Source organism: Plecotus auritus (assembly GCF_963455305.1).
Source record: "Plecotus auritus genome assembly, chromosome: 6".
Lineage (NCBI taxonomy): Eukaryota > Metazoa > Chordata > Mammalia > Chiroptera > Vespertilionidae > Plecotus > Plecotus auritus.
In genome coordinates, this window is record NC_137773.1 from 125,177,178 (window position 1) to 125,294,295 (window position 117,118).

At 43.5% G+C, this 117,118-nt stretch overlaps 1 long non-coding RNA gene across 2 annotated transcripts; it reads right to left on the reverse strand.

The window, feature by feature from the left end:
- Nucleotides 1-43,743: 43,743 nt before the first annotated feature.
- LOC308249740 lies at nucleotides 43,744-111,205 on the reverse strand. Of its 2 annotated transcripts, XR_013960769.1 has the most exons (6): nucleotides 111,104-111,205; nucleotides 109,145-109,459; nucleotides 108,383-108,516; nucleotides 107,518-107,661; nucleotides 44,931-45,065; nucleotides 43,744-44,687 (listed from the first exon to the last, which is right to left on the reverse strand). It is a non-coding gene; the product is annotated as an uncharacterized lncRNA (long non-coding RNA). The 2 variants fall into 2 exon arrangements; XR_013960770.1 differs by lacking the exon at nucleotides 111,104-111,205 and having other exon boundaries at nucleotides 109,145-109,502.
- Nucleotides 111,206-117,118: the final 5,913 nt, after the last annotated feature.

Sequence of the window (117,118 nt, forward strand, 5' to 3'; positions counted from 1 at the left end):
GAAGGGGCCGGCTGGATGGAGTTAGGGGAGGGTTCTTCCTCTAGGGGTGAAGCTTTCTTCCTCAGGTCCTGGATGGTGAATCTGTGTATTTACTCAGTTTAAGTCAACTGTGGCCCTATGTCCTCCTGCTGAACTGGATTAGATTAGAGAAAGCCTTAAGTTAGAGTGTGAACACCAAGCACAATGGTCAGTTCCTCCAAAGGACAAGGGAGGAAGCAGTGGCGGGGTAGAGAAGCTGGATGTTTGCGACGTTTGCTGATCTATAGGAGTTCCTCTGTTGCCCACTGATTTTGGAACAGGGGTTCTTGACCTCTTACAGGCCATAGACACTTTCTCAGAATAATGTTCTAAAATGTGTAAAGAACATAGGATTGCAAAGCAAACTAATTATATTGAAATACAATTATGTTTTTCACAAACACATCAGTAATACATATATTTAGTAACCCATTAAATATCACAGCTAGCAGGAGGCCTGATAATTACCATAATTTTCAAGTGATGATGAATTTAAATGATAGTTTGAAGAATCTCGACCACTGTAATGTGATATGAAAGTATCTACAATTTATGTAAGTGATAAAGTCACAGGTACAACTAATAATCCTGTCTGTTGCCTACATTCATAATTGAAGGAAATGTTAAATTTCAGTTAGATGTTACCAAAAATGGTGATGTAATTTCATGAATGCCCCAAGTTCTACCCCTGGTTACAAACTCCTGGAACAGAGATTACAGTGAAACAGCTAAACACTGTGTCCAACTTCATGGTGCTTGTTGGCTCAGGTCAACAATGAGAAAGCTTGAAAAGAAGGGAAAATATCAGCACCTGCCATGTGTGTTTGATGTGTAATGAAATGGCTCTTTAGACAGGTGGGCAAAGAGCCCTAAGTTGCCACAAGAGAGTAGTAAGAATGCTGGCATTACAGTGGCCAACGTATCCTGGTTTGCCCACGACTGTTTCTGTTTTAAAATAAAAATCCCATACTCTAGGAACCTGTCAGGCCCCGGCCAACCTAAATGGCTGGTGAGTACTTTGGAGTCAGAAATAACAGAGTGATCTTGGTCAATTTGTTTATTTCTCTTAACCTCAGCATCTCAGGATGTAATAAGGATTAAATGAGGTTATGTATATAAAATGCTTAGTGCGGTGTCTGTCACATTATAAGCAGTCAAGAAAAGCGACTATCATTATCACGCTGCTGCTGTTATTATAGCGTTAACTCCCTTCTCTCTCTGCGACTCCATCCCCTAGAAAGAGGCTCACCTTCCTCTGTGCCTATGTAAACTATAAAGTCTCCAAAGCCCATCTGAAAGTCCACTTTTTTCATGAGGAATTTGCTAACTTCACTGCAGGGATGAAATGATGTATTCAGTTGAACCATGTGACCTTGACAGTTTTATAGGTATAGTTCAGTGTAATGTGTGCACACACTGGGCACAGGGTGTGGCATGCAGGAGGCTGTCCTCTTTCTTCCTTAATGATTCTGGTATGCCATCAGCCTCTCCTTAATTCATATGCTACAGTCCTCCCAGGTTTCCAAGGAGATTTCAGATTTCATATCATTATATTCTTTTCAATTAAGATAATTTATTAAATGCTTAAGTAAAATGGTTGTTTAACCCTTAATAAACTGCATGTAAAAATTTCACAAATCTAAAAGAAAAAGTCTTTGTTTTTGGAACTATATTTGCGCTAGATACAATTGCCATTGTGTGCCCCTCACTTTCTGGCAATGAATCATATACTACTTGTATCGTTCTTCATCTTTTTTTTTTTAAGTGTCTTTTATATATTTCAAAGAGGAAGGGAGAGGAAGAGAGAGATAGAATCATCAATGATGAGAGAGAATCATTGATCAAATGCCTCCTGCACACACCCCCACTGGGGATCCAACCCGCAACCCAGGCATGTGGCCTAACCAAGAATTGAACCGTGACCTCCTGGTTCATAGGTCAATGCTCAACCACTGAGCCATATCAGCTGGGCTGTTCTTTAGCTTATGTGCATGTCTTAGGCCTGACTTTGACCATGTTATATTCCGCTTTATATTTTAAAATATCCATTGTTACAAAGAAATACATTAATTGTGACTCAGGAGTTTGGAGTATCATTCCATACACCAAAAGGTTATGAATTCTACTCCTGGTCAGGGTTCATACCTAGGTTGTAGGTTTGATCCCCAGTTAGGTCGAATATGGGAGGAAACTGATGGATATTCTCTCTCACATTGATATTCTCTCTTTCTCTCTCTCTCTCTCTCTCTCTCTCCTCCTCCCAACCTCTCTCTCCAAAATCAATAAAAACATATCCTTAAATGAGGATTCAAATTTTTTTAAATGCATTAATTGTGGATAATTGAAAAGGGGACATTAAATGTCATAGAAACTGAATGGGAAATTTGCATCATTAAATTTTGGGCTGAAAAAATATATAATTAAAGATGGTTTCTTTTGCTGTGCAGAAGCTTTTTATTTTGATGTAATCCAATTTGTTTATTTCCTCCTTAGTTTCCCTTGCCCTAGGAGATGTATCAGCAAACATACTGCTATGAGAGATGTTTCAGATTTTGCTGCATATGGTTTCTTCCAAGATTTTTATTATTTCATGGCTTACATTTAAGTCCTTTATCCATTTTGAGTTTATTCTTGTGTATGGTGTAAGTTGGTGGTCTAATTTCATTTTTTGCATGTATCTGCCAATTTTCCCAACACCATTTATTTAAGAGACTGTCTTTACTCCATTGTATGTTCCTGCCTCTTTTGTCAAGTGTTAATTGAGTGTAATGGCTTCAGTTCATTTCTGGGTTCTCTTTTCTGTTCCATTGGTCTATCTATCTGTTCTTGTGCCAGTACCAGGCTGTTTTGAGAACAGTGGCTTTGTAGTATAACTTGATACCTGGTATTGTGATCCCTCCAACTTTGTTCTTCTTTCTTAAGATTGCTGCCCCTAATCAGGGTTTTTTTTGGTTACATATAAATTTTTGGAATATTTGTTTTAGTTCTGTGAAATACACTTTTTGTATTTTAATAGGGATTGCATAGAATCTATAGATTGCTTTGGCTAGTATGGAAGTTTCAATGATGTTGATTCTACCAATCCATGAACACTAAGTATTCTTTCACTTGTTTATATCTTCCTATACCTCTTTTTTCAACATCCTATAGTTTTCTGAGTATAGGACTTTTACCTCCTTTGTTAAGTTTATTCCTAAGTATCAATTTTTTTGTTGAACAGTAAATGGGATTTTTTTTTTTTTTTAGTTTATCTCTCTGAGAGTTTATTATTGGTGTATAGAAATGCCATCAATTGCTGGGTATTAATTTTATATTCTGCTATTCCTTTATTAAATCTAGTAGATTTTTGGTGGAGTCTTTAGGATCTTCTAAGTACAATCTCATGTCATCTATGAATAATGACAGTTTTAATTCCTCCTTTTAATTTGGATGCCTTTTATTTTTTATTTTTGTCTGATTGCTGTGGCTAAGACTTCCAGTACTATTGACACTAATAAAAGAAAACAAGCAAATTAAGCATCACTCTGCTACACCCACAAGCCACGCCCACCAGCCAACCAGGAACGAGTATGCAAATTAACCCAACCAAGATGGCAGCCAGCCACAGAGCAAGCAGGAGGCTTGGGTTTCCCCGGCAATGGAGGAAGCCAAGCTTTCCACCCGCTCTGGCCTGCCCTGGCCTATGCTCAAGGCTACAAAGTTTCAATTATAGAAGATAAATAAATTCCAGATACCAGGGCCTCTGCTTGGGTCGCCAGGGGGCGTGGCCAGCTGGCAAACCACCGCAGGCCCCTTGCCCAGGCTGCCCCATGCCCCAAGGGAACCCCCACCCTGATCCGGGACACCCTTCAGGGCAAACCAGCCAGCCCCCACCCATGCACCAGGCCTCTATCCTATCTAATAAGAGTAATATTCAAATTGACCATCACTCCAACACACAAGATGTCTGCCCCTATGTGGTCAAAGATCCTGCCCCCATGTGAACACAAGATGGCCAGCAGGGGAGGGCAGTTGTGGATGATCAGGCCAGCAGGTGAGAGCAGTTGGGGGCGATCAAGCCTGCAGGGGAGAGCAGTTTGGGAGGACCAGGTCTGCAGGGGAGGGCAGTTGGGGGTGACCAGGCCTGCAGGGGAGGGCAGTTAAGGGTGACCAGGCCTGCAGGGGAGGGCAGTTAGGGGCAATCAGGCTGGCAGGGGAGCAGTTAGGCATCAATCAGGCTGGCAGGGGAGTGGTTAGGGGGTGATCAGGCTGGCAGGCAGAAGCAGTTAGGGGCAATCAGGAAGGCAGGCAGGCAAGCAGTTGAGAGCCAGCAGTCCTGGGTTGTGAGAGGGATGTCTGACTGCCCATTTAGGCCCAATCCTACCAGGGGGGTTGGGCCTAAATGGGCAGTCAGACATCCCTCTAGGGGTCCCAGATTGGAGAGGGTGCAGGCTGGGCTGAGGGACACCCCCTCCCATGCACAAATTTTGTGCACCGGGCCTCTAGTGTTGAATAAGAATGGTGAAAGTGGAAATCCTAAGGGAAATGGTTTTAGTTTTTGCCCATTGTGTATGATGTTGGCTGTAGGTTTTGCCCATTGAGTTGATGTAGGCTGTTGGCTTTATTATGTTGAAGTATGATCCCTTTATTTCCACTTTGCTGATAGTTTTTATCAAAAGAGGGTGTTGGATTTTGTCAAATGCTTTTTCTGTGTCAATTGACATGATCATGTGATTTTTGTCTTCCAATTTGTTTATGTGATGTATCACATTTTATTGATTTGTCAATATGAATCTCAAAGGGAGCCCACTGCATGGGGGAACTTATTTTCCAAAGATGCATCTGTTAAGGGGTTAATTTACAAAATATATAAGGAACTCATACAACTTAACAGAAGGAAGACAAACAATCCTATTAAAAAATGGGCAAAGGACCTAAATAGACACTTTTCTAAAGTGGACGAGGAGGTCAAGAGATATATGAAAAAATGCTCCAAGTAATCATAAGAGAGATGTAAATTAAAACGACAATGTAATATTACCTCACTCCTGTCAGAATGGCTACCATCAACAAATCAGCAAATGTTAAGTGTTGGCAAGGATGTAGAGAAAAGGGAACCCTAGTACACTGCTGGGGGGGAATGCAGCCACTATGGAAAATAGTATGGAATTCCCTCAAAAAGTTAAAAATGGAACTGCCATTTGACCCAGTGACCCCACTTCTAGGAATATATCCTAAGAAACCTGAAACACCAATCAGAAAGAATATATGCATCCCTATGTTCATAAATAAAAAATTGTAATGAGTCTTGAAATCGTTATTGTTAGCACAATTTATAATAGCTAAGATCTGGAAACAGCTCAAGCACCCATCAGTAGATGAGTGGATATAAAAACTGTGGTACATTTGTACCATAGAATACTATGCATCTGTAAAAAAAAAAAAAAAAAAAAAAAAAAAAGATGGATTTCTTACCCTTTGAGACAGCATGGAGGGACCTAGAGAGTATTATGCTAAGTGAAATAAGCCAGTCAGAGAAAGATAAGTATCACATGATCTCACTCATATGTGGAATTAATGAACAAAATAAACTGATGAACAAAATAGATCCAGATACACAGAAGTATGGAAGAGACTGATGAATCTCAGAGGGAAGATGAGAAGAGAGGGGGGTGGGAAGTGATTAACCAAAGAACTTGTATGCATATATGCATAGCCCATGGATACAGACAATAGGATGGTGAAGGCCTGGGAGAGGTGGATGTGGGGTGGAGGGGGGATCAATGGGGAAAAAAGGGGGTCATCTGCAATACTTTTAACAATAAAGATAAATTTAAAAATATATATCATTAAAGAAGGTGAACTGTGGCTAGGCAGAATTAATATGTATTGTTTATATAAATACTAGAGGCCTGGTGCATGGATTCGTGCACTGGTGAGGTCCCTTGACCTGGCCTGTGTCTTCTCATAATCTGAGACCCCTCGAGAGATGTCAGAGAGCCAGTTTCACCCCAATCCCCACAGGCCAGGCCAAGGGACCCCACAAGCACATGAATCCGTGCACCAGGCCAGTTTCCACCTGATCCCCACAGGCCAGGCTGAGGGACCCCACCAGTGAACAAATTGGTGCACCAAGCCTCTAGTATGCATAAGATCTTTGGTTAATCTCTTCCCCTCTCCCCCCTTCCCTCTGAGATTCATCAGTCTGTTCCATGTTTCCATGCTGTGCATTGAGCATCTGCCCCCTGGTGGTCAGTGTGCATCATAGCTACCAGTCAAACAATCAAGCGGTCGCTTAGGCTTTTATATATATAGATACCCAGGATTTCAAAAACAGAGTAATAAAGTATGTAAAAATATATTATTAATAATGTTTACATTGATTATATGTTGAAATGATACTAATATAGATATATTAAGTTAAACAAAAATATTAAAGTTAACATCACCATTTCTTTTGAATTCTTTTAATGTGGCTACAAGAATATTCACAAATTTATATGTGAAATAACCCAAATCCATCAACAAATGAATGGCTATGCAAAATGTGACATATACATACAATGGAATATTATTCAGCTATAAAAAGGAATGAAATGCTGACAGATGCTACAACATGGATGAGCCTTAAAATCGTTATGCTAAGTGAAATGTCAGGCACAAATAGACAAATATTGTATGATTCCATTTATATAATAGGCAAAGTCATAGAGAGGGCAAGTACAGCAGGGGTGACTAGGGCTGGTAGGAGGGGAACAAAGAATTAGAGCTTCTGTTGGGATGATGAGAAAGTTCTGGAAAGGTTAGCGGTGATGGTAGCACAGCATTGTGAATGCCTAATTCCACTGAATTAGACACTTAAAAATGCTAAAATTGTAAGTTTTATGTTATGCATATTTTACTACAATTTTAAAAGATCTTTGCTGGCTCACATGTGTGGATCCTGGGACATTGCCTTTGGACAGAGCTTCTGGGAGCTCAGCAGAGGACCAGCCAGCGTGCTGTCCTGTCCTCATGCTGGTAGTGTTTGAGTGCTCCACCTTTCGAGTCAGAAGATGTTAGGATTGGAGCTCCAGCTCTGGCCCTGACTGGCTAAAAAAAACCGGTCAACCCCAGAATCTCTGACTACCTCAGTTTCCCCATCTGTAAAATGTGGATTATAAAATGTGCCATATAGGGCTGTTTTAAGTCTAAAAGAAGATATGTATACAATATGTTTCTACTGAAGCACAAGTAATGAATAAATGGTACTCATTGCCACTACAAATGAAAGGTCTTTCCTTTTTTTAAATCCTCACCCAAGGATATTTTTTCCATTGATTTTTTAAGAAAAAGTGGAGAGGAGAGAGGAGACAGGGAGAGAGAGAGAAACATCTATTGGTAGCCTCCTGCACGCTCTCCAACAAGGGCCAGGGATGGAGCCTGTAACTGAGGTATGTGCCCTTGACCAGGAATCAGACCCATGACCCTTTCTTTGGTCCGCTGGCCAATGCTCCATCCACTGAGCCAAACAGGCCAGGGTGGGGTCTCCTCTTTTTATCGATACCTACCTATTTTGCTAATGTTTGAGGAATAACCCAAAAGGCTCAACAGCATTCCACTTACCTGGGTGAAAGCCTAGGCAGGAAATGTGGTCCCCCTTCTGGAGACTGTGGGGTAAGAGTTCAGTTCTACTCTATAGAAATTGCATTTATTTTAGAACCTCCCTTTCCCTATTGTCTACATATTGTCATCATAATTTGATATATGCAGTCCTAAAATACCTCCAGTTGGGCAAAAGTATGCACTGTAAATAACCAAGGTTATGGAGCAAATAGGATTGGGGCAACCACTCAAAGTCTACACACTTTTACAACCAGAATACTAGCAAAACAACTGTTCCATGGGGCAATAATTCTGCCAGCCAAGGTGGACAAGTTGGGATGCCTGGAGGCTGCCACAGTGCTACTAAAAATGCACACTCTTCACCCACACAGATTATGGGGCAATGCTGGCAGTGTGTGAGCTGGAGCGGGACTGGCAGGTGCTGGGACAACACGATGGGTGTGAAGCTCAGAGCAGTGGGACTGTCATTCCTGTGGGCACAGAGGGAGGGCCAGCCGCCATGAGCTGAAAGCCGAGCAAGGCTGTGGATGCTCATCCTCAAAGCATGAGCCCCAGTCTTGGGGACTTGTGTTAAAATATTCTTTAAAAACAACTGGAATGTTTCCTCTGCCAACAGAGCAGGCCACGTTGAGGACTGACTGGCTGAAGCTTTCAGGTGGACTCCTACAACTCCAGTTCCCTTGCCTTGGGAGAAAGAAAATCACATAGGAACCAGGATGTCCTGTGCATTACACAGACAGCAGTCCTCTCTCATGGCCTAACTCTATATTTACATGTCTATATTTTCTGTGTACGTACATGATCCGATTTGATATTTACAACACCTCTACACAACTGGTGCTATTACACTCGTTTTAAAGTCGATTACCTTGCTTAAATATCCTACAGTAGCATGAGGATTCACAGGAAATCTGTTTATTTCAATACCCATCCTCTTAACCACTGTGCCACATTGCCTGGTCATTTTAGGCTATTCAGTTATGACAAATGGGACCAGACTGTTTAGCAGATTTTAGGTTCAGCCTTGCCTAAGCTCGGCTCTCAACAATCTTCCATTGCCCTTTCTGCATTCACTTCATACAGTATTAGTAAAGACAGATGAAATGATCCAGGTGTATTTCTTCTCTAGAGTGATGGGAGGAGTAGAAGGCATAATGTCATCTGCTAATACCTCTAACACTGAGGCTACTATTTTGAGTTTATCTCCTATTAGGTATAAAAATCAAAATCCTTTGGCTGTAAGTTTTCTGTGCTAAAGTTTCCAATGATGAGCTCAATGGAAGAGTGTCCAAGCAGGTCAGTTGCTGTTAGGATTTATCATATGCAAACCAGTCTTGAAGGCTAGCAAATAGACTGACGGGAGAGATTCTTAATGAAACTCAGAACTTATTTCCTATCCTGGTATATTCAGTTAATGGGTACCAGAGCAGCCACACTGGTTATAAAGGTATTCAATGTTTCTGAAGTGCCGGGTAAACAGCCACTGCCTGTGTTCACTAAATGCTCCATCTACCACTTTAGTTTCCCTGGCCCCTCCCCTGGGTCCCCCAAACCTCCTCCCATTTCAAAAATGAAATGCCTAACTTCCTGGAGGTAGAGGGGATCTGGTTCTTCACTGGCATCATTCTCCCTGGCCAGGCCAGCGCCTCGCCATACTGCGGGTTAACATTTTCCACATGCCCTGACTGACCCCCATTCTATGGCTGAAGAACTGGCTTATTCCTGACATGTCAGTTGCCCATCTTTATATTGATGGGAGAGGGAGTATAGATGGAAGTGAAGAAGTGGAAAATAACCTGACCCTGCTGGATAATTTATCTATTGTTTGAGTATAGGAATATATTTTCAAAAAGTAAATTCATTTATAGGAATTCTCTAAATCAAGATTTTAAACTCTTGTGGATTGGCAGAAGTTTGCCTACAGATGGGCTTTTTTTGTTTTGTTTTGTTTTCTGAATGGCCAGGGATGTGTAAAAATATTGAGTTCAAAGATGAAGCTGAAACTAAAAAGGTTCATCACAACTACCCCACCCTCTTATCTTGTCCTATTGCTCAACTGCACATTTGAAATCATAGGCTGTTCCCTGAAGGCATTCAAACTTGACACCCTGTTCTAAAAACAGATAACATCATCTCGGTTCTATTAGTTTTGCTCATCAGAGAAAGGCAATACCCATCTTAGTCTATGACTTGAGCTCTGATGTTTCTGTTTTGCTCAAGAAATGGATGCAAAGCTACATCCAGAGGTAGCCAATTAAGATTAATTAAACATTTCACCAGGTTTAACAGATCTACTTAGATTTGATTCATCTCTACTTTTATTACCAATGAGCATATCTTGATGACTATTTTATATCTTCTTAACTTCACAGCAGACAAATGCTCATCTCTTTCCCTTGTGCTTTTTCCTCCCCTGAAGAGACATGATAGTGAGTCATCACCATTTCCCTGAGTCTTGGTGTCCACCTGAGAGCTGAGGATAGAATCTGGAGCACTGGGGCAGCTTCTGGCTTTGTGCCATATCCCTGAATTATTCAGGTGGAGATCCAAGGCCAGGGGGCAGAGGCTGGTCTGAAATAACTGAGGAAACCACCACTGGTGCCACTGACTTGGAAGCTCCTAGTAGAAGCACATGACTTCAGCTCAGGTCCAGGTGCCCCTTGACCCACCACCCTGCCTCCTCTTGTTAACTATGAAAGGAGCTCCCTGGAGCCAAGATGTCTCTCTGACCTGGTCCTTTGAGTCATTCCTCTCAGTAACCCTACAAGAGGCTTCAGAGAGCCCAGGGATTTGCAGAATAAATAGCAATCCCCAACCTCTAATTTCCCCCCAGCCACTCTCTTGTAATTATACTAGTGGTGTTAAGTTGATTGCATGTCTTTAGTATATTTACTGAGTAGCTATTATGCATAAAGCACTATGAGAGTCCTGGTGGGACACTGATAGGTTTTAGAGTCTCCTAGGTTTGGGGATGATAGTCAAGAAAGTTGCCTGAGGTTCGGTGATCTTAGTACATAAAGTAAATCAAGAGTTATTTGTCTCTAGTAGTTATGACCAGGTCACTGAAGGTATGTGGGGAGAATATGTTCTGAAAAAGGCTACAAAATTGTTAACACTTTTAATTATGTTTGGAGCACACAGCATTATAGAACCAACTGAGTTGCGTTATTGAAACTGTGTCAGCTGCCATTCAGGGACTCAGCCAGGCAAGGAAGTTCTTGGGAGAGTTTGCTCATTTCTTTATTCAGGTTGTTTGTCTGTCAATGTAATTTTAGGAGTGTTCTTTCAAAGAATCCAGCAGTCGTTAATCCTAACAAACAATAGCTTTAATTCCAGACTATCCTTCACCACATAATAGTGAAGGTAGAGGACAGTGGGGGATTTTCTAGCTATATTTTTACTTCCCTTCTAGAATATAGTTTTGAGGAAATACAGGGGCATTTGGCAGGAAGCAGAAGATATATTCATTTTTCAGATGAAAAGCCTGGGTATTATTTATTAGTTAAGCTACATTGGAAAACATTTTAACACTTAGAACCAAGAGGATGTTATTTTATTTTGCTGCATATTCATATTTGAATTTAAACAGCATTCCCTTATGTTTAAATTTTTTTTAAGGTTTTGTAGATAAAGGGAAGAAATTTGCATTACTTAGTGGCTAATGATTGTATTCTAGCTGATGAGGGAGGGGAAAAAAACACACTCAGAACTTGCCATGGTAAAGCCACACACTGATATTTGTGCCAGGGATAGCAGTCCATATTTCAGAAAATCAAGTGTGGCTCAGTTGGTTGAGCATCATCCGTGCACTGAAAGGTTGCTGGTTCTATTTCTGGTCAGGGCACATGTCCGGATTGTGGGCTTGATCCTCAGTATGAGGTGTGTTGGAGGCAGCTGATCACATCATCAATATTTGTTTCTCTCTCTCTCTCTCTCTCCCCTCCCTTCTTCTCTCTCTAAAAAATCTTTTTAAAATTTGGGATTAAAATAAAAAGAATGAGGAGAGGCTGACCTATGATAAAATGTTTCATTTCATCCCAGAGAACCCAGTGGCATTCCATTGAAAGACAATCCCACCCAGCCAGAGTGGCTCAGTGGTTGAGTGTTGACCTATGGACCAGGAGGTCACTGTTCAATTCCAGGTCAGGGCACATGCCCAGATATGCGCTCAGTCCCCAGTGGGAGACATGCAGGAGGCAGCCGATTGATGATTCCCTCTCATCATTGATGTCTCTATCTCTCCCTCTTCCTCTCCCTTCCTCTCTGAAATCAATAATTAAAAATTATCTACCATTAACATTCAGTTAAGAAGAACCCAGCATATCCATCCAAAGAAGAGTTAAATGGGGAACAGAAAGACCAGACAAAGAAAAAGTGGTCTTTTTATTTCACTTTTCTAGCTCTCTTCCTTCATCCATTTGCCCCATCTTCTCATCACTCAGAAGTCAACTGCATAAATATTAAGTAAACAGCCAGCAATCAATGCATTTGTCCATCTCTACCTAATCAAAAATAGTTGCCTCAGTTATCTATTGCTGCATCTAAAGCTTGGTAACTTAAAACAGCTATTTGATTTGCTCATGATTGGGGTCAGCACTTAGGGCTGGGGTCAGCTGGCTGCCTGCCTGTAAGTCTCATCTGGCATCTCCAGGCGACTCAGCTGGACCAAAGGTTCTGAGACAGCTTCATTCCCATTCATGGCATTTAGTGCTGGCTCTAAATCATAGCTCGTGTGATTCCAGAAAGAGAGTCTGAGCTTTGGCATATGGTAGCATCGGAGAGATAGGCCCCAAGGCGCAGGCTTTTCAAGCTTCTGCTTGCATCACATGTTCTGATGGCCCGTGGCCAACGCTAGTTAAATGACCAAGCCTGATCAATGTGGGAGGCCTACAAGCATGAAGTCATGGTTCACTGATGGCCACACCACAAAATCCTATCTGAGGAGGCAAGAATCAATGGCAGGAAAAGAGCTTCTTCTAACTGACCTCGGTAGCGCGGCCGGGCTACATGGAAGACTGGGACACTGCCTCTGGTTTGACTTCTGAGAATACACAGGAGAATGATGCAGACAGGTTTTTCACACACACTGACATTCTTAGCCCTGTTGCTGAAAACTGGCTGCTAAAAAAAAATTGGGTTTTCCAAAACATTTACTTCCCTAAGCCAAGCTGTGGACAAAGTGAGTTTTCCTTGATTTCTCATTCTGATTATCTAAATCAGTTTCTAGCTATTTTCAAAGCACCTGTTATACACAGTAAAAGAAAACAAAACAACAAAAAAATTTGTTCTTGAGGGAGCTCATGGAGGGTTCTTGCTTTGAGCAGAAAGATCTGAATCAAATGTTGGGGGATTTGATCAGTTAAAAGTGTTATCAGTGTCTTGCTCCTAGACTTTCAAATACCCACTAGCCCGAGCAGCTCAGCTATGTAACAGACATTCTAAAACACACTTGCTTCTAAGAGATCTGTCAAATGGACCATCTGTACGATCAGAGAGTCACAAGTTGGAAAGGACCTCAGCAGTTTTCCTTTTGCCTCGTCAACTTGTGGTCTAACTTATTCAAGACAGATGGACCATCATCCTATTTTAACCTCATACTGATGTTTGCCTCGTGCCAATTCCTCTGCCTTGCACACATCCTTTTTCTATGATATAAAGGAAACTGTAATATCTGGATTGCTTAATCGTTTTATAAACCTACATAAGATAAATGGAACCTGGACGTGTTTCAGGACTTGGCTAAATTCAGTACAGATCTCAGTTTTGAGGGGAGAGAGAGAGAATGTGTGCTAACCATTCATATGCAACATACCTTCCTTGATCAAGCTAGTTATTTAATTTAGGATGCATGCACTTTTCTAAAAACTTTCCTTATGTATATGATAGCATCAGCAGCAAGTTACATTGCATGAGTGTTTTTTGTGTACCAGACAATGGACTGAGTGCCTGGGGAGGTCAGCATAGAGATTGTGTGTCAGGCTGCCTCATGTTGAACAGTAAGCTCACCAACAAATGAGGGGATATTCAAAGAGAAATCAGAGCCAATATGAAGCCCTTAGGGACCAGGCAAATGCCAGTCCTATTATTTTATGGCAAAATGGAAAGCGACAAAGCAAGAAGATTTGCAATGCTTCTTATACTTGTGGAGGTTTTTTTTTCTCTGAAAAAAAAAAAATCTGGACATACAAAATTTTTCACATAATTCCAGGGACTCTCCTAGAGACCCTGAAACCTAGCCATGTGCACATTGGACTTCTGTATGAAGAACAGGAGAGAAAGAAAAAGAGCCAGATTTTTATTAGGAGCTTCTGTGTGCAGACACTCGGCTCACATATCACCCCACCTTCACAGTGGCTATGGAAGACAGGGCTTGTGACTCCCGTGGGCAGATTCAGAAATTGCAAACACTGTGATGCCCAGGAAGTTACACATCTACAGAGATCATACTCACAGCAAGCATTAGCAGGGGCTCAAACTGCATCTCCTTGTCTGCCCAGTCTTAGCATTTGAGTCAACCACAAGAGATAAAATAGAGCATGAGAGACTAAAACACAACAGGGACAGGCATTTTGATAAGAACTCATTTACTACTATGTCATAAACGACCTAAATATCCCACATTAGTTACCCTGAAATGTGTCACAATTCACCCCTAAATGTAATATTGTACAGTATGTAAGTCATGTTTCCACAAAGTATTTAATGACATGAAGGAATGTTTACAAGGTTACAGAAGCAGAATTCAAACATGTATATTCAGCGATCTGTGTGTGTGTGTGTGTGTGTGTGTGTGTGTACCTATGTATACACATATACATATATACAGGGTGTCCCAAAAAATGTATACACACTTTAACAGCTGACTCTATTACATTTTGAAAATAAAATATTTTAATAAACACTGCCTTTATAAGTATATTTTTTGGGGAACACCCTGTAGATACAGGGTGGGGCAAAGTAGTTTTATAATTATTCATATGGAAAATAATAATGCAATATATACATATAAAGCCCTAATATGCAAATAGACCAAACAGCAGAACAACTGAACCGAACAACCTAACAACTGAACAGCCGGTTGCTATGATGTATGCTGACCACCAGGGAGTGCGTGCAGAACGTGGTGGGCATTGGCTGCGGTGGGATGGTGGAACAGGTGAGCAGGGATGCCAGACCAAGGTGGGGTGTCAGTCACTGTCATCGGGGCAAGCCTCTGGTGGTTACTGAAAATTCTTTGTTCCTGCGCGCCGCAGTCCTGCTGGGCGCTTGCACCTGCTGCCGGCACAGGCCTGGTGCCAGCTCCGATCTCGATCTCTCAGCGCTGTCAGCGGGTGCGAGCGGGGCCGGCGCCCTCAGAGCATGGGAGCAGAGGCAGCAGGAGTGAGGCTGCTGGCAGACAGGGGACCAGGGGTCATGGCGGAGGGGGCAGGTGGGGGCGTGGATGATGGGCCGAGACCCACTCCTGTGCCCACCACAGACTCTCGGCCCACAGTTCCTTTCAAGGTGCACAAATTCATGCACTGTGCCCCTAGTAATTAATAAATAATAATACAAGAATAAACTATTTTTTGCATATTCACAACTGTAAACCTACTTTTGTCCCATTCTTCTGTGTGTGTGTGTGTATGTATATATATGTGTGTATATATATATATATATATATATATATATAGAGAGAGAGAGAGAGAGAGAGAGAGAGAGAGAGAGAGAGAGAGAGAGAGCCCATCTGGTCCCATCTTCTTAGTGAGAGCCAGACTCAAAGCAAAGCGCCCTGCAGCCCCCATTCTCAGCAGAACCCACCAGAGACTTTTTCTGGCAGGGCTGACCATGGTGGATCTCAGCCTCGGGGAATATTTAGAGATGTGTACATTTGTTTCCATAATCGCCCTAAATATTTACATTGTCCTTATCAGTAGATTACATTACATATTTATTTACAACTATCACTTGCAGTGCTCTCCCCTGATTGGGAAATGAAACAGCTGTTTGGCACTTGCAAGAACATGGCCTATCCCTCTGACTGATCACTGAAAGAGAGCGGATTATAAGTGTTTACTCTGGGATTTCTGAAACAGAGCTGACCAGTTGTAGGCAGAAGGAAAATTATCTCCCAGGAATCTTCTGCAGTAGAGATTATAGAGATATGGGAAGGAGTGATGAATGACAGGGCAGACTCTTGGGGTTAAATGGCATTTGTCACCAATTTAATGGGACTGGACAATTGTGTGATTGGTAACCAATTTGAACTGCGCTGTTTACTTGGTCACAATCCTCACCATTGTGTATGCAACGGTGATTATGCAAGTCTGTGGGGTCACTGCTGAATTTGCTAACTAGTTGACCAGTGAGTACCTCAGAGGAAACCTCTTCAAAACTGTGTATTCCAAAGGCGGGGAGGGGGAACCCACCTCTTTGAAGTTATTTTTGCCACTAATTCAAATAATAAAAACATAAAATATAAAATCTCAAGTATTTCAATAGCTTATTTGTATTATATTATAATCTTGCTTGCAAATGTAAAAGAAAGACAATCAAGTGTATTTGTTTGTTTTTAATTAAACCAGATGTAAAGCCAACATTTTTTCTTGTATGTAACGATAAGAACTATAAAGTACATGGTGAATATTGGGTTTTTCTGGCATTGCCCACATACTAATGTATTGCTTATATGTGAAAAAGTGACTATACCTTGGGGGGAAAAAAAGGAACTTTAAGAAGTTCACCCTTAGTGCAACTATGTTATTACAAGGGGAAACAGTTGTGTTTACTCATTGCATATCTAGTTAACAGTGTGTGAAGTTAAATTTTAAAATCCCATACGAATAGTTTATTGCATACAAATGTGGTCAGTTAAAACAAATTTCTTAAAGCATATCAGATTTAAATAAATTTGTGTCAACATAGCTTTCCAGTCCACCATTATCATCAAATTATTTCACATTATCTTCAAGGACAAATGGTTTTGCACCCAGTGGTAAACACAGTTTAGCACTCTACTTTGAAGGGTAGGTGGTTGTTTGTGGAGTGCGGAAATAACTTAGCACTTTAGTTCATGGAATTAGACATTTTTGAATAATAGCCAAAGGGTTCTTGTCAGTGTCAGGAATTTACTGAATACACACTTTCACTTTTCAAAAGTGGGCCTGGAATCAAATTCTTAATAAAATGAGATAGCAAATCTGTGTCATAGACTCAGAAATGGATTGAGGGCTCTTCTTAGAATTTCCACATACGAGGAATGTTCAAATGAGTCAATAAAACTAAACTTGGGGCCAAGCAGTCATGGTGGGAAAATGACCACTTAAAGATTGCCAACAGCCCTGGCCAGTGTGGTTCAGTTAGTTGGAGCATTGTGGATTCGATTCCCAGTCAGGGCTCATACCTAGGTTTCAGGTTTGATCCCTAGTTGGGACACATACTGGAGTCAACTTATCGATGTTTCTCTCTCACATCGATGTTTCTCTCTCTCTAAAAACAAACACACACAAATAAGTAAATAAGTAAAAGATTACCAACAGAAAAGACAAACATGTTGAACTTGAACTAGTGATGGAGAAACTAGGCATGGGGCAAGACATGGCAGAGTGGTTTCCAATGGGGTTTTCAACTTAACAGTGCTGATCAGACAGGGTTCTTCTTGTTACATACATTGTGACCCAGAACAAGCCACACCATTTCTCTAGTCTTATCACTGCAGTGAGTACAATATCTCCCTGTACTCCCACTGGGTAGGTAGCATTTAATACAGCTGTAAATGCTGCATTTATTTCTGTGATTCTTTGCTTAATATTTGTCTCCTCTTTTAGACATTAAGTTCCTTTACATTAAAGCTCTGCTTATCCTTACATCCCCAGTACCAATCACATTAGGATTTGTTGAATAAGACCTTGCTTCATTGGAAAATTATGAAGCACAAATGAAAAAAATGAGTGTTTAACACTGTGCCTGCACAGTAATCTTCAGTGCAAGTGAGATACCATTATTACTATTGTTTTTATTATTGTTATTTGCATTAGATCAATGCCTGTTAAATAAAATAATAAATGCCAGGCTCTTTCAGGATAAACTCCCAGATAATTCGAATAGGGGGATGCTAAGAAACTACATTTTATTACTTCAGTTTGCAGTGGTCAGGCCTAAGGAAATTACTAAAGCTTGGGTTCTCACCCAGAATGGCAACTGATCAATTTACAAAGGAAGATACATTTTCCCCTAGGGATCAGGAATTCCTGAAATCAAGATAGTTGAAACACATAATCAATAGTAGAAGGTTGTTTGTGAGCTCTGAATCAGCACAAAAGACATTGTCTACATTGTCTTGTGGGATGTGGGATACAGGCTGGAGATTCACCCTGATTCCACCATTCTGGTACCTTTCTAGTGGTTGAAAAGCCCAAATAACCCAAATATAAGGTCTCGCTTCCTCTCCCTCACCCCCCCCCCTCTGACTTTCTCCCCCTACCCTTCCAGAATGAAAGATATAAGTGCTGACTGATGTGTCCTATCTATATCTAATGTAATTTTGAAATTGAAAGGGACCTTGGGGAACACTCATTTCCCTAAACCCGACACCTATATTATAGATGACAGAAATGAATCTTAACCAAGTGGCTTCCCCACGGTAACATAGATTGTCTGTAACAAAGCAAGAACCTCACTCCAGTTTCCCAGTGTCAAGTTCTCCCAGCTTTACCTAATATTCCCTATGTGTGAATCTTCCTAGTAGAATTTTTGATGTTTACATTGCATAATCTTGGCTTGTATGTAATTAGCTGGTATTTTTATTACCTTAAAGAATATTATCTCTTTCTAAGCTTAAATCTTAAACTTGTACAAGCCAGCATCAGAAAGGATGCACTAGTATTGTTAAAGATTGGTAGGCTACCTCTTACTGTCATGAGGAAGTACAATTACTTAAAGTAGATTATAGAATAAAAGGGTATTAATTGTTAAGACTATATATTTTTCTAAATAAATTTTAACTGAGAGTAGAATTTTTAATAGCCAACAGGGTATGGGTCAAAGGCTTTTGTGATTATTAATAGGTTACATATTTCTAGGCATTAGTTTCTAGTGAAAATTGGGATTTTACCTTCTGGAATTGTATTGATTTGTGTGAATGTGTTTAACAGAAGTCTCTATAGAGTAAATATAGGGTACAAAGTCACTGCAATTTATATAATTAGTTCACTAATAAAAATTTAATATTGTAATAACATTTGTATGCTCACCTATCAGATATTTTATAAAAAATGAATAGAGAAAAATATGGCATTCACGGCTAAAGTAAGGAGAAAATATTCCCAAAAAACAGGAAAGTAAACTAAAGTCATGTTCTCTTAAAGAATTGCAAGAGTCATCTGTCAGTTAAACCACAGGGAATTGCCATTTTGTAGGTCAGAAAATTCTAGAATGGTAGCAATTCCTTATGATTCAACTTAGTAGTTGGCTTAGACTTGATTGGTCTTGGGTGGTATAAAGGTGATCTGATTCAAAGGTATGCCATCGAAACCTGACTCCGGATCTAATTCCACACTTTGTCCCTTTGAACCAATTTACATTTCATAGGCCTAGCAAAGTTGTTCTTATAGGATTTGGTGTGAATATTTAAAGAAAAGAGTGAAGTTTTTCAGCTTTCAAAATGGCTGAAATTCTACATGGAACAATTTGAAACCCCCAAGTTATCAAAAACCCAGGAAAAAATAAAAAATCTAAACAGACCAATTACTAGCAATGAAATTGAAGCAGTAATAAAAAAGCTTCCAACAAACAAAAGACCAGGACCAGACAACTTCACATGAATTCTACCAAGCACTCAAAGAGGAAGCAATACCTATCTTTCTTAAACTATCTTCAAAAAATTGAAGTGAAAGAAATTCTACCAAACTTATTCTATAAAACTAGCACTACCTCATTACCAAAAGCAGACAGAGACATTGCATATACACACAAAAATTAAATTACCAGACATTATCCTTGATGAACATAATGCAAAAATTCTCAACAAAAGATTAGCAAACCTGATTCAAAAATAATTAAAAAGATCATACTCATGACTAAATAAGATTCATCCCAGCAGTATAAGAATAGTTCAACATCCATAAATCAATCAACATGATATATCACATTAACAAAATAAAGGATAAAAACCATATGATCTTAGCTATCATAAATAGCACTGCTATGAACATAGGGGTGCATATATTCTTTCTGATCGGTGTTTCAGATTCTTAGGATATATTCCTAGAAGTGGGATTACTAGGTCAAATGGGAGTTCCATTTTTTAATTTTTTGAGGAAACTCCATACTGTTCTCCACAGTGGCTTCACCAGTCTGCATTCTCACCAGCAGTGCACTGGGGTTCCTTTTTCTCCACATCCTCGCCAGCACTTGTCATTTGTTGATGTGTTGATGATAGCCATTCTGGCAGGTATGAGGTGATATCTCATTATCATTTTAATTTGCATCTCTCTGATGATCAGTGACTTTGAGCATTTTCTTATATGTCTCTTGGCCATCTATATTTCCTCTTTGGAGAACCTATCTTCATAGCAGCACTATTTACAATAGCTAAGATCCAGAAACAGCCCAAGAGCCTATCAGTAGATGAGTGGATAAAAACGCTATGGTACATTTACACCATGGCATACTATGCAGCTGTAAAAAAAAAGGATCTCTTACACTTTGAGACAGCATGAAGGGACCTGGAAAGTGTTCTGCTGAGCAAAATAAGCCAGTCAGAGAAAGACAAGTATCACATGATCCCACTTATATATAGAATCTAAAGAACAAAATAAACTGACAAACAAAATAGATCCAGAGACATGGAAGCATGCAACAGGCTGACGAATCTCAAGGGCGGGAAGAGATTAAGCAAAGAACTTTATGATTATACTAGAGGCCCGGTGCACGAAATTCATGCACGGGGGTGGGGGTGTCCCTCAGCCCAGCCTGCACCCTCTCCAATTTGGGACCGCTCAAGGGATGTCCGACTGCCCACTTAAATGGGCGGTTGGACATCCCTCTCACAATCCAGGACTGCTGGCTCCCAACTGCTCGCCTGCCTCTGCCTGATTGCCCCTAACTTCTTCTGCCTGCCAGCCTCATCACCCTTAACCACTCCCCTGCCAGCCTGATCAACGCCTAACTGCTCCCCGGCCGGCCCGATTGCCCCTAACTGCCCTCCCCTGCTGGCACGGTCACCCCTAACTGCCCTCCCCTGCAGGCCTGCCCCCCCACAACTGCCCTCCCCTGCAGGCCTGGTCGCCCCCAACTGCCCTCCGCTGCTGGACTGGTCCCCCCTCAATGGCCCTCCCCTGAAGGCCTGGTCCCCCCAACTACGCTCCCCTGCTGACCTGGTCTCCCCCAACTCCCTCCTCTGCTGGCCCGGTCACCCACAACTACCCTAATTGCCCTCCCTGCTGGCCTGATCACCCACAACTACCCTTCCCTGCAGGCCTGCCCCCCCCCAACTGCCCTCCCCTGCAGGCCTGGTCCCCCCCAACTACCCTCCCCTGCAGGCCTGAGTCCCCCCTAACTGTCCTCCCCTGCAGGCCTGGTCCCCCCAACTGCCCTCCTCTGCAGCCTGGTCACCCTGCTCTAACTGCCCTCGACTGCAGTCCTGGTACCCCCCAACTGCCCTCTCCTGCTGACCTGGTCTCCCCCAACTGCCCTCCTCTGCCATCCTGGTCACCCCTAACTGCCCTCCCTGCTTGCCTGATTGCCCACAACTGCCCTCCCCTGCAGGCCTGGGTCCCCCCCAACTGCCCTCCCTTGCTAGCCTGGTCTCCCCCAACTGCCCTCCTCTGCCATCCTGGTCACCCCAAATTGCCCACAACTTCCCTCCCCTGCTGGCCATCTTGTGGTGGCCATCTTGTGTCCACATGGGGGCAGCCATCTTGTGTCTTGGAGTGACAGTCAATTTGCATATTACTCTTTTATTATATAGGACTAGAGGCCCAGTGCACGAAATCCATGCACCGGGGGGGGGGGTGTCCCTCAGCCCAGCCTGCACTCTCTCCAATCTGGGACCACTCGAGGGATGTCCGACTGCCCTTTTAATGGGCAGTCGGACATCCCTATCACAATCCAGGACTGCTAGCTCCCAACTGCTTGCCTGCCTGCCTGCCTGCCTGCCTAATTGCCCCTAACCGCTTCTGCCTGCCAGCCTGATCACCCCCTAACCACTCCCCTGCCAGCCTGATTGACGCCTAACTGCTCCCCTGCCAGTCTGTTTGCCCTTAACTGCCCTCCCCTGCAGGCCTGGTCACCCCTAATTGCCCTCCCCTGCAGGCCTGGTCACCCCTAAATGTCCTCTTCTGCAGGCCTGGTCCCCCCAACTTCTCTCCCCTGCAGGCTTGGGTCCCTCCCAACTGCCTTTCCCTGCAGGCCTGGTCGCCCCCAACTTCCCTCCTCTGCCGGCCAGGTTCACCCCTAACTGCCCTCCCCTGCAGGCTTGATCACCCCCAACTGCCCTCCCTTGCAGGCCTGGTCCCTCCCAAGTGCCCTCCCTTGCTGGCCATCTTGTGGCAGCTATCTTGTGTCCACATGGGGGCAGGATCTTTGACCACATGGCGGCAGCCATCTTGTGTGTTGGAGTGATGGTCAATCTGCATATTACTCTTTTATTAGATAGGATAGAGTCCTGGTGCATGGGTGGAGGCCAGCTGGTTTGCCCTGAAGGGTGTCCCGGATCAGGGTGGGGGTTCCCTTGGGGCGTGGGGCAGCCTGGGCGAGGGGCCTGTGGTGGTTTTCAGGCCGGCCACACCCCCTGATGACCCAAGAGGAGGTCCTGGGATCTGGGGTTTATTTATCTTCTACAATTGAAACTTTGTAGCCTGGAGCGGAGCCAAGCCTTCTGCTTGCTCCGTGGCGGCAGCCATTTTTTGGGGATTTATGTATCTTCTATAATTGAAACTTTGTAGCCTTAAGCGGAGGCCTGGGCTGGCCAGGGTGTGCGGAAAGCTTGGCTTCCTCCATCGCCAGGGGCAACCCTAGCCTCCTGCTCTTTCCAGCTCCGTGGCTGCTGCCATTTCTGTTTGGGTTTATGTATCTTCTATCATTGAAACTTTGTAGCCTTAAGTGGAGGCCTAGGCCGGGAAGGGCAGGTGGAAAGCTTGGCTTCCTCCATTGCTGGGGAAACCCAAGCCTCCCTCCTGCTCTCTGTGGCCATAGCCATCTTGGTTGGGTTTATTTGCATCTTCGCTCCTGATTGGCTGGTGGGTGTGGCTTGTGGGCGTGGCTTGTGGGTGTAGCAGAGTGATGGCTAATTTGCATATTACTCTTTTATTAGATAGGATGTATGACCCATGGACACAGACAACAGTTCAGTAAAGGCCTGGCGGGGACCTGGGTGGAGGGGGTCAATGGAGAGGTAATTAAGGGGGACATCTGTAATGCTTTCAACAATAAATATAAATTAGTATATATACATATGTACATATATATAACATAAATATTTTTAAAACCATATGATCATTTCAATAAAGGCAGAAAAAAACATTTACAAAATTCAAAATCTTTGTATAATAAAAACTCCCAATAAAGTCAAGTAGAGGAACATATCTCAACATAATCAAGACTCTATATGACAAATCCACAGCTAATAACTCAATGAAAAACTGTAAGCTTTTCCTCTAAGATCAGGAATAAAACAAGGATACCAACTATCACCACTTCAACATAGTATTGGAAGTCCCAGGCATAGCAATTAGACTAGAAAAGTAAATAGAAAGAAAGAAGTGAACTATCATTATATGCAAATGACATGAAAACCCTAATGACTCCACCAAAAAAAGATTAGAATTAATAAATGAATTCAGTAAAGTTACAGGAATCAGAATGAATATACAGAAATCTGTTGCATTTCTATATACCAATGATAAATGATCAGAAGGAGAAATTAAGAAAATAATCCTATTTACAATTGCATCAAAAAGCAGAAAATACCAAAGAGTAAATTTAAGCAAAGAGGTAAAAGACCTGTATTCTAAAAACTATAAAACATTGAAGAAAAAAACTGAAGAGAATATTAATAAATGGAAGGATATACATTGCCTTTGAAGTGGAATCTTAGTTGACTAAAGGGAGTAGAGCCAATGATGACATGTAGTCCATGAAAACCTGTAGCATGGATTGAAAGGATTAATATTATTAAAATATTCTTACCATTGAAAGCAATACTATACATATTCAATGCAATCCCTATTGAAATACCAATGACATTCATTTCAGAATCAGAATAACTAATTCTAAAATTTATATGGGCCCTAGCCGGGTGGCTCAGTTGGTTGGAGCATTGTCCCATATACCAAAAGGTAATTCATCCATGTTTCTCTCTCACATTGATGTTTCTCTCTGTCTCTTTCCATCCTTTCTGTCTCTAAAAACCTATATCCTAGAGTGAGGATTAAAAATAAAATTGATATGGGACCATAGAAAATCCCAAATAGACAAAGAAATCTTGAGAAAGAACAAAGTGGGAGGTATTACACTCCCTAATATCAAACTATACAACAAAGTTACAATTACAAAAACAGTATGGTACTGGCATAAAAACAGATATATAGACCAATGGAACAGAATAGAGAGCCCAGAAATAAGTCCTTGCTTATATGGTCAATCAATCTAAGAAAAAGGAAGTGAGGCTATACAATGGAGTAAAGACAGTCTATTCAATGCATAGTGTTGGGAAAACTGGACAGATACGTTCAAAAAAATTGAAATTGGACCACTTTCTTACACCATATCAAAATAAATTCAAAATGGGTTAAAGGCTTAAATGTAAGACCTGAAACCACAAAACTCCTAGAAGAAAACATAGGCAATAAACTCTTTGACACTGCTCTTAGTAATATCATTTTTAATATGTCTCCTCGGGCTAGGCCAGCGGTCGCCAACCGGTGGTCTGCAGACCACTGGTGGTCTGTGAGGTCTGAAAGGTTGGTGACCTCTGGGCTAGGCAACAAAAGAAAAATGTAAACAAATGGGAATACATCAGACTAAAAAGTTTTTGTACGGAGAAGGAAACTATCAAGAAAATGAAAAGACAACCTACTGAGTGGGAGAAGATATTTGCAAGTAATACATCTATGAACCAGGAAACCCTCACCAAACACCAAGTCTGCTGCTGACTTGATCTCAGACTTCCCAGCCTATAAAACAGAGATGGATTTCTGTTGTTTAGAAACCACCTAGTCAATGATATTTAGTTATTGCAGCTCTAATAGACAAAGACATGCAGTAAAGGTCATGGCACTGTGTACGTTTCTAGGCCAAAGGTGAGAGAGGGAGGGAGGGGGAGAGAGAAAAAGGATGAGAGAGAGAGAGAGAGAGAGAGAGAGAGAGAGAGAAGCCTGCCTGATAAGAACCATGACATCTCTACAAGAAAGGAATCTGGGGAATAAAAGCTCCGATTTACTCTTTTCCCCCTCCATCTCCTGTTGGTCTATTTTGCTGAGCTCACCATTAGCCAGAGGACATGAGAATCTGTCCATGCAATCCCTAAAGGCTGGCCACCTGGTCACTGGGCAGAGTGGAGAAGGGTGAACAGTAGTCCTGAGAAGGCAAACAGAAGTATCCAGCACAACTGCCAATATTTTCACAGCCCAGTCAGAGCACAGCTTTGAATTCTGTAGCTAACAAGTAAATGGTTGCTAGACATGCATTAAAGCAAAGCAAATTCATGTTCTTATTAGAAACAGTGTGAGTGTATACCTAAAGAATGGGAAGAGAGAGTAACTTGTATTTATTGGGTGTCTGTGATATCCCAGACATCATTTTGGTTGGTTTGCATATAGCATCTCAGTTAATTCTCGGAAGGACAACATGTCGTATATACATATGCCACCATCCTACAGATAAAAACACTAGCATTAAACAACTTCAATTACTTCTCAAAAGTCACATGCTAGTATGTGGCTGAGACGGTATTCAGACAAGGTCTGACTAAATTCAAAGTCGCTGCTCATTTCCCCATTGCATGAAAGGTGCCCATGATTGTCTCTAATTTGAGAGCTGAAGGCTGGCATGCGTGAATCTTCAGTTAGTGCACATATATCGATGCCAGGCCACAGGGTCAGCAATGTCACGTCTACCAACCAACATGCCCTCAATGCACACTGGTCTAATGTCTTAAAAAATGTGCCATCCTTTTAGAAATCTCACAGTGTATTTGCATATTGCTCTCTCTGCCTAGAATATCCTCTCCCAACCTCCCCTCCCCACCATTTTCACCAATCAAAATTTACTTATCCTTCAAGGTACAACACAGTTGTTATCTTTTCTGAAAAACCTGATTTCTAGATTTCTTAGAATTAATGGCTTCTCATCTTTGTTCTCCAAATAGCTCATATAGAACATCTATTCCCATTAGGTTTTTATGATAGCAATGTGTGTGTGTGTGTTTCTCCTTGTTCCTTAGCCTGTGTAGTTGACATTTGTGGGGTTTTCCTTCATATTGTCCTGCGATCTCTTTGGGGAGAGACCCCTCCTCCACTCTCCATCCCTGTGGTTACTTTGGTGCCATTTCTATTCCAACTCCAAGAGTGCCCAGGTGACCCAGGGTTGGCAGGCCAGAGTACATCCTCCACCTGAACTCGGTGATTGGCTTGGGAATGGGTCCATGACCAATCACAGCCAATCAATGCTAATCCTTAGACTTCTGCTGGAATGAGCAAGAGAAAGGAGTTGGTGGAACAGATGGCAGGAATCTTCTTCTTTTCTTTTTTGTTTGTTTTTTTAATTTGAATCATACAACATAAATTCTGGAGCCAACATATAGAGAGATCCTGTGTATTAGTGAAGTACGCACAGAAGAAACTGGAGAAGAGGCCAAATCCTGATGGCATTTGCTTGAATCGCTCGATTTACCAGGTGCTACTCCATTTTTTCCTAAAGTATATAAGCTGATACATTTAAGTTTTCAGATACTTGCAACCCCAAACTCCTAACCATAACTGCCTAACAGACCATCTGGTGTGTTGGAAATGCTCAGGAGTCATTCATTGAACTAATTAAATTGAGTCCTTGGAAACTGCTTTTGTGCATGTATCTACATCTTGAAACCCAAATCAAGAAGACCTTCAGGGTCACACTCCTCCATTTGGTCTCAGGACCATACTTGAAAAGTGTTTGCTACATACAGAGAGAACTCATGTTCAGTTCTCCTGGCGCACGTGACAGAGGGAAGGTGCTGAATAATGTGTGGGGTAGCCAGGGCCAAGCCTGATGTTTTCAAGGTGTTGAAAACTTATGATGAGCTGCTGATCTTTTCAACCCATCTGCTAAGCTGCTCTGGGGATCACTTGACACTTTGTGTGTGTGTGTGTGTGTGTGTGTGTGTGTGTGTGTGTGTGTGTGTGTGTTTGGGGGGTGGGGCGCTGGAGAAGGAGGCGGGGGCAGTGTTTTGAATACTGTTTCCTACTCTGTAGGAAAAATAAGAGTAAGATTTTCCTTTCTAAAATCCTGTTATTTATTACTCATCCCATTTCATCTGTCCCTGGGCATTCTCCTACAACCATAGTAGACATTTTTATTTTTTTAGTCTCTGAACTACTCAGAATAATTTCTCTAGTTTTCACCTAATCCAAAGCAATGGGCTCAAATAAGCCAGACCAGACCGGGGGTGGGAGCCTGAAGTGAACTAGGTCAGCTTTCCCAGGAATCTGGAATTAGAGCAGAGATAGAGAATGGAGTTGGTTCAGTCATTCCATGTGCCTGGAACTACAACATGTGGCCTTGGGAACTGTGGGTGGGAATCTTTCCCCACCACATGGGATGAGGAGCAGGGAAGATGAGGCAAAAACATGAAGCAGATGTGCAGATATGAGCAGACAGGGAGTGTGCTCCCTGGTTGTTCCTGCCATCCCTCTGGTTAAGTATTCTAGAATTTTCTGAGCCCTCACTGCATTCCTGCTCACAATTTCAGTGCAACAACTCTGCATCTTTATACTATATGGTCATTTTTTTTGTGTGTGTGTGTCTGTTTCAAGCAACCAGAAAAAAAAATACAAGCCTTCATACATTAGCCAAAAATTCATAAGATGGGGAATTACCTAGGCATAAAGAAATATCCCAGTTAATAGAAACAAAACAAAAATCATCAAGCAGAGTTGGCTACAATCATCCTAAAATCATTAAAGAGACATCTCTCAGTTCCAAGAAGAGAAAAAGAAAGCTGCTCAGCCGGCCAGCTGTGCAGAACTGAAATAGAATGGACTCACTCCATGGATTCACATAGTTGTTGAAAGCGAATCTCTTTCTGCAGCTGAGCCATGAAATGTATTCCCTGTTATAAATCCCTTTCCAAGTCCTATCCCATGACGCCACGAAGGTGTCTGCACACTAGAGCAGATCGCAAGCCCAGAGATGTCATGTTTATATCAGCACTGGCATGTAGACGAGTGTTTAGATGGCCCATTAAGTAAGTGCCTCTGACCAGTATGGCGTACATCTGGTGGTGTGACAGCCCAGCCCAGCCTCTATAGCAGAGGTTCTCAACCTTTCTAATGCCGCGACCCTTTAATACAGTTCCTCATGTTGTGGTGACCCCCAACCATAAAATTATTTTCATTGCTACTTCATAACTGTAATTTTGCTACTGCTAGTGGTTCTCAACCTGTGGGTCATGACAGAGGGAAGGTGCTGAATAATGTGTGGGGTAGCCAGGTGAACTGAGAACTGCTGCTTGTAGAGCCTAAGACCATCGGAAAACACAGATATTTACATTACGATTCATAACAGTAGCAAAATTACAGTTATGAAGTAGCAATGAAAATAATTTTATGGTTGAGGGTCACCACAACATGAGGAACTGTATTAAAGGGTCGCGGCATTAGAAAGGTTGAGAACCACTGCTCTCTAGTGTAGGGAAACCCCAACTTGGCTCATTAAGGAGAAACAGGCATGATTATTGTGTCAAAACACATTATTGTATTTTATTCTGCCATTGCATTTGTGTATTGGCATTTGATGAAGCTCAAGAGATGTTAGGTTATGAAATCTGCATTTCCTGCTCCTCTTTGTTTTGAAAATGTGTGTCACGATGTAGACGAGGAACATAAGCTTCTGGCCAATTCTCCCCAACCCACAAATGGACTAGCATCCTCATCAAAAATGTCTATCCCCGCTCTTTTTGTTTTGGTCTGTTTTCTGAGCAAACAAGCTATTGAAAAAAGAAAATGTAAAAGAAAGCATGTCCCTTTTACCCTAAAAAGAAAAAGAAATGGCCTTTCCCTTACATTAATTAAAAGATGGCTGTCCACATTACTGGACATCCTTTGCAAATATCTGGACAAAAGTACAACTGGCACATCTGTGAAACCTGCAAATGATTTTAAATGAGCACAAGCCATTTTTCTTATCGATGACAGTGGATCAGGCAGCCAGGCTCAGCATAGCATCAGTGAGGGCCAGGATGCAGTAGAGAAAGTGCATTTGTGAGAAAGTCAGAAGGAGCTGTGAATATTAAAATCAATCTGAAATGCAGATGCAGTGTGAATGGACAGGTGCGCCTTGAAAACTCGCTCATCAAGCCCACCCGGGCCTGTGTGGACAGCCAGTTAGACATCCCATCCCTGGTCTGGAGAGTGAGCACTGAGCTATTTTTAGTCCCACAAGTAGAGGCATTGTATTTCAAAACAGATAGTCTTTTCTTCCAGAACTTTAATAAGACCGCACCTGGCATAGGGTGTTCAGTTCTGGAATGACATTCAAAATAATAATAATAACAATAATAACTCCTATATGTAATATTTCAGGCTTTTTTATTTTCAAGAAAGAAATGCAGCCACCTTTATTTTTAGCAATTCTTAGCAATATAGACCTGCTTTATTGCCTAGGATCATCTTTGAGTGTATTAGAAAGAAATGTGGATGCCTAGTAAGCACCCCAAAATTAACATCTTCAAACCCAAGCTCTGGTGTCCTCCCCACCACTCCCAGCCAACCTCCCTTTCTTCGGTGTCTGTCTGGATTATTGGAATTCCATCCTTCCAGTGATTCAGGCTTCAGAGCGATCCTGGATTCTGCACCTTCTCTCACACCACACAGCCCATCCCTTAGCAAATCTTTTGGCTCCAGCTTCAAAATACATCCAGATCCAGCCGGGCGGCATGATCTCCATTGCTGCAACGCTGACCCAGGCCACCAGGATCTCCTGCCCAGTCGGGCTCTCTGCTTCCATCAAAATGAAGTTCAGATCATGTCACTTTTCTTCTCACTAGTCCCCAGTGGCTTCCCAAATCAGCGTGTCAACGCTAACAATGCCCCTTGTGGTCCAGCATCCCTTACCTCCTCCCCTGCCCACTCACCTACAGCCACAGTGGGCTCCTTGCTGTTCCTATAACACAGTAGTCAGCAAACTGCGGCTCTGTTGACTAATGAGTTTGCCGACCACTGCTATAACACACCGGGGCGATGCTGTCTTTGTACCTGCGATTCCCTCTGCCTGGAATTCTCTTGACCAGATGCCCACATGGTCCACTCCCTCACGTCTTCACTCGGAAGTCACCTTGCGGTGAAGACTTCCTGTCACCCCAACGAAAATTCTACTCACATTCACAGCACACACCCTTCCCCCTCTCCCTGCGTTATCTTTCTTCGTTGTACCTCTTATCAGCGAATAAGCTATGTATTCTTATGTGTTTCTTGTTTGTCTCTTCTCTGATAGACACACCCAAAATATACATTCCTGCCATCATTTGCTCTGTCTGTTTAATTCCCACACTCGGAAGAGTGCTGGTCGCACAGAAGGGGCTCCATAAATATTTGCTGGGAAATGGAATGCAACTTGATGCCTGTTGGCATGTTGGCAATGCTTGCTTTCATAATCAAAACACTTGATTAGAGCCAGTAAATTCTAGAAACATCTAAATTCAAATCCAAAGAGCAGCTCGATAGCAGAGTGAATTAGGCGTTTAAAACAGCGTCCTTTGTCTCCCAGTGCATGTGACCTCCACTCAGAGCTAAACAGCATTGTTTCCTAAATTGACACTAGTTTCCAGCCAGAAGGCTGCTCTATTGTATTTCTAATCAGTAGGGAATGGATCTGCACAAGCATGCAGGCCTAAGCTGAGGGACTTTACTAATAAGTTTGAGAAGGGAGGAGAGTGATGCTCAGAAAAGTGAACTGAGCAGAAAGAATACTCATCCCAGGATCAGACAGGAGCAAACACCATCAGGCCACGTTCTCAGCACTTACCGGTATGAACTTGTTTAGCATTGACAACAACCTTAGGAGATAGAAACTACTGTTTTTATTCCCATTATATAGATGTGAAAACTAAGGCTGAGAAAGTGGGAATAATGTTCCCAAGGCCCTTCATGTCCTAGAAAATGGTGGCGAGACCCCAGGCAGATCCGGCTCATAGTCCACGTTCTTACACACGGTGCCAGCCAGGAGTATGCACGCTTTTTGGTCTCAGGACCCCCTTCACTACTAAAAAGAGTGAGGATTCCACACAGCTTTATTTATGGGCATCATACCTATCAATATTTACTGTATACAAAATCTAAACTAAGATATTTAAAAATATTTCTTCATTAACTCATTTAAAACTAACAATAAACTCATTATATGTTAACATGTTTTAAGAGAAATAATTATATTTTCCAAAACAAATAACATTTGGCAGAAAAAGAAGCATTGTTCCACATTTACTGTCTGACTTAATAGAAGACAGTGCGGTCGTCATGCCTGCTTCTGCCTTCGGTCTGCCAGGATATGTTGTGTTGATTAAAGCGTATGAGGAAAATCTAGCTTTGTGGAGAGCAGCTACAGTGTCTGGACAGGTTCAAGCCTCGGACTAATGAGAGGGCACAGTCCTCTCATGGCCATGTGCAAGTCCAAGCTTGGAGGACAGAGCCCTCCCAGCACAATTACAGCCAACAGCTACAGTTGTAAGCTTGAACCTGTGGTCCGAACACGTGCCCACGTGTCTGAGTGATGTGGGCTTGATAGAGTTCAGGTGCATGTAATTGAGCAGGATCGAAACCCACGAGAATGTTGTAAACATCTTGACCACGCCTTTACTTTGCCTCATGGAATCTGGCTATAAAATAAAGACACGACTTGTAGTCTGTGGCACTGTTGCTAGCTCTCCATCAGAGAGGACAGCTTCCCACCAAGACCCAGCTTTCATTCTCTTGTCTGTCTTTTCTCAATCCTTCACCGCCCCCTCTCAGGTTCACCAAACCTGGCTAAGCTGGCGCGGCACATAAGGCGCCCTGGGGCTGAGTATGCCATGGCCGTGCCAGCTCGCCACATAGCTTCACATACATCTATCACTAGAAGAGAAGGAAACAGTTCAGTAGCTTTTTCAGGTAATAACCACTGTTCTTTGATAGTACACAAAACTTGACAGGTCCTGTTTTTGTAGAGGCTAATTGTAATGTAGAATCTGGAACTATATTTGTGAACTTCATCCTCTGTTATAGTAAAACCCATTTGTATTTTCAATGGTTCTTTTACCCAGGCATGACTTTTTAACCGTATGCACTACAGTTGGAAGACACTAGTCCACCGAGTTTTGCAGATCTTCTAAAAAATTTTTAAACTAGTTCATTAATGTCACTGCTCTCATGTTAAAAGGCTTTAAGAAAGTTGACAAGATTACGATGGCAGAAACAAGTTTTCCAATATTCTAACTTTTGCTTGAAAGCCCCAACTCGATTAAACACTTGCAGGTTATTGTCCCAGAGGCCTTGATGATCTATATATCGCATATGTTTCCTGTTATGGTTTTATCTTCTGAAATTTCATTGATTTGTGTGTGTGTTTCACAGAAGTCCTCATATCTCTAGGGAAAATGTTACTTCCACTTACACAATTAACATCATTAATAACAAACTGAATCTTTTTCTGAGGCACCAATAGTTTTACTCGCCATTGCTTTTGAGCCTGCAGTGCAAATGTGAACACAATAGAAAAGGTAAATAGTGTGTTGGTGTTGTTGTGCAAAGGGTTTTGACCACACAGTCCCCTGAAAGGCCTTGGGCATGACGACTGATGGCGGGTCCACAGGGCTGCTGTGCAAGGTGAATGCCCTCTCACAGCCCTACCCCCTCTCACAAATGGTGCCACTTTAGCTTCTCCAGGCTGCAGTTTCCTTACCTGTCACATGCAGGTCTGAAAACTTAACTCTGATCTTACAAAAGTATCTTGAAAATTTGAGATGATCATCTGTTAAGCTTGAAAAATGGTCACTGCCATGACCATTGTCCAGGCCACAGCAAGGCATTGGCAAACTAGAACCCAAACTGCTATTCCCGACCTCACCCAGAGCTTCCCAGTCATGTCCATCACCGTCCATCACCTCAGCAGGAGCACCCTGGCTCCTCCCTGTGCTTTTACAACAAGGAGTAAAGCCGCCCACTCCGTTGATTGAATTGATTCAATGGTCTCCCAGCTAAGGTTCTAGATGATAAACAGAAGCAGTTATGTGGAGACATTAGGAATATGTATGACCTGCTTTTGGGTCCTGAATTTGCTCTGTCCTAGATGTGTGACCTTTTGTGTAAATTTTCTGAGCTTCAGTTCCTCTTCTGTAACATTGCATGATAATAGCACCTACCTTACAAGGTTGCTATGAGAATGAAATTAGATAATGCACAGAAATAATAAAGTACCAGCCCAATGTAAATGCTCAACAATGGTTAGCTTTTTGTTATAACAATTATTGTTATTTCTTCCTAGCTCAGCTCAGTATCATTTCCTCAACGGGCCTCTCCTGACCCACAATGAAGGCACCCCATTTTAAGATCTCATCACTCCTTCTTTGGGTTGAATATAGTTGCACTATTATATTCAACTAGAGGCCTAGTGCACGAAATTCGTGCATGAGGGGGAGGGGTGTGTCCCTCAGCCCAGCCTGCACCTTCTCCAATCTGGGACCCCTCAAGGGATGTCCGACTGCCTGTTTAGGCCCAATCCTGGTAGGATCAGGCCTAAATGGGCAGTCGGACATCCCTCTCACAATCCAGGACTGCTGGCTCCCAACTGCTCACCTGCCTGCCTGCCTGCCTGCCTGCCTGCCTGCCTGATTGCCCCTAACCACTTCTGCCTGCCAGCCTGATCACCCCCTAACCACTCCCCTGACAGCCTGATTGCCCCTAACTGCCCTCCCCTGCAGGCCTGGGTTCCCCACAACTGCCCTTCCCTGCAGGCCCATTTGCCCCCAATTTCCCTCCTCTGCCAGCCTGATCACCCCTAACTGCCCTCCCCTGCAGGCTTGATCGCCCCCAACTGCCCTCCCCTGCTGGCCATCTTGTGGTGGCCATCTTTGACCACATGGGGGCAGCCATCTTGTGTATTGGAGTGACAGTCAATTTGCATATTACTCTTTTATTAAATAGGATAGAGGCCTGGTGCACGGGTGGGGGCCGGCTGGTTTGCCCTGAAGGGTGTCCCAGATCAGGGTGGGGGTTCCCTTGTGGCATGGGGCAGCCTGGGTGAGGGGCCTGTGGTGGTTTGCAGGCTGGCCACGCCCCCCGGCAACCCAAGTGGAGGCCCTGGTATCTGGGATTTATTTATCTTCTATAATTGAAACTTTGTAGCCTTGAGCAGATGCCAGGGCAGGCGGGCAGGAAGCTTGGCTTCCTCCATCGCCAGGGGCAATCCAAGCTTCCAGCTGGCTCTACCTCCATGGCCACCACCATTTTTGTTGGGATTTATTTATCTTCTATAATTGAAACTTTGTAGCCTTGAGTGGAGGCCAGGGCCAGCCATGGTGGGCAGGAAGCTTGGCTTCCTCCTTCACTGGGGGCAACCCAAGCCTCCTGCTTGCTCCAGCTCTGTGGCCACCACCATATTTGTTGGGTTAATTTGCATACTCGCTCCTGATTGGCTGGTTGGCGTGGCTTGTGGGAGTAGCAGACGTACGGTCAATTTGCATGTTTCTCTTTTATTAGATAGGATATGTGATTATTTGATGAATGTTTACCATACACACTAGGCTCTAAGCTCAACAAAGACAGGGATGGGGTCTGTTATGCTCATTGTTTTATCCCCAACACTCAGCTCAGTGCCCAGCATAAAGCATTCTATAAATACTCGTTGAAGGAATTAATGAAATAATGAATTCACTAGCCTGACAAAGCATGGTGTTACGAGAGAGAGAGAGAGAGAGAGAGAGAGAGAGAGAGAGAGAGAGAGAGAGAGAGATGGCAGGAGAGGGAGATGGAGGAAAAGGAGGAGAGAGAAGGAAAAGAAAAGGAGAAAAAAGGGAAATAGGGAGAGGAGAGGAGAGGAGAGGAGAGGAGAGGAGAGGAGAGGAGAGGAGAGAGGAGAGGAGAGGAGAGGAGAGGAGAGGAGAGGAGAGGAGAGGAGAGGAGAGGAGAGGAGAGAAGGGGGGGGGGAGAGAAGAGAAGACAATCACTAAATTTCCTGGGTAAAGCAGGACTCCCTTCCACAATCCCAGGTCTCATTACATTCCCAATACAAACATTATTACAAATATTACCATTTCTAAAAGCCAGCTGCATTTTAACTTTTTTCAGCCCCCGCCAGGCCAGGCTGTTCTTATTTCCTATTCACATATGATTTTTTCCAGAAGACTGTTTTGGCCTCAGTTGAATAATTTATTTCAGACACTTTACATTTAAAATATTCTCTGGAGGAGACAGAGACACCATCTGTGCCCACTCCTGAAAAAACAGCCCCACACCATGGAGTGGGGGGTATCATGTTTGTTGCAGAGTCGCCAGCTTCAAAAGCCTGCTGATCCACCACAATCTCAGAAAGAGGAAGGAAAACATCAGAATCTCTTCTCCTGTAATAGCACCAAACCAGCTCATTCCAACATCCTAAAGAGATTCTGTGGTAATATGTGTGGGACCAGTTGACCCCTGAAAAAATTACAGCCTAGCTTTTTAATGAAAAGGTTATTATTTTTAGAATTGGTGCCCATTTTTGAATGGTAAAGCCCACCCATTATCCGATAGTAATATACAAGAACTCAAAGAGATCCAAGGAATGGCTCCTTTGCCTGCGTTTGATCTTACTCATTATGTGCGACGCGATTTCAAAATTCCCTTTGCTGCAGGTCTGCCGCTCCCCAGGGGAGAAATGGGCCTGGCCAGAGGCAACTCTTTGACTGCAGTGGAGCCTCCTTCCATCAGCGCATTGACCTGGAGAGACCTGAATCTGAGCGCGGTGATTGTCGATGGCATTTGAATTTGCTGCTGCACATTCTCCCAGGCCTTTTACTTACCTGGACTCTGCTCTCTTTGACTCTCCCCCTTCTCTCTCCTACGGATCTAAGGAATGTCTGCCCTGAGAAACAATCAAGTTGCAGAATGTGTAGAATTAATTCCTAGAGTGGTTCTGCCCTTCTGGTCATGATGTCCCCTCCCCTAATTGTTCATTTGGGTTCACGCAGGGTCAACCCACACCCACTCGTGTTGAGAAGAGGATGACTGGAGTTAGGGTACAAGACAGATCCAAGCTGAAATGACAGCCTGCCCTGATGGTCTAGTCTAACCAGGGCCCATTTTCCCCATCTGTAGACACAACCAACAGAATCCATTGGTTCCTTGGAGAGGGCAGTCCCCAGCCCAGTGTGATGTGAAGAAACTGCGCTTTGGAGTCACATAGCTCAGTGTGGAATCCTGGCTCTCCTTGAAAACTTGCACTCTATTACCTAAGCCTGATTTTCGTAATCTTGAAAAAAGTAGATATTATCACCAGTCTTGTGGGGATTAAAGGAGATTTTGTCACATAATGCCCCGGCATGTGAGCAATGCTCAGGAAGTGTTAGGTGCCCCTCCCTCTCCACCTCTTTGCTGACTGTACCACGATATATTCCCTTGCTCCTAAAAATGCTACTGGGAAAAAGAAAAGAAGAAATGGGAGAGGAGCAAAGGAAAAGATGGGGGGGGGGGAGGGTGAAGGAGAAGAGAGAAGAGAGTGAGTGAGCTGGTGTTTCTCTACCAATGTGACTTATAGGAAATTTGGCTGTCTAACAGCTCGAGAAGTTGAGGGTACAAGGAATTCTCTTTTCAACGTGAAGCCTACCATAGGCTGTTTACTGCTTGATTTTTCCCATTTGCCATTTTAGTATTATTTACCTTTTAAAATCCCTCAGTGCCTCTCCCACACTTTTACCATTGAAATGAACGCTTTCTGCCACCCACACACTTCATCATTGGTCCTAACCGGAGCTGGGAAGAGGACTCATGTGGCTTCAGTCGAAGCTTGGTGAGTTGCTCTGGTGTCACTCGGACCCTGTCCTAAGAAGCCACCCCCTTGCCATCATACTTGGGCTACTTTATCAGAAAAGCAATTAAGGAGAGGGAAACACTCAGAAATTAATGAGGAGTCCAAAAAGCAGTCTTAATCCATGGAGCTCTTGGTGCCAGGCCCAAGACAATCTCTAAATTGCGCTGGAGAGGACAGCAGGCTCAGTGTCTTCCCAGGGTTTCTGCAGCTCAGAATCCAGCTGACAGGAGGCTCCCTTCCTATAGCCCAGTCCTCTGGGGCAGTATTGATGGATGAAGTTGGCTTGCCCAGAGTGAGGGCATGAGGGGGGAGCTGTGTAGACTGGGAGACTAAATTGAAAGTTAAGGGCAGTTCGGCTGCTACCAGCTTCATCAATATGCTATTCCTGATGCTACCTGATTTAGGCATCATTCTATTCCAGAAGTCCCTACCCACCTGAATGTTACATTGTAGCACACTTCTATAGATCCTTCATTTGTTTTACTATGCTCACACCACCAGCAGCGGTCTCACCATATCTTAATTTAATGAAAAATGGCAAGACCTTCACAGTTTCTTAACTACACATCATGAGCCACAGTGGGTAGAAACTATGGCTGCACATGGGAATCACCTGGGAGTCCCGATGCCCAGTCCATACACCATATCAACTGATACATCGTATCAATTAATTTGGGAGTTAGACAAGCATCAGATTTTTTTTAAATGATTTTTAGAGAAAGGAAGGGAGAGTGAGATAGAGAGACATTGATCAGTTGCCTTTTGCATGTGCCCCAATCAGGGATCAAACCCACAACCTGGGCATGTACCCTGACTGGAAATTGAACCCACCACCTTTTGGTGTACAGGAAAATGCTCCAACCAACTGAGCCACATCGCCGGGAAAGTTTTTTTTGTTTTTGTTTTTTTTTTAAGCATCCCAGGTAATTCTAATGTGAAATCAAGTTTGAGAACCAAACATAGTTTAACGGTGGTGTGAGTGGTTGGAGGGTGAACAGACCCTCCAGCAGGAGTCTCAGTATTCATTGATCCTTGCACCAGGCAACGCAAAAGTCCTCTGCTCTTTTTCACATATCTTATGACACACTCTAGTTAAGGTCATATTTGCTAATCATATGAGTGGCAAGTGTGCCAGAAAGTATAGTAGATAAGCCTAGAGTCCTGATCTTTTAAAATTCTTCACAAACATGTACGCTCACCTTCTCTGTACCAAGCACAATGCAAGTTGTTAGTGATAGGATGATGGTACTATTATAATTAGCAATAGCAACCAGCATTCACTGAGTACCTATTCTGAGCAGGTCCTGTGCTAAGTGCTATAAACATATTTTTAATTTAATCATCTCATAAACATGGAGGGGCATACTATTAGCATTTCCTTACTGTGAATGAGAGTCAAAGAAATTAACTCACCCAAAGTTACACAGCTAGCACATTTCAGAGGTGAGACTCAGCCAGAGACTTGAAATCTCACTTGGCAGCAATGAGGTAGGCAAAGGAGGCAGTGTCCCACTTTTTCACCATGATTTTTATTATTTTATTTTGGTGTTACCAGAGCTAACTTAATGATAGGCCCATGGTCTTTTGTACACAATCTTTGCTGATTAGACATTTCCCTGCTCTCTCGGCCTGGTTTAGAAGATGGATATATGATGACTGTGATATAATGTATTAGTGGCTGTCTGAAGTGTTGTCAGAACACATATAAGGAGCAATTAATTCTACTTAGGTGGAGAAGATGGTGTCAGGGAGGCTTACAAATAAGAGAGGGTATTTTGGGGAGGAGCCTGCTTGGCAGAAAAGAAAGAAGCATGCCAAGTGCAGGGAATGGGAGGACCAACACACAGGCATGAAAAATGTGAGGAATTCTGCAGAAATGATCAGCCTCTATCAGTGGTTCTCAAACTTAAGTGTGCATTGGAAGCACCTGGAGGCTCCTGAAAACACGGCCTGCTGGGCACAGTTCCCACAGCTGATTGGGTAGGATTGTGAAAGACCAAGAGTTTGTATTTCTAATGAGTTCTCAGGTGATTCCGATCCCTGTCCGGGGACTACACTTTGTTGAGAGCCCTGGTCTGCATAGGAGGATCTTCTGGAAACCCCCACAGTGTGTGTGCATGAGAGGCATGCCAAAGTCAGCAAGACTTGCACCAGAAGAAAATTCCCCAAAGAGATGAGGATTTCTTCTTTTCCTGCAAGGAGTGGTGGTTAAATTTTACTGTTGGTTTTGGGAGCAATTCATACTGAAGCTGCCCAGTGGGAGGAAGCAAAGAAACCACAACTGGGGCTGAAAGAGGGAGGCTGGGATTTTATTGCATTTCTGCCCCATCAGCGCCCCTATTCACATGCTAGTAAGGGCCTGCAGCTACAGACTTGAAGCACACTAGCTCTTTTGTTGTTCCAGCCAATGTTTGTGCCCGATTTGCAGGGAAGATGGCATTTTTCACAGCCCTGCCTCCAGTTTTGGACCTGTGTCCGCTGACCACAGGTGAGTTCCTGTTTTATCACCAAAACGATCTGTTGACCCACCAGTGGCCACAACAGGCCAGAGGCATGTGCGGACTGCTCTCACATCCAGGGAATGGAGAGGGTGCTAGAAGGCCAGGGTAAGTTGGGTGGAGTTGAGACAGATGACATCCTTTTGAAATTCTTCCTTTTCCTCCACTTCTAATTCAATTAGCACGCTTTGCTTCTCTCATTTTCCAGGATGAAAAATCTAGGTTGCTCTCCAACCCCTCAGAGAAAGTCCTGCCTCCAATACTAGGAGCTCTCTCTCTTCCTCTCTCTCAACCCCTGACCCACCTGGGACCGATGACAGCTAGATCCAGAGATCATATTTGTCCCATAATTGGGGAACATGAAGCATCGCCCCACTCTTTCCACTAGGTCTCTTGGCTGGCTGAAGTCCAACAGCTGTGTGTGTCACATTCCTGGTGGGGGCCCTTCCAAACCTCACAATTACTGCCAGGATTGACACAGGAGTGCGAATTGACTATCAGAGAAAGAGAAAGAAAACCAACTGGTGTTGTTTGGATTCTGTGTTCCATCTTTGCTTTCACTTCTCATGTAATTCCCCATTACTCCATGGCAATCTTCGGGAAAACTTCTAGATGCCTACTTAGTAGTCCACTTGGTTACTAGCCAATATGGTACTGGAGACACTGGGTTTTCATTTCGGGATTTTCATTTTCTTGATGTTGGCCAGGAAGGAGGAGAAAGATGGACTAGAAAACAAACATTACCTGGAGGTGTGAGCCTGGTGCCCCAGGTGCCCGAAGCCTGTGCTCCATTTCTTTGGGGGATGGGAGCTTTATTGTCAGTCCTTTTGATAGGACTCTGGCTTCCTTTCCAGAGATGAAGTATTTTTGTCCTCATGTCTATTGTCCCTCACAAGGACCCAATTAGGAGAGATTGCCTCAACAGAAGAGGCTGATTAAATTCACAGATTTATTTCAAAACCACTTGGGGATTGTGGAAAATGAGTTTCACTGCTGAGCTTCCTTGCTTAAACACACACACACACAAACACACACACACACACACACACACACACACACACACACGGAAAATCAAGCTGCGAGCCTGCACCTTGCATTATCCACCTCCTGGGGATCATCAAACATTCATTCTCTGCGTGCAGAGGCAAGATGCGGCTGCCAGGCTCCCCATGCCTCCGGGGCAGGCCCTGGCTGTGTGTTCATGGGTCGCAGAGGAAACCCTGACCCAGGATCGGGCGGGGTAGACAGAGGCCTGCTGTCTAGGTGAAAAGGAAGGACCGTCCTTTGCACCCAGTGTGAGTAGGCAGTGCTCGCTTTCACTGGGGTCCCAGAAAAGCTACTGTGATGAGGTGTGATGGGAATGAAATCAGATTTTTCCATAGACATGAGGATGGCATTGAGGATGCCTTCCTGATCCAAAAATCTGATGCCCCGAAAGTTACAGAAATAACCACAAGCATTGCTTTCAAACTTAACTTTCTAACCAGGATGTTCAAGACGGACATCCCCCATCCAGAGTACATGGCTTTATTTATTTAAGGTGGCATTTCTCAATAGTTTTCTGCAGAACACTAACCTCACGGGCAGCCCTGGAATAAAAGGTTTGATGTGGCAAAGTTGGGGCAGTACTGCCTGCTCCGTGCCCTGATCCTTAGTCCTTATTGACCTGTGAAAAGTCACAGTGAATGTCTACCAGAGCCAAGCCTTACAAGCGCTTTTATTTATTTTTATTTTTTTATTATTTTGTTTGTTTAAAGTATTACATGTGACTCCTTTTTCCCCGATTAGCTTTTATATTTTTTATCTCATCAAGTCTTCAAACAATAATCTCTGGGTGAATACTAATTTATCCCAGTTTATACATGAGGAAAGTGAGGCTTGGATAGTCCAATGCATTGTCCTCCACTTAAAGGTGAAAAGGTGGAAGGTGGAGCCGGGGCTCAAACCTGTATTCCCGCTCTCAGTCTATGCTCTTAACCTCTCAGCTCCAGCACTTTCCCTGCTCATAGACTTCTCCCAGCACAATTTCTGTATTTTCTTCTTATGCTTTTTTGCACAATGGAGTCCACTCCTAGCTGTGACAGTTGGTCACCTTTGTGGGTGTGTTTAGTTTTTATTCTTGCCATCACAGGGAGCCAGCTAGGGTATCATTTCAGGAGCTCTCTTCTCCCGCAATGGACTTTCCTGCCTGGGTCTCCTTGGGCCTTTGTAGAACTGCTTGGAGCACAGTTTAGTGGGTTTTCATCTGTATCCTTGACAGCTTATGGATAAACAAAGATGTAAGGGAGACAGGCTGTGTCTGCATTTATTTACCCTGCCTTTGGCAAGGAGTTTGCCACTGCAAAATGATGGAAGTGAGTAAAAAGTAAAAGTAAAATGAAAAATGATACGCACAGGACACTTAGCTCTCGGTATTAAGATTTCTTGCTCCATTGGATCTCAACAACTATTAGTTGATAAGTTGTTTCAGCTGAGAGGTGTGTGAGGGGAGGGGGAAGAAGGAGAGACAGAATGAGACTGTCCCCTAGGACAGTGGCTGGCAAACCGCAGCTCGCGAGCCGCGGTTTGCCGCTCTGTTGACTAATGAGTTTGCCGACCACTGTCATGTACTGCCCTTTACCTCTTTGCACACAATATGCCACAATTGCCTAATCCTCACAGCTTCCAACTACACGGTAACATTTAGTCTAGTCCAGTGGTCGGCAAACTCATTAGTCAACAGAGCCAAATTATCAACAGTACAATGATTGAAATTTCTTTTGAGAGCCAAATTTTTTAAATTTAAAGTTCTTCTAACGCCACTTCTTCAAAATTGACTCGCCCAGGCCGTGGTATTTTGTGGAAGAGCCACACTCAGGGGCCAAAGAGCCACATGTGGCTCGCGAGCCGCAGTTTGCCGATCACGGGTCTAGTCCAGTGGTTGGCAAACTCATTAGTCAACAGAGCGGCAAACCGCTGCTGGCGAGCCGCATGTGGCTTGCGAGCTGCGGTTTGCCGACCACTGCCTTAGGAAATGGTTCATTAAACCTGGAAACCAGGCTGTCTTCCAATCACTTTACCAACGCCAGGGTGAAGCACAGAGAGCCGTTCCACCCGGCCCTAGCAGAGCCAAACACTAGACACTGAGAATCGCAGTGGAGGAAGGTTGGCTATTTTAACCTGAATGGCGCCACCCAGGATAACAGGAAGCCAATGTCAAAGCCTGAACCCCTTGGTAGCCTGTAAGATACAGGTCATATAAGGCAAAATCACAAGGCACCGTGGGTTAGGGATTCGGGGTCATGCTGGGAGCTGAGGGTCATGCTGGGAGAGGTGAGGTGAGGGTGATGAATCTTCAGGTGGTGAGGCAGCTCTGAGGTCTGTCCCCTTGTCTCTCTGTCTGTTTCATGGGGAAGCAGCCAGGGTGTCATTACGCCTTAGGGCTGAAACCTAGCCCAGGTCAGGATGTTATCTCTATCCTGCCGGGGGTCCAGGCCCACGACCATTAGTCAGATTCTGGATCCTGTCTTCTGCCTCGGGGGTTGCTGATTATCTGGGACAGTGGTCGGCAAACTGCGGCTCGTGAGCCGCGGTTTGCCACTCTGTTGATTAATGAGTTTGCCAACCACTGATCCGGGAGAAACACTAGGTCTCTGAGGGGTATAGACACAGAGAGAGATGATTTCTAGAGCTGGGATTTAAAGCTAAATTAAATCAAAGTCAGAAGGACCCTCAGTGTCACTGGCACTTGCTCAGGAAATGGACTTTCTGAGGGTGGAGAGAGGAGAATGTGAGGCAGAGACAAAAGGTACTAGAAGTGGTGTCCTTGGTTCCATAAGATTGCACAGGGTGCCTAATCACTGCCATCAGGCTTGACCCCAATTAAGTAGCTTCCTGGACTGTGGCTCCGAGAGCACACACTGATAGGATTTGCCCTTCCTCTGCCCCCTTGGTCAGTCAGGAATAATTTAATGAGCATCTACACTGTATTCAGCATTTCCTCTACACATAAAGGCCAGTTGCCTGGGGTGGTGAGGATGACGTTTGAGGAAGTCTTTTGTTATTGAAACTGTGCTTAATGCTCTCCATGGCTTATCTCCTTCTCTATCTTTAAAAGTCTTACAAGGAAGAGTCCACTATTTGTTGTTTTACTGAAGAGCAAACTGAGGCCAAGAAAGAAAGAGAGAGAGAGAGAGAGAGAGAGAGAGAGAGAGAGGAGAAATGACTTGTAAGAAGACACACAGGCAGTCAGGGGCAGAGGACACAAACTTACTCCCTGGCATTCTAAAGCCTGTACCTGCCTGACTGTCAAACACTAGCTAAGTGAGTGGGAGCTCCTCTTCGTGTGGCCCAAGTGGACTCTGTTCAGGAAATGTAAATAAAGAAAAATGTTCGCTTCTTGCATTAAAAACAAATTATATTACTAACCAAGTAAATGGGACCTCAGAAGAAAAAAATTAGGAAATCATTTATTTTAGGGAAAACATGAAGTCTATGGATATAAGTTATTCTGGATAAAATGCTAAGAACACCAATGTTGCCTCAGCCTGAACAGGCCTTCTCTAGTTTGGCTGTGATTGAAATGCTGGAGTTTGCTCTTTATTTCTGCAGCCTCATGGAAAGTACTTGAAGCCGGTCTGCATTTGCTTCTTACAAACAGCACACACAGCGGGCTCACTTTCAAAACAGGAGATGGCAAGTAATCTCTCAAGATCATGAAGGTGCCAGTGAAGGGGAAGTGAGAAGTACGGCAACTCCATTGCTTTCATTCATTGAAAGCTTTACATATTAAGCAGAAGCTATTCAGTAGTAAACAGAAATGAGCTATCCAGCCATGAAAAGACACGGAGGAACCTCCGATGCATATTGCCAAGTGAAAAGACTACACACTGTAGGAGTCCCACGACTTGGCATTCTGGAAAAGGCAAACCTGGGAGACATTAACCATGGGACACGGGAGTGTAGGGCAGCGAACCTACTCCGTGTGAGACTGTGACGGTGAACTCATGTCATTGTACATTTGTCAAAATCCAGAGAATGCGCAATGTAAAGAGTAAGCCCTCATGTAAACAATGACTTTAGTTCATAATAATGTATTACTATTGGCACGTCAATTGCACACGGATGTAAGATGTGAATAACAGGGAACCGTGGGGTGGGTAGCAGGCTGAGGGAAGAGATGGAAGCTGTACTTTCCACTCAATTTCTCTGTCAATAGTAAAACTGCTCCTTAAAAAAGTATTTTTTTTTTTAAAGCAGAAGAGAATGACACTGTTTTTCAGTATCGTGGCATCTTCTTAGATGACAGTCCTCTCAATGCATAAGACCAAACAACTCTGCCCAGGCTGTGATGACCGAGGTTAGATGAAAGGTCAGGTTAAATGTCTCGCTGAGCTGGGAAGACAAAGCAGACTTTGTGTCACAATAGAACTCATCCCCTGGAACAGGGAGATGGCAGGAGATAAAACAATACTCTTTATCACCAGCAGATTAACCAGCAAGGATGCGATCTTTCTATTTATCTTATAGGCTCCCAAGGACAATGGGCCTTCTGTCCTTACACCTGGTGAAGGGAAAGGCGCCCTCGGCAGAGAGCTGGTGGGGTTTATGTGAGGCCATGCAGTTCAGATTTCATACCTGCGTTTCTGACAGTGCATCCCGTTTCATAATCTGCCTTCCAGCAACGGTACTTGGAAGCGGAGCCATCAGCTTTCAAAGGGCAAGAAGCAGATCTGTGGCTTGTTTGAGAAGAATGCTAGAATGTAGAAATCCCTGTTGGAGAGCAAGATAACAAAGTTGTGGCATGTTTCCTCTCTCAGTCAGACACTGGCCAGGAGGCCAGGAGGGCCTGCTCCTTCCGTGTGCTCCTAGCTCAACACCAGGCTCAGAGCAAGTCAACAGAGACAAGGCCTGCTGGCTGAGTGAACCTCTGAGACAGAGCACATCAAAATGATTCATCAAGATGAACACCTTGTTTTTCCTACTTCACTACAGTTTCCAGATAAATCTTTGTGGGCATATGTGTGTTGATGGTTTTCTTTATTCTAAATCCTTGTTTGGAATGGGACCAGCTGGATTTGACTGCCTTCACTTGGGAACAAAACCCCCAAATTTCTGTGGGGCAACCAACCTTCCCCCTATTGTTAATGTGTGAAGTTTGAATTTAATACTCCCTTTTGGCTCAAGGGGATGGTCTGTGGCCTGGGCCCAGCCAGTCAGAGCTCTGTGTCCCTTGGCCTCAGTGGAATTCAGAGAAGGGCACATACCTCAGGCTGGGCCATGAGACCTGGGATTTTGCAGGCATGATTTGAAATAGAAGTGTGCTTCGTCTGCTGGGGTTGAGAAATTGATAAAATGAAAACCTAATTGCTAGTGGACTTCTTAACCACCACTTGGGAAAAATCTCCCTGAAAATAAAGCCTAAAGAAAGTAGAAATGGGTTGAAAGCTGGAAAGAAAGAGCAAGTCCTCATGAAAATATTTAAGCAACTTGAACTAGCGAAGTCTGAAGTCATCACATTTCCTGGACCTTTCAATGAAATGGGCCACTAAATTCCCTAGATTTCAACCACTGTATAACTAATTGTAATTTACCAATGTACCCATTTCCCCCCACACATTGAAATTTTGTGTGTTAAGAACCAAAAACAGTGCCTGGATTTATGGCTTTATAATTGTAAAAATGACTGAAAGAAACTCAAACATCATTTAACCTGATGGGGAAACTGAGGTTGAGGGAGATGACATGGCGAGTCACAGGAGCTGCCCTGAAAGCCAGCTCTGCCACACCCGCTCCTTTGCGGCACACACTGCAGTTGTACTCATTAACAGATGGCACCTCTGTTAAACTTCCCAAATTCTTCCCACTCTAGCCATTTCCTGCAGTGGTGAGAGGGTCAGCCCGCCAACTGAAGGTTTGCGGGTTCAATTTTTGGTCAAGGGCATGTACCTCCTCGTACCTCACTTGCAGGCTTGATCCCTAGCCCCTGAGTGGCAGTGGGGGAGGGAGGTGTGCATACGGGAGGCAACCAGTCGATTGTGTCTCTCTCACATTGATGTCTCTCTCTCTCTCTCTCTCTCTCTCCCCACTCCACTCTCGCTTTGAGAGAGAGAGAGAGAGAGAGAGAGAGAGAGAGAGAGAGAGAGAGAGAGAATTGGGAAAATATCCTCAGGTGAAGAATAAAAATAAAAGAAAATGTCCAGACCAGTTAGCAAATTGTACCATCCTGAGACTAGCCCCTTCTCCCCTCAGGACTCTTGGACCTCTCCACAACTTAATTCAGAAATTAAAGGGGTAATGTCTGTCTGTCCCTGTGGCCAACTTCCATTCTAATTAGTCACACCCCCTCCTCAGAGCCCTTCGTTAACACAAAGCCAGCACACAGACTGTTTCCCTCCAGATAATGGCAACTTTGTGGGTGAATTGCAGGCCACATCTCAGTCATTTGGGATAAATGTCTCAAATATAAGTGTTAGATGAAAGCTAATTATGCCAACTGTGCCCAAGACAACATGGGGCCAGAGAGGAGAAAGTTCAGCCCTGGAATGGGGAACTCTGAGGAAGCCTTTTCATCCCCTTTGGTGTGGTTTAAGACACTCCCCAACCCCCGTAGAGACTGATATTCAGGCACCTGAGTTGTCAGCCAGAGGCAAGAAGGATCTGCCTTCCCCCTTCCTTCTGTGTTGTGTGTGTGTGTGTGTGTGTGTGTGTGTTTAAGCATGAAGTTTTTTATTTCATTTTTTTAAAGCCTCACCCAAGGATATTTTTATTGATTTTAGAGCGAGGAAGGGAGAGAGAAAGAGAACAAGAGAAAAATATCAATGTGAGAGAGAAACATCAATTGGTTGCCTCCTGTACGTGGCCCAACTAGAACTGAACCCTCAGCCTAGGTATGTGCCTTGAGCTGGAATGGAACCCATGACCTTTCAGTGCACGGGATGATGCTCCAACCAACTGACCATACTCTCAGGGCCCTTGTTTTTTGGGGAATAGCAGAGCCTCTCTTCAAGTATTGGAAGTCCAATCAACAACAAAGGAAATGGAAGGAAAGCAAAGCTGTGAAATGAGAGACGTCAGGCCAAGGCTCCTTCTGAAGTCAATGCGAGGTGAGCTGCTCTCCTGACTCCTTAGCAACAGAGCTGGACAAACTGCTGATGGACGCAAAGCTCTGCTGCCTGGAATCCCCAGCATGCGTCACCTGTGCACAGCTAGCCAATCTGCAAACCAATGGTCTGCCTTCATGAAATGATGAATACAGAGGACGCATTCAAGCCATTTGAATATCCGCTTCCCTTCATGCCTTACCAGCATTTGCAGATCACCAAATAATTTAAAAATATGAATTGATAAGCATATTCATATTCTACCCACCAATGTTCTTTTATGGCCCAGACATCACTTTAGTGGTAGCCACAATTTTCTTGTATGATGTTTGAAGCAAGAGATATTCAGTGGTTGAAAGTATATATTAAAGCCAGAAAACTCCCCGCCTACCTCCCCTCCATCTAGTTATCTCCTTCTCCTTCTCTGGGTGTTGGCTTACAGGTCATTCTCTGTTTCGGTCTCCTCCCCAACTAATTTAGCATCTCCACAGAACCTTCTGATTTCCTTTTGGTAGCTTTTATTATATCTGTAATAATTTTCTTTATGCCTGCCTTCCCCCCTAGACCCATAAGACCCCCAAGGATTGAGACTGCATTACTTTCACTCCCGTATCCCCAGCACCTAAAAGAGCGTTTTGTTTACTATGACTGCTATTTACTGGGTCATGAAGGAGCACTGAAGGATGCTGACACCAAGTCCCAGCTACTTGTGGAGTGGGCCCTCAACCATCCTTCAGCACGTAGGAAGGCTCTTATAAAGACAAAAGTCATCCAGGCACACAAGTCCTTCAGCTTCACTAGTTCCCAAAAAACTTTCCGGTTGTCTTTTCTTCTCTTGCTGTTTCTATAAGTACATTATCTCCCAACCCACGACTTAAGCAAACCTCCATTCCATGCCATTTAACTGGTACATAAACTGAGTTTTTCTCAAATTGAGGTCCACACACCAGTGGGGGTTGGCTGACCTTTGATTAGGGTTCTGTGAATTCCCTCTGAGATTTATAAAGAGATGAAAGCACATACTGAATCATGCACATGAATCTTTTAAAATTGAATATAGCCACATGATTTCAATACCTGGAGGTTTTTTAATGTATTGCAAATCCTCTCACACTCCTCCCTTAAAAACGTGGAGTCTAAGTTCCCTTCCTCCCTTGAACGCAGGCGGGACATTGTGACTTGCTTCTAATGAACAGAGTGAGGCAAAGGGACCTTGCATGACTTCCGGGGCTAGGCTAGGAAAGGAGATAGGACTCCACCCACTCTCTCTGGGGCACACATCAGGAGCATCCTGGAGAAATCTGGTTCTCCTGAAGCTGCCGCTACACAGACCAAATAGAAAAACTGCATAGAAGTTGTTAGAGGAGCTGCAGCTGTCCAAGTCTCTCTAGCCCAGCTCTGAGGCCTGGGAGTGGTGAAGACTTACAAGATGACCCAGCCTCCGCCACCATCTGACAACAACTGCATGAAAGACTCCAGGCCAGAACTACCAGCTGAGCCTCTCCCGGGTTTCTGACCCTAAGAAACCATGAGAAAGAAAAGATTGTTGGTGTCTTACACCACTGAGTTTTGTGGCATTTGTTACAAAGCAAAAGATAACTATCGCGGTGTGCTTGCTGGCGGTTGGGTTTATGATTGCATTGGAATCTGTGCCGTCAGTACCCTACTCATGTTGCAAGCAGTTTCTGGGCCTCAGCCAAGCAACTTCAGCAATTACATTTAACAAATGCATTCAAGTTTAATTTTATTGGCTTTGTTTTACTTTTATTTTTTTTCTCGGATTCTATTTAACTTCGCCATTGCTTATTTAAGTTTTATATGTATAGATTTAAGTAACATTATAATAAAATAATTTAAGTCAACACCAGAGAACCACACTTCTTTTTTCTTTAAAAGGAATCTTAAATTTGAGAATGAATGGAGGATCTTCAGAAAGGCATATGTATCTATAACACACTATCATCACATTAACTGTTGTTAAATGAAGTGATGCCTACTACTATTCACCCGAGAGCCGTGGTCAGCAAACTGTGGCTTGCGAGCCACATGCGGCTCTTTGGCCCGTTGAGTGTGGCTCTTCCACAAAATACCATGGCCTGTGCGAGTCTATTTTGAAGAAGTGTTGTTAGAAGAAATTTAAGTTTAAAATATTTGGCTCTCAAAAGAAATTTCAATCGCTGTACTGTTGATATTTGGCTCTGTTGACTAATGAGTTTGCCGACCACTGCCCTAGAGCATTCTTCATAATTGTTCAGAGATGTAACAGTTCAATTGTAAGGTTAGTGTACCTGCCTTTAAGTCTCCTAGTTTAAGCCTTATGTTGGAAACCCCAGTTCCCAGTTGATGACATGATGATTGTGGTCCTTAGTATACATGGCCAGACATTTTTTTTTTAATGTATTTTATTGATTTTTTACAGAGAGGAAGGGAGAGGGATAGAAAGCTAGAAACATCGATCAGCTGCCTCCTGCACACCTCCTACTGGGGATGTGCCTGCAACTAAGGTACATGCCCTTGACCAGAATCGAACCTGGGACCTTTCAGTCCACAGGCCGGCGCTCTATCCACTGAGCCAAACCGGTTAGGGCGGCCTGACATTTTTGATCAGCATCCACTTAATCCTCCTATTTTCCATTTTCAGCTAGAAGATGGCCACCTGTCTTTACCTCACTTACATTTTTAGTAGGGCACTTAACTGACATTTTAAATCAGATCATTATAAATATACTTTTCAATTATGATGACTACCCATTCATTCATTTTTATATCACGCTTAAACAAAAACACAAACACTTAATTTGTAACTTATGCAAATATTTATAAATGTATATTTTTATTTTATGTGGATAGTTGATAGATATACATAGCTTTCCATTATATGATGTGACAAGTCTCTGAAAATAGTTTGACTTTTTAAATAAAATAATAGATTATTATCATAATAACAATAATATCGATCATTTATTACAGTCTTGAAGTACTTGCACAGTATGATGTTAAATATTTCACCTATATTAATTCATTTACCAAATAATGACTTAGGTAAAATTGTCATTTTACAGAGGCTCAGAGGGATGGTCATTTTCCTGAAGATAATATAACAAAATGGAGGAGCAAAAACTTGATCCCAGGCAGGTCTGCCTTTATTAACTCAGTTTTCTAACCTCTCTAAATTCTCCTGACTGTCCATACATTCTTATTTACTGTATTGCAGTAAAGCTAACTTATCATCAGTTATGAGATGTTCCATTATTTACATGGCAATATGACAAAGACAGACAACAAAACTATGACAGAACTCTTTATCACTAGAATTTTTATTTTAGATTGATCTGAAAGTGCCCTATTCAATAAATAGACCTAGTTTGACATATACTTTAACATTACAGTTGTGTATATTTATGAAATGGTAAGTGTAAACAGCATAAGTGGAAAGAGGTATTTCTAGAATTTCCCATTTAGAGTCTGGTTCCTCTGAATGGTTTTGCAGATAAGGATCTCTGTGTCTGTTTCACAATGTCATCCTCCACATCAGAGAACATTGGCGATGCAGCATTTCTTAAAAGAATGCTCTATTATTGGGTCTGGGCTTTTCTTTTAAGCTGCCACTATCCCTTTCACAAGTTTTGATATGTTGTGCCAACAAAGTCACTGCCTCTCATTTAAATATTTAAAAATGCACATCTTAGAGTCAATGAAATATCCTATCTAATAAAAGAGAAATATGCAAATTGACCGTATCTCCACAACGCCCACCAGCCAATCAGAGCGAGTATGCAAATTAACCCAACCAAGATGGCAACAGCCACAGAGCTGGAGCGAGCAGGAGGCTTGGGTTGCCCCCAGCGATGGAGAAAGCCAAGCTTCCCGCCCGCCCTGGCCGGCCCTGGTTTCTGCTCAAGGCTACAAAGTTTCAATTATAGAAGATAAATAAATCCCAGATACCTGCTTCCAGCCAGCCCTGGCCTCCACTCAAGGAGGCACTGAAAAAAAAAAAAAAAAAAAAAAAAGGAGGGGCTGGGACCTTGGGTCGCCGGGGGCTGTGGCCAGCCTGCAGACAGCCATCAGCCCCTCACCCAAGCTGGTCAGGCACCCCAGCGGGACCCCCCACCCTGAAGGGGCTGTGGCCAGCCTGCAAACAACCATCAGCCCCTCACCCAGGCTGGCCAGGCACCTCAGCAGGGAACCCCACCCTGAAGGGAGTGTGACCAGCCTGAAAACGGCCCTCAGCCCCTCACCCAGGCTGGCCAGGCACCCCAGCGGGAAACCCACTCTGATCCGGGACACCCTTCAGGGCAAACCAGCCGGCCCCCACCCTTGCACCAGGCCTCTATCTATACTAATAAAAGGGTAATATGCTAATTAGACTGGGAGACCTTCCAGGAGACCTTCCGAATGTTCTTCTGGACAAAGCCATGGTGGCAGGGCCGAGGTAGAGGCTGTTAGAGGCCAAGAGGGGAGGGCAGTTGTGGGTGATCGGGCCAGGATAGGACGGCAGTTGTAGGTGATCAGGCTGGTGGGGGGCGGGGCCGTTGGGAGTAAGCAGACCAGCAGGGGGGCCAGTTGGGGGCAAGCAGGCCGTCAGTGGGGGTCAGTTGGAGATGATCAGGACAGTGAAGGGAGGGCAGTTTGGAGTGAGAGGCCAACAGGGGTGCAGTTGGGGGGCAAGCAGGCCAGTGGGGAGGGGAGGTGAGGGCGAGCAGGCCAGCAGGGGGGGGCAGTTGGGGGTGAGCAAGCCAGCAGGGGAGGCAGTTGGGGGCGCACACACTGGCACAGGGGACAGATGGGAGTGATTGGGCTGGTGGGGGGCATTTGGGGGCAAGCAGGCTGGCAGCAGGGGGCAGTTGGGGGCGAGCAGGCTGGCAGGCAGAGTGGTTAGGGGCAATCAGGCAGGCAGGCAGGCAGGCAAGCAGGTGAGTGGTTAGGAGCCAGCAGTCCTGGATTGCAAGAGGGATGTCCGACTGCGGTTTAGGCCCGATCCCTGTAAACCGGCAGTAGGACATCCTTCAAGGGGTCCCAGATTGGAGAGGGTGTAGGCCAGGCTGAGGAACACCCTTCCTCCCCCCTCACCCCCCTGTGCACAAATTTCGTGTACCAAGGCCACTAGTATTATTATGTTTCTGTAGACCTTGATAAAAAATCAACCACCCACAAATTTAAGGAGTATCTTACAACGGTTTAGTTATACTAAGTATCCAGGTCTAATATAACTATAGCCTGCTAGAAATCATAGTACATTCATGTTATTTTATTCATATTATCTCTATTTGTGAATACTTATGATACATCAGGTATTGGTCTGGATCAAACCCAGACACTTCAGTCCATGTGTTAACTCATTAAACCCATTAAACCCAAGAAAGAAACACATTGTTCCACTGAATAATGAAGAAGCTAAAATTTAGAGAGTTTAAATAATTTGGTCAAAGTCACTGTGTGCGTGTCTGTGTGTGTGTGTATGTGTGTGTGTGTGTGTATGTGTGTGTGTTAATCCTCACCTAAGGATATTTTTTCCATTGATTTTTAGAGAGAGTGGAAGGGAGGGGAAGAGACAAAAAGAAACATCAATGTGAGGTAGACACATTAATTGGTTGCCTCCTGCATGTGTCCTGACTAAGACCAGGGGTCGAGCCTGCAACCAAGGTACATGCCCTTGAACATAATCAAACCGGGACCCTTTGGTCTGCGAGCCAATGCTTTAACCACTTCGCAAACTGGCTAGGGCTCACATTGCTTCTTAAGTAGCAAAATCAGGATTTGATTTCAGTCTCCCTGACACCAAATCTATTCTGCCACCTATTTTGCAATATTACCATCTACATAAAGCATTGGCTGTATATGAATTGGTAACTAATACACACACACACACACACACACACACACACACACACACACATATATATATATATATTACACTTGATTAAGTAAGTGTTGGATTTTTAAAAATTTATTTTTCAATTACAGTTGACATACACTATTACATTGTTTCAGATGAACAACATAGTGATTACACATTTATATACTAATACTTACGAAGTGATCACCCCAATAAGTCTAGTACCATCTGACACCATAATTGATAACTAATATTAAGGTACTATTATAAACTATGTAAAGTGTTTCTATTTCCCTTAGCATGCCTTCTTCCTGCACATGAACATGGATCTTCATTAACTTCTCTCCCCAAGGCAAAATATTAACAATAACCCTTCAGGGTCTAATCTGGACATAACAAGCCAACATTTCCTGCAGCCTGTAAATTCATCATTCCCATGGCCACTTTGCTTTATAGGTTTCTGGAAGAATTAGCTATAAAAATGACCACAGTACTGACCATGTCACAGGACATAGGTCCATGCATTCCTATTTTACCGCTGATCAGAAAAGTTCATCTTGGCACTGTAGGAAATTAATGTTGCTTCCTTCACGTGGTTGTGGCCCACTGTATGCAAGGAAGGAATATGTACAATTGTTTTATGTTGTACCTGACACAAAAGGTTTTATTATCTAGTTATTGTCCAGTAGATCCATTATGTAATTATCTTGCTTTTAAAATGAAGGAAAATAATCTCAGAGGAACTGTGACCTCAATTTATAATCTCAAGATCAATGGCACTAAACCTTATGCCATGCAAGTAATTAACCCAGAAATTACAAAATGAAGTGAACTAGTTTCATGTTAGCTCATGGATTTTGGAAACCTTCCCTTAAAGATCCTTACTATGGTCCTTGTGACAGTGTCTTTAACGGCTCAGTCCCAGTGTTTGGAAACAAGAAGATCTCTGTCGTTTCTAGTGCTTGTGAGCCATACTTTTTTAGACAAATGTAGGATTCATCAGACAGTGAACCAATGCCAGGCCAAATGGCATGCATATACCAAATACCTATGTTCTTCTTTCATATTCTCATCTCAGCATCTGGCACCACCGTTTCCCAGCTACCCAGAGTGGAAATGATTCTTGACTTGCCCCTTTTATTTGGTCCCCATATCCAATCACTCTTTGAGTCCACTTCCGTACCTCCTCAATAGCTCTCTAATCTGCTTATTTCTCTCCACCCTAACTGCCATTCCTTCCAGTCACCACCATGGCCCACCTGTACAGCCTCTACCTAATCTAATTGATCTTTTCTGCTCCTTGTTCTTTATGAAGTGAAAAGTCTAACCATGTCCCTTTCTGGCTTAAACTATTGGATGGCTTCCTGTGGCTCTTAAGATAAGGCCCAAGTCCATTGTACAGCTTACAAAATCAATTAAAAATAATTTAAAAAGTAGCCTGGCTGGTGTTGCTCAGTGGTTGAGCACCCACCCATGAACCAAGGGGTCCCCGGTTCAATTCCCAGTCAGGGCATGTGCCCAGGATTGTGGGCTCAATTCCTGGTGGGAGGCATACAGGAGGCAGCCAATTAATGGTTCTCTCTCATTGATGCTTCTATCTCTGTATCCATCTCCCTTCCTCTCTTTCTCAAATTAATTGAAAAACATATTTAAAAAAAACACTCAGTGATTGTTAAAATTTTTTTTAAGTAAATGGCATACCAGTGGTCCTATCCTTTATATATTTGGGAATATACACTGAGTGGCCAGATTATTATGACCACCCCATCAGTACTTCATTTGGCCCCCTTTTGCCTTCAATACTGCAGCGATTCTTCTTGGCATTGACTCCACGAGATGTTGAAAGGTGATGCGAGGAATCTGACACCATGCCTGATGAATAGCACTGTACAGTTCTGTGAGATTTGATGGTTGTAACCAGCTGCCTGATGGCTCTTTTAACTTTGTCCCACAAATGCTCAATTGGGTTGAGATCTGGTGATTGTGGGGGCCACCTAAGTAAGGTAAAGTCTCCCTCATGTTCTTGAAACCATTCCTGCACAATACGAGCACCGTGGCATGGTGCATTGTCTTGTTGGAAGAAGCCATCTCCATTGGGATATGCCATCAACATGATAGGATGAACTTGATCAGCAACGATACTTAGGTATGTTGTGCTATTCAGACGTTGTCCCACACGAATTAAAGGGCCCAAATCATGCCAGGAAAACATGCCCCAAACCATAACACTGCCCCCACCAGCTTGAAGGGTTGTACTCATGCATGTGCGGTGCATGCTTTCATGCTGTTTCCATGAAATTCTCACTCTGCCATCTGCATGATGCAACTGGAAACGTGATTCATCGCACCGCATGACTTTTTTCCAATGCTTGACTGTCCAATCCTTGTGTTCCTGTGCGAATTGGAAACGTTTTATCTTGGTAACTGCAGACAGCAAAGGTGTTCGAACAGGCCTTTGGCTTCCATATCCCATACGATGCAGTTTACGGCTAATTTGCCTACAAACGTCAGTTGGTCATAATAATCTGGCCACTCAGTGCATAAATCAATAAAAAAATAGACAACAGAAAAAAGTAGGTAAAAGTGTTAAACTGTTATTTCATAAAACACAATATTAAACAGCCAATAAACTTTTATAAAAGTGCTCACCTTTATCAATCATCAAGTGAGCGGAAATTAAAAGCTAGTGGGATACACAGCCTCCAGAATGGTTACTCTCAGGCATTGCTGTGGGAGTGTGAATTGTATTACCACTTAGGATGACTGTTTGACAGTATCTATGACAATTCAACTTACATATATCATTTTTTAAAAATTTATTTGAGAGAGAGAAAAACATCAATTTGTTGTTCCACTTATTTATACATTCATTGCTTGATTCTTGTATTTGCCCTGACGGAGGACTGAACTCACGACTTGGAGTGACTAGACAACACTCCAACCAACTGAGCTACCAGCCAGGGTCTACATCTATCCCAATACAAATATATGCTTCAAACCCCAAGGAAATTTATATAAACACGGCACTAAACAAATATAGAAATAACTCAACGTTGAAGTAAAAAAATATAAATAAACTAGTAGCCCATCGCATGATATGGTGCAAGACCCGGGACCCCGTCTCCCCAGCCCCGTGCCATGGGACCTTACCAGAATGCTCTGAGCACAAACCCCTGCACTTGCTACTGGGATGAGGTTCATGTGGGCGGCCATCTTGGCTATGTCCCCTTACAGCTCGATACGCCCCCCACGCCAGTCACATCATTTTGCTTATTTACATTATGCCCCTGTCCGCCCAACAACGCCTTAAGCCATGCCCTGGCCACGCCGCCTAATGGCACCTCAGCTTTGTTCAGAGCCTCTTCCATGATCTCCAGCTCCTGCGCGGTAACTTGTCCCCGCCCCTGCCCTCCGCCTGGGTTCAAACCTCCTTCTAGCAGGACTTTCTTTGTGATGCCTCTTAGGGCAGCAAAGCTACACCCTATAGACCAGGCGTGCCCTCACATTCAGGGTACGTCCTTGCGTACACTACTCCGTGGCCCCTCCTCTCTATTGGTGTTCACCCTCATTCTGCTGACTCCATGTCTGTCCCTTGTGTCCCTGTTTTTAACTCTAGTAATTCCTGTGCCTGAGTTTACCCTTCCCGCAATCTCTGGGCTAGGCCAAGGCCACACACATACCCACAGGGCGGCGCCTGTGCTCCTTCCTACGGTTCCAGGCTCTGACCCTCCAGTCCGAGTCCCAGAGTCCCACCCCAATGCCCTGCCTCCAGACAAGTGGGGCCGCAGGAACCTTGGCGGAATCTGTGCACCAGTAGCTCTCTGCGGGGCCTGGCCACTCTGCGCCCACTGCTCAGAGGATCTCTGCGGCCCATAGGCATTCTGCCAGACTGCTCACGCTGCCTGCTCTCAGAGGCCACCCCCCTGCCCCAGACTAGGGAACTTAGGCGGGGCTGAGAGGACTGGGCACTGCCATCTTGTGGCTATGGGTGCCACCATCTTTGTGACAGAGTGATGGTTAATTTGCATATTATCCTTTTATTATATAGGACTAGAGGCCCGATGCATGAAATTCGTGCACAAGTGGGTGTGTCCCTCAGCCCAGCCTGCACCCTCTCCAATTTGGGACCCCTCAAGGGATGTCCAGGAAGGATCGGGCCTAAATGGGCAGTCGGACATCCCTCTCACAACCCAGGACTGCTGGCTCCCAACTGCTCACCTGCCTGCCTTCCTGATTGCCCCTAACCGCTTCTGCCTGCCAGCCTGATCACCCCCTAACCACTCCCCTGCCAGCCTGATTGATGCTTAACTGCTCCCCTGTCAGCCTGTTTGCCCCTAACTGCCCTCCCCTGCAGGCCTGGTAACCCCTAACTGCCCTCCCCTGCAGGCCTGGTCCCCCCCCAACTGCTCTCCCCTGCAGGCCTGAGTCCCCCCCCAACTGCCCTCCCCTGCAGGCCTGGTCGCCTCCACTTGCCCTCCCCTAGAGGCCTGGTCACCCCCAACTTCCCTCCTCTGCCGGCCTGGTCACCCCTAACTGCCCTCCCCTGCAGGCTTGATTGCCCCCAACTGCCCTCCCTTGCAGGCCTGGTCCCTCCTAACTGCCTTCCCCTGCTGGCCATCTTGTGGTGGCCATCTTGTGTCCACATTGGGGCAGGATCTTTGACCACATGGGGGCAGCTATCTTGTGTGTTGGAGTGATGGTCAATCTGCATATTACTCTTTTATTAGATAGGATAGAGGCCTGGTGCACGGGTGGGGGCCAGCTGGTTTGCCCTGAAGGGTGTCCCAGATCAGGGTGGGGGTTCCCTTGGGGCATGGGGTGGCCTGGGCGAGAGGCCTGTGGTGGTTTGCAGGCTGGCCACGCCCCCTGGTGACCCAAGCGGAGGCCCTGGTATCTGGGATTTATTTATATTTTATAATTGAAACTTTGTAGCCTGTAGCGGAGCCAAGCCTTCTGCTCCCTCCGTGGTGGCAGCCATTTCTGTTGGGATTTATTTATCTTCTATAATTGAAACTTTGTAGCCTAAAGCGGAGGCCTGGGCCGGCCAGGGCAGGCGGAAAGCTTGGCTTCCTCCATTGCCAGGGAAACCCAAGCCTCCCTCCTGCTCTCCGTGGCTGCAGCCATCTTGTTTGGGTTTATTTGCATATTCACTCCTGATTGGCTGGTGGGCATGGCTGGTGGGCGTGCCTTGTGGGTGTAGCAGAAGTACGGTCAATTTGCATATTACTCTTTTATTAGATAGGATTGGGTATATACATACATTAAAAAACTATACAACAATAAACAGTAATGAATTATTGCTACTCATAACAGAAATTATCTGTGGTATCATTTCATAGTAATATTGTTTGCAATACATAAAATCAAAGATAATCTCATAAATATAAAAATGGATACACTGTACAATATTCACATAATATAAGTCCAAAAATAAATGAACTAGCATTTTATGCACAAAACTATTAAGTAAAAAAGCAAGGCTTAGAAGAATATGAGATAGTGTAATCGTAAACTAATATATTGTTTGGAGATAGGTTAGATATAGATATACTAGTAGATATAGATATATGGACATATAGATATATAGATATATGTATATATAGATATAAACTATGAGAGGCAGAAAGGGAATGATGAACCCCAAATTAAAAATAGTCCCCCATATCCATGGGGCAAATGTCCCAACACCCCCAATGCAACCATGAATTGTACCAAACCCTATATATACTGTTTTTCTCCCTATATATACATACCTTTTCACTTAAAGGAAGCACTTCATGGCTTCTCCTTGGCATATATGAATTATCAGCATCATTGCTCTTTCACTTTGGGGCCATTATTAAGTAAAGTGAGGCTCACTTGTACACAGCCACTGTGACACTGTGACAGTTGATCTGATAACTGAGATGACTACTAAGTGACTAACTGGCAGGGAGCGTATACAGTGTGAAGATGCTGGACAAAGGGCTGATTCACATCCCAGGGAAATGAAGTAGGACAGTTGCAAGATTTCATCACGCTACTCAGAACAGCATGTGGTTTAAAACTTATGAATTGCCTATTTCTGGAATTTTCCTTTTAATACTTTCGGTCCATGGTTGACCGCAGGTAACTGAGACCATGTAAGTGAAACAGTGGATCAGGGGGCACTGCTGTACTTTCCTGGAAGCTCTATGAGTCAGGGCTTTTTGTCTCCTTTTTAAAATTTTACTATTTTTCAGTACTTAGCACAATGCTAGGCAAATAGTCACTCTAATAAATATTTTTTAATGAATCAATAAATGAGGAGACAGGATTGGCATGGGAGTTACAGCAGGACTGGTAAAGTTGTTCCTTAAGCTGGATGATGGGTACACCCAGCGTGTCTTAACAGTATTCCTTATATGCACTTGTCTCTATTATGAATTATATATAATATACTTTAAAAATTTAAAAATATACTACTGAACTTCCATATTGAGAAACATTACCAGGTAAAGTATAAAACAGCTTCACTCCACCCCCTGGACCCAACTTATTCCTGCCTCGGCCTTGGTCCTCATGGGGGTCACAGAACCAACCTCAGAGAGGTTGGTTGACCCCATATTTTAGGTATAAAGCAGATTAAAAAGAAGCATTTTTACATTATTATTTCACATGAAATAGCATATTGATATGTCCAGGTTTGTGCCTGTGTGAAAGCTAATGAGTGAAGAAGAAAAAGAGATAGCTAGCTCCATCAGGGGCAATCTGAGGTAATGGGTGGCCTATAAGTAGGAGTAGCATTTAATTATTTATTTCCCTTCTTTAGCTCCAAAGAGAATTTTCATATTATGAGCAAATGTCTCTTTTAGATGAATCAGTAAAAAAAAATACCTATACCAAGGCATCCCCAAAATATAATCTTAGAAAAGGGGGAAATTGCCCAATCTAACCACATGAGATAGTCTGCCAAAAACAGTTTTCTCACCACTATAAGGTTCAACTGGAGATCAATCCTTTCCTTTAGTTTCCTTTATAATTTTATTTTTGTCTTTCAAAAATAAGCCACCTGTTTAAACAGCTTGGAGGATGGATGCTCTTATTAATGTGCCTATTTCTGCAGAGTATATTTTAGTTCATTCCAGCAAGTTCTGGCTGAGTGCCTATGATGTGCCTAGAACCTTATGAAAGTGGAGGTAGCACTAGGTTCTAGTTCACAAACAACTCAAAAGAGCACAATCCACATCACAAGGGAAGAAACTGGGTAATTTTACTCCCTGCCATGCTATCCAGAAGTCTACTTGAGTATTGTGGAATGTCATACGTATGTTATCTTAAGAACTTTTATTCACTAGGACACCTTAAAGATATTATAAAGATAAGTTACCAACTTCAATAAGATATTCTGCAGTAAGTACACAATCTACAAAAAATTGGCATCAAAATATGTTAAAATGTCTATAAATCAATAAGCATACCAGAAATAAAATAAGAGAAATGTGGGCAGAAAACAGGAAAAAGCGTTTCACAGAAGAGAAAACATGTATGTACAATAGATACATGAAAAAAATATTATTAGTGATGAGGGAAACACAAATCAAGATCACATGAGATACCATTTTACTGATAGTTGAATGGCCCAATGAAGAAGGCTGATCATACCAAATATTGGAAAGGATATGGACCCATAGGAATTCATATGCATTACTGGTAGGAGTATAAATTGGTGCCATCTCATGGAATTCTACTTGGTGTCATCTCCAAGAGTTAAAGATTCATATACTCTATGAACCAGCAGTTCTACTCCAGTGAAATGTTTGCTCATGTCCAACCAGACACATGTACTTGAATGGTCAGAGACCACTGTGCACAAAGGTAAAAACCTGGAGACAACCCAAGTACCCATCAGTGGGTGAGTAGATGGTTAAACTGGAGTATATTCATCAATGGAATATAATACAGCAGTCAAACCAAGTGAACTACAATCGTGTACAACAATATGGATGACTCTTAGCAACATGATAATAAGTGAAAATAGTCCCCAAGTGTGATGTCCTTTTCATAAAGTTAAAAACAACCAATATAAAAAAATAGAATGTACAGCATGGTGACTGTACTACATATTTGAAAGTTGCTAAGAGAGTAGATCTTAAAAGTTCTTATCACACGAAAAAAAATTCATGTGGTGATAGATGTTAACTAGACTTTTATGGTGATCATTTCACAATATATATAAACTAGAGGCCCAGTGCATGAAAATCGTGCACTGGGCTGGGGGGTTGTCCCTCAGCCCAGCCTGCACCCTCTCGCAGTCTGGGCTCTTGCAGTCCAGGACCCCTCGCTCCTTACTGCCCACCTGCCATGGAGGTGGGAGAGGCTCCTGCCACCACCACTGCGCTAGCCAGCCCTGAGCCCGGCTTCTGATTGAATGGCGGGGGCAGGCGGGGGAGGAGGAAAAATGGGGAGGGGGGTGGGGGGGAGTGCAGCTCAACCAGAAGCTGGCTTGCTGCTCCTTAGTGCTGGCCCTGCCTCCCACCCACTGGTGGGGGGGGGGGTGCCTGATTGGAGAGGGGGGCCAGGCCGGCCATGAGAGGGGCCATGGGAGGTTGAGGCACTGCGGTCACACCCTGTCCCACCTCTGTGGAGGTGCCGGGACCGTGCCACTGCCTTTCCTGCCACCTCTGCCGACATGACTGGCCTGGCGGTGCAAGCTCACTGGCCCCACCCCCCACCCACTGGTCATTCTGGAAGGTCATTCTGCCATCTGGTCTAATTAGCATATTAGCTCTTTATTATATAGGATATAGAGTCATTCTGTTGTACATCTGGAACTAATATAAGGTTATATGTCAATTATATCTTGATGAAAAAGAAAATACAGTCTTCTACTCTGTTTTTTAAAGTAGATTTTTATTGATTTCAGAGAGAGGAAAGGAGAGGGAGAGAGAGATAGAAACATCAATGATGAGAGGGTATCATTGATCAGCTTCCTCCTACACACCCAACACGGGGGATCAAGCCCACAACTAGGGCATGTGCCCTGACTAAAAATCGAACCGTGACCTCCTGGTTCACAGGTTGATGTTCAACACTGAGCCACACCAGCCGGGCTCTATTCGGTTTTAATATGCTATTGTACATAATTAAAAAGAAGGGAAGAACTTATAAAATAATTCAATTATTAAATACCTACCACAATGTTAATAAAGTTAGAAATAGAGAGGTAATTCAACTATTTAAACAGAAAGCAAGAGAATGATGGTCATGGTATACAGGGTCAAGTGGAAGGAAGCAGAAGAACACAATCAGTGTAGCATATGGGTAAATGTTGTCTACTATAAGATCTTAGCTTTTGTTTTGTGTGGTGAATTTAGGGATGGTTATTATGGTATAAAATAATTAGCAAAACAAAGTAGGTCATTCAGGGACCAATGACAACTGTGTCATGGAACAGGGATTATAGTTAATCTAATTCTGTGCATCTGAGGTTCATAACAAAGAAAACAAACACCACTTGTTATAAAGAGAAGATAAACATTAAAAAATGTAGAACAATTTTCTTTTTTACGGAGAGGAAGGGAGAAAGAAGAGAGAGAGAGAAACATCCATCTGTGACCATGGTTCATAGGTCGATGCTCAACCACTGAGCAACACCAGCTGGGCTAGTAATCCTTTATATCACATCAATTTTTATTCATGTTATTCATATTTAAAATTTTTCTCTCTAGTTTACCTTTATATTCTTTATTTATTTTGATGTACTCATGTATTATATTTAATATAGTCATATTCATTAGTCTTTTTCCTTTGCTTTTGTGCCTTTATCTTATTTAAGAACTCCTTCCCTATCTCAGTGTCATAAAGATATTCTCCTATATTCTTTTCTAATCATTTTAAAGTTTCTCTTTAGCTTTTTTCTTTAATCCAAGAACAATTCATGTTTGTATGTGGAGTGAAATAGAAATTGAATTTCATTTTTTCCTATATGGATGAGAAGTTATCCCAGATCCATTTATTAAAATGTACAGCTGACTATACTAGAAAAAGCACCTTGATTTCAGAACACTGTTGTATCTGGGAACTATGCTCCAAGTATTGGAGGTCCCCATTATCTTAGTATTTACTATGTGTGTCCCCCAAAGAAATGGCTTCTTTCAAAGCTAGTCTCCCTCCAACAACTTTCTGCTTTAATTTTGGCTTTTCTCCCCTCACTATGTCAACAGTATTTGCTGGTCATTACCTCATAGGTTGTTAGCTGTTTTAAAATCACCCACATACAGTACCAAAACAATACAAATGGAAAGCAAAGTAAAATTACAAATCTTGTAAAAGATACGGGGATTTACCAACTGAGCAGAATTGCTCTGATCATTCCCAAAGGTAAGGACAGATGGTGAAATGGCAAAATTAGACTATTTGGTAACAAAAGGAAGGCCTATAAGTAAGTAAGATGGCACTATAGATGCCTCAAAAGGGAATCACTTTAACATCAAACTTAGGAGGAGTCCTTGAGAGAAAATGAATAAAAGCCTTGTATATTTTTGCAAACTGATCTTTATGATCATGATGCAAAAGTAACACTAAAGATGTCATCTAGTTCCATTTTTAAAGAAAAATTAGACACAACTCACAGCACTTGAGTCTTGCTTTGATTGTTCTAAGCATATCTCACAATTGGAATTATGAGTTAAATTCTCTTAAACATAAAATAAGACTGTTTTCATAAGTTATAATATATTTTCAAGATAAAATCCCAATCAAACCTTTTCACAGTTATTTATTATAAAACTTTGATGCCTCTAGATTATGAACAATAACTTGGATGGGGAGAGTAAGGGGGTTACAAACCACATCTTTAACAAAAACCCACTTCTCAATGCACCTATTTCACAAGACCAGAACTGGGGTGAGGTGACTGAGGTGCCTAGGGTACAGAACTAAGAAACTATTAATTCTCAGGATTATAGACTTAGAAAGGCTGATCTGATTTCTATTATTATACATTAGCTTTGCCTGTTCTAGAACTTGGAATGTGACCACACAGCACGTTCTCTTCATGTCTGCCTTCTTTCACTCAGCATGCTTTTGAGATCAATCCTTGTCATCACATGCATTTGTAGTTCTTTTCCTTTATTGGTCAGTGTTCTGTTTTATAATTTTTATTCTATAATATATCAGATTTTATAAATATGCCATTTTATATTTTATAATACTCCTCTTTATGAAACATTTTCTAGATATACCACAGTGTATTTATTCATCTTTTGATGGGCATTTGAATTGTTTCCAGTTGTTGCCTATTTTGAATATAGCTGCTGTGACACTTGTGTCCAATTCTTGTGAGCGTATGTTTTCATTTCTTTTGGGTAAATGCCTATGAGAGAAATTGCTTGGTCAAACAGTGTTTGTCTAACTTCATAAAAAAAACACATCAAAAACTGTTTTCCCCAAAACATAACTATCTGCAATGTATGAGAGTTCCAGTTGCTCCTTATCCTCACCAATACTTGCTATTGTTGGTCATTTGAATGTTAGCCATTCTGTTGCAATGATGTGGCACTCGTTGTGTTTTAATGTGCATTCTCCCAAAGTCAAATATGATAGTGAGTATATTTCATATGTTTATTAGCTGCATATCTTCTTTGATAAAGAATCTTTTCAAGTCTTTAGCCTGTTTTTTAATCAAATTGTTTGGCATCTACACTAATAAAAGAGAAACATGCAAATTAACCATCACTCTGCAACACCCACCAACCAATCAGGAGCGAGTATGCAAATTAACCCAACTAAGATGGCAGCCACCATGGAGCTGGAGTGAGCAGGAGGCTTGGGTTCCCCCCGGCGATGGAGGAAGCCAAGCTTCCAGCCCACCCTGGCTGGCCCTGGCCTCCACTCAAGGCTACAAAGTTTCAATTATAAAAGATAAATAAATCCCAGATACCTACTTCCAGCCGGCCCTGGCCTCCACTCAAGGAGGCGCTGAAAAAAAAAGAAAAAGAAAAAAAGCCCCTTACCCAGACTGGCCACACCCCGTTGGGGTGAGGGTCCCCACTGGCAGGCTTGGCCAACCTGCAAACAGCCATCAGCCCTCACCCAGGCTGGCCAGGCACCCCAGTGGGGACCCCCACCCTGAAGGGGATGTGGCCAGCCTGCAAACAGCCCTCAGCCCCTCACCAAGGCTGGCCACACCCCCATGGCCGGATCCCTGTAAATGGGGAATTAAACATCCCTTGAGGGGTCTCAGATTGGAGAGAGTACAGGCTGGGCTGAGGGACACCCCCTCCCATGCACAAATTTCATGCACTGGGCCTCTAGTCTTATTATGAAATTTAAGCGGCCTTAATATATTTTGGATTATATATAAAAGCTCTGTCAGAATCATGAATTGATAACATTTCCCCCAAGTAGCTTTCCTCTTGGTTTTCCTAATGATATCCTTTGGAAAGCAAAAGCTTTTAATTTTGATAAAGTCCATTGTTCATTTTTCTTTTATGTCTAGTCTAAGAAATGTTTGCCTACCCCAAAGTTACAAATCATTTATTCTATATTTTAGTCTAGAAATATTATAGTATTGACTTTTTCATTTAGGACCTATTTTGTATTAATTTTGGTATATGGCATGAGGTAGATATCAAAATTCATTTTGTAATATGAATGTCCAATTGTTCCCACATCACTTATTAAAGACAACTTTACTTTCCCCATATAACTACTTTGGAACCTTTGCCCAAATCCAATTGACCATAGGTGTATTGGTTTATCTCTAGACTTTCTTCTGCTCCACTGATTAATATATCAATACTTTTTCAATACCACATTGATGTGATCACATTATAATATGCCTTAAAATCAGGTAATGTCACTCTTCCAACTTTGTTGCTTTTCAAAACTGTTTGGCTATTCTTGGTCATTGGCATTTTTATGTAAATTCTAAAATCAACTTATCAACTTCCAAAAACATTTTCTGGAATTTTTACTGGGATGCCATCCTATATCATAAAAGAGTAATATGCAAATCAACTGAACGGTGGAACGACCGGTCGCTATGACATGCACTGACCACCAGGGCATGCAGGAGCTGCCCCCTGGTCGTCAGTGCGCTCCCACAGGGGGAGCGCTGCTCAGCCACAAGCCAGGCTGATGGCTGGCAAGTGCAGCGTCAGTGGTGGGAGCCTCTCCCGCCTCCCTGGCAGCGCTAAGGATGTCCAACTGTGGCTTAGACCTGCTCCCCGCAAGGGCTCCTGGACTGCTAAAGGGTACACGCTGGGCTGAGGGACCCCCCACCCCCGAGTGCACCCGACCTCTAGTTAAATTATAAACAAATTTGATAGGACAGACATGTGTGAGTACTTCAGACTAGAAAAGAATGAAGTACTCACACATGTTACAATATAGATGAACCTTAAAAACTTTATACTAATTGAAAAAATCCAGACACAGAAGTTACATAATGTGTTAAAAGTAGCACTCAGAGTGCCTGAACAAAACAACACAGAATCCTTTGAGACAGAACACAGGTTGGCGGTTATCAGAGGCAGGATTTGGGAAGGTAGGAACAACTGCTTAACAGGTATGAGTTGTTTTCTTCAAGTGATAACAATGTTTTGAAACTAGACAGAGGTGGTGGTTGCATAACATTGTAAATGTGTTAAATACCTCTGAATTTTTCAGTTTCAAATGATTAATTTTATGTCATGGGAATTTCATCTTAATAAAAAAAAGACAGACTTAAAAATGGTAGGGATATTTATTTTGTCTACTTTAAGAGTACCTGGCATGCAGTAGGTGCTCAATAAATATCACTGAATAAATGAAAAATAATACCTACCTTTTAAGCCCAGGAGTTTCTTTCATAGCCATAACTAGAGAAATGTCTAAATTTGCCTCTAAAATTAATTTCTGAACCCAGGCATGGCTATAGTAGAAATTTACCAGCTACAATTCCCTAAAAGATAGATGGTAGGCCCAGAGACTAGAAAACAGCCTTCTGCATCCTCTGTCACCTTACTATTTCTGTAAAGCTGAAACTTCTGACTATGGCTCACTAAGACCCCTGACATCCTGTCTCACTACCGAGTACACCCCAACAAGAGTAACCTTGAGCCCAGCCAGCATGGCTCGGTGGTTGAGCATTGACCTACAAACCAGGAGGTCACAGTTCAATTCCCAGTCAGGGCACATTATCGGAGTTGCGGGCTTAATCCCCAGTATGGGCATGCAAGAGGCAGCCCATCAATGATTCTCACTCATCATTGATGTTTCTATCTCTCTCTCCCTCTCCCTTCCTCTCTGAAATATATATATATACACACACACACACATACATAGACTAGTGGCCCAGTGCACGAAATTTGTACACATTAAAAGGGGATTAATTAGAGAAAATATTTTAATATTGCTATTTGCCCTTTTTCTATAATAGAAGTGTCAGAGATGAAAGAAAATTAGTAAAATATATATGAAAATCTTCTTCCTGTCAGAGTCTGGGGCACGCCGCAGGACCTAGAGTCAAGTCCCCACCCACCCGCGGCACCTCAAAATCATGCGAGACCCAGACCCAGCCGGCCCCACCCCCATTGGGCGAGATCCAGACCTGGCCAGCCCCACTCTTGTCAAACCTCGCTAGGTGGGGTGCACAGCCTCAGGTTCCCGTCAAACCCCGCCGGGTGGGGGGCGCAGCCGCAGGGCCCCTGTCAAGCCCTGCAGGGTGCGGGGTGCAGCCTCAGGTCCCCCGGTCCAGTGCTGGGCAGGGGGTGCAGCCTCAGGTCCCTCAGCACACCCTCAGGTCCCCCAGCCCAGCACCGGGGCAGGTGGTGCGACCTGAGGTCCCCGTCAAGCCCCGCCGGGGAGGGGTCACAGCCTGAGGTCCCCTGTCAAGCCCCACCAGGCGGGGGGCCCAGTGCCATGCAGCCTCAGGTCCCTGCTGATTGCTCGTTAAGGCTGTTAAGGCTCGTTACGGAAACTCAGCCTCCACTGTGGGTGACACCATCTTGTGTTATGGAAACTCAGCCTCCACTGTGGGCACTGCCACCTTTGTGATGGCATGACAGTCAATTTGCATATTCCCTCTTTATTAGATAAGATTAATAACCTTGATTCACAGTTTACCTGGCTGTCCTATATAATGAAAGGCTAATATGCAAATCAACTGAACAGCGGAACAACCGGTCACTATGACGCACACTGACCACCAAGGGGCAGATGCTCAACACAGGAACTGCTCCCTGGTGGTCAGTGCACTCCCAAAGGGGAAGCGCTGCTTAGCTAGAAGCCCTGAACCAGGCTCATGGCTAGCGCAGCAGCGGTGGCAGGAGCCTCTCCCACCTCCGTGGCATCTCTAAGAATGTCCAACTGATGGCTTAGGCCTGCTCTCCGCAGGAAGCAGGCCTAAGCCATCAGTTGGACATCCCCCGAGGGCTCCCGGACTGCGAGAGGATGCACGCCAGGCTGAGGGGAACCGCACCCCCCGCCTGAGTGCACAAATCTCGTGCACTGGGCCTCTAGTTTACTATAAAGAACTCTATGTGCATCAAAGCAGAGCTGTTATGTAAGTCACAGCAAGTGTTGTGGATTAGCTCTGTCAAGAGCTAATGAATACAAGAAGGCAGAACCCAGCAAGAGACTTATTCAAAATACATAGAGATAAATATAGCAGCAGCCTTGGTTAGCTTCCATTCTTCTGTGTTGTTTTGTTCAGGCACTCTAAGTGCTACTTTTAACACATTATGTAACTTAGCATTCTCCCTGGTATTCCCATGTTTAGATGAGGAAACTAAGGCTCCTAGAAGTAATGTAATCACCCTCAGGTCACACAAGAAAATGCAAAGCAGGCATTTGAAGTAGACACTCAAACACCGAACACGGAGTGCTGGCTTCGTTCTTGTGCTTGCCAGGGTCCTTCTTTACCAAGTCAAAATCATGGTGACCAGCAGCCCCACTGCTCTTGTGCTATTGGTCCCTGGATCAGAGTGAATAAGGCTTCAAGTTTAAACAAATTTCAGGGAGGGTGTCATTGCATTAGCACGGTCACATGCCCATCTCCAGGCCAGGGGTTAGAGTACTGTGGTCAGATACTCTCCTTTCCCATAAGAAAGGAGCTGGCGTTTTGGCATTAAAACAAAAATATTCTGCCATCTCACATACATCCCAGGCTATCATTTAAAAGACATCTGTGACACTGCATTATTCACTAAAAACAGTACAAGCCTGAGAGAGAGACAGTATAAGGAGGGGCACCAGTCATTGGCAGCAACGTGATGGGAGAGACTGGAGTCGGGGTGTGCTGGCTCTAAGCCCTGGCTCAGTCTCCCCCTCTCTGCATCCTCAGGTCGGCCCACTCAAGCCTTTAATTTTCTAACTGTAAATGCAGTGATTCTCAGGAAGAGTTCCCAAAGGCCCTCCAACTCTAGGTAGCAATGATTTTCTTGGTCTAATCTCTATTTTGGAGAAAAATTCCTAGATAGCCATGTAAGGGAAACAAAAGGCATTTTACTGCTGTTCTCAGTCCCCAGTCCCTCTTGCCTAATCTTTGTTTGGCCTTGCGGCGCTGGTTTTGCTTCTAGGACCATAAATCCTCTAGTTTCCAGTCTGATTTTCACAGCGGCCACGGGGAATGTATGTGTTGGATGCCATGCCCAGCTGCACCCAGCCAGAACTGCACAAAGAGCAGATAAAAGTCTGGGCACTGCTCGGCAACTTGACTTTGTGTAGTGGAAACCAGGGTAAAAAGACAGATTTTAGTAGAAATGTGGTAATTGTCAGTTTCATTTGGTTGGTGATGATGGGAGTGTCTTAACCATTTACAACCCAAGCTCCCTTTTAATAAACCCAGAGCTTCTGAAACACACCCTTGGTTAGGGGTGGGAGTGAGGTGGGGGTGGTGGTGAGGGGCTCACCTCTTCCTCCCTCTCACTACTAAGATGTATGGCAACATTTGTGAAACTTTACTTTCCCTCAATTGTATTACAAAAATTGTAAGTTTTTAAAAATGTTTCCAACAATATTGACTATGTTTTTATAATCTCTCCTTCCGCTTCATCATCCCACCCATGGAGGGGAGGGTCTGGCATGCCTCCCTCCCCCCAGGGAGAACTGAATTGTAGTTGAGGACCACAAGTAGAACACACTAATGATCCTCACTTAGCACAGACTCTACTTTTTTCTTTTTTTTAAATAATTTTTAAAATATATTTTATTGATTTTTTACAGAGAGAAAGGGAGAGGGATAGAGAGTTAGAAACATTGATGAGAGAGAGCAGCATTGATCAGCTGCCTCCTGCACACTCCCCCTGGGTATGTGCCCACAACCAAGGTACATGCCCTTGACTGGAATCGAACCTGGGACCTTTCAGTCCGCAGACTGACGCTTTATCCACTGAGCCAAACCCGCTAGGGCTCTACTTTTTTTTGATAATGTTGTCTTTTCGTAACTTCCTCAACATCATTTCTGAACCTCAGTTCCCTCCTGTGGAAAAGACACACAGTGAAAACTCATAAGATTATTGTGAAAATGCCTGGGATCATTTATGGAGAGTGCTTGGCCAACTGCCTGCCATATAGTAAGTGCTCAATGCGAGTGAGGGGCTGCCCTACAGGAGGTGCACTGCACAGCTCCATCGCTGCAAATCATACTACGATGGACAAGAGCCTCTGTGGGAAACTCCCATGTGGATCTCTATCTGTCTGTTCCTGGTGAACCCTGTAACTGCCCAAGCGCAGGGTGTCTGATTTACCAAGAATCCTTCTCTGCTCCTGCTGTATAATATCATCTGCAGAGACAGGAAGTCCCGACCAGCCAAGTATGCAGGATCAGGCCAGCAGGATCAAGTCCAAATGATCTCCCAAGCCAGCTCTTGCAAAGGAACAGCATTTATGACCCACAACGAAGGGGAGTATGGAACTGAAGCATTCAAGGAGGGCCATGTGAGGTCTCCTGCAAACTTTCCAGACTCCCAGGAAAACAGTTTATGTCATTTTAAATATTGGGTGTTTAGATTAGAATTAGCCGGAGCGCAGCATGCTGCTATTATTGTAAAGACCAGTGCCCAGAGGAGAGAAGCTCTATCTGTTTGTTTGGACTTGAAGCAAACGCCTGCCCTGCAGCCTGCGGGCTGTTAAGTGTTTCGTAACCGGGGATGCTTCAGTTCATGGAGGAGACATGTGGCCACAGAAATAAGATGAAATGATGGAGCAAGTTGAGGAAGCAGAATCTGGAAATCTTGCACATCGTCACAGGCTCCTGAACCATGTGTTTTATGACATGAAACACTCAAGGCAGAATGTGACGATAGAAAATAAAGGGGCCTGTGACCAAATAATATTAGTGTGGAGGATTCTAGTTGGGCTACCTGGTTAGAGAAGATCAAATACCTCCAGCTAGGAGGGAGTGTATTTCCCAGATACATCCCTCTATGCCCACATTACCACATGATATCACAGTGCTACCACTCAATTTTCTTTTCTAATTACCCCATCGGTTGCCACCCATTGATTGGCAAGGTTGGCCTTTCTCAGCAGGAAATACCTTAGCCATTCAATGAATTTCAAAGGACATTCATTGCTTACCTAGAATGTGCTAGATGAAGGGATAGGAATAGATCAAAAGTAAAAATAAGTTTGTCTTCAAGGAGCACACTGTTCAGTTAGAAAACTGCCAGAAGATGACATGATTGGGAAATAGAAACTATATGCTCTACCAGTGACACTCACATAGGCCTGGGAGTGATGGCCATTGAGAAAATAAAACACAAATGATCAAATTATAATCATATTAAATTTAGTCTGAAGAACCTGTGATGACACCAAGAATTTGCATCAAAGCAGAATTTTTTGCTTAGAGAAAAGATATTGCAGGCACTTCCAAAGGAGGTGTTCATCTGTGGTTTCACAAGAAACTGGTTTTCACTTGCAAAGTAGCAATTTACATCAATGGAGTAAAATCACTTTGCCGCAGTAATTATGTCCATGAGGAATTAATTGATGAATTAGAAAGTCATGCTTTAGTGGAAGCTAATTCATTTAGTGAGTTCAATTTGTTTGGGAGGAAACACGTCCAGAGAAAACTTTAAAAACAAAAATCTTTCCCCCATTCTCATTCTCTAATCACCTAATCTTTCATCCTTCAAAAGTAATCACCAGTTTCCAATGAGAAGAGCAAAAATGGTTGAATTTATACCTGCGTAAAAGAAAAGTTATCCTCTGAGCTTAATATGTTTGCCATATTTTAAATGCTGATTTCGTTGAAAAGACAAGAGTGGAAATTTTAAAAAATCTATTAATTCTAGGTTTGGATAAGGAACTGAAAACATAGCTTATTTGTGTCCCTAGGACACGCTCTGATTTGGCTTGTTTTGTAGATTTCTGTTGTTCTCCACTGTGGCCCCCAGTGGTTCTCAGAGTGGGCAGCTGAGCAGGCTCGCAGAGTTCACCTCCCGGTGCTTGGGTAGAATAGAGAGCCTAGTCCCTTCCCTGGGAACTGAATCTTGTACTTTGTGATCTGAAGAGAAATCCAGCTGACCACTTTAATAAAAATGGTCACCATTTATCAAGTACCTGCGATAGGCCAGGTAGATTTACTTTTTAGTCCTCTAAGTCTGATGGCCAATCAGCAGCACAGTAGGATTGGAAACTCTTGAGTGCTAGCTCCATGGAATCATAACTAAGTAGGTGGAAACAACAGGTTTCATGTCCATGTTTTGTTCTCCCCAAAGCCTGGCCTCTGAAGAAGAGAAACCTCTACTGCATTGAGTCACTTCAAGAGGCAATTATTATTTGCTTAGAACGAGAGTCTTCTGTTATAGGACAGCAAAGAAACCACTGACACCCATAGCGGATCCTTCAGTACAGGGCCTCATGCTGGGAAATATGGGACACACAGATAGGGAAGCCATGGCTTGTAATCAAGTCCAAGAATGAAATAAGCATAGATCAGTGACCAGCTGGCTATGTACATGTACATCAGGGATGAGGCGTACTCTTTTATTTATTCGCTCAGCAAATATTCATTGAGTGCTGCTTTTTGAGCATGTGGGCCTATGTTGACTCATCTGAAAAATAAGAACAATGATTTCCTTACCTGCTTCCCCAGGCTATTGCAAGGACTCTGTGAAGGAATGTGTGAAATCACTTGGATGGCTATAAAGTGCCCCACACACCAATGACTGTGAGGTCACTCCACACAGAAGTTCAGAACCTGCAGAGTTTGAATTCCTCTGCTTGTGACTTAGGGCAATGTGTGCCCTGGCTATAAGACCCCATCTCTTTTTTAAAAATATATTTTTTTATTGATTTCAGAGAGGGAGGGAGGGAGAGAGATAGAAACATCAGTGATGAGAGTGAATCATTGATCAGATGTCTCCTGCACACCCACACTGGGGATCGAGCCGGCAACCCAGGCATGTACCCTGGTCAAAAATCAAACCGTGATCTTCTGGTTCATAGGTCGGTGCTCAACCACTGAACCACACAGGCCGAGCACAACTCCCATATCTTAAGGGAACCTGGAGAATGCTTGTTCCTTAACAACAAAAGAGCTTCATGAACACTGTCATCACAGGGGAAAAGCGCTCTGTCCCCTCTACCACTCACTGTTGTGAGTCCTTGGGTATCATTGAAACTCTGAATTTTGGTTTCTTCACCTATAACATGGCAGTATCAATATCAAGCTCATAGAGTTGCATAATAATTAGATGAGAGTATGAGTGTAGAGTCTCATGCATTGAAACTGCCCCCTAAATTATGTTAATGGTGTGTTGGGAATGCATGGCTCCTGCCATTAAGAATGCAGAGTCTACTCCTGTTTTCCACCAGCACTTTAAACTTGCCCTGGCTGCTGTGGCTTCATTGGTTGGGCATCCTCCTGTGCACCGAAAGGTTGCTGGTTCAATTCCCAGTCAGGACACAAGCCTGGATTTCAGGCTTGATCCCCAGTAAGGGATGTACAGGAGGTGGTCAACAAATGTTTCACTCTCACATGGGCTTCTCTCTCTCTCTCTCTCTCTCTCTCTCTTCCTTCCTCTAAAAAATCAATAGAATTGGTGAAGGTAATCTTGGGAAAGATGGAAAGAATGCATAGGGCATGGCTAGCTTCATCACCTCTCACCTGCCCTGTCACCTTCTTTTTATTAACTGCTGTCTCACAGCAAGATAGAAAGGCATGCTTAGCTGGGCAGAAAGGCAAAGTGTAGACTATTCCAGATGGCCCCTTGTGACCCCTTCCTCAGTCAAGCCCTAGGCCTCCAGTGGGGCACATCCAACCACTTCCTCCCGTGGTCCCCTCCAGGCAGCCAAGAAGAGTCCATGTCAACCCTCTTTCCTATGTCCCATATCTGATCCTTGGGAGGTTCTCACGCATCCATTCCCCAGCATATTCTGGAAACACAGGCCCATGCCAGCACAGAGTAGCTGGTTGGCTCTTCTCTGACCTTTGGATTCCCTAGAAAGAGGAGGTCCCTGGACCACAGTCCCCTTAGTCAAGATTTTCAGGCCTGAATCAAAACACTAGTCATCTAAGTCTTCCACACACAGGGGACACATTTCAAACTTTCCCAAGTGCCTCTCAAAACCACGTTTCTTTCACCAAGCTTGTCATTAGAACAGGGGTCAGCAAACTTCTTCTGTAAAGACCAACACAATAAATACTTAAGGCTTTGCAAGCCAGTATCTGTCGAAACTGCTTGGCTTTCCTTTGTGGTGCCAAAGCAGCCATAGATGTGGGCCAGATCTGAACTGCGGACCATGGTTTCCTGACCCCGGGTTCGCTGGTAGAATTCCACCCACCAAAAACAGAGCAAAATGAGGAGTCATACAGGATGCTCCAACTGTCACCCTAAAAACCTTTTCACCACTCTGTTCTCACAATCCCACTCGCCACACTCTGGCCTCTTTTGAATTTTCAAAAACAGGGTGTGGGGTGGGATAAAGGGCAGTCTGCCAAGAGTGCTTGGTCAGAGTGTATAGGACTTCCTTTTAAATCTGTGCATGTGGATTTGTTTTATTTTGGACCTGTCATTCTGACACCTCAATTGAAACTGAGACAGAAAGAGTTCTGTTCTGAAGTCTCCAAGCAAGAACCATTACTGTTATTGTCATCATTACTGCCTGGAATCTGTGGTTACGAGGCACAAAAGAAATATTGTCAAATGGGGAAATGCTGGCAAACTCTGTTTTCTCTATTTGCTCGCAAACACTGCTGATGCAGAGTGATGGGGAAGAAGCAAACTCACTCTACTTACCTATCTCAGCTAATCTCTCTCCTACAAGGGGTACTTCTTCCCATTGACCACAGTCATTCTTTGGAATGTTGGCTTTGTGGCATCTTTTAAGCTCTGTCTTTATCCACAGGACAGAATCTAGCTCTAGGACCAGTTGTCATAACTATTTATGGGGCCAAGATTTTTCAACTTCATGTAGACTCATTTTTGCATATTTTCAACAGCAAGCTAGTTTTAAGTATACAGGGTGGGGCAAAATGGGTTTAGAGTTGTGGGTATGCGAACCAGAGTTTATTCTTGTCTTATTTATTAATTATTGTATGATTTGCATACGAACAGCGGTAACCCTACTTTTGCCCCGCCTGTATTTAAGTAGCAGATGTACAGATACTCCTGTGGAGGCTGCGTTTGCAGAGTGGACGCTTTAGCATCAAGCTTCTTTCAGTTTGGATCATGTTTTTAACCTTGGACACTCAGGGATTGACATTAAGGAAAAGAGAAGCTCAGCTTCCGATGAAAATGATAAAGTCTGGGTTTCTTACGCAACCTCTTTCCTTCTGGAAGCATGGCTCTGTTGTAATAAAACTGTGGTTCATCATGTGTATGTAAACGTGCGTCATAGCAAGGGAGCAGTTTCTGGGCCACATTTTTATGTGAACGCTCCTACTTTAGAGCCACAGAAGATCTGCCTTCTGACACGTTTAAAGCGCAGAGGACACGTGACCTCATTAATTTGCTCCACATTTCCAAGTGTCAGGAGAGAACAGAAATTGTCTTTCTCTATTTTGCAGGTGATGGAACTGATGTCCAGAGAGGTTTGCACTGAGAAAGGAGCACAAGCAGGTAAGAGGAGGCCACAAACGTTGCTTTCATTTAGGGCAGTGGTTCTCAACCTTTCTAATGCCGTGACCCTTTAATACAGTTCCTCATGTTGTAGTGACCCCCAACCATAAAATTATTTTCGATCATACAGTATTTGACTACTTCATAACTGTAATTTTGCTAATGTTAATGAATCGTAATATAAATATCTGTGTTTTCCAATGGTCTTAGGCTCTACAGCAGCCGCAAAATTACAGTTATGAAGTAGCAACGAAAATAATTTTATGGTTGGGGTCACCACAACACGAGGAACTGTATTAAAGGGTCACGGCATTAGAAAGGTTGAGAACCACTGATTTAGGGGATCATGACAGCTCCTCCAAAGAGGGCCACAGAACAATTTCTCATGGGTAAGTGTACTTAATGCAACATGTTTTCTAAAACATTATTAACATTCCAAACCTGTGAAGCAGAAACAATATTTTTCAGATTAGAGTCAGAATTTTCAGGTTCAAAGAGACCCCAGGGATCACAAAATTCTGTTCATTCATTTTACTTTGGGGGAAAATGAGGGAAATGGAGCTGTTCTCAGGTTATCCACGTAACTGGAGGCAGAAAGACCAGGCCTCCCGACGCTCTGTGACCTTTTCACTGGACTCGCTGACAAATACACTTCCCCATTTGATGCCGATTGCAGACATCAAAAATTGATCCAGTACACTTTTCTGCCAAGCCGAGTCACAGTCTCATAGTCACTCTAAACATAGCACCCAAGTAGTCGTAACTAATTACTCAGAGTTCACACTAGAAATAAAACTGTTTTGCCATCCTTAATATAAAATACTAAATATAATTTTAAGGCTACTGATTATTTATAGGCATATAGTACATGCCAAGTATGGTACACACAGTATGTAACAGCAACTTCACACCAACCCTATGAGGTTGGCACTGTTAGAGAAATAAAAACTGAAGTTCAGAGAAATTAAATAAGTTACTCAAGGTCACCCATCCAGTAGGTGGCAGATCAAAGATTTGAATCTACATTTTTAAAGAATTTATATGTAGATGTAGATAGATAGATAGATATGCATATGTAAATTCCATTTAAAGGTGTTCTATATCCCACATTACTCCCTTTTTTTATTTTTTAATAAAAATACATATATTTAAGGTATAAACATGATTTGCTATACATATACATAGTAAAATGATTACTATAATCAAGCTAATTAACATAATCTTCTCACATAGATACCATTTTTTGTGTGCTGAGTGTACCTGAATCTACTCTCTCAGCATATTTCCATTGTTTGATAAGTATAGTCATCATGTCTCTACAGTAGATCTCTGGACTAACTCATTCTACATAACTGCAATTTATACCCTTTGACCAACATCTCCCCATTTCCACTGCCCCTCCCAGCCCCTAGGACCCTAGTAGCCACTGTTCTACTCTTTGCTTCTATGAGTTTGCCCTTCATAAAAAAATTTTTTTTAGGTTCCACAGAGAAGAGAGATCATACAGTATTTGACTTTCTCTGGCTTATTTCACTTAGCATAATGTCCTCCAGGTTCATCCATGTTGTTGCAAATGGCAGGATTTCCCTCTTGAAATATATATAATCACCAGGTGTCATGTTTAAGCTTCCTTGTTTGGTCTCCCTGCCTGCCCCCATGTCCCACACCTCAGCTTATCCATTTCCAGACTCCTTACACAAAGTCCTCTGCTTCTCTGTCCCCACATGAACATGAGCAAATTCTGCCCTCCTAGGTCTGACATTTCTCATGGAGCTGGGCCAAGCCATTCATTCATCAACAGACACTTCTGTTGTTTCTATACCTTGGCTATTGTGAATAATGCTACAATGAAAATGGGAGTGCAGATATCTCTCTGATTCATTTCATATATAAACTAGAGGCCCGATGTACAAAATTCGTACAAGCAACTTGGCCCTCACAGCCCCAGCTGCCTCGGCCCTTGCAGCCCAGCTTCATCCAGAAGGTCATCCAGACGGTTGTCTGGACAGTTGTTCTGCTGTTCGGTCTAATTAGCATATTAGCTCTTTATTATATAGAATATCCAGTACAGAATTGCTGGATTGTATGATAGCTCTACTGTTGTTTATTTTTTGAGGTATCTCCATACTGTTTTCCATAGTGCCTGCACCAATGTACATTCCCACCAACAGGGCACAAGGGTTGTCTTTTCTCCACATCCTCACCAACACTGGTTATCTTTTGTCTCTTTGATGATAGCCATCTAACAGGTGTGAGGTGACATCTCATTATGACTTTGATTTACATTTTCCTGATGATTAGTGATGTTAGTACCCTTTTCATAATTCTGTTGGCCATTTTGTATTCTTTTGAGAAATGCCTGTTCAGATCCCTTCCCCATCTTTTAACTGAATTATTTGTTTTCTTGTTATTGAATTGTTTGAGTTCCTTATATATTTTGGATATTAACACCTTATGATATGTATGGTTTGCAGATATGTTCTCCCAATCCATAGACTATCTCTTCATCCTGTTGTTTCATTTCCTTTTCTGTGCAGAAGCTTTTATGTTTGACGCAATTTGTTTATCTGTTACTTCTTTTGTTGCCTATGCTTTTGGGGTCATATCCAAAAAATAATTGCCAATGTTAAGGAGCTTTTTCCCAATGTTTTCTTCTAGTATTTTGTGGTTTACAATTTTACATTTAATTCCTCAATCTATTTGAATTGATTTTTGTATATGAAGTGAGATAAGGGTTCAATTTCATTCTTCTGTATCATATTACTCCCTTTTGAATGCAGTTTTTATATAATCTTCATCCTATTTTTTTCTCTTCAATTATCTTAACTTTGGATAGTGGGTTTCTTTTTCCTTGCTGAATTTAACAGTAATATCAGATGCTCCAAGTTCCCTGAGTTAGAAATACAAAGCATCCCTATCTTTGCAATCTCCCCTCAGCTGTAACTTGCTGCAGGTTAGAAATGGCCTTTTTCTGAAAGGCATATTTGGTGAAATAATAAACTACCTTTTGTGAGGGATTTTTTTTGGCCCTGCCTGCCCCCATGTCCCACGGCTCACCTTATCCATTTCCAAACCCCTTGCACAAAATCCCCTGCTTCCCTGTCCCCACATGAACATGAACAAATTCAGCCTTGCTATGCTGGCATTTCAAATGGAGCTGGGGCCAAACCAAAAAAAAAAAAAAAAAAAAAAAAAAAAAAAGCATTCCAGCATTTTCTAGCAATTTACCAGCAAAAAGATTAAGAAGGATTTATAGCAATTTTTAGTTATATATAAATGCCACCAGGATAGCTTAAGAAACTAGGCATAAATTCTAGAACCCTTTGGCTTTATCTTCCTAAATCAAAAAGAAAAAAAAAATAATAGTAACCTGACAGACCCAGGAGAAGTAGAAGTTACCCAGCCTATGGTTTTTCAGCTGTCTCTATATTAGTTAATGGTCCACCCACATCTACAAGGGTAAAATTCAAGTAAGCTCACAATCAAATGCCCTTTTCTGGACATAGAAATAAATCCTTTGAGATGATCTTTCCTCATCAAATGTGGCCAGACTCTGGTGACCCAGCCTGGCTCCTAGATTGGAACCTGGGAATTCCCATTAATGCCCCACAACATGAACACATGGCCTTAACCTGCTCACTAACCAAAAGGACCCAGTGTTTAAACATCATTGGCCCATCTCTGCAGCTTCTATTTGAAGTCAAGGCAAATAAATGGCCTCCAAAGATTCTCTTGAATGAGTAAACTGCATCTATCTTCCTGGTAGAGGAGATGAAAACAAACATCCTTAGTGTTTGCAAATTGAGAGCTGAGATTCTACTCCCTCTGGCAGAAGCCAAGCACTTGGCTGGTTTCTAGACAGTATTTGAGCGGTTTCAGATGCTTGGTCATACCTGGTTTCCTAGAAAGATAAACGGACTCCAGGCTCCCACGGGTGCTGACTGTGACTGCTTGCTTTGTCGATGTAAAATGTAAGCTACTGAGAAGAGTTCATCCTATCTGGAGTCGCAGACCTCACCAGTAAACAGTTTGCTCTGCACCTTGTTAATACTGCAAGGTATTTAATGTAAACTCTGAATGAGTCAAGCCCTGTGTGGTGTTTAGAAACACAGCTGCACCCCCAGGTGTCATGTTCAAGCCTCCTCATTTGGTCTCCATCAAAATCATGTAGCAGTAATGTGTTGGGAAAAAAAGGTAAATAGTTCTTGATTTCATAATTTTTATACAGCTGTGTTTGTAAGCATGTGATTGTTGGGTAGGCAAATGCCATTTGAGAGTCTTTGGTTCAACATTGTGGCTGCCATCCCTTCAGAAGCACTGTGTCCACACAGACTGCAAGTGACGTGTGATCGGTGTCAATATAGACAGAGGGCTAACTAATCACAGTTTATAGTATGTGCCATAGGGATCCCTCCTCCTTGTGGAGCTGGGGCGGGGGCGGGGAGGGCGGGGGGAAGAGCGCTCTCTGTTCAATGATGCTGAAAGACTTCTCAGAGGACATGGCAGTGAAAGTGGATATCTGGTCTATTTCACCAGCCATAGATGACAGAGGACATTCCATTCCAGCAGGGTCATTTTAAAAGCACAGGATAGATGTTTAACTGTATGTAATTGATACACTGCATCTCCATCGGCTCCTTCCTAGTGTTTTCTGGCTTTCCTTTCTGTATGTTAATATCCGTACTATGCTCGCCTATCCTTCCTAAACCCCAATTATGAGAGTTCTGTCCTTGTGAGCAGATACCATACTTGTGTCCTTCATGACTTTTTACACTCTATCATTGTGCTAGAGTGTGGTATGAGTTTAGTAATTATTGATTGAATTAAAAGTTTAGTAATTATTGATTGAATTAAAATTTGGTCCTCAACCTACTTCTCTTCCTCTCCTTTTCATTCCTGCCCTGTGAACTATTCACATTTGCCTCTTATCTGCTGTCATCCACCATGGCTCATCCCAGAAAGGAGCCCCACAAACCTTTGATGGAGGGAGAGATGGAGCAACTTGGTGATACCGGTGGCAGGCCCACAGCTCTGCAAATACACTCACCATGATATCACTCACTTTGTTGTATGCAAGACATTTGGGTAACAGAATTATTACACCCAGGCACAGGGCTGACCACTTCCTGTGTTATCTGACTTAGTCATCTCAACAACATGTGAAGTCAGGACCAGCACCTTTACCATGCTGCAGGTGATAACAGGAAGGCTCAGATGGGAATCACTTGACAAGGTTCACCTGAGCTTGTACGCTGGGACTCAGGAGACCCATTTCTGCGCATCTCACTTCAGACCCTGAGTTCTCAAATCTGTTCAACAGTGAAGCCATTATTTCAAGACTAGAGGCCCAGTGCATGAAATTCATGCATGGGAGGGGTGTCCCTCAGACCAGCCTGCACCCTCTCCAATCTGGGACCCCTCGAGGGATGTCCGACTGCCCATTTAGGCCCGATACCAATCCAGGACTGCTGGCTCCCAACTGTTCGCCTGCCTGCCTGCCTGCCTAATTGCCCCTAACCGCTTCTGCCTGCCAGCCTGATCACCCCCTAACCACTCCCCTGCCAGCCTGATCAATGCCTAACTTCCCTCCCCTGCCAGCCTGGTCACCCCTAACTGTCCTCTCCTGCAGGCCTGGTCGCCCCCAACTGCCCTCCCCTGCAGGCTTGGTCCCCCCAAACTGCCCTCCCTGCAGGCCTAGTTCCCCCAACTGCCCTCTCCTGCAGGCTTGGTCCCTCCCAATTGCCCTCCCCTGCTGGCCATCTTGTGGTCGCCATCTTTGACCACATGGGGGCGGCCATCTTGTGTTGGAGTGATGGTCAATTTGCATATTACCTCTTTATTATATAGGATTCTGTTTCATTACATAGAAAAGAAGAAGGTCCTGGCTAGACCTCTCCCTAGAGCCCTCCTCCCCACTTCCCACCCCCTACACACACACACACACACACACACACACACACACACACACACTCACACACGTAGATCAGAGAAAGAGAAGCAGAAGGAAGAAGGTGGAGGGAATGGGGACAGAGGACAAGCCTCAGTTAGGAGCTGCCACTGGCTCGCGTCTGCATCAACTTTCTCTGCACCACTTTGTTCCTACTTGAATTGCTCCCCTACACGGGTAGCTGCTTAGTGAACAAAACAGCGCAGGAAGTGCAAGTTCATTAAGTGAAGTCCAAAGGAGAAGTTGCTCGGGAATTATTGTAGAGTCATCTCTGAAGGGCTTTTGCTGCTCTGCTGTGTGTGGTTATTCCTGCCACTGCTTCCCAAATTCTGAGCGAATAATGGAGAACTGTCTGTGAATACGTTCCCTCTCTCAGCTTCTGATAGGGCAGAGGATTCCTGCCAGCACTGAGGAAACTGCCCTAGTGAATCACAAGTTTTGGCCTCCAATGCCAGCCAGGTGTGCGGCCAATGGACATTTGTCCCCTCTGAATGGAACTTGGACCATCTTCGGGGTAGGGTCAAATCCAGGGGTCCTCAAACTTTTTAAACAGGGGGCCAGTTCACTGTCCCTCAGACCGTTGGAGGGCCAGACTATAGTTTTAAAAAAAAAAAAAAAAACTATGAGCAAATTCCTATGCACAGTGTGGGCCCGGGACGAGTTGGCTGCTAAGCAGGACAGGCAGCGGCACCCGGCGGGCCGGATAAATGTCCTCGGCGGGCCGCATGTTGCCCGCGGGCCGTAGTTTGAGAATGCCTGGTCAAATCCATATCAGCTAATATCGTGGTTATCACTGAACACTGATAGGGATTGTTGAACCAGGTACCTGGGTGGGAGGCCTGCCTTATTGCTGCAAGGGCTGGTCTGCACTTAGAAGCTCAGGATCTGAAGTCTCTGTCTGGGGAGGCAAGGATTTGAAGAGTCTCAAAGAAGGACTTTTCATGAACTTAAGTTTGGAAATGTTTTAGTACATTTTAAATTTAGTAACTATGTGAGTAAAGGAACCAAAAATATGCCTCTAGCAAGAATGTTTTGTTCTTTTAAATAAAGAAGAGAAGATAACGCCCCAAATACATTAAGAAATTGTTTAATTGCAACTTGAAAAGAAGAGATAATTATTAATTATTTTGTAAAAGCATATCATACTTAAAAAAATAAATAGGAAATACATATTTTTTTCTCCTCCTGACATCCCAGGTCTCATCTATATATCCTTTCTCATGTCTGTCTTGCAGCATGACCATTCAAATTCTTTCTGACAGGCTGACCTTCTTGCCAGGAAAAAATCAATGCCTTCTCTTTCTCTGCATCCCCAATGGCCTTGCTGCATGGGAAGGAAAGTCACTTTGAGAAAAGGGCAATGAGATTCCTTGTGCTGGGCCCAGAATTCTGTTACTATTAAATTAAATTGTTTATCCAATTCCTGCCACTTAGATTTCTGTCTGCAGGCTGAGGGGGCTGCACGTGCCAAGTGGAGAAACCGCCTCTTCTGCCTCCTGCGTCCCCTGCTGCTGCCCATGTTACACCGCAGGGCAGGGCGGCCCTGAGTGGAGAAGGACCAGTCCTCACAGAGCACAGGGCCCATGAGGAGGAGTGGGTATCCCAAGGCCATCAGGGCACAGACAAGATGGTTTGGGACATTTATACTGGTTTGCTTCCAAGAGTCTAAATATTTTGAGAGGTGGATGAGGGAAGCATCGAAGGGAAAGGAAGCGGTCCTGTTTCCCACCCGCTAAGCTACTGCAGAGCAAACTTCCAAAAAAGCAACCCTGATGATCCCTCCCCTGCTTAAAACCTCCCAGGCTCCTCTTGACTTCTGAAGAATCCTAATGTGGCCACAGGCTATACGCTTCCGCTCTGGCCACTCTTACAGTTCTGCACACCCCAGCTGGGCCAGAGGGTATGCGCTCCCTTATCTCCCTGTCTAGGCCGGAGGGGTCCTTCTGCCTTGGCTTACCCTGCTTCCTACCTAGCCTTGTTTGGTTAACTCCTCCCTATCCCTTGAGTCTCAACTCGGCATTGCCTCCCCTGTGCTGCCTCCCCAGATCCCACCATCACCATCATATCTGGGACGGGTACTCTGGTCTATGTCAGGGACTGGAAAGCTTTCTCTAAAGATCCAGACAGTAAACTCTAGGCTACTCAGTTCTGCCACTGAAGCATGAATGCCTACACAAACGAGCAAGTCTGTGTTCCAGTAAAATGTCATTGACCTAAACGGATGGTAGGCTGGATTCGGCCACAAGCTGCAGTTGCCAACCCCTCCTCTACATTCCCATAGATTCTTAAGCTTTAGTTTATCAAGACCCTAATCAGAGACCAGGGGCACCCTGGGACAGGGACTGCACCTTGCAGCTCTGCATTGCTGGGCCAGGGCCCCAGGCAGGCATGATGTATGGCAGCTGGCATGAATGCGCAGGTGAAGGAACAGGGAAGGCTCCATCAATCAGCCTTCTGTGACTACGTCACTCTTCCACGATCAGTCCTTTCTCTGAGACACGACATAACATACATAACATATTTCCTAACACACCAAAGCTGTGTTATGGCAACAAGGGCTAGATTAGTCTGAAACTTGTCTTTTTCTGTCCTCTGAGGGGGAAACAAGGACACGGGAAATGTCTTCCTTTCAAATCTTTAGGCCCTGACTAGCTGGCTCTTTTCAAGATTCCAGATTGTACTTGGTAAGCCTGCCAGCTCCCAGAATCCTGGCAGGGTCTGCTGAGCATCATTCCTTGGGCCTGTACAGAGGGCCCTCAGCAGTCTGACCTCTCCACTATCTCACTAGGACACATTTCTGTCCACTGCATCCTGCTACACTTCCAGCAAGCCTGGGCCACTCCCAGGCAAGAGTTTCTGCTGTTTCTCTAAAGCAGTGACAATTAATCCTGGTGTTTGGACAGCCCTGGGTATCTCCAGGGACCTTCTGGGGAGAGAGGGAATTCCCTTCCTTCCCCCAGTAGTTCATAACCAAATGAATTTTTAAATGCTCCAGTTCTGCAACCACCGAAACCATCACCCTGAGAACAAAAGCCATGCATGCCCTGCAGCTGTCTGGAGAGGTAGAGGGAAGGAGAAGGGGATTGGCAAAAGACAGTGAACTTTTGTTCTGTTTTCCTGCCCAGCCCACACCCCCTTTCCTCTAGTGTTTTCAGGCAGAGAACCTCCCCTATCTCTCAGTTCTCCTGGTCTGGATGAGATAAGACCAACCACTAGGATCCAGGGGTGGGTGTATGATTCAGGCCTTGCCAATCTGTGTACTCCATTTCCCTGGTCATGGAGACTGAGACAGAGTGATAGAACTCTGACTCCAGTCAGGCTGATCCAAACTGAAGCTGGTACTACTGATGGAAATCCCGGGAAGATTTAGGTGAACTGAGAGGAAAGTACATGTCAGGGACAACTGGCATCCACTTAGTCAACAAAGAGGGATGGCAGAGCTGATAGATAGGGTTCCCATGACTTCACTTGAGCCCTTGATTCAGCCTTAACTAGAGTTTAACATTCCCCTGAAATTTTCAAGAGTGTGAACAACAACAACAAAATTTTATTTTTAGATAAGTCAGGTAAAGTCAGGTTTCCAGCTCTTGTGGTTAAAAGAATCCTAATAGAAATGTTTATACACTCATAGAACCTAGGACAGACTTAAACTTTACAAAAGCTTAGGATTCCTTGTCTAGGCGCGGGATTTTCTGCCGAGTTTAGTAATATTTCATCCTGACACCTTCTCCTATAAGGAGCCAACTGTAGGTGATGACCCACTCTCTTGCATTGAGGTGTTTTTATTTACTTATTTTTATATGTTTTTATTAATTTCAGAGAGGAAGGGAGAGGGAGAGGGAGAGAGAGGTAGAAACATCCAATGATGAGAGGGAATCATTGATTGGCTGCTTCCTGCACGCCCACACTGGGGATCGAGGCCACAATCCAGGCATGTGCCCTGACCAGGAATCAAACTGTGACCTCCTGGTTCATACGTTGATGCTCAACCACTGAGCCACACAGGCCAGGCACATCGGGCATTTTTAGAGCCAAAGAGGAACTGGAGACAATTTGGACTCAATAGCTTAAATGTAGGAGGGGTGGCCTCCACTGGTGAATAGCATCCATTTATTACTTCCCTTGAGGATCATTGAATGGTAAAGCTGGAAGAAAGCTCAGACAAGCTGGTCTGGCCTCCTCATTTGATAAAGAAGGAAACTGGGGCCCACAGAGAGAATGTTTACTGAAGCTGCAGACGTGACTTAGTGGCCAATCCAACATTAGAATTCAGGTCTCCTGACTCTCAACCCTTTATTTTTGCTCCTCTGAGTCCCTGGCTCCACTCTTGTCTGTACTATTACTCCACTGATAAGGGAATATGACAATTTCTTTGAAGAAAGATAGTGCCTGTAATTGCGTGCTTAGAGAGGTGCAGAGTGAGATGGAAAGAAAGCTGAACTTGGAGCCAGAAAAGGTGTGCATGACCTTGGGCAAGTCACTTGTCCTTTGAAGACTCAGTTTTCTTATTTGGAAGATGATCACAGAACCAGCCCTTTTCATCTCACAGGAATGCTGTGATGATCAAGTGATCGGAGTGTCTAAAAGTCCTTTATCCTATCTAATAAAAGAGTAATATGCAAATTGACCATACCTCCACTACACCCACAAGTCACGCTCACCAGCCAATCAGGAGCGAGTATGAAAATTAACCCAACTAAGATGGCTGCAGCCACGGAGAGAGCAGGAGCCTTGGGTTTCCCTGGCAATGGAGGAAGCCAAGCTTTCTGCCTGCCCAGGCCTGCCTTGGCCTCCGCTAAAGGCTACAAAGTTTCAATTATAGAAGATAAATAAATCCCAGATACTAGGGCCTCCCAGGGCCTCCACTTGGGTCACCAGGGGGTGTGGCCGGCCTGTAAACCACCACAGGCCCCTCGCCCAGGCCGCCCCATGCCCCAAGGGAACCCCCACCCTGATCCAGGACACCCTTCAGGGCAAACCAGCTGGCCCCCACCCATGCACCAGGCCTCTATCCTATCTAATCCTATCTAATAAAATAATAATATGCAAATTGACCATTTCTCCAACACACAAGATGGCTGCCCCCATGTGGTCAAAGATGACTGCCCCCATCTGGACACAAGATGGCTGCCACAAGATGGCCATCAGGGGAGGGCAATTGGGAGGGACCAGGTCTGCAAGGGAGGGCAGTTGGGGGTGATCAAGCCTGCAGGGGAGGGCAGTTAGGGGTGACCAGGCCTGCAGGGGAGGGCAGTTAGGTGTGACCAGGCCTGCAGGGGAGGGTAGTTAGCGGCAAACAGGCTGGCAGGGGAGCAGTTAGGCATCAATCAGACTGGCAGGGGAGTGGTTAGGGGGTGATCAGGCTGGCAGGCAGAAGCGGTTAGGGGCAATCAGGAAGGCAGGCAGGCAAGCAGTTGGGAGCCAGCAGTCCTGAATTGTGAGAGGGATGTCCAATCCTTCCTGACCTAAATGGGCAGTCGGACATCCTTTGAGGGGTCCAAGATTGGAAAGGGTGCAGGCTGGGCTGAGGGACACACCCCCCTGTGCATGAATTTTGTTCACGGGGCCTCTAGTATGCTATAAAGGGTGACTCATTCATTCAACAAATTATTGGAGGCCTAATCTGTGTCCAGTGCACATATGGCAGTGCATGCTCACATAAAGCTTATATTTTGACATGGGAACACAGAACAAACAAAACAAAAATACTTATTAAGTCAGAGGGGATAAGTATAGTGTAGGGAAATCAAGCAAGGGAGAGGTACAAGGGGTACCCATGTAACCTGGCTGAGGAGGTGACAGCTAAGCAACAACCATGTCAGGGAGACGAAAAGACCAGACCTGAGAATGAAGGAAGTGAACATAAAGCACAGCAAAGCAATTGTTTGAGCCCAGAGGTGGAAGTCATAAGTCCTGCTTTGTAAAACAAATCATCCTTCTGGGAAATCACAGTTTCTTCAAATGCTTTCCAACCTCCCATATCTCTTTGGTCAACCAGTAAGCTATGCTTAAGTATGTATCTGTTTGCACTTACCAAGGTGACAAAAAAAAACCAAAACAAACAAAAAAAAAACAATAGGTAGAGGTGAACAACAAGAGTTGAAGGGTCAGGAAATATAAATTGGCATATTCTCTGAGGGAAATTTAGCAATCTATTATTTATATCAGGGGTGGGCAAACTTTTTGACTCGAGGGCCACAATGGGTTCTTAAACTGGACCGGAGGGCCGGAACAAAAGCATGGATGGAGTGTTTGTGTGAACTAATATAAATTCAAAGTAAAGGAGTGGAGGGGAGAGCAAGAGAACCCTCCGCTCTTTCAGCTCTGCGGGCCGGATAGAACAGCCGAACGGGCCATAGTTGCCCACGGCTGATTTATATCCTTCCACCCAGAATTTCTACTTCTACATACTTATACTAAGAAAATACTGTAATTAAATATATGCACAATGACTTGCCACACAAATGTTCATGTACCTCAGCATTATTTAGAACAGTTTAAAATTTAAAACATCTTAAACATTCATCTGTTTGGAATTGGCAATTAAATATGGTATTTCCACCAGAAATTCCAGGAATGGCTTAGTTTGGGCTGATGTGGTTCATGGACCTATCCCTGAACTAGTCTCTACGATCAGGAAGACAGATTACTGTCCAGTAAGGAGCACTTCTATGCAACCATTAAAAATGATATGTTCACATTTGTCCATATTTGTCAAAACTCCATGTACTTCAAATGGGTGGATTTTATTGTCTTCGCACTTTATTGTCGATGAAGTTTATTAAAACAAAACAAAAGATAAAGTGTATTTATTAACATGAGGGGTTTTTATTTGGTCAGAAAATGAGTCACATCATGGCTGTAGTACACTAACATATGACACATATGAACAAAAGTAAGTCTAAAAGAATATTCTCCAAAATAATAAAACATTTTCTGAGTAGTGGGCTTACAGATGAATCTTATTGTTTTTAAGTAGCTGGAAAAATTAAAACATGCTGCTGATTTTAAAAAATTACAGTACAAATGGAACACCAAGTAAAATAAGTCTATCTCCTTTAAATAACTTTTTAACAGTTTCTTGGGTCTTCTTCCAAAATGTTTCCACATGCACAAGCACATACATGAGTATCTGGGTTTTTCTTGGTATAAATAAACCTTTTGAGGATACAAACGCAATACACTGTTTGGCACCTTGCCCCCCCCCCACTTTTAATTCAGTCTAAATATCCTATCTAATAAAAGAGCAATATGCAAATTGACCATACCTCCACCTCACCGACAAGCCACGCCTACCAGCCATTCAGGAGCAAGTATGCAAATTAACCCAACCAAGATGGCTGCAGCCATGGAGAGAGTAGGAGGCTTGGGTTTCCCCAGCAATGGAGGAAGCCAAGCTTTCTGCCTGCCTTGGCCTCCACTTAAGGCTACAAAGTTTCAATTATAGAAGATAAATAAATCCCAGATACCAGGGCCTCTGCTTGGGTCGCCAGGGGGCATGGCCAGCCTGAAAACCACCACAGGCCCCTCGCCCAGGCCGCCCCATGCCCCAAGGGAACCCCCACCCTGATCCAGGACACCCTTCAGGGCAAACCAGCTGGCCCCCACCCGTGCACCAGGCCTCTATCCTATCTAATAAAAGAATAATATGCAAATTGACCATCACTCCAACACACAAGATGGCTGCCCCCATGTGGTCAAAAATGACTGCCCCCATCTGGACACAAGATGGCCACCACAAGATGGCCAACAGGGGAGGGCAGTTGGGAGGGACCAGGTCTGCAAGGGAGGGCAGTTGTGGGCAATCAGGCTAGCAGGGGAGGGCAGTTGGGAGGGACCAGGCCTGCAAGGGAGGGCAGTTGGGGGTGATCAAGCCTGCAGGGGAGGGCAGTTAGGGGTGACCAGGCCGGCAGAGGAGGGAAGTTGGGGGTGACCGGGCCTGCAGGGAAGGGCAGTTGGGGGGGACCAGGCCTGCAGGGGAGGGCAGTTAGGTATGACCAGGCCTGCAGGGGAGGGCAGTTGGGGGGAACCAGGCCTGCAGGGGAGGGTATTTAGTGGCAAACAGGCTGGCAAGGGAGCAGTTAGGCATCAATCAGGCTGGCAGGGGAGTGGTTAGGGGGTGATCAGGCTGGCAGGCAGAAGCAGTTAGGGGCAATTAGGAAGGCAGGCAGGCGAGGACATCCCTCGAGGGGTCCCAGATTGGAAAGGGTGCAGGCTGGGCTGAGGGATACCCCCCCCCCCGTGCATGAATTTCATGCACCAGGCCTCTAGTCATTTAATATCAGCATTTATATATAAATCTGTCATCTTTTTAATTGTCTGAAAATTATTCCATTATAGAAATGCCCTATGATAGTTTAATCAATCACCCTACAAATGAACATATAGATCAAGCATGTCAAACAAAGTCGCAGTCCGTGGACCACATGCCTCGTTTATTTGGCCCCTGTTAGCCTTTGAGTTTGACATGCTTGATGTAGATGGTCCTAAACCTTGCAAGTCTCAAGGGCTGGTGTTCTCTTCCTTTAATGTGCCTACACATATGTAAATATTTTCCATGATCAATGCCTGAAGATGAAATTGCTAGGTCATAGGACATATACATTATTATCTTCATTGCACATTCTATATTTAATATTTTCTAAAGTTACATATTATATGAGTAATTTTTAAATTATTTAAAAATGGCTTTGGAGAGCCCACAGTTCTTTCAAAAATCCTCATTAAGTGCAACTACTAGTATTGTTCACTTGATCCTGAGAGAGAGGGGCCCTGTTCTGGACTTGTGGTGCCATGCCCAAAGGGCACATTCTTATTAGTTTGCTGAACTGAAAAGGACGATGGCTGGAATCTGAAACAACAGCCTCAATATATAGTTCATCTTACTGTGCCAGAAAATCTCAGGGCTCCTTCCCAGAAATGCACACCCATTTAATAAAGCAGCCAGCAAAGACCAGCCATTGGCTGAAAGAAATTAGAATGTTTCTCTGATATCTTTTGGCATCAAAATGCCCTCAGAGAGGCAAAAATGGTCAAGAACCCATAAAACTTTCATAGGCTATTAAGAGTGGCATAGCAGTCTCGGTGGAGGCTAAGAACAGAAGAGGTCAATTTGCCCGGGAAAAAAAGAAAAGAAAAAACTTGGTTGGACTGAAATTCCATAGATTTTATTGTTTGGACAGAACAGCTTAAAGTCATTATAGAATCTGATTGCCAAGCAGTGTAAGTGAGCCAGGGTTGACGCAACATATAAGTGACAGGCAGACAATTCTCATTGCAGCTGGCATCTTAGTAGAAATCTGTTAATTGTGTGTTCAAGGATAACATCAGGAAAGGGCATTAAAACAACTGTCTAAACAGGATGAAACGAAGCATATTTGGCATGTTTTCTCAACAGACAAGAGGGCAAACGTTGGCAACTTCTGTCAAATGGCAGGAGATGCGTTTGCTTAGAACACCCAGACACGGGATTAAAATGACGCAATCCGACTAATTGTTTCCCAGTCCTTGGTATGCTTGTAAGTCTGATAACCTTCTCCAGCTTGTTTAAAAATATATTGTTTTGCTTTATGATACCATCTCTAAAAATCGTTTGGTTTGCAGTATGTTTACACTGATACCAGAAACTAATCTGAGAGAGTGAATTTACATGAGGAAATAACCCAGATACTGGATAAAATACATTTAAAAGTCAGGAAGGAGGAGGGTAGTAAAGGTTTCAAAGCAACTGATAGAATGAAGACCATCAGCTATGTGTGCATTTTCTGTGCCGTCCAATGCAAGGGCAGTGCACTGACTATGGGTAACTATCTATATATAAAGTGATTAAATTAAGTGAAATGTTAAATTCACTTCCTCAGTCACACTAGTCACATCTTAAGCCCCAATAGCCATATGTGGCCACTGGCTACCATATTGGATAGTGCAGGCCTGGAACATTTATTTCATCATAGAAAGTTTTGTTGGACAGCATTGGATTAGAACTTGGAAACAATTCTCAAAGACTATTCTTCAACTTCAATCTGTCCAGTTTCCACTGGTCCCACCAGTATTTCTGAATGTCACCACTAGTCAACTTGATCTTATTTTCTTGGTTTGTGTGTAACCTGGTGAAATAATCTTATCTGATAAAAGAGTAATATGCAAATTGACTGTCACTCCAACACACAAAATGGTCACCGGGGAGGGCAGTTGTGGGTGATCAGGCCAGCAGGGGAGGGCAGTTGGCGGGGGCGGGAGGCAGGCCTGCAGGGGAGGGCAGTTGGGGCTGACCAGGCTGTCAGGGAAGAACAGTTGGGGACTAGGCCTGCAGGGGAGGGCAGTTGGGGGCAACCTATGCCTGCAGGGGAGGACAGTTGGGGGCGACCAGGCTGGCAGGGGAGGGCAGTTAGGAGCGACCACGTTGGCAAGTTTGGGCAGGTAGGGGTGACCAGGCCGGCAGGGGAGGACAGTTAGGGGCAATCAGGCCGGCAGAGGAGCAGTTCGGCATCTATCAGGCAGGCAGGGGAGTGGTTGGGGAGTGATCAGGCTTGCAGGCAGAAGTGGTTAGGGGCAATCAGGCAGGCAGGCGAGCAGTTGGGAGCCAGTAGTCCTGGATTGTGAGAGGGATGTCCAACCCCAGTGGGATCGGGCCTAAATGGGCAGTCGGACATCCCTCAAGGAGTCCCAGATTGGAGAGGGTGCAGGCTGGGCTGAGGGACACCCACACCCCCACCCATGAACAAATTTCATGCACCAGGCCTCTAGTATAAAATAATTTGCCAAGCCTGAAGCTTTTAGAAGGCACAGATGATAGCCTATCTTCCATGTCTAATAAATACCTGGAACATAGTCAGTGCTCACTAAGTGTTTATTGATTGGCTGAATGATTTAATAAAGAAGAGGTAAAAGAAGGGAGAAAGCATCTTACACCAGAACAAAGCTTAATTTTCTAGACAAAGCCTCTTACTTGAAAAATAGGTACCAAATGATAGACGTGAGTTTGAACAGAGGAGTTAGACATTAAAGACAGCGTTGCTGTCAAGCCTGAGTACAGTTTGTTTAATTACACTTTTGTTTTCCAAAGTCTTTCCTAGTTAAGCACTGGGTCATTCTTCCCCCCAGGGAAATGGAGAAATATCAACCCAGAATGCTACTCTGAATCTCCCTTTTTATCATAATCCTATTTTTTTAAAATATATTTTATTGATTTTTTACAGAGAGGAAGGGAGAGGGATAGAGAGTTAGAAACATCGATGAGAGAGAAACATTGACCAGCTGCCTCCTGCACACTCCCCACTGGGGATGTGCCTGCAACCAAGGTACATGCCCTTGACCGGAATCGAACCCGGGACCCTTCAGTCCGCAGGCCGACGCTCTATCCACTGAGCCAAACCGGTCAGGGCTCATACTCCTATTTTATTTTGCCTTCACCATCCATCAGCCTTCTTCACTTCAGCATACTTTTATAAAACAGTATAATCTTCCCAAGTTTCAGATTCTAAGATACCTGCTTCATGGTGGCATCTATGGAATCACCTTAATTTTATCAGAAAATCACCTCATCAGGCAGGTTGCATTTATGATGCTGTCCTCTACAGAGAAAAGCCATGCAAGGTCATGGCTTTCCTGGCAAGAAGGAAGCATGTGGTTCTCAAAAGAACATAGGCCATGCACTGTCTAGACATGGGTTTGAATTTTGTCTATGTTACTAGCACCTGTGCAAGTTATTAAGCTTCTCAGTATTTGTTTCCTCTTTGATGCAATTCATTTTGGAGAATCATTGTTAAAACTCAAAATAATGCCAACACTGCCTCCTTCAAAGTGGCTGACTCATAATAGGCCCTTAATAAATAACAGCTACTCTTACAATTATGATTAATAAATAATATGGATCAAAGAACATGGCCTTCCTCATATGAACATTTTTTTCTAACTTTGTCCTTAGATTTCAAATGCCAGTTAACTTTCGAATGCCCCCATTGCCAGCAAATGGATAAAACTATTGATTTTTGTCTCTTACCCACTGTTTTTCCTTAGATTGAGTAGCAGGGTGTGGTAGGAAAGTTCTAAGGTGACTCCCAAGACCTTCACTCCCTAATGTTAGTCTCATGATTACACAGTAAATGGGATTTTGTTGATGTGATTAAGGTTACTAAGCAGTTGACCTTGAAACAGGGAGATTATCTGGATGGACCTAACCCAATCACATGAGTTCATTAAAATCAGAGAGTTTTCTCCAGCTGGTGGCAGAAGGGAAAATCAGAGATATTCAAAGTATGAAAAGGATATGATGTAAGAGAGATATTCTGTTGCTGGCTTTGAAGTTGGATGAGGTTGAGGGGAAGGGACCTGGGAATGGCCTCCAGCAGCTGACAGCAAATCCCCACATGACAACCAGCAAGAAAAGGTTGGTCTCACAGATGCAAGAAACGGTTCTGGAATGACGTTGGAACTAGATTCTTCCAAGAGTCTTCAGATAAGACTCTGCTCTGGCTGACACCTTTAATCTCAGCCTTGTGAGGCCCAGGTGTAAGACCTGAGACTTCTGATCTATAGAACTGTGAGCTGACAAATGAATGTTAAGACATTTCATTTCTGATATGAACATACAGGAAGTGGACTTGGGGAAAAGCAATTGAATGAAAGGGACCTGGAGTCAGCTCAGGAGTGAGAAAGGAAAGAAGGTAAAGTATGGAGACAGGGCAAAAGGAATAAAAATGCTGTTGTAAACTTTACACAGTAAATAAAATTTTGTGGAAGTACAGAGAGGCAAACCTGAAAAGTCCTAATATTGCCTTGTATTTGCCTAAGGAAGGAAAGAATAGTTTTACTTATTTCATAACATACAAAGGGAAAAGACACTAAGATGCTGAGAATAGCATTAAACATGAATATGGCCAACAAGCCCAGAAGAGAAACCTGGAACCTGTCCTTCCCCCTAAGCCCTCAGAAGGAACCAACCCTGCTGACATCTTAATTCTGGACTTCTAGTTTCCAGAACTGAGACAGTACACTTCTGTTGTGTAAGCCACCCAGGCCACAGCTTGTTTGTTTGTTTGTTACAACCCTCAGAAACTAATACCAAAATTTGTTTTAGTCTGCTAGGGCTGCTGTAATGAAGTACCACAGGCTGGGTGGCTTAATCAAAATAAATGTCAAAAATAATGCGTTTGGCAAGATTGGTTTCTTCTGAAGCTGTGAGGAAGGACCTGTTCCAGGCCTCTCTCCTTGGCGTGTAGATGGCCACCTTCTTCCTATGTCTGCTCATATAATCTTCCCTCTAGGCGCATCTCTGTGTTCAAATTTCCTTTTTGAAAGAACACCAGTCATAATGGATTAGGGTCCACCCCGATGACCTCATTTTAACTTGAGTGCCTCTATTAAGACCCTCTCTCCAAATAAGGTCATATCTGAGGGACTGGGAGTTCAAATTTCATCATGTGAATTTTGGGCAATATATGATTTTTAAGGAAAATCTGATACCCTTATAAATATTTGTGGTTATAAATGAAAGTTGTGGCAGGCAAAGCCTCATATTGGTATGGTATGTCCTGAATCCAATCCCCATAGCTCTGACTCTGTGACCTTGGACAAGTCACATCATCTCTTCATACCTGCTTCCTTATCTTTAAAATGATAACCTTTCTAACATTCAGTTATTTTATTTTATTCTATCATTCTGTATTTACTGAGGCACTTAGAGCTATTTAGAAATGAGACAACTTAATTCAACTATCATTTACTGCACCTTTTATGAGCCAAGCACTCTGCTGGGTTATGAGAATAGAGAATGGGCCTGGAACAGCACTTGAGCTAAAAAAAAACTCTCAGATTTTTTCAACTGGCAAATAAAAGAAAGTCAACCCATTATCTGTGCAAACTGGGTATATATTAACTCTCCTTCCAAATCTAAAGTCACTGCATGAATTTGGGATCAGAAGAATGAAAACATAGCTGAAGTGGAGAAATGGGAAAGGAGCTAAACTGTACTGATGACTGACTACACCTCAGGTACTTTACCTCCATCCACCTCTAAAGCTAAAATTATTCCAGGCGGAATTTGTCAAAGAAAAACCAAGTCTCAGAGCAAAAGGCAAGGGAGAAAACTCCAACCCCTTCAACAGTGTTATTATGAGAAATGTCTCAGCGTAGTGGAACCATCTATATCAAAATAATACTGGAAAATGTTTTTTAAACCTCTATCCATGAATATAAAAGCTATGAACACCTGAATACATAATAACACTAATTGTGGCTTTACATTCCATGAGAAAAAGTTTAAAGGCAAATTCTATGCAGACACATAAATAAAAGCAGAGCAAACACTGGAGAAGATCAAGGTTAGATTTAGAACTGGCAGGTTGACATCTGCCTGGGACCTTTCTAATGACTGCTGAGAGAAGTGATCTATGTCTTAGTTACAACGTGAAAGTACATTGGACCCACTAACGGGTAATTTGGGAAATAATTGTGATGATGATAATGCTAATGAAATAATAATAGCATTCCACACTGACCTTGGCTGGGTTATGGTTCCAGCCAGCTTCCTCCAAGCCCAACCATTTAGCTTTCACTGGCTTTCAACTGCTGATCATCATAGCATCTGCATTCATTCCCGGAGCTGTCAGGGAACCTCCTACCTTTGAACTGAGTAAATAAACATGACAGTGAACCCTTCAACAAATGCCCACCCATGGTTATTATGAAGGCTTTGGGCCAGTTTGTTCCAAAACTGCAGACAGATTTAAGGGGCCTTTGCCATTTACTGGAAACCCATGCTGAATAAGAAGACTTATTGGGGCCAGTGATTCTAAAACAATAAATACAAAGGACATGGGAGTCAGGTCCTAACCCACATGAAACTGCCTGGCAGGTTGCGGAGCAAATCTACACACACAACCTTCTACAGGAGCAAAAGTGGCGAAAGCCCACCACGCTCTTGTCATCCCAGCCCAACTGTTTATAGACATTCTTCAGTTTTAGCTCATTCCCATGCTGTTGTCTATAGCTATCTGGAAGTAAAAACAAAAAATTACCTTTTATCAATGCATACAGACAAACCTCGGGTTGCTTTTTCATTGCCTGGGAACAAACCTGGGGTCAGAAGTTTAAAAATAGCTTGAGTGGCAGTCATTTCATGAGCTAGAAATATGACACCCTATTGGCTGTGTCTGAGGAGGGAGAGATGCGGCACTCACCTTTATCTGCTTCCTCTCTTCCTGCTCGTCTTCATTTTTCCCATTGTAAGACTTTTTATTTGGGGCTGCATATTCAAACAGATAACTGCTTACTGTCATGCTATTTATCTTCAGTGAAAGGTTGAAGAAAGTACAAAACACACCCTCCACAGCTGTATTTGCCAATAATTTCTGGATCCACTTGGGGCTGATCTCATCCTTATCCTCCCTCCAGCACCCATCAAAATAATGGATGGTGTAAATTCTCTCCAGCAACGCGGGCATAAATAGCGACGTGCTGTGGGAGGGATTTTTGCTTCTGTCTGATTAATAGGTACTCAGGAATCAGCCCTTTCATTGTTTTCTTTAGGGTGTGTCTGTGGAGACACCACAGTTTACTTCTCTCGTGGGGTTTCACCTAATAGATGGTACCACTGAACTGCTGAGATTTAGGCCTGGGGTCAGATTGGCTGGCCTGGATTCTTGTTCAGTGAAGAGGGAAGCTACTTAGCCTCTTCCCAGGCTCTATTCCCTTCCAGAGGTAGGAGTGATCGCCCACAGGGTGGCATGAGGGTTAAATGGCACAATGCTGGAAGAGCCACTAGCAAGTGCCAGGCACCTGTAAACCACGCTGCTTATCCAATGCTCCAGGACAACCACGAGGCTCCCTGGGAGCTGGTCAGTTCCCAGAGTGAGCTCTTCAGTCTGTGGACATTGAGGGCGGAGAGAGTTTCCAATTGCTTAAGGAAGGAGGGGGCATTTTAGGTTTTTCATATAGGCATGATTAAGAAAAAACTTGGGTATAGACACATAAAAATGATCATGGGCTTGCTCTCCTGGGAGGAACTAATCATGCTGTTTAGACAGGGTCAGATAGTCAAAAAGGAACATGGTAAGTTTGGGGAAAATCCTTATTTCCACCCCAAATTGTCAAACAGGATCATCTGAGTACAGTGGTTCTCAAAGTACTGTTATTCCCTGCGGTGGCAGCACCTAGGAACTCATCAGAAATGCAAATTCCTAAGACCCACACCCGCCCTAACAAAGCAGAAATTATAGAGATGGAGCCCCGGAATTTGTCTCTGAGATCGAAGGGATAAGGCTCCAGAGGTAGGTGAGAACTAGATTACTCCAGCCTTTTAGGCAACATTACAAGTTTTGATCCTTATCCTAAGAGCGATGGGAAGCTACAAGTTGAAATGTATGTGTGTGTTATGATAAGTTTGCAGGGAGACAAGTCAAATGCCTAGTTTTCATACTGTTAGAAAGGGTGTGAAGACGTTACAGTAGCCCATCCTCTTAGCAGAGTCCAAGGGTTCCTGCCTTGGCTTTGATGATTCTGCAGGCCAACTGAGGAAGATGAGAGGTTAGCATTCAGGCATGGGAATCCCAAAACAGGTCCACACCCCAAAACCTGATGCCAGTCCTCCTTAGCACCAGACCCTTCCGTGGGAATGAGTTGCTCCCAATGTGATGCAAAAGATTTTCTTAATTGAAATTTCCCCTCTGGGGCTCTAGTCTGCAGGTCTGCAGCTGGCTCACCAACTCAACATTATATCATCTATCAATACTCAGGTAATTTACTACCTTCAATTACTATTTTCCTCAATTGTTACACAAGCTCTCACTTATCTTCACATATTCAAGTTTCTGAAACTAAGATAAATTTTAGAATCATTATCAATAGAAACTCAAATAGCATGCTTTAGTTATAATGTTGATGAGAGAAAAAATTAATTCCTGGCTAGGGCCAATATCTGGTGTAAAAAAACAAAAAGTTGTTTTGAGGGTTTTTTGCTTTTATGTGTGTGTGTTTGTTTGTTTGTTTTTGTTATCTGTGTGGGTTTTCTCCCCAATCCCAAAGATGTGCATGTGAGATGAATTAGCATATCTGAATTGTCCCAATCTTTGGGAGTGTGTGCCCAGCAATAGAAGGGTGACCTCTCCAAAGTGGATCCCATCATGCCCCACTCCCCCACCTCCTCTGGCAGGAGAGGCCTTCATCTACCCAAGACCCTGAACTGGAATCAGCATATCCTATCTAATAAGAGAGTAATATGCAAATTAACCATCACTCAGCTACACCCACAAGCCACACCCACCAGCCAATCAGGAAAGAGTATGCAAATTAACCCAACCAAGATGGCTGCACCAATGGAGCAAGCAAGAGGCTTGGGTTTCCCCGGCAATGGAGGAAGCCAAGCCTTCCGCAGCCCTTGCCTGCCTTGGCCTCTGCTAAAGGCTACAAAGTTTCAATTATAGAAGATAAATAAATCCCAGATCCCAGGGCCTCCACTTGGGAGGTGTGGCCGGCCTGAAAACCACCACAGGCCCCTCGCCCAGGCCACCCCACAACCCAAGGGAACCCCCACCCTGATCTGGGACACCCTTCAGGGCAAACCAGCTGGCCCCCACCCGTGCACCAGGCCTCTATCCTATCTAATAAAAGAGTAATATGCAAATTGACCATCACTCGAACACATAAGATGGCTGCCCCTATGTGGTCAAAGATCCTGCCCCCATGTGGACACAAGATGGCCACCACAAGATGGCCAGCAGGGGAGGGCAATCTACAGGTTGCCTCCCACATGCACCAGGCCTGCAAGGGAGGGCAGTTGGGAGGGATCAGGCCTGCAAGGGACGGCAGTTGGGTGTGATCAAGCCTGCAGAGGAGGGAAGTTGGGGGCGACCACGCCTGCAGGGAAGGGCAGTTGGTGGGGTGGGGAGAAACCAGGCCTGCAGGGGAGGGCAGTTGGGGGGGACCAGCCCTGCAGGGGAGGGCAGTTAGGGGTGACCAAACCTGCAGGGGAGGGCAGTTAGGGACAAACAGGCTGGCAGGGGAGCAGTTAAGCATCAATCAGGCTGGCAGGGGAGTGGTTAGGGGGTGATCAGGCTGGCAGGCAGAAGTGTTTAGGGGCAATCAGGAAGGCAAGCAGGTGAGCAGTTGGGAGCCAGCAGTCCTGGATTGTGAGAGGTATGTCTGACTGCCCATTTCTACTGGGATTGGGCCTAAACAGGCAGTCGGACATCCCTCGAGGGGTCCCAGATTGGAGAGGGTGCAGGCTGGGCTAAGGGACACACACCCCCATGCACGAATTTTGTGCACCAGGCTTCTAGTTGGAAAATAATTATCTTACTTGTTTTTATTAATCTTTCTTTTTTAAAAATATTTTTTTATTGATTTCAGAAAGGAAGGGAGAGGGAGAGCTAGAAACATCAAGGATGAGAGAGAATCATTGATCAGTTGCCTCCTGCACAGCCCCCTCTGGGAGTGAACCTGCAACCAGGACATGTGCTCTGATCAGGAGTCAAACTGATTCATAGGTTGACGCTCGACCACTGAGCCACACCTGCTGGGATATTCATATCTTTCTGAAATGTATATATAGCTCATATTTATTTCAGTGTTTAATATGAGAAGTGTTTTGTGTCTCCTTTTAGAAGTTTGGTGATGTTTTTATTAGCTTGTCTCTCATATTCCTCAGTTGGCCTGCAGAATCATCAAAGCCATGGCAGGTATCCTTGGACTCTGCTAAGAGGATGGGCTATTTATTGTTAAGTCTTCACACCTTTTCTAATAGTATGAGAACTAGGCATTTGACTTATCTCCCAGCAAACTTATCATGACTAATTCTCTCTTCTCATTAAAATGTGTGTGTGTGTGTGTGTGTGTGTGTGTGTGTGTGTGTGTGTGTGTGTGTATTTATTGATTTTAGAGAGAGAGGGGGAGGGAGAGGAAGAGAGAGAGAAGAACATCGATATGAGAGAGAAACATCTACAGGTTGCCTCCCACATGCAGCCGCAACTGGGGATCAAACCCACAGCCTTGGTATGTGCCCATATTGGGAACTGAACTGGTGACCTTTTGGTGCACAGGGTGACACTCAAACAACTGAGCCAAACCAGCCAGGGCTCTTCTCATTTTAATAATACTTTATACTTTTTAGTTTTTCTCACTGGAACATAATTATTTTGTTTAGTTCTTTTCTCTTCCACTAAGCAGTAAGCTCCTTTAGCACAGGGGCTGTTTTATTTGTTTTGGTTTCCTGTCCTCTCCAGCAAATAGTACCTACTAGGGTCTGGTACAAAGTAAGAGTCAAATAAGTATTGAAATAATGGGTGGTCCAATAGGTGAATAAACAAATATGAATATAAAAGGAGAATATCCCTAAAAGACCCCTTAAAATATAGATTTCATATATATATTTAAATCTTTTTTATTGAGAGTTTTACAGAAGTCCCCCTATTGCCCCCCTCCACCCAATTCCCACCCTGCCCCAGGCCTTCACTATCCTATTGTCTGTGTCCATAAGTAATGCATATATGCATATAAGATCTTTGGTTCATCTCTTACTGCCCCACCTCCCTTTCCTCTGAGATTTGTCAGTCTATTCCATGTTTCCATGCCTCTGGTTCTATTTTATTCATCAGTTTGTTTTTTTCATTAGATTCCTTGTTCATTTATTTTGATTTTTAGATTCAATTGTTGATAGATATGTATTTATTGCCATTTTATTGTTCATATTTTTTTTATCTCTTCTTGTTCCTCTTTCTCCTCCTCCTCCTCTTCTTAAAAAATACCCTTCAACATTTCATGTAATACTGGTTTGGTGGTGATGAACTCTTTTAGCTTTTTCTTATCTGTGAAGCTCTTTATCTGACCTTCAATTCTAAATGATAGCTTTGCTGGGTAGAATAATCTTGGTTGTAGGACCTTGCTATTCATCACGTTGAATATTTCTTGGCATTCCCTTCTGGCCTGCAAAGTTTCTCTTGAAATATCAGCTGACATTTGTATGGGCATACCTTGTAGGCAACTAACCACTTTTCTCTTGCTCCTTTTAAGATTCTCTCTTTGTCTTTTACTCTTGGCATTTTAATTACAATGTGTCTTTGGTTCCTCCTGTTTGGGACGCTCTGTTCTCCCTGGACTTGTAAGTCTATTCTTTCACCAGGCAGGGGACGTTTTCTGTTATATTTCTTCAAATAGGTTTTCAATATCTTGCTCTCTCTCTTCTCCTTCTGGCACCCCCATAATGTGAATGTTAGTATACTTGAAATTGTCCCAGAGGCTCCTTATACTATCCTCACTTTTTTGAATTCTTTTTTCTTTTTGCTCTTCTGGTTGGGTGTTTTTTGCTGCCTCATATTCCAAATTGTTGATTTGATTCTCAGAATCCTCTGCTCTAATGTTGAATCCCTGTCAATTATTCTTTATTTTAGTTAGTGTATGCCCAATTTCTGACTGGTCTTTTTTTTTCATGTCTTTGAAATTCTCACTAAGATCCTTAAAAATCTCACTGAGTACCTTAAAGCTCTCATTAAAGTCCTTGAGCAACCTTATAACCATTGTTTTGAACTCTGTACCCAGTATTTTGCTTGCTTTCATTTCTTTCATTTGTAACATGTTTCTTTGTGTCTGCATTTTGGCTGCTTCTCTGTATTTGTTTCTATGTATTAAGTAGAACTGCTATGTCTCCTAGAATTTGTAGAGTGGCCCTATGTAGTAGTTTCCCTGTAGGGCCCAGTGGCTCAGCCTCTATAGTCATCTGAGCTGGGCTTTCTAGGTGCCCTCCTGTGTGGGCTGTGTGCACAATCTCATTGTAGTTGAGCCTGCATTGATGTTGGTGTCACTGAAGGGAGTTGACCTCTAGGCCAATTGGCTGTGAGGACCAGCTGCAACTACAGTGGAAGAGCTGCTATGCAGGGGACACCCTTATGGAGCAGTACTTGCTTCAATAGTGCTTTGGTGCTCATTGAGTTTGCCCTTTGAGTTTGTCACTTGTGGATTTGTAGAGTTGTAATCAGTCTGCCGGGTGCACTGGCTCTGGGGCCTCCTGGGAGATGCAAAGTCAGCCACTGTCTGGGGTCACTGGAACTACAGGGCAATTTGCAGATGGCTGCTACTTGTATTGGGCTTGGACTGCCCAGGCGAGGCCAAGCTGTGAACAAGGCAAGCTGGTGCTAATGCCAGGTCTTAGGCCTCTTATTAATAGGTATGGGGCATGCTGACACCAGCTATTGCTTGTTTGAGAGATTTTAGAAAAGTCTGAAGCCTGAGCCAGGACAGCTAGATTTCTTTCTTCTTTTTTAATCTGTAATCTGGGCTGAATTTGTAATACCCAACATTATTTTTGAATATTTACAAGGGAACAAGCTTTGTGCTAAGGGCTTTACATGCAATTTCTCATTTAATTTTAAAATGAACCCTTCAGTGATGGTAATTTATCTCCAGTTAACTAGCATATGTTCTGAGATCAGCAATTATTTGCTCAAAAATAACCAGCTCATTGCTCAGCTCTGGCCTAGCTGATTCCACAGCCTGTCCTCCCAGCCAGTGCACTGAAAATTTTTAAACATACCCTTTCCAGACCTAAATTTTTAAATTAAGGGATGGGATAGAGTCCTCTGAAAGTCCCATGTTTGTTTGCACCCTTTTCATTGCCTTGGTGGTAACAATAGCACCTGCAGCTGCTGAGTCAGGAACTGACTGTAGGATGGGGCGGGGGGTGGATTACCTCCAATTCCTTTGTTGCATAAAGACCAAGCTCAGGAAAAGATACATGTGTTAATAGAACTTTGCCTATTTCCCACTCTCAGGGGATTTTCTTTTATCCTATTTCAAGTGGGTGGGGATTATCTTCACATTTCAACTTTGAATTCAGAAATGCATTCTTGCTAAATCAGACACCTCTTTTTTTTGGAAAGAAAAGTGGAAAGAATTACAAAACACCATAATGAGATGATGGTGCAAAATATTCAGCCTAGATTAAATTTAGTGGGGAGGTACCATTATATATTTAGATCTGTCAAATTACATTCCTGAAACATGCTGTGTTAGGAACTGCTAGCTGTTCCCTAATACTTGCTTTCCCTTTCTCTACGGTAAGAGATTGCTGATTTTAAGCTGGGTATCTAGCCACCCAAAACAAAGACTGCACTTATTAGAGTTATGGCCATTTGTCTAAATTCTGGCCAATACTCTGTAAGGGGAATCTTCTTGAAAAGTCTGCTGCAGTGCTTCCTTTGCACCATCATTTTTATTCCTTCTTCCCTGATGGCTGGAATTTTAATATGTTGGCTGAAGGTAAAGCAGCCATCTTGGACCATGAGGTGACCTTGGCAATAAAGGCCAAACACAGTGGAACAATAAGATAGAACAAGTCTGGATCCCTGAGATCTTCATGGGATAGAACTTTCATAATCTATAATAATAAAAGCCTAAGCGACCGTCACAACTGAACGAATGACCGAACAGGCTGTATGGGGCGACTAGGCCGGCAGGGGGGTTAGTGACGGGCTACCAAACAACCGAACAGCAGGCTTCATGGGGTGACCAGGCCCGTGGGGGGGGAGGGCAGTTGGGGCAACCAGACCGGCAGGGGTGGGGCAGTGAGGGGTGACCAGGCTGGCAGGGGGGACAGTTGGGAGCGACCAGGCCAGCAGGGGGCGCTGTTAGGGGCAATCAGGCAAGCAGTCAGGTGAGCAGTTAGGAGCCAGTGGTCCTGGATTGTGAGAGAGATGTTCGACTGCCGGTTTAAGCCTGATCCTGGAGATCGGACCTAAACTGGCAGTTGGACATCCCCCGAGGGGTCCCGGATTGAAGAGGGTGCAGGCTGGGCTGAGGGGACTGCCCCCCCCCATGCACGAATTTCATGCACCAGGCCTCTAGTAATTCCATAATAACTGCCTACCTCCAAATTTTGAAATGGGAAAGAATACATTTCTATCTATAAGCCTTTGTTATAAGTTTACCTATTAAAGGCAAACCTAATCCTAACTTACATACATGCCAACAGCATTAGACCTGATAGTAATAATGGCTAGTCTATAAATATGAATGTCAACCTTATACCAACCTTGTAACAGGATCCAGTTATCTTTCTATTAAGGTATGGGAAGTTTATACAACTGCCACTTCATTTATGATGGAAATAGTGGTCATTTCTTAAAGGTTGGGGAATTACAGAACCAATAGATGAGTGAAACACCAGAAAAAAAAAAAAGTTCAACTGATGGATAAAAGGAAAGAAGAGTTACCTAAGAACTAGAGAAATAAGTGAACAAATAAAAAGTTATGTTAATGGTTCAATCAGAAGTGGAATTTGAAAGTAAGTTTGGTTGGCCCTTTAAGATCTAGGATTTACCTCCTATACCTGAGAAGACAGTGAGGTTGGGGACCTTGTGAGATGATTTTTCCTTGCCCTACTCCATCCTTTCTCTGCAAAAGCACATCTCAAACATAGATCTTGTTAAAAGAGCAGATCCTGCTTCAGAAGACTTGGGTAGGGCTCAAGACTCTTCTAACAAGCTCCCAGATGATGCTCACACTGCTGGCCCACCACTGGACCAGGCTTTGAATAGCAAGGCTCTACACAACTGCCAAAGAGATCTTCCTAAAGCCTAAATCAGATCATGCCAGTCCCCTGCTTAAAACTCTCCCATGGCTTCCCACTGCAGTTCAAGTAAAATCCAATACCTTATTATACCCTTGACACCCTCTGTGATCTGGCCCCTGCCCACATCTCTGGCTGCATTTCAACCTGCTCCTTGCCTTGTCCACTCCCAGCCACACTGGAATTACCTCTGCCTCTCAAATATGCCATTCTTATCTCAGCACCTTGTTTAATTTTTTTAAAATGACACTTATCAATATCTGGAATTTTTATTATTCTAAACATATAGTATGTACTACTGCATTCTCAACACCTAGCCCAAAGGCTCCTACAACATAGAGACTCAATACACATGAATGCCAAAAGCTAAAAATTGGACCACAGAAGTAGAAAAATAATTGACCCTGGAGCACAAAATGCTGGTGGACAAGAGGAGCTGGATGAATGAGTGATAATGCCACTCTGCAATACACACACAGAGCCTAGTGTCTTAGAGGAACTGATTTCAATTTAAGTGAAATCCCTACAGCAAATAGCACTAGAAATGAACCCCAGAGTCCCAGCAGATGGTTGATCCTCAGCAATGTCTGACAACAAAAGCCCATGACAACAAGTGCAGTTGGGCACTGCCTTGGTGTTTGTTGTAAGAGCCAGAGCCTTTAGGATCCAGGGAAGTGCTTTTGTAATAGTGATGATTTCTGTGGCAAAGGACTGAGCCCAGGGTCATCCCAACTAAGACAAATCTCTGATGTGACACCATTTCCCAACCAAGCCTCTGGAAGAGCGAAGACACGGTATCTTTCTCCCATTCTCTGCTTGCAATGCTATAAAATACAAACAAACATGTACACTCCGGAAAGGTTAGCCAGTTTGTGCCATGGAAAATGGCCATCATGTGTTTCCTTTCAACTCACCCCTGAGTCCCTCCTCAAGGGTGGAAATAAAACATTTTGAAGGTCTGAGAACATTCAAAATAAGCCATCATTTCCAAGTAACGGCTGCTTGTGCTATGCACATAAATAAAAATCCATCCTAAAGTTAAACACATTTATAAGATCTTTGTAAAGACTTTGCCTTTTCTCTATAAATGTCCAAAAAGATTAATTAAGAACAGGATGACTCATCCATCTAGATTGATTAAACGTATATTTAAGGGTCAGACTAGAAACAATGCTAGATACATTAACATACAAATTGCGCACAGTGATTAGTCTATTTATTTTACTTGCTGACAATATTTCTGGAATTAAGTCATTGTTAATCTACGTCTGGAGGGAGAGACAGGACCACCCTATTCCCCATCTAAGAAGCCTTCTTCTCTCACCTCCCAGTACTATCATGCTCCCCCCAAATTTCAGGCTCCTTTAACACTTGGGTACCACAGTCTACAAGGAGAGATACCAGAAGCTGGATCCCAAGCGCAGCCCATAGCTTCCCACTAGCCCTCTGAACAGTGTCTCTGCCCTCTCGGAAATTCTTCTTTTTTTACACTTTCCTTTTGCATCAGAGTATATTCTCCAAGATCCTTTGGGAAAGTGATATACTCTGTCCAAAAACAAAGCATTAAATACGCTGTGTCTAAGCCTAAAGAGTGATCGTTAATGTTGGGTGCTAACCAATTGCAATCTACGGTATTACAGGTGCTGTGCTCTTTATTTCAATTAATATTAGAAAAAGTCCTCAAGGAATTGGGAATGTAAGTATCCATATCCCACTCTTACAGGCAAGTGAAATGGGTCCAGAGAAGCTAGAACATGTGGCGATGCTCACCTCACTGGCAGTGATGAAGCCCACAGCACAGCCTGGTAGGAGCAGCAAGCCTGTGCACTTGCTTGGCCTGTGATCTCACAGGGGTTGTGAGATCTGTCCATTCTGCTTCTCAGAAGCAGGACTGCTGGGCCCCCGTGTGAGCAGCTGAAGATTGAGAATACACAATTGTCCTCAGTTCTGTCACCATCTATGTCCCTGGTAGCAAGTCACAATCCCCATGTGCCCACGCCTGCTTATTGATGTTAGAAGACAAATTCTTTGGGTACTTTTCCTCTGACTATTCTTTGGTTATGGTGGCCAATTCCCTGGTACTTATCTGAGCCATGTTTATTAATATAACTGCTGCGAGGTTTTTAAAGAGCTGACCATACTTCCAGACTGAACACACAGTTCTAGAAAGGTCTACCAGCACAGCTCTAAAGGAAACAAGGCACTTTGAGTAGAAAGTAAAAGGAACCAGGATCCAATATTCCTCATCAAAGTGTGCAAGATTGGGTTTGGTGCAACGGCCACCTCACCCCTGCTGTTGGGCAGCTTACCAACCCTCTCTGAGGCCTTTTGTCTGCAAAAAGAGGTGCTTGAGAATATTAAGTAAGATAATAAAGACAAAGCACAAAGACTGTAGAAAAATAAATGCTTAGTCAATGAGAAGTATTATTATTATTGATCCCTGCCTAAGGTTCTATATAAGATAAATAATAATGATGGTCATTGCTCACCATTTATTTATTATACCATACCAGGCACTGTTCCAAGCACCTTCTATACCTTAACTCACTTAACACTCACAGCAATTCAATGAGAAAGGGCTGTTGTATTCCTATTGTACAGATGGGTATGTTGAGGTCCAGAGAGGTATACTTACTTGCCCAAGGTCACACTGCCAGTCATTCTCCAACGAAAGCAGGTACCTGGACTCTAGAGCACGTGTCTCTTGACCAAATGCTAGATGGGGGCGTAGTTCACAGCCACAAACACAGTGACGTCTGACATGAACTCCTGAAACAGGAGAGCAGGAGAGGCAGGTTCATTTAGCCGCAAGGGCGCTGCTTGTCTCCCTCCCCACTCTTCCTCCTGCTCTACACCATTCTGTTTTTGTTTTTTTAATACTCAACTGAGGACATGCTTATTGATTTTAGACAGAGGAAGAGGAAGAGAGAAAAAGGGAGAGAGAAAAACATCAATGTGAGAGAGAAACATTGATTGGTTGCCTCCCATTCATGCCAGACTGGGATGGAACCCACAACCTTTAGGAGCGTGGGCTGAGTCTCCAACCAACTGTGTCACACCAGTCAGGACCCACTCCTTGATTTTTTAAAGCCATGTAGCTAAGAAGAAAATAGAGGAGAGGTTTGTTCCACCAGGGCTCTTTCTCAGAGCCTCTCAACTAGTTTTAAAATAAAATGATGACATCATGATTAAGACAACAAGAAAAATAATAGAGAAGCACTAACATGGTTACAGTAAACTGTGGCTCAGGCCCTGCATTTCTCCATTTGAGCCCATCGCCCAGGTTCACTCTCCCCAGAAGAGAATAAGCTATCCTCTGACCCTAACCTCTCCCTCCCCACCTCTAATCACCCACCTCCTACAGGCCTCCAGTTTCACCTAACTGACTTCAGCTCACCCATCAGATTTCAGCTTAGGCCGCACTTCCTCCACAGGCCCTCCCAGACCGCCATGCCCGGCCCCTCCGCCAGGATTCGGTGGCCTTTCTTGGGCTGTGCAGCATCCATCATAGTTTTGTAATGCAATGCCTGTAGGCTCCATGAGGACAGGAGCTAGTCCAGTTGGCATTCTTCCACATCCCAAGTCTAGCCTTGTACCTGACATGTAATTAGACATCTCAGTAGATATGGTGCCAGGAGAACTACAAAGCATGCCACTTCTTTTACGGTTTGAACTTGTATAATGAAATTTTGTAGACCAAGTGTTTCATGACCTGAAAGGGATATAAACAATTGCAGAAAAGTAATACCCAGTCTATTTTCTCAGGCCACTCAATAATTTGGAAACCCGGAGAAGGCTTAACAGTGCTTACTAATGGAACAGTCTTTCCTAAAGGGACCTCTAGTCCCTCCTCCAGTCATTTAAACTCATTCCATTTCCTCTAGTTCCCTCAAAGGGAATGCTTGGGGACTGAATTATAATTATGACATTTCCCTTTAGCTTTCCCTTCTTGGAATTTAATAACTTCAGCTTCTTAAACTTTTCCCCATAAAAATCTATTAATACTATTCATTGCTTTCTCACTTTTTCATATTACTCATATCTTAGCACTTACTGTTAAATATCACAAAGAAAAAAATAATTTGAGGCTCACATTCTCACCTTTTTTCTCTGAGGACTTAAAGACAAAAAAAGAAAAACTCAATGATTATATCTATAAATTGAAGGGTAAAATATGGGTTTAGTAATAAACATTTGGTCTCAATTAGTCTATTTATTTATTTATTTATTTATTTATTTATTTATTTAATTTTGCTCTTTGAGGCTCATATTTTGAAACATGTTCTACTTCCTAAAGAGCATGTTCTAGAAAAGAGAGATGATGTGAAGCCCATGGTTTGATATAAGTCTTTACATTAAATCATTAGAAATCATCCCACATTTTCCAGAATGGTCCCATTTTAAATATTTGGACCCATATTTCCATAAGTAGAACTCATAAGTGTCATATATTTTTCTTAGTTTGGGGCTCAAAAAATATGGTCAACATACATGTAACATATAATCTCTAGGTAATGATGTTAAAATCAGTAGGAAACATTAATTGCAGCCTCCCTCTGTAACTGGGGCTATGCTAGTCATTCATAGATACTTTCTCTTCTAATCATTAAAACATCTCTATGAGATAGATGCTACTTTTATTGCCATTTTACAGATGAGGAAACTGAGGCCCAGAAAAACTTAGAATCATCAGCCTGTAGCTGGCAGAGCAGGGAACGCAGTAGGCCTGTCTGACAGTGTACTCTAAGCTCTAGTCACATTGCTTAAAGCTCTGGAATTATTGATTTTGGGTTTTTGTTTCTCTATTTGCTTTTTCATAAGTAACCTGATCCAGTTTTGTGCATATAGTAGCTTCATAATAATTCTTTGATATTTGACCTTTCATACTTTGTTGTCAAGACTATAAATTGGTTTAACCACTTCGGAAATCACTTTGACAACACCTAGGAGTATTGAAGATGTACATATCCTAGGGCCTGGCCATGATTCCCTGGGCAGTATGGTAGATTCAACTGGTCAACTGAGCCAACCCCCTTCCACAGCCCCACACCATCCAGAAATTCTCTTCTAATTGGCTGAGGGTTGATCCACATGGTCCTGTTCTGGCCAATTGGGTGTAAGTGAAAATCACTAAGTGGGGCTCCTAGGAAACTTGTTTACAGAGACAATATGACCAGATGGCTTTCTTGGACTTTTGTTTCTTTCCCTTCTTCCTGACTGTAACATGACACAATGCCTGGAGTTGCTGTAACTATTTTGTGACCGTGAAACAACAAACCTGAGGATAAAAGTGTATCCTCTAAGGACAGCAGAGCAGAGAGGGGGACCAAACCTGGATCCCCTTGGCATTGCTTACCTGCCATGCAGCCTAGGAATACCTGCCTCCAGGCTATTGTGTTATTAGGAAGAGGAACCTCTGACACCACTAACTCACTGTTGTTGGATTTCTTTTCCCAGCTCTCCAGAGAAACTGTCACACCTGTGTACAAAGTGACATGAACAGAAGTTTTTAATATGAACAATTACAAAAAGTTAGTGCCCATCAAAAGAGAAATGGATAAATTGTGGCATCTTCAGGCAATGAAACACCACATCACAATTAAAAGGTAGTGATAATTCTTGAAACCAATGTCCCATGCCCCTGGACTGGGAAGGCTGTGTTGAGGAGAGAACTTCCCATAAGCCCTGAAGAAAGGGTAGGATGAAAAGATTGAGTTAGGCAGTGGAAGGGAAACAGTGTTATGAACCAAATTGTGTCTCCCCAAAATTCATATGTTAAAATCCTAACCACCAATGTGACTACATTTGGAGGTAGGACTTTGAGAGAAATAATTAAGGTTACATGAGGTCATAGAGTGGGGCCCTAATCCAATAAGTCTGATGTCCTTATAAGAAGAGGAAGAGACACCAGGAGCACCCCCATGCAGAGGAAAGGCCATGTGAGACACAGCAAGAAGGTGGCTGCCTACAAACCAAGGAGAGAGGCCTCAGGAGAAATTGCCTCTTGGATTTCCAGCCTCCAGACCAGTGAGGAAATAAATTTTTGCTGTTTAAGCCATATAGGCTATGGTATTCCGTATTGCAGCCTGAGCCAATTACTAGAACTGTGGTTGTCAATAGTGACTGGTACTGCACTCATTGAAGACAATGGTGGGGATGAGGTAGAGTGAAGGGGAGTGGGTAATTTCTGGTGGTTACAAAGCCTAAGGAGCACAGGAACCATTAGTGGACAGCAGCCAAGGAGGCCAAATCTTCTTCGGTGTCTAGTTCAGTCCTTGCAACAAAAAAGAATTCTATCTTTTAACTATCCCACAGGACATTCCTGTTGAGGAGAAACCTGTGTATAAGTAATTATCTAAGGTTATGAAAAATGCAAAAGTTTAGGGAGCTAGGCAATATTATACACTGAATTTTCTAGGAAAGTAACTACTATGTAGATTAAGACAGGATTGTGCTTTGTTCTTCAGAACTTTGCCAAATGGTACTCATCAACATTTTGAAAAAATTTGATTGCTGACAGTAATGCTCCTAAAGATGTTTGAACTGTCCACACACCATATTCTAATCAGTGTTCATTCATAGCTGCTGTATATGTGAAGTCTGCAAACCATGGTGAACTGGCTAAATCCAGCCTGCTGCCTGCTTTTGTAAATAAAGTTTTATTGGAACACAGCCAGACTTGTTATTTACATATTAGAAGCCTGGCGCATAAAACCGTGCTTGGGTATGGTCCCTAGGCCTAGCCTGCAATCAGGGCCATCTTCCCCAGCTGCTGGCAGCTGGCCCTGCCCCCCGCCACCATCCACCCCAGTTCCCAGTTTGCCATTGGCGATCGGAACCTGCCAGCCGGGGAAAGGGACTGAGAGGTGGTCAGTGCACCTCATAATGACTGGTCGAGCAGTTGTTCTGGTCGTTCTGCTGTTATGATCTCTGGGCTTTTATTATATAGGATTGTCTATGGCTGTTTTCTCAGTACAATAGCAGAGCTGAGAATGGCTCACAAAACCTAAAATATTTGCTATCTTACCCTTCACAGAAATGTTGGCAAACCCCTGTTATATACCTGATTCTGTGTCTACTGCTAACATCCAATTACTTAATCTAGTTTAATCCTAGAATGTTTACTTATGAAAATATGCATGATTTTATTATGTTAATTCCCCTTTAAGTTTTATTAATTATAGTTAATACATTATGTTGATTCTTTCAAAATTGTGTAGATACCTATATATCTGTGAAACTCATTTCAGGAAAAAAATAAAATTCATTTCAGTAATAAGGGGAGAGTATTTTTAAATATCCTCACAGTTAAGAACAACTATTCTAGACCTAAGAGAACAAAAACCATAAAGAACAAAAAGAGTTATGTGACCAAGAAGAAAATCGAAAACAGGAGCCATGCTGAAGATGAACTGACCTTAAGCTCCATTAGAGAAGCTACTGGGCTTATTCTTACATCACTTAACTCGTGACTTGGTACACAGGAGGCATTCAATAAACACTTGGCTGAATGATTTGATGAATGGAGGGATGAATGAGACATACAAATGACTGAAGGAAAAAGGACTGGAGTAGTGAGCTTCCTGTCTCAAGGGGTCATCCAGCAGAAGCTCAACGGTCTTTTGCTGGACAGTTTATAGAAGCAATTCCTTCATATAAGGAGTAAGTGAGTGGACTAGAAAACCTTCTAGGATGCTCAAATTCTATTTTTAAGGCCGAGAACTAACACATCAAAGACACAAAGCTCATACTCTGGAGCAGCAAAGACCTTGTTCCAATTTTGGACTGAATATGATATAAAACTGTCAGGATTTGCCTAGCCTCCTGACCTCATTCCCCAACAAGTTACATGAGGCAATATAGAGAGCAAGTAGAGTGTGGACTAGTTTAGAAGACTCTGGAATTAAAGGTTAAACTGTTGGCAGAGATGGACACAAAATTTTCTCCCATCTTTGAATGCACCTCACTTTGTGATAGGATGCTGTAGAGCCTTCCATCAGAAGGTAAAGTCTATTGCCCTGCCTGGGCTGGACTGATGACTTGCTTTGAGCAATATAATATAACAGAAGGGACACCATGTGACTCCTTGGCCTAGGTCTCAAGAGGCCTGATAGCTTCTGCCTATACTCTCTGGAACTCGCAGCTCCATGTGATGAAGTTTGGTTGAGCTCAGGGACCAGCAGAGTTAGGTTCATGGGCCAAATCCACCCTACCACCTGCTTCTGTAAATCAAGTTTTACTGGAAAACAGCCATGCCCATTTGTTAATGTAGTATCTATGACTGCCTTCACACTATAACAACGTTGAATAGCTGTACCAGGGACTAAATGCCCCACAAAACCAAAAGTACTTACTACCTGAGCCTTTACACAAAAGTTAGCTGAATCTTGGTCTAGCTGCTGGTGGGTGAGGCCAGACGGAACAGAGAGGTGCTGTCCCAGCAGAGGTCTCCCTAGAATAAGCAGCTCCCAGTTAAGTTACCAGACCGGTACCACCACATGAGTGACCCCACGAGAGCCGAGCAGAACAGTCCAGCTGAACTCAGCCCACATTGCATATAATGGTTGTTGTTTTTATTAACATAAATACATATAATGGTTGTTGTTTTAAGCTGCCAAGTTGTAGGGTAGTTTATTCTGCAGCAAGAGGTAACTAAAAATGGCTCTGCCATTTGATGTATGTGGTAGACACTTTATTCCCAGCTCATATTATTTGGGCTCACCACTTCATGCAGACTGGCTGGCTTCCAACTACCAGTATCTGGATCTCTCTACCTGGGGGCTTTCTCCAAAGCCCTGGCAAGGGCTCTGTCCAAGCTGGGAAATTAACACTCCATCTGCACCCTACCCTTCATCAGTGGTCAACAGAATTTGGTATAAAAAACGGTCCAGCTCCCTCACGCTCTGGAAGGGATAACTCCGAGGCATACGTTGTACACTATTTCCAGGTTTCCTCGCAGGGTAGCATTCTGTTCTCCTACTGGCTTGATATCACACTCTTTATTAGCAGCCAGCCCTTGTGTCTATTTTTCCCATGACTTTGCTGGTATTTCCTGAACATCCCAAATAAGCCACTTTCACTCAAATCCTTGTCACACGCTGTATTTCAAGTCAGTATGCAAACCAAGAAGACACTGAGCATAACCTTAGACAAGTTTCTTTCTCTCTCTAAACCTTGGTTTCCTTACCTGTAAAATGGAAATAATAGGAGTATTTCTATCCTGGGCAGTGGTTGTGAGTACTTAACTTGAGATAAAGTCTGAGAAACACCCAGCTATGCTCTTAGTGGTGACGACACACTTTAGCTAACTCCACATCCTCTGTGCATTGGCTCTGGTGTTGGCCAAGGCACTTCTAGTGACCAGGCTACTAACTGAAGGACTATCAGACACCAGTGCAGAGAGGAAGAGAGCACGTGTGTTCAGCTGCAGTGTGCTGGGGCTTGTACTCGTTTCCAGTCACGTCCCAGTTGAGAAGTCTGAGCCCCATGCCCCAGATCACGTCTGGAAGACCCTGTGGCTCCTGATTTCTGAGTTGGCACACTAGGCTGGAGCCTGCTGCGTGCCTGGCCCCGGGGACCCATCCCCGACAGGAAGGAGGAACGTTGTCAAGGAAGTGTGCAGACCTGACTTCAGACAATTAGAAAAACATCACTCTTCCTGATCATGGAAGGTGATCATGAATTCAACTGCAGCCTTAAAAAGACATGGGGTGGGGGAGAATGTTTTTCTTTTCTCCTTTAAGAGAGGAGTCTGTCTACGCAAAACCCTCCACTCCTAAAAGCCTATAAATACACACCCAAACCTGGAGAAAAAATTAAGAGCATAACTTCTGCCTCATGCACAACAAAACATTCCATTTGCTCTATCGAATAGCTTCTGTTCTCTTTTGAAGGTTAATTCCTTAACTCTCCTTCCTCATGACCTGCCCCAGGCCATTCAGGGATGTTTAGGGACAGGCTGGACTGGGAAGCTGCTCAGATACCTGTGCAAATCCTCACATCCATGTGAAGGGACTTGGTCAGGCCGAGGCGAGGCAGTGCAGGGTAGCGCACACACAGCTTTGGATCACAGCTAGCCCCAGAATGATGGCGACGCTACAATTACCCTGCAGGACAGGGATGGAAGTGACTATTTTAGAACCTGGAAACATCTCAACGGCCTCTTGGAGTCACATTTGGGAAAGTCCCTTTTACCACTGTTGTCTTCTTTTATGCAATAGGATGTCAGTGGCGAGGACATTTCCTACCAGAAACATCAAGGGATCCGTGTAGACTTTGGAGAAGCTTGAAAGGGTGCTGTGATTTACAAGACTTGACTCTGGCTGGAAATGCTATTTTTCTTTCAGAAGAAAATATTTTCATTCTAGGGTTTGTAGAGTCAACACAATTAAAATAGCTTGTGGCCAGATGCTCTCCAATCACAGGGCATCAAACCTTTGCAACATGTCTTTGCACAGTCCACACATCTTTCCAAGGCCTGCTGATTAGATGCTTGGGGATATCTGTGGTGGAAAATAGAATGTGTTTGGGATGGAGCTAGAGACCTCCTTGGAGCCATTTGACTTTAGGTCATCCAGCTTCTCAGAGATTCTCAGGGCCTCTGTTTCCTGATCTGTTACTTACACTGTACACTTCCTTCCTCCCACCCCAGAACTTTTCTTGCAATGAAATGGAGAAAAAGTATAATAACAGCAACAAAAAGCCCAGGATGTAGTATGTGCTCAAGGAATGTGAGGTCCTATCACTAGAGCATCTCTTGAAGTTCTCCAACTTGTAAGAAAATGAAAATATGAAAAAAAGGGAAATCAAACAGAAGCTATTGATTGAGTATAGACTTTAATTAGACAACTTGGCTTCAATGACCTTTGCTATGTCCTAGGAGTATGATCAAGGGCAATTCATCTTTCACTGCCCTGGTTTCCCCAACTATAATACAGCACAAGGACCCAGTAGCTTCTGTAGCATTAGATGAGACAATTCATACAAATCCAACACAAAATCTGGGATTCAGTAGCCACCAGTAAAGTATAGTTGCTTTAATTAGTATCATAATTATATTTTTTAACTATTGTTATTGAGGACTGATCTTCTTTCATGCATAGAAATTCAGGCTATCAATCACGAAGCATGTACTTGGTGGCCATTCAGAAGGATGCAGGGCACTTGGTAGCAATTAGGGTGACTGCAGGAGGGCACGCTGTTCTAGACCAGTACACCTGTATGAGCGTGGTATCATAACCCCTGATGGGTTCCCATCTGCTGGATGAAGATTGACTAAAGAGACCTATTAAAAATTTTAGTTAAGGTATTAATGTATATGAAGGTCTCTATTAAAAATAAGTTGGTTGGGAAATCAAGTTATCTAGACCAG